The sequence below is a fragment of the Mobula hypostoma genome, chromosome 7 (assembly GCF_963921235.1).
Source record: "Mobula hypostoma chromosome 7, sMobHyp1.1, whole genome shotgun sequence".
Taxonomy (NCBI): Eukaryota; Metazoa; Chordata; class Chondrichthyes; order Myliobatiformes; family Myliobatidae; genus Mobula; species Mobula hypostoma.
In genome coordinates, this window is record NC_086103.1 from 86,150,278 (window position 1) to 86,294,456 (window position 144,179).

Below are 144,179 nucleotides of genomic sequence, written 5' to 3' on the forward strand. Positions count from 1 at the left end.
ACATTTGGAACTGTACCTATGAAATGGTCATTTTAGTCTAAAGCACTGATATTCAATTGAACATTCAATTAATCAAATATCGTTAAAGCCCTTTTAAGATGAGAGAGGAGAGATTTATTAGGAATTTATGAGGCAACCTTTTTCCCCAGACCGTTGTCTGTATATGGACTGAACTGCCTGAGGAAGAGGCTGATCAGATACATTCACAAGACTTAAAAGATATTTGGACTGGTTGATAGATAGGAAAAGTTTAGGCATATGGGGCAAACACAGGCAAAAGGGATGAGCTTATGTGTCATCTTGGTTGGCATAATATGGATGGGCTGAAGGGCCTGCTTCTGTACTATATGACCCTGTGACTCTATGACCAATGGCTCCGATATGATGTGGAAAGATTACAACTTCTGACTTTGCCCAGGGGGTGGGGGGGGGGGGGGAAGAGAGAGAATGATTCCCAGCCTGCACTGAACCCAGCATCTTCAGTTAGTCAGACACTGCCCTCAGATGTCAAGAGTAGGAAAAGGAAATCAATCCATTTTCTATCACAGCTGTTACATGAGTGATGACAGCTACCCCTTCCCCAGTCAGATAGCCTACTGATCATCTCTACCTGGAGCTTGATCAGTGGTTCCCAATATGGGTGATATTACTGCCCTCCCCCACCCCGCAGCAGTGGTGGGTGTCTCTAAGGGTCGATAAAGATAAGGGGGCAGTGGAGGGGGTGCTCAGCAGCAAATGGGCCATCCAAGGGATTATAGGCTTAACTTAAGAAATGAATTACTTATTATAAGCATTTGATCCTCAGTGCCTCGTAATGGATTACAATGATTATATAATCACCTCAGCTCTTGCTAATTCACCGTCCTCTTCGCCTTTGCTTGGAGCATGTTAGTTATAGTTGTTGACAAGCAATGTGACACTCCTGTATTTGCATATTATAAGAAATCTGGACCGAATAAGTTATTATTTCTGGGCCCAGCCTGTACATTGCCATTCACTACTGTAATACAGTGTTTGCTATTATGATTCCCATACTCTAATCATGCAGTGATGCAATTCCTTTGAATTAGGCTATGATGTTCAATGGGTGAAGTTCAGAATATTCCGTTTTGAATGGACTTGACCACATTTCTCTGGTCCACAGCTCAGCCAAGATATTGCTGCCTCATTCTATCTACCATCAGATAATTTTACCTGAGCCATGATGACTTCATAACTCTCCCCTTTATTGATTGCAGCACTTGAGATTGGACTAACTGAGGTGTTAATCCACAAGGGAAATGGCAGAAGTAGACCAAATGAGAAAGTGTAGACAGTATAGTGTGGAGTATCTGCAATATGAATTTATATCGGTACCAAGCAACCAACAGCAGCCAATGTGTCTATTGTGTGAAAAAGAATTTACAAATAAGGCAATGAAACCATCCAGGCTATTTGAACATTTGAAGAGAATATATTCTGATAACGTAAACAAGAACTTGGCTTACTTTCAGTTACTTTGTGAAAACTTTCAGAAATGGAAAACATTTCAAAACACGTTTGCCAGCAATTCACAACAAAAGTGATGATTTATGTACTTCACATAACATTTCATTATTCACTGCTGTGTCTGCTAAGCCCATACAATTGAAGAACTGATCCTGCAAGCAGTAAGGGAGGTTCTATATAGTTTTACATAAGTCACTAGAAAATAATTAAAGCTAATCCACTCAGTGACATCTCTGTTCGGACAAATAGATGAAATATCTGAGAATATGAGAAGGCACAATGTGCAACATGCTTAAGGTAAAACAATTTGCTTTACAGTTGGAAGAGTCAACCTTTTCCAGGCAATGAATCTTTGTTTCTTGGTCACATTCGTTGCTTAAAAGATTCTTGCATAGTCAAAGAATTGTTACTTGCATGGACACTAGAGACAAATACAAAGGCGGAGTCAATCTTTCAGGTTGTCAAGCAATTTTTCAAAGAGAAGGACATTCTGCTCACCAACATTCTTGCTTGTACAACAGATGGGGCACCATCAATATCAGGACACCACCATGAGGTTATTATTTTCTTGAATAAATCTGTACCTAGCAGATTTACCATTCACTGTGTAAGTTCAAGACATCTTGTTACAAAAAGAGTGATTGGCTGCACAATCATTAAATACTGCTATCACGGTGGTCAATAAATTCATCCCATGCTCAAAATTCTTGATGATTTCAGGACCTTTGTATTGTGAATAAGGTCAGATGGCTCTCAAAATTAAACTGCCTGAGACACATTCAGTAAACAACTCAAGGAATATTAGGCATGACATTGCTTATTTGCAGAATTATGCACAAAGTTTAATGAAACTGATCTTTAGCTGCAAAGGAAATGATACGAATCTTATCAAAGTCGAAACAGTTATCTCCACATTTCTGTCCAAGTTAACACTGCTTAAAGACAACATTGGCCATCATGACCATTCCTAATTTCCAGGCCTCTCTGAGTTGGAAGAGAAAGGAAGAATACCAGATGATAGCCAAGTATACTGTGCCCACCTGGGTGTGCTGCATTAAGACGTCAGAGATTTCAGGATCTCAGATTCCAGATGAAGTGGTAAATGCGGGCGCACTTTTAACATTTAAGAAAAACTTGGACAGGTACATGGATGAGAGGTGTATGGAGGGATATGGTCCAGGTGTATGTCAGTGGGACTAGGTAGAAAAATGGTTTGGCACAGCCAAGGGCCAAAAGGCCTGTTCCTGTGCTGTAAGGTTATATAGTTCTATGGTCTTCACTTGATCCGAATTCCAAATTGGGGAGTAAATCTATCTCTGAACAGGAAGGATGGAGGAGAAACAGATCTTGCTACAAGTTACTTTGAGGTGAAGCTGAGGTTCAAAAAAAAATCATATAAAGACATTTGATTGCAGAAAGAAATCTCTAAACGCTTTCCTGCACTGTGGAAAAAGGTCAAGATATTGTTTATTGCCTTTCCAACATCCTATTTACTGGAGTGCAATTTCGGTGCAGTTGCCCAACTTTGTTCAAAGCAAGGAAACGGACTGCAAATTACTGAACGTGGGGACCTGAACTCCTTCAGAGTGACATTCAACCTGATGTTGAGAAGCTGATACTACTTCATCAAGCCCATTCATCTCATTGACAGGTGAAAAACCAATGAAGTAGTGAATAGCTGGACTACTAATGTACGCCCTAACTTTATTTTTACTGTAAGTAAAATAATTTTATTTGCAACCTTAAATAGATTTGAATAGTTTTTATAATTATTTGCAGTTCCTATTGTCTTTCACTGTGCATCGTAAATCAAAATCCTTAAGAGTTTTTATGTAACGCCAGAAAGGGAAAAGGGGGCACTGGGAATGTAGTCTGCAAGCCAAGAGGGGAGTAACCTAAAAAAGTTTGGGAACCACTATACTAGATAAAGCAACTACTTCTGAACTAATGTACAAAGAATTAGACAATGCAGAAAACCAAATTTCACTAATCCAAATACAACCCCAGCCACCGAAAGGCTTTCCTTTTGTCACTCAGACAGTCTGCTTTGCTTAGAACATGTGTTGGCATGGTTAGTCAAACAATCTCTTATGCCAGGACAAAAAAATCTTACACCTCTCTTACAAACAAGAGAGAATCTGCAGATGCTGGAAATCCAAGCAACACACACAAAAAATGCTGGAGGAACTCTGGCCTGCTGAGTTCCTCCAGCATTTTGTGTGTGACACTTCTCTTACAGCCTGGATTGTGTCTTTTCAAGCAACATGCCAAAAAAGTTCTTAAAACCTATTAATCACCAATAATGCAAGATCCACAGTTTCCTCATTGTTCACTATAAACCACAGCACATAGCTAATTACAGAGACTAATTTGTTTTGACTTGCTGAATAGATAAAATTTTAATAGTGTCCAATATAGGAAAGTACATTTAATGTTACAATTTTAGTTTAATTTAGATGGAACCTGTACACCACTTTGTGCTACTAATATGCACATCCAGTGGCAGTAGGGATGGATACCATAACCTCTAGATTACAGAACATTTTCATTATTTGAAACAAAATGTAAAGAAAATTACTACAGTTACTTCCTCCCCTCTTACCCTCCAGACCATTTATTTCCAGAGAGGAAGGAGGCTACAAGAATGCAGTCTAAAAGTTTACTGATGGGTTCAAAACAGGAGATTTAGCATAGATTAATCATTGTGTGAGATTGCATCAACACTCAAGGAGCTCTGCACTACAATGCATTACTTTCATCCTAATTGTTCTCTTCTTTGTACAATTTATGTACAATTCATTTTAATTTGTTTTTTAACTTTTCAAAGCTGTCTCTTGTGTTGTGCCTGTGATGCTGCTATAAGTAGATTTTCCATTGCACCTGTGCATACATGTGCTTCCGCAAGTGAAAATGAACTCGATTTGAACTCAATACTTCCCCAAACTAAGCAATTTCAGTGATCATTCCACTTACTCGTTATGTGCAATACTACAGGGTCATAGAATGTGAAATCACTCAAACCGGTCCCTCAGTCTACTAAATCAGCACAGATGTGGCTGTAGTGTGGCTCACCCAAACAATGTACAGTTCACTAGGTTATTTCAGCTTTTTCTGTCACCACTGGTGCTAGAAGAAATAGACACTTGGAACCATACAGGGCCCTCAGTCTGCACTAATCACCCACTTACACCAGTCCTTCACTAATCCTATGTTATTCTCTACACATTTCCAACAATTCCTCCTAAGAGAGGAGGATCTGCTTCTGGTCAAGACTTGCCTGCGTACAAAGCTCACATGGTCAACATCTTCTGGAAAGACCATGAAATCATATATTTCACCTCTTTTATGTCTTTTAAGTTTGTTTTTCGCATTGAAAGTCATTCTGGAAGTGTTGGATTCTGTGATCTGCAGTTCGGGTGATCCAGTGCTCTGCAATCTCCGAGAGGATTCCGGGTGGCAGACACAGCGTGCGCAATCCTTGTGGCGAGAAGGCTGCGGGGCAGGGTGCAAGCCTCTGTTTGACTCCATTTTCCTAATTAAAGTTTCCATTGTTTGCCGATTATAGCAACCAGAGAGATTGAAACATTGAGGCGAAAAGGGAAGATGAGTGCCAGCTGACAGCCTTTTGATCACTGTTAGGATTACTCTGCTGCCAGAGATGGGAGACTGCCTTTTGATCACTGGTGGGATCACTCTATTGCTGGAGAGAGGAGACTGTCTTTTGATCACTGGTGGGATCACTCTATTGCTGGAGAGGGGAGACTGCCTTTTGATCATTGGTGGGATCACTCTGCTATGGAGAGGGAAGACTGCCTTTTGATCACTGTTAGGATCACGCTGCTACGGAGAGGGGAGACTGTCTTTTGATCACTGTTGGGATCACTCTGTTGCCGGAGAGGGGAGACTGTCTTTTGATCACTGGTGGGATCACTCTGTTGCCGGAGAGGGGAGACTGCCTTTTGATCACTGTTAGGATCACTCTGCTGCCAGAGAGGGGAGACTGCCTTTTGATCACTGTTGGGATCACTCTGCTATGGAGAGGGGAGACTGCCTTTTGATCACTGGTGGGATCGCTCTGCTACGGAGAGGGGAGACTGTCTTTTGATCACTGTTGGGATCACTTTGTTGCCAGAGAGGGGAGACTGTCTTTTGATCACTGTTGGGATCACTCTGTTGCCAGAGAGGGGAGACTGTCTTTTGATCACTGTTGGGATCACTCTGTTGCCGGAGAGGGGAGACTGTCTTTTGATCACTGGTGGAATCACTCTGCTACGGAGAGGGGAGACTGCCTTTTGATCACTGGTGGGATCGCTCTGCTACGGAGAGGGGAGACTGTCTTTTGATCACTGTTGGGATCACTCTGTTGCCGGAGAGGGGAGACTGCCTTTCGATCACTGTTGGGATCACTCTGTTGCCAGAGAGGGGAGACTGTCTTTTGATCACTGTTGGGATCACTCTGTTGCCAGAGAGGGGAGACTGTCTTTTGATCACTGTTGGGATCACTCTGTTGCCAGAGAGGGGAGACTGTCTTTTGATCACTGTTGGGATCACTCTGTTGCCGGAGAGGGGAGACTGTCTTTTGATCACTGGTGGAATCACTCTGCTACGGAGAGGGGAGACTGCCTTTTGATCACTGGTGGGATCGCTCTGCTACGGAGAGGGGAGACTGTCTTTTGATCACTGTTGGGATCACTCTGTTGCCGGAGAGGGGAGACTGCCTTTTGATCACTGTTGGGATCACTCTGTTGCCAGAGAGGGGAGACTGTCTTTTGATCACTGTTGGGATCACTCTGTTGCCAGAGAGGGGAGACTGCCTTTTGATCACTGTTGGGATCACTCTGTTGCCGGAGAGGGGAGACTGTCTTTTGATCACTGGTGGGATCACTCTGTTGCCGGAGAGGGGAGACTGCCTTTTGATCACTGGTGGGATCGCTCTGCTACGGAGAGGGGAGACTGTCTTTTGATCACTGTTGGGATCACTCTGTTGCCGGAGAGGGGAGACTGCCTTTTGATCACTGGTAGGATCACTCTGCTACGGAGAGGGGAGACTGTCTTTTGATCACTGTTGAGATCACTCTGTTGCCGGAGAGGGGAGACTGCCTTTTGATCACTGGTGGGATCACTCTGTTGTCAGAGAGGGGAAAGCCTACCACCGTGCCCAGAGAATGTTACCCAGGTTTTCTACATTTTGGATATGAACTTGGAGTATGGGACTTTTTTTTAATATTCCGTGTTTTTAGCCCTATCTTTCTTATTTTCTTTGTGTGCGGAGGAGGGAGTTTGAGGGTCAATGTGCCTGTTCCATTTCTGTTTGTTGTTTTTTGTGTGGGAAGGGAGGATTTGGGGTTTGATGATCCAGCACTGTTCTTTTCTTTCTTGGTTTTGTGGCTATCTGAAGAAGTACTTCAGAGTTGTATATTTGAATAATGAATCTTTGATCCTACTCTTCACATACACACCATTAACAATTTACAATGACCAATTAACCTATCAACTCGCAAGTCTTTGGGATCTGGGAGAAAACCAGAGCAGGTGGAGGAAACCACGGGTTCCGAGCTCCACTTGTTGTGCTGCTGTTCCAGCCAAGTGACTTCTTCCTTAAGATTCTCCTGCAAGTCTCAAACCATCCTGACTGACAAACAGTTATTCCATTGCAGTTGGGTCCATATACTGGAATTTTCTTTCTAGCATTACGAGAGCACCGCTACAACAAGGAACGAAGCAGCTGAAGGGGAAAATTTTTGCTGCTACCTTCTCTGAGCCCACAGATAGCAATGCCAGTATCGTCCACATCCCACAAGGCATCTCCAATGCAGAGACTACCTGAGCATCTCCTGGAACAAACCCATGCCATGCGTTATCAGTAACTCATGGGAAAGGAGGCTTTGAGAAATGTTGTTGTTTATCAATACCTTTGCTGCCTCTGCTTTGTAAATCCCTCGTCACCAAACAATATGAAACTTGGTGTAAGCCACAGTAGCCGACAGTCGTCTGTTAGCACAATAATGAAGACATGAATGGGCTATCTAGTTCTCTTTTTAGTTGCCAATTTTCTCTTTGAAAACAAGAAATCAGAGACTCTGTTAGGGTTAAACATGAGCCTTGGCTCAAAGGAATGTTCCATTTCAGGTTAAAATTGAGAAGGCCAATGCAGTTTTAAAGGTCTTGTCATTATTTTAAATGGAAAACTTGGCATATGTGCTGCAGAAGTGTTATTAGTTTCATATATAAAAATTCTTTGGCACTGTGAAATGAAATTCTCTGGTACTTCCTGTGAATTCTAGAATATATTTAAGCTCACTTATGTAGGCCTTAGTTTATACAGTCTAAAAGACATTCTTTGTGAAGCTGACAGAAGCAGATATCAGCACTTCTTGTGCCTCAAAATATTTTTGCGTACTTTTGAATGTTTTCTATTTAGTTTGTGATAGCTGGTTAAGCCTTTTTCATTTCTCCCTTACAGCATCAAAAGAAGCAACACTGCCCTTCAAGTAGATGCCAGGTCAAAGAATAATCCCATCCTCCCACCAGTTTTCCTTGTACCCCAATCATCAGTATTTTGAGAGGTTTGTTCATGAGTCTTACAACAGGGGGACAGAAGCTGTCCTTGAGTTTTGTAGCATGTGTTCTCCAGCTTTTGTATCTTCCATGTCATGAGGGGTGGGGCGGTTTGGAGTGGGGGGGGTATGGGAACGGAGAACGGTCATGGTGAAAGCTGTCCTTGGTTATGCTGACTGCTTTCCCGAGGAAGTACAAGTGTCAGCCGAGTCCCCCGTGCGGAAGCTATTTTGCGTGAGTGACGGGGTTGCGTTCACAACTCTGTAATTTCTCGTGGTCTTGGCCATACCAAGATGCAATGCTACTGGATAGGGGTACTTTCTCTGACACATTTTTTGTAGCCTGAGGAAAAATACTCAGGACAACAAATACTTTTTCGGGTCTTAAATTCCTTTATCTACTTTAGATGTTTTATTGCAGGAAGAGGGTATCAAAATAAAAACGACAGAATAAATTTTAAACACAGTTCCCGCTATTACAATCTCAGTTTCACTTCAGAGCACACCCTTGTTACGTATGCAGAATGAAAATAGCCAAAATATACAAAACCAATATGGTAATGACAAATCTTAAAAAAAAATACAAATAACGTTAGAAACCCACCAACCCCGTACCTTATACACAACACCGAAAATATGAATAAATACATCTCAGTTTTACCAAGAGAGACACTCACTTTGGCACACACGTGCTAACTTCCAAACACAGAGAGGCTAGACCTTGAAATGAGTTTTCCTCGTTCACGCTACGTGAACAGAGATCAACGCATTAACATTATTCTGTTACATTCATATTCGGTCATGAAACAATAAAGACAGACAAATAAACTTTTACAATAGATTGCCTTGTAGTTGAATTACCAAAAAAACCCTAGCAGGCTGATTAAGGAACTTTGCAATCATGCTATCCAGCGGTGATCAATTTATGGGCGAAAATCTAAAACATCCACATGTAAAACACGTCAAATTACTGATACTGTATTCTAGATTTACAAACAAGTATAAACGAATTTACATGGATATTATTAAATATTATTCACCTTTCCTCACCAAACCTGGGAAAAGCATTCGAACGTCGTCCTTTCTACAACATGGTAACTCTTCTACTCCACCCGTGGAAAAATGACATCACCATTTTCTCTTAAAGGCACAAGCAGCTCTTTCAGCATTACCATGGTGAACACATAAGTGCACTCTAACAATAAAAAATGGCATTCAGCTGTCGTCTGTTTACACATTAATTGGTGAGTGTCATTGTGGACGCGCCTATCCAGTGCGGAGTGGTGATAGGCAGAGGGAAGAATAGAAATAACAACAGATACTGCAAAGTGGAGGAAACAAAGGACTGCAGATGATGGAATCCGACAAGAAAGAAAGTTGAAGCATGATGAATCTGAGTGAGTATATGGTTGAAGAGCAGAATTGCAATCGGAATCACAAATGGGGGCAGTGGGAAAGGATCTCACAAAACACCCTCACGGAGAGGAGGAATATGTGGGCATACCTTGAAGAAACTTTGCAGTGGAGACCCAAAAGATTGAAGATGCTGGAATCTGGACCAAAAAAAAAACAGACTGGTGGAGGAATTCAGCAGGCTAATGAGCATTATGAAAGCTGAGCACGATGAGTTTGCATGAGAATATAGCTATGTTATAGCTCCAGATTCTAGTATCTGCAATTAGTTCAGAGGGGTTTGTTTTTCAATCTCAATAGAGAATGGTTAACATCTGACCTTTCCTTTTCCATTGGTTCAACTTATTAGCCCTCAGTAACAGCTGTGGCAAATGCCACTTCCCCATCTTCTTCAGCATGGAAACACCCCTGTAAATTTCTTGTGCACATATTAATCCAACAGTGGAAATATCTGAGTTTTTAAGCCCAATGACGTTTAGATACCTGAAGTCTTTTTAAGTGTTCAAAGTTCTTACCATTTGTATTCTGTAGAAATGCTTCTTTAAATTTGCTAGGACATTGTCATTCTCATAAATGAGACACATTTAAAAAGTCACAGTTTTGAAAGGCAATTCCAAACTGATTTGGTGGAGGAGAAGGGTCAGAGAAAGAAAAATTAAATTAAGAACATATGTGGATATCAAACACAACATTGCCGCAGTCAGAATCCCATCTTCAGCAAACAAATTTTCATCAAACACAGTGGAACAATGAAGGAATGAACAATATTCTAGAAACATTTTGTTTTTTAATGATCACTCCTGCAAAACTGGGACTGCCTTGTATTCATGCTCAAATTAAAGATTCACTGACAACCCTTGTGTGTTGTTTGTGTAACTGAGGAAGATACAGGCTTTCAGGCAGGCCAACTGGGTCGGTGAACAATCCCATCGCTTTTGAATATTTTTATAAGATTTGATTAGGTCACTGGGGACAGCTTGTTCCTGTCAGAAAGAGGCGTTTCACTGGAAGTGGCAAAACATTTGGGTGATCTTTCATGTGTACCAAGTGACAAGGTTGCAACAGGAAGAAACTGCACAGGGACTTGGTGTTCTCAATAATGTCATCAGTGGGCAACAGGCCAGGCTCTGATCCATTCACACAGCCACATGTGGTCTTGGCTAATGAAAATGGTCAAGCAAATAGCACAGTCTGTGCCAAGTCAGATAGACCATAATATTCCAAGGGCTTAGTTCCTGTCCTCCGCTAGGTCCTAGTAGTTTGTTGTCCTCAAATGGGAAAAGGGAGAGCCAGATTTCTTGTCCCTAACCACTGCAGTAAGGTCTTACTTTGAGGAAGAGTGTGTGGTGGTGAAATTGGTAAATTGATTTATATTGTCACATGAACTGATGTACAGTGAAAAACATACACATGCTTTGGATACTGTCCACATGGTTCATTTTCTTACAACAGTCCATTGAACCCATTCCTTCCTTCCTTGTGCCCTTAACTCCTGGTGGAGTCGTTGGGGCGCCGTCATGACAAGCTTTGCATCAGTCTGCTCCATCTGTCGCGGTTGTGTGCCAGAGCCTGGGTCACTGCAAATGTTCTCCCTGTCCAGTCTTTAATGTTGTCCATCCATCTTTTCCTCTGTTTACCTCTCCTTCTTTTCCCCTCCACAGTTCCTTGTAGAACGGTCTTTGCAAGGCCACTGGATCTTGTTACGTGGCCGTATCATCTCAGCTTCTTTTCTTCACAGTTGTGAAAAGGTCTTCATGGGGGCCAATGTGGTGTTGGATGGTTTTGTGGACCTGCTCGTTTGTGATGTGGTCCAAGTATGAGATGCCCAAGATGTTGCGATAGCATCTCATTTCCAATGCCTGTATCTTCCTCTGTAGCTCTGCTGTGAGGGTCCATGTCTCACAGGTGTACAGGAAGATGGGGAATACCAAGGCACACAGGAGTCTGATCTTGTACTTCATGGTGATGTTGCTGTCCCTCCATATTGTCTTGATAATGCAGTCATTGTCTGTGCGGTTCTTGCCAGGACTTCTGGTCTTAGACCATAAGACCATAAGACAAAGGAGCAGAAGTCGGTCATTCGGCCCATCGAGTCTGCTCCACCATTTTATCATGAGCAGATCCATTCTCCCATTTAGTCCCACTCCCCTGCCTTCTCACCATAACCTTTGATGCCCTGGCTACTCAGATACCTATCAATCTCTGCCTTAAATACACACAATGACTTGACCTCCACTGCCACCCGTGACAACAAATTCCACAGATTCACCTCCCTCTGGCTAAAATTATTTCCTCGCATCTCTGTTCTGAATGAGCGCCCTTCAATCCTTAAGTCATGCCTTCTCATACTAGACTCCCCCACCACGGGAAATAACTTTGCCACATCCACTCTGTCCATGCCTTTCAACATTCGAAATGTTTCTATGAGGTCCCCCCTCATTCTTCTAAACTCCAAGGAATACAGTCCAAGAGCGGACAAACGTTCCTCATATGCTAACCCTTTCATTCCCAGATTGATCCTTCATCACTGATGATTGCCCCCAGGTATTTGAACTGCTGCACTGTCTCAAGTTTCTGACCATGGACTGAGATGTCTGTTGTGATGGTACCATTGGCATTTGCCATGAGCATGGTTTTCTCTGCACTTATTTCCATTCCAAACTTTGCGGAGGCTCTGTCAAGATGGCTGACCAGGTTGGCCAGTTCATCCTCTTTTCCTGCAAGTCCATCAATGTTGTCAGCAAATCTTAGGTTTGTGATGTTCCTCCCTCTGATGCTGACTGTGCCCACGTGATCTTCAAGGGCACAACTCATGATTCGTTCCAGGAAGACGTTGAAGAGAGTGGGGGAGAGGAGGCAGTCCTGATGGACTCCTACAGAGGTATGGAAACACTCCCCCATGGTGCCCTGAGCAAGCACTGCACTGGTTGCCTTGGCGTAAAGCTGATGGATTGTATGAATCAGCTTCTGCACCATGTAGAATTTCTTCATGGTGGCCCATAAGGCATTATGCCAGACTCTGTCAAATACCTTCTTGGAGTCTATGAAGACATGGTAGACCTCTCTCTGGTGCTGAAGGTGTTTCTAACAAAGGGTGCGGAGGTTGAAAATCTGCTCAGTGGTGCTTCTGCCCTCATGGAAGCCTGCTTGTTCCTCGGCAATGATGTCTTCTGCCTGAGATCTCAGTCTGTCCAAGACTGTTCTGAGCATTACCTTGCTTACATGGCTGATCAAACTGATGGTACGGTAATTCTGGCAAAGTTGGAGATTGCCTTTCTTGGGAAGCACAGGGATCAACGACTGAGTCCAAGGTGTCGGACATTCGCCTGTCTGCCAGATCTTATTTCAGATGGTGGTAAGCATGTCTAACGTGGCCTCTCCTCCATGCTTCAGCAGTTCAGCAGGGATGTTGTCAACTCCTGCTGACTTCCCGCACTTCAGTGACTGTATTGCAGCTTCAACTTCCTCACACATGATTGGATAGTTATCCTCATTGGAAGATTCCTGCACGTTCAGCACGCTTGGATCCCCTTTACTCTGGTAGTTGTACAGTTCTGAACAGTACTCAGTCCACCTTACCATTATTTCCTTTCCTTCTGTGAGACTTTTGCCATTTTTGATTTGGATGGTGTTCACTTTGGCTTGTTTTTCCTTGGTAAGATCTTTCACCAGTTGGAATGCCTTCTTTGTGTTGTTGTTGGGGAGGCTGTCTTCAGTGTCTGCACATTGATCGGCTATCCATCTTTGCTTTGCTTCCTTCATTTCTCTCCTGATTTCCTTGTTGATCGTCCTGTATTCTGTTCTTCCCTCTGCTGTGTTTTTATCTTTCTTTAATTTCCTTCTTGTGTCACACATATCCAGTATCTTGTTAGTGAGCCATGTTTTAGACACGTGGTGGCTTTTCCTTAGAATCTTGCTTGCTGTTTCCGTCATCACTGTGTTAAAGTTATTTGTGGTGGTCTCCAGGTCTTCATCAAAGAGGAGTATTGGTGCAAACTTCCCCCCAATTACTGCCTGAAATTCTTCAAAGATAGCAGGGTCCTTCACTTTTTCAAGGTCGAATCTCAGCCGGTTGTTTCTTGGCTTGTTGATTCTCCTGAAGCGCACTCTGATGTTCATCATGACAAGGTCATGGTCACTGCCCACGTCTGCTCCTGGCAATGTTCTGGTCTTCGGTCTGTTCACACTAGAGTTGTGCCGTCTTTGCACCAGGATGTAGTCAATCTGGTGATGCCGACCATTGGGAACATGCCAGGTCCATCTTCGGGATGCTTTGTGCTCTCCAAGTGTGTTGACAGCACCAAGTTGTTATCACTGGCAAATTCCAGCAGACATAGTCCCCTCTCATTGGAGGTGTCATTGCAGGAGGGGCCGATGAGATTCCCCCAATCATCTTGTGCAGCTCTGCCCACCTTGGCATTCCAATTATCCTGAATGATCAAAATATCTTTTTTGTCCACCTTGTTGATGACATCTTGTAGTTTCTTATATTGATCTAGTACAAAGTAAACAACAACAGAATAAAATGTTACAAGACAGTTACAGTTTGTTCTCTCTCTCTGTCTCTTCTTCCCCCCATATTCAGATGTTCTCCGTGTGGAGTTGGCACACTACACTCTCTCTGTGATGGTGTGGGTTTCTCCCAGTTATTCCAGCTCCTCCTTCCCCCACCCCCCACACGCATCTCAAAGACTTGGCAGTTGGCAAGTTAATTGGCCATTGTAAATTACTTTTAGTGTATAAGTGGGGAGAGCTGATGGGATGTGCAATTGATATGGGATTAGTATAAATGAATGGTTGATAATCAGAATGACCTTTGCTGGCTAACGTACCTGTTTCTGTACTGTATTTTTTTGTGTATCAGTCATTCTATTTCTGATGTGGCATCCCAGAGACACAAACAAGCTGTCTGGACCCTCCCCACCCCACGTCTGCCTTGACTATCGAACACCTGCTGCTCTTCTGAGTTGACTTTAAGGTAAGAGCTTTCTGATGTGTCGCCTAGATGATTAGGAAAACGTTGGTATCTTTGTTCTCCAAACACTTAATCTTCATCCTTGAGGAACCTCACAAAAACCCCCATTTTAAAAATGCAAATTGCTCACGATCTACTAATATTTGCCAGTCAACAGAGTTGTTTTTACCATTGTGGTTAGGAAGTGGCAGGGTGAAGTATTTAACTGATGATTAAAATAGTCTTAAATTAATGTTATGTCTGTGGTCAGGATATCAACTGATTGCAGCAGATTCTCAACTGAAAATCACTCCAACTTTCTTTCTATGTGTGTGGGTAAGAATAAGATTGCGACTATTACAAAGTTCAAAGTTCAAAGCACATTTATTATCAAGGTATCTATACATTATACAGCCTTGAGATTTGTCTTCTTACAGACAGCCACAAGACAGAGAAACCCAAAAGAACCCACAAATAAAGACCAAGAAACACCCAATGTGCAGAGACAGAAAAAAACAAATCATGCAAACAATAAAAGTAAACAAATAGCATTTAGAACGATAGTGAATCCTCAGACATGAAGCCCAGAGCAGGCTGCAGGCTCAGCCTCGGTTCAGGACATCATAGGGCCCACAGACCGGTACCGGGGTGCAGTGCTGCTGCAGCTCACCCGAGCACCGCTGTTAAAAAAGTCAGAATAAACAAGCGGGGAATTTAACAGTGGCCGCATATTAAATAGAGGGAATTTTATGGAAGCAGGTGTTGGAAAGAGGGGGTGGTGGCTGGTGGAGAAAATACTACAAATAATATTAGGATATTTGATCGTCTTTGGTGAAATCCTGGAGCTGTGACTGTTTAGTGAAATTCTGCCTCGCTCGACCCGTTGTCCCAGCATACTCTGCTGTAGCCTCCTGCCATTTCACAGATCCTCAGTCTCTCTCCAGCACTCGTTGTTTGAGCACTGCTCACTGAAAAAATAAAAATCTTAGATCTTTTGAAAAGCGGCATGTCGCTTGCCGATGTGGGCCGTAAGGTCAGTAAGAACGAATCGAGCATTTGCATAATAAAGCAGAAAGAAGCTGAAATTCGTGGCAGTGTTAGTGCTACCCCTACGTCGGCAAAAATGGTCTCTCTGGTTTGTGATAAGTTCCTTGCAGAGACTGTGAAAACATTAAGTGTGTGGCTAGAGGGCATGTCACAGAAGTATATCCCTGTTGATGGCAAAATTACGGAAGTGAAAAAGCACTTAGCCTCTATGAGCACTATCGTGAGGGGGTTGAGGAGAGCGAGAGGAAGGAGTTTAAGGCCAGTAAGGGATGGCTAGTTAGCTATGTAAAACGCTACAGCCTCAAGAACTTAGAGATCAGGGGAGAATCGGCACGGCAGATGTACCAAGAATCCTGTTATGGAGCCGATCGAAGTACACGCTTGAAGTCTCTCAGAAGAAAAATTGTCGATCACAAACTATCAAAAGCTCACACTGCTGGTCTAACTGTTGAAAATATAGCTAGTGAAGATGCTATTGGAAAATTATGTGACGCCATGAATGCTTCACATCTAAGGCAACTTGTTCAATTTTTCGTTCTGCATATTATTTAGCTCAGAATGACAGACCATACTCTGATCACTTTGGCTTATTGGAACTTCAAAAAAAAGTGGTATTGACTTTGGAATTGGACTGCATTCCCACACTAGTGCTACAGAGATAATTAATCACATAGCCACTAATATGAAAAAGAAAATTTGCTGGCATATCAAATGGCAAATTTTCTGTTCTCATTGATGAATCAACAAGCCTGAGCATTAAGACCACCCTAGTAGTTTATTTGAAATGTGAAAGTGATGAGGAAGATGATCCCCATTTTATGTTTTTAGGTCTAATTGAACTGCCTGATCAAAAAGCTGCAAATATTGTTAAGCATCTGTTGAACTGTCTCAATAACCATGGGTTTGATGACTCTTACTTGAAACAGAACCTTGTGGTATTTGCTAATGATAGGGCGAACGTAATGCTTGGTGTCAAATCTGGTGTTGCTACAATTCTCAAGGAACATTACCATGATGTGATAATTTGGCACTGTCTTAATCACAGATTAGAACTTGCAGTAGGTGATTCAGTGAGAGAAGTTCATGGAATAAGTCATTTTCAATCATTTATGGACAAATGTACTCTGTTTACAGTAGATCACCTCCAAATCAAAAGGAACTATCTGAATGTGCCTCTCAACTGGAACAACAAATTGGGTGTTCTGGGCACAGGTGGGTAGCTAGCTCATTTCGAACAGTTTCACCAGTGTGGCAAAATTATGAAGCACTGTGTTTTCATTTTGAAAAAGCAATGTAGGATGAAACAAGATCTGGGAGTGACAGAAAAACCTATGAAGGTCTGTTGAAAAGACTCTCTTCAGAGCAGTTTCTATTGGACTTAGCTCTAATGTATGACACGTTGCATGAACTTGGTTTACCGTCAGAGTGTTTACAGAAATGCACTACTACAATTGTTTACGCAGACAAACTGATCCAATAGAGCATAAGATCACTGCATGGACTGAAGGAGCAACCTGGTACAAAAACTCTAGAAGCTCAAGAGGCATTTGAAAAGGGGAAGTTTGGAGAAATTATGTTAACAAGCAACAAGAAAATTGTCTCCATTAATTACCTACAGTTTCTTACTAATCTTATAAACAATTTGCAGCACTGTATGTTCACGGCAACATCCTTGAAAGGTTCTCAAACTTCTAAACCTCAAAGTATGTATAAATCCCTGCTAAATGAAATGTGTGTCCTTGATAAAGATAACTGGCCTGCTGAAATAACGCCAAATTATGGAGAAGCTGCAATATCATCTCCCTGTAAGAGGTTTTTCTTCTTCCTCTGTAATAAATACCTTCAGAGACTATATGGAGGATCGTGGATGCCGCCTCCCCCAAGACTTACGCCCATTACTGAGCTGTTCACAAGTTATTCCTATTAGTACTACTGAGAGTGAGAGAGGATTCAGTCACATGAACTTGATAATAACAACAAAACACTCAAGAATTCTCATAAATCATGTATCATGACTTATGTTTGTTAAACTACATGGACCTCCTCTAGTTCAGTGGAATCCTGAGCCATATGTCACATCATGGCTGCGGTACCACAGATCAGCAGCTGACACCAGGACAAGAGCTGCTTCAGACCCCCAAACACATATTACGCCTGACCATTTGTGGAAATTATTGTGAAACTTCTCATTGGTGGCATTTAGTAAGTAGGTAATTACTTTTAAATTGGTAAAATACATGATTACAGTCTTTTTCTTTACTTGCTTGATAATTATATTTTATGATAATTAGTGTGTGCAACCATGCAATACTTTGTCATATTATTAAATTAAGTATTATATGTTTTATTGTACCAGTTATACACTGAAATGTAGTGATAGGCAGTAATCTTGTTAATGTCTTAACTATCACTATATTTCTGTGGTTCTCTGGAATTCATATATTTCTTTCATCTTGGTTTAGTGCTTGACATTATAAGAAGCCTTATTCATATATACATACATACATATATATATATATATATATATATATATCACACCCAATTTGTGTACCTGCTCATTACATGAATGGGGCAAGGACAGAGAGGATATAGGAAATGGCAAGCATTTTGTCAGCTCCGGCACCTAAAAAACTAGCACCCCTGACAGACACTGAGCCCAGAGCAGCAACAGGAGGCCCTTGGCTGAGCTTCAGTGCAGGTAAACATCACAGAGCAGTGAACAGAACTGGCCCGACCCTCGCCTCCGGTCCTGACACACTGCCCTTTCAATGCATCTGGCCCGGCATTTAAATCGTCCAAACCTCGCTCTCCATTCAGGTGGATGGGCCTCAAATATGCCCTCCTCCGCTCCACTCACCCTGACTATGTCTGAAAATGCTTCGACCTTGCCTCAGCTTCGCCTTGCACCCATACGCTTCAACCCTCGACTCAGCCTCATCTTTCCATGTCTCTCCTTTATTTCTGGTGATCATTCACAGTAGTTTATTTTAGGAAAAAGTGTTATTAATAAGATAACACACACAAAATGCTAGAGGAACTCAGCCAGCCATCCAGCATCCATGGCAAAGAGTACAGTTGGCATTTCAGGCCGAGCCACTTCAGCGGGACTGGAGTGGAAAAGATGAGCAGTCAGAATTAGAAGGTGGGGAGAGGGGAGCAAGAAACACGAAGAGAGAGGTGAAATTGGGAGGTGGGGAGGAGTGAAGTAAAGAGCTGGGAAGTTGATTGGTGAAGGAGATACTTGGCTGGAGAAGGGGGAATCTGATAGGAGGCCATGGAAGAAAGAAAAAGGAGAGGTGCACCAGAGAGAGGCAATGGGCAGGTAAGGAGATAAGATGAGAGGGGAAAGGGTGTCGTCCCATAATGTCAATTGTATTCTTTTCCATAGATGCTGCCTGGCCTGCTGAGTTCCTCCAACATATACTTCCAACATCTGCAGATTTTCTCTTGTTTGTTATTAATGAAGTATTTAGTTGTACTCCTTGTTTTGTTTACCGTCAGTAAGTATTTGCTTGTCTTCAGCAGCGCTATCTTAAACCAGAAGAATACATCAACAAGATTTGCATCTCTTTAACATGATAAAATGTCCTTCGGCTCATTGTAGCAATATCTGACCAGAAAGTGGAGCTCACCCATTTGTTGGATGACTTGCAGAGAATCAATGGGTAATAACCCAAACCAATAGTTCTCAAAGGTTGAAGATAAGCCTGACATCATGTACATCATGCAGCTGCCCGCAGTGACAATTCTGGAACTGGTGAATTCTGGATTGATGCATTTAGCAGAGAAAGAAAAATAAAACTTGTCACATAACATTAATATAACAACAGTAGTGCTCAGCTTTATTGAATAGAAATTCGATCACAAAGACCTTTTGTACTTAGTATGGTCATCATTTTCTCTTGGTGGTTTTTAGACCAGAATGAGGGAAATATATTCTCTACAGCTCACAGAGAATGCATTTTCCAACTATCATTTTAGATATCGCATTCAGACTTGGCACATTGACAACTATCTTGTCAGGGTTTCAATTTGTGGGATATTTCACAGTCACAGAATTCTGTGGGCAGGCAGAATTTAACATTGGATTAGTGATGTGGTTAACCAGAAGTTTGCTTTTCAAAACTTTATTGAAACATTACTACAGAAAAATGCAGTTGTTGTTTTTTAGATCTAATGACTGAATAACTTTGAAATTATTTTTAACAGTTTTCTCGTTGATTAACAGCAAGTTCAGAATCAAAAAACGTCAGTAATCTGAAGTTATTTATTTTCTATTACTGTCATTTATGCATGGATTAATTTTTGTGAAGAGAGTTAGAGGCATTATCTGATGGAAATAAAGAAAAAAGATTAAGTTTTTTTGTTTTGAACAAATAATAAATAATGGTCTTGAAAATACATGAGTTTATTCAAGGAATGTATCCTGCAGCATATTCATTGCACCCACGCATTCAGAGTCAAAAGTTCAAGAATTTAAGTCCTGGTGCATGGAATGGAATCTACTTTGCCTTGGCCATCACTACAACCCACTCACTGCTGCTCCTCGGGTTCCTGATGCCATGTGGATTTCACTTTCCACATCCCAAGGAAGTACTGGAAGCTTTATTGATCACTAGAAATTGCTCTCAATGTTTAGTTGAATGGCAAAATCTGACATACTGACCTCTACTTCGCTGAAGCCCAGCGTCAACTCCAACTCTCAGACACCTTCTCTTACTTACCCACTCAGGAACACCAGGCCATTGTCTCCCACACCATCACCAACCTTATTGACTTTGGGGATCTCCCAACAACTGCCACCAACCTCTTAGTTCCTGTGCCCCGCACCTCCTGTTTCTACCTCCTACCCAAGATCCATAAACCTGCCTGTCCAGGTAGACCCATTGTTTCTGCTTGTTCCTGCCCCACTGAACTCGTATCTGAGTACCTCGACTCTATTTTATCCCCCCTGGTTCAGTCCCTTCCTACCTACATCCGTGACACTTCATGCACTCTTGATCTTTTCAAAGATTTCAAGTTCCCTGGCCCCACCACCTTATTTTTACTGAGGATGTCCAGTCCCTATACACCTCCATGCCCCACCAGGAGGGCTTCAAAGCTCTCCATTTCTTTCTGGACACCAGACTCACCCAGTTCCCCTCCACCACCTCTCTCCCCCATCTAGCAGAACTTCTCCTCACTCTTAATAATTTCTCCTTTGGTTCCTCTCAGTTCCTTCAAACAAAAGGGGTAGCCATGGCACCGGCATGAGTCCCAGCTATGCCTGCCTGTTTGTCGGCTATGTGGAACAGTTTATGTTCCAAGTCTACACTAGTGACTGTCCTGTCCTGCACTTTTCCTACGCTACATTGACTACTGCATTGGTGCTTCTTCCTGCACCCGTGCTGAACTCATCGATTTCATTCACTTTGCCTCCAACTTCCACCTGGCCCTCAAATTCACCTAATCAATTTCCGACACTTCCTTTCCCCTTCTCGACCTCACTGTTTCTATCTCCGGAGACAGCATATCCACCGATGTCTGTTATAAACCCACAAACTCTCACAGCTACCTGGACTATACCTTGTCCCAACCTGCTACTTGTAAAAACACCATCCCCTTCTCTCAATTCCTTTGTCTCTGCCACTTCTGCTCTCAGAATGAGGCTTTTCATTCTAGAACAAAGGAAATGTCTTCCTTCTTCAAAGAAAGGGGCTTCCCTTCCTCCACCATCAACACTGCCCTCAACTGCATCTTCCATTTCATGCACATGTGCTCTTACCCCATCCTACCACCACCCTACCAGTGATAGGGTTCCTGTTGTCATCACCTACAACCCCACCACCCTTCATGTCCAGCACATAATTCTCCGAAACTTCTGCCACCTCCAACCGGATCCCACCACCAAACACATCTTTCCCTCCCCTCCACTTTCTGCTTTCCTCAGGAATCAATCCCCTTGGGAATCCCTTGTCCATTCGTCCCTCCCCACTGATCTCCCTCCTGGCACTTACCCTTGCAAGTGGAACAAGTGCTACACCTGTCCCTACGCCACCTCCCTCACTACCATCCAGGGCCCCAAACAGTCCTTCCATGTGAGGCAACACTTCACCTGTGCGTCTGTTGGGATCATATACCGTGTTCGGTGCTCCCGGTGTCGCCTCCGGTATCGGTGAGACCTGACGTAGATTGGGAAATCGCTTCGCCATGAATCTATGCTCCGTCCGCCAGAACAAGTGGGATATCCCAGTAACCACCCATATTAATTCCACTTCCCATTCCCATTCCGAGATGTCCATCCATCGCCTCCTCCTCTGTCGGAATAAGGCCACACACAGGCTGGAGGAGCAACACCTTATATTCCGTTTGGGTAGCCTCCAACCTGATGGCATGAACATCGATTTCTCCAACTTCCAAAAAGCCTCCCCCCTCGCTTCACCACTTTCCATCTCCTTGTCTCTCTCTCATGTTATCTCCTTGCCTGCCCATTGCCTCCCTCCAGTGCTCCCCCAACTTTTTTTCCTTCTTCTATGGCCTTCTGTCTCTCTCTCATGAACCAACTTCCCAGCTCTTTGCTTTATCCTTCCCCTTCCAAGTATTACCTATCGCCTGGCATTCCTCTCCCCTCCTCCCACCTTCTAATTCTGCTCCTCAGCTTTTTTCCTCCAGCCCTGCCAAAGGGTTTCGACCCAAAATGTCGACTGTACTTTTTTCCAGAAATGCTCCCTGTCCTGCTGAGTTCCTCCAGCACTTCGTGCGTGTTGGCAGAATCTGTGGTGGATTTGACAAGAATGCATGGAGAATTCAATAAAGGCAAGAAATTCCGCGGCCGTTGGAAATCCAAAACAAAACACACAAAATGCTGGAGGAACGCAACAGGTTAGGCGGCATCCGTGGAAATGAACGAGCAGTCGACTGGAGAGGAAGAGGGAAGACTGGGGAGAATAAGGTGATATTAGTATAAATAATGTGTGAAGATTAGCAGTGATGTGAAGGGCTGAAAGGCCTATTTCCTATCATAGTGTGACTCTATAGCTGAACACTGTCCCTTAAGCAGCATATCTGAAAGTGTTAGGTATGTTGAATCACATGAGAACAAAGAATAGCGCCGTTAAGTTACTGTGTCACATGTTTAGTACATACGTCATAGACAAGCAAGTTCCTTTCTGTTTGCTTGCCAAAGAATCTGCGCACCCCTCAAGTTTCTAAGGTGATAACTGAATGCAAGTTGCTCCATTCATTTCTTGTGTTCTCTGGTGTGAAGAGAGATCTGTAAAAATATCACTGCTCTGTTACTGCTCTACAGATATTGGTGCAGCTATTATCACTCCCTCTGGTTCCATAATTGGATTTTGCAGGAAGTAGAAGCTACTGTCAGCAATATCAAGAAAAGAAAAGCAGAGCTTTCTTCGTGACAAAGGAAAAAAATAAAGGCATGAGGTGAGCACAATATAATGCATACATCTTTTACCACTGATGGAGACTGGACTTCTCGTCCCTTCAAACACACTGTTTGGTATAAGAATTATTACAACTAAGTTGCTAATGTACTGTAATGCTATGTTCTTAAGTAGCCTATACCATGGTCTCCACACAACTCTGTTTCGTATACGTCATTTAAGCAGGTGTCACTTGTCAATCCCCCCAGATTGAAAAGTTAAATTTGAGTTTATTGTCACATGCACAAGTATGTGTGTATGCACAGGTGAATGAAAACTCACTTACAACAGGACCACAGGCACATAGAATCAATTAAGCATCATTCACGAGAAAAAATACATGAAGTAAACATAAGTTATACACAATTAGAACAAACAACACAAAGTCAAAGTGATCAAAAGTGGTCATGGTATTGCCAATTTGTAGTGTTACGTACCCCATAACTGGGTTGCCAAACCAGCAGAAATGGATCACTCAGTTGGAGTCTGGATTACTAGAACTAAGAAAGTTTTATTAAAGAAACAAGCAACACAGTAATCGAAAGGATAATAAATGCAACAGTTCAGCAATGATAAACACACATGTGCACAGAATTAAGATAACAGGATCAATCAAGCTCTATCGTTGTCTAGGGGTAAATGACCAATTTCAAAATGACGCAAAGTTCAGTCCAATTTAGTTCAGTTCGCAGTAATCGTTGCTGTGGCGATGGACAATGTGGGGGGGAAGGAGAGAGAGAACAAGAACGAATGATCATTCAAAACAGCTTCCACACACAGACCTGCGGTATTGCTCACAAGCAGCTTTCGGGCGAGTCCTTTGTGATGTCACCTGAGGTCACCGACTGTGACCCCTCCTCCAGATGCGGTCGATCCTCTGCAGTGAACCTGGCACCCAAGCAAGGGTGGACACACACCAGGTTCCCGCTGATCGTACCTTTCCACCCTGTGCGTCTATGGCTTGGTTCCGCAACCAGCCTTCCAAACGACTCCCGCCGACTTGCGGGGGGGCACGGCTTCCAGGGTCTCGTTACCTCGTGGTGTCGTGTGTGTCCTGCCTTAGCGAACCTGTCCCTTTTTATCCCCCTGCTGGGGTATCACCTGTCCATCACTTCAAACAGTTCAGGGTTCAAAGGGGGAGCCGCTCTAGACAGCTCTCTCCCCCGTCCCTTCATTACACATCTCCAAATGCTGCTCCATTGTCTTCCTTATCTCTCTCTCTCTCCCAAAGACAGGTGACAGACCAACTGCTGATCACACAGGACAGCTAACATCTATGTGTATTCTTGTCACAGTAGAGATTAAGATTATGCTGGTTGATTTTCAAGGGAAGTATCGGTCCTTGAATCTAGTGGTGTGTGACTTCAGGCTTCTTTATCTCCTGCCCAAAGGTAGCTGCGAGAAGATGCCATAGTCCAGAAGATGGAGACCTTTGATAATAGATGTCACCTTCTTGAGGTTCCCACTACCTATTAAATACTCCCAATTTCATGTGCCTCAAATAGCCTCTGACAACCAAGTCCATTTCCTGGCCTTCATATATGGCTTAGCTACTAAGCCCGGTGGATCCATTTCTACTGACAGGAGAAGGGGCAAAGGTGGGTCACTGGTGCCTTAAAACCAGTTGCTTTGGACAGATGGGGCTCATCAGTCGTGGTTGGCAGCTCATCTAGGAGAAGGATACTCTGATTTCAAGCCTCCACTGCCCTGCGGCTATACCTACTCATGGGGAAGGTTTCGGGAGTAAACCCTGAGTTAAAGATCTGGAGCTGGAGTCCCTAAGGCAGTCCTATGTTGAGTTCAATGCTGACTGGCAACTCCTGCGATGCTGCTGGTACCAAACTGCCATTCCTTTGGGTTCATCAGATGCATGGAGAGAGGGATCTTGCTACATGGGCAACAGCTTGCTCTTCATATCCAGCTGCCTAGGCTTGCGTATCTAGACAGCTAGGATACAATATTCATGGTCAGCTCTGACCGTCGGAGGCCTCGGACTCAAACTCAGATGATGTATTGGGCTGAATCCTGTACTTTTGGCAGCTTCTTGTGTTCCTGCACATTTGAATTGTCATACCATGCAATGTTGCAACCAGTAAAGAATCTTCAACAGAGCTTCTATGTAAGTTTATTAGAGTGCTCCAGTTACATTGTTTTACAACACGATCACCTTGCATTCAACTCTGCAGGTCCATGTCCATGTCTATTCTTCTCAATATACTCTTCATAGAATCAATGTGCTACAAGGCACAGATGTGCTGATCAGCTAAAACCCACTTAGAATAATCCAACATAATTTTCAGACTTTTCCCCACATTTCCTGAATGTGGGGAAATAACTGAATCCTGAACTGGGCACTGTGGAAAACATTTTGACATTCAAGGGAGTTGCTCTAGGTTGTAGGACATAGGGGGTAATATCAACTGAATATTCTCAATTAGGAATTTTGCACAATTTCCCTATAGAAAAGAGGAAGACACTGGCCAGCTTAAATGGATCAGGCTGGAGTAGCAAACACTGTTCTGTTTGCATGAACCCTAAGCCCTCACTCCTAGGATCTTACATTTCAGGTAACAATTGATTGGCTAAAGAGAAGAGAGTGTTCCTTCCCTTCAACAATGCAGCATGATACCAATGGTGTGTTTTCCTCAGCAAAACATATTGAGAGGGGATTTGATAGAGAAAGCAATAGGATTGTCCAGGAGTCAAATACATCATAACCTTCAATCTTGATTCAGGCTGTTCACAGCTCTAGCCTGAATGTTAAAAGATCACTTACTTGATGGACTGAACCTTCCTTCAAACCCAAATGCTGTTCACAGGTCAGACTGAAACAGTCCACCCACCTGGCTGTGAAGCAAAGCTGTTGGTTGGTAAAGTAACTCAAATTTGGGCAATTAACACATCCGTAGTTTATACAAGTGGCACAAAATGATTCAGTTTGTATGAAATAATGCCCATTCAGAAACTGTTCTGGGTACTTCTGTGTGAGTTTCACCATGGTGCCTCTGACGTGCTACTGCTGTCAATCACATACCTAATGAAATCACAATTTATGCTCTGTATATCTCCATCCGTACCAATATCTGCTCCAGATTAGGGGTGTAACAATGAACACTCAAGCAAACCTGGAGAATATAAAAAGTTCTCAATGAGATGACAATTAAAGATCTTCACACTGATATCAATGTTTTGTGCACAATTCTAATGGTCTCAGATTTCAAAGCACAGGGATACTTGATAGTTCCATCACGGATTGCTGCATTTTTTATGATGATTATCGAGGCTTCACACTGCAATCTCTGATCTTTGTAGATCACAGGCACAAAAAAGATTGAAGTGTGAACCCTTGATGTTTATAATACAAACATTACCCTTAATAGAAATATTACCCTTCCCCCTCACCCTTCCCTTCCCTCTCACCCTTAGCCTTCCCCCCACCCTTAACCTTCCCCCTCACCCTTACCCTTCCCCCTCAACCTTACCCTTACCCTACCCCCTTACCCTTCCCTCTCACCCTCACCCTTCCCCCTCACCCTCACCCTTACCCTTACCCTACCCCCTTACCCTTTCCGCTCACCCTTACCCTTCCCTCTCACCCTCACCCTTACCCTTACCCTTCCCTCTCACCCTTACCCTTCCCCCTCACTCTTACCCTTCCCCCTCACCCCTACCTTACCCTTCCCCCTTACCCTCACCCTTACCCTTCCACCTCAACGTTACCCTTCCCTCTCACCCTCACCCTTCCCCCTCACCCTTCCCCTTCCCTCTCACCCCACCCTTACCCTTCCCCCTCACCCTTACCCTTCCCTTCCCTCTCACCCTTACCCTTACCCTTCCCCTTCCCTCTCACCCTTATCTTTACCCTTCCCCCCATCCTTACCCTTCCCCCTCACCCTTACCCTTCCCTCTCACCTTTACCCTTACCCTTCCCCCTCACCCTTCCCTTCCCTCTCACCCTTACCCTTCCCCCTCACTCTTACCCTTCCCCCTTACCCCTACCCTTACCCTTCCTCCTCACCCTCATCCTTCCACCTTACTCTTACCCTTCCCTCTCACCCTCACCCTTCCCCCTCACCCTTACCCTTACCCTTCCCTCTCACCCTCACCCTTACCCTTCCACCTCACCCTTACCCTTCCCTCTCACCCTCACCCTTCCCCCTCACCCTTACCCTTACCCTTCCCTCTCACCTTTACCCTTACCCTTCGCTCTCACCCTTACCCTTCCCTCTCACCCTTACCCTTCCCCCTCACTCTTACCCTTCCCCCTTACCCCTACCCTTACCCTTCCCCCTCACCCTTCCACCTTACTCTTACCCTTCCCTCTCACCCTCACCCTTCCCCCTCACCCTTACCCTTACCCTTCCCTCTCACCTTTACCCTTACCCTTCCCTCTTACCCTCACCCTTACCCTTCCACCTCACCCTTACCCTTCCCTCTCACCCTCACCCTTCCCTCTCACCCTCACCCTCTCATTCTCCCCTACCTGCAAGGAAACTTTTTGTTCATATCATGGGGCTGGAGGGGTGGGAGGTAGAGCGTGATCTGGTAAGGTCTACCAGTGATCAGCATGGCAAAGCCTCAGCTGAGCTCAAACCAGGTCTAGATTGAGCATAAGTTTGAACAGACCATAATCTTCACAGAACTTCTGGGTCAGTTTCACCATTTTTGCAGGGATCCCATTGGGTGGTGGTGTGATGCCTACTGATATACAGCACACAAAGAGTGAAATCTGAAACCTGATGTCAATATCAACACCATGGAAAAACCTGAGTTCACCAGGTTGACAATTCAAGCCCTGCTTCTGAAATTCATCTTTTGAAAAGGCCTCTCATTTGGTGCATTGATGCAAATATTGGGTGAGGAGTAGCGTTACCAACCAGTCATGGCTTTTAAACCAATTGTAATACAGCCTCATGGTGCTTTAGAAAGTGGGAGATCTTTGACTCGTGAGACTCATGGAGCAGTTCAGTAGCAGAGCGCTATTACAGCTCGAGAATTCATTCCAATGTCATCTGTAAGGAGTCTGTACATCCTCCCAGTGGAACGCCTGAGCCTTCCCCAGGTGTGCCAGATTACTTCCATAGTCCAAAGATGTACCTGTTCGCCGGCTAATTGGTAATTGTAAATTGTTCATGATTGGCTGGGTTAAATCGGGGTTGCCAGTCAGTGCCATTTGCGGGACTGGAGGGGTCTATTCCCCAATGTATCTCTAAATAAAAGTATATATAAATAAAGCAAGTGGTAGTCAGAGGAAGCTGGTGAGAAGGTATGGAATAATATCCAGACAAAGTGCGGTCCTTGTGCATAGTCCTAAAGGGCTACAGCCAACATAATCAAAAACATTCTCTCCTTCCACCTCTCCTATCAGAAGAAGGTACAAAAGCCTGAAAGCACATAACACAAGACTTAGGGACAGTTTCAGTCCTGCTGTTGTCAACAACTGTATTGAACGGTCCCCTGGTATGATATGGTGGGTTCTTGACCTCACAATTTTACTCACTATGGCCTTTCACCTTATTGTCTGCCTGCCCGACATCTTCTCTGACTGTAACACTTTAATTTGCATGCTGTTCGTGTATCTCAGTGGACTAATGAGATGAAATGATTGGTATGGATGGCATGCAAAACAAAGATTTCATTGTAACTCGGTTCGTGCAGAGCAATTTATCAGCTTCAGGAGGAAGTTGCCAGGGATAACTCCGTGTGGACTTGAGTTGTCTACTTTGCCTGTAGGCACTTTGAAACGGTCTCTCCCATATCTCCTCCCATTTTACCTGCTCTTGCGGGGTAAAAGAAGACCAGACAAAGTATCCTCTCCCTAAATGACAATTAAAGAGGACTGAGTGTTCTCATATGGGATATGGGAAATGGGCAGCAGTAGTGGATAGCTGCATTACAGAGCAGGCACAATGGACTGAGTGGCCTCGGTTGGTGCTGTGGAATTCTACTCAGTAACCTACATTAAGCAAGAAGACCACAAAGATATTTATAATTCTTGTCTGACAACACTAAAAAATTGCAGAGACCCAGGGGAGCAAGGTTCGTGGCACACCCTGGTGATTTGAACTGAGAAAGCTACAGTTTCTTTCCCAGCCTATAAAATAACATGGGTTACTGGATAAGTGAGTCACTATGGAATACAACAAAATGTGTTCCAAATATTTCTCCCTCGAAAGGTCCATGAATGCCATCTCCCACTTCCGAAGTATCATATAATCTGGAAAGCTCTCGAGAATGAAAACACACATTCCAGTGAATCCAGTTCATGAGAATTTTACAAAGTTCTGCAGCCTGAAGCACTGGGATGGAGTATGGTAGTCCCTCGGAATAAGTCTGATGCCTCTGTTGCTGCAGGATTTGATGAAGGTGCTTGAGGCAAATGATCAGAAAACTGAAAGAAAATTCTCTTCAAGGTATCTGGCTTGGCCCCAGTTTGAGATCTTACAACACTAGAAAAGAGGAAGATCTTACAGTTTCAGGACAGAAGGTAATATCGATACATTTGCAGGATAGCTGTTTGATTTAGAAGGCTGCAGGTTTCACCCCAGGCCAATTGGTGCATCTTTGTGTAACAGTAAATAAAAATTGGTAAACCGGCTTATTGTCACACATACCGAAGTAAGTTGAAAACATTGTTTTGTAAGGCATCCATGTGGATGATTACATTACAACAGTGCTTTGAGGTAGTTGCAGGGAAAGCAATAACAGAGCGCAGAATAACAGGTTACAGTTACAGAGAAAGTGCACCGTAAGCAGACAATAGGGTGCAAAGCCATTACAAAGTAGATCATGAGGTCAAGAATCAGCAGGATAGAAAGCTGTCCTTGAGTCTGGTGGTACGTGCTCTCAGTATGTGAAGACAGACTCCGGCAGATTGCGTGAACGAGACCAATGGAAGGTCCAACGGTCAAGAAGGCGGTCTCTGCAAGCGTCGTGGAACGTGTAGAGTATTGTTAATTATAACATGTAGTTACAACAGTGCAACAATACCATAACTTGATGAAGAACAGGCCATGGCACAGTAAAAAAGTTCAAAAGCTCTCGAAAGTCCCACATCTCACGCAGATGGGAGAAGGAAGAAAACTCTCCCTGCCATGCCTGACCACAGACCGACTCTGAGTTGTCCGAAAACTTTGAGCTCCGATCAGCCCTCCAACACCGAGTACCGAGTGCCATCTCTGCCGAACAGTTCGACCTCAGCCTCGGTCGCCAGCAGCAGGCAAAGCTGGGGATTTTGGGGCCTTCCCTCCAGAGATCCTCGATCGCACAGTAGCAGCGGCAGCGAACCGGGGATTTCAGAAATTTCCAGATGTTCTTCTGTGCCTTCTCATGTCTGTCTCCATCAAATCAGAATTGTGCACAGTACCCCATTTAACAAATACGATATCATTTCATTGGAGAGCTGTGCGCGCTGCGTCGCACCGCTATCTTCTCCTCCCACTCTCGTCCTCTGTCGCTCCAAGGAGAAAAGGCCGAGTTCACTCAACCTATTCTCATAAGGCATGCTCCCCAATACAGGCAACATCCTTGTAAATCTCGTCTGCACCTTTTCATGTCCTTCCTATAGAGAGGCAACCAGAAGTGAGCACAATACTCCGAGTGGGGTCTGACCAGGGTCCTATATAGCTGCAACGTTACCTCTTGGCTCTTAAACTCAAAGGCCACTCGTTATGAAAGGAAGCTTCTCTTTTTCTGATAAATAACTTCAGCATCTTATGAACAGACAGCAAATGGGAAATGGCCTTTGACAAGGTGCCGCACATGAGGCTGCTTAACAAAATTAAGTGCCAATGATATTACAGGAAAGAAACTAGCATGGACTGATTGGCAGGAGGCAAAGAGTGGGAATAAAGGAAGCCTTTTCTTGTCGGCTGCCTGTGACTACTGGTGTTCCACAGGGGCCTAGTCCCATCTCCAGCCGTCTCGACTCTGCCTTGCCACTGGATCCAGATGGGAACTGGGAAGAGAGAGTGAGGCTGACGCTGCGCAACTCTCCCTCACTTAAATCCAAATCACACTCTAGTCTGGACACCATCATAATGGTGTTGAGGTCCTCATCGACGTTGATGATGGACAAACACATGTGCTCTCAGGTTTTAGTACCATCTACTCAATACTATGCTCCTGGACCTAGGCTCCAAGAGTCTACGTTTCAGAGCATTTTCCCTAGCCGAGACCTGGTGGCTGGAACCCTCAGGCTTAGCTGCTCGAGTTCCAGACTGCTTGAGCACTTCCTCGGCTTGCTCCTGAACTTGTGATGCTCTCTCTCTAGTCCCAGCGCACCTATGTCTCGACAGCGTTGGGACTTGCAGAGTCCTGTTGGCTGGAGCCAGCTTGTCTGCCCTTGAAGGAAGGACTGGGACTCCTGAAGGCTTTGGATTGCCTGCACAAATGTCCAGCCCCATGTCGGCCACTGGTCTTGGGAGAGCCTGGGGTCAGAACAGCAAGTGGAAAACGTGCCTTCTTGCAGCGGCTGGACCAAGAAATGATCCTCCCTTCCTTCCAGTTCACGGACGGGTTATGCTGGGATAGCCACGCATTCCCAAGGATCAGGGGTATGTGAGGAGACTCGATGATACCGAAACTGATGTCCTCCGCATGAAACTCTATCCTCAACCACAAAACAAATGTTTGCTGCCGAATCAGCCCCGAACCAAGTGGACAGCCTTCCAGGACAGTTGCAGGCATGGGCTGGCTCAACTCCTGCAGTGGTATGTTGAGCTGACAGCAGTTCATAAGTCCAGGAAATTACCAGCAGCCCCAAAACCATTCTCCTTTCGTTGGTTCTTACCCCAGGACGTCTCCACCTTTAGCTCCCCAGTCTGTGCTTCATCTCCAAGTACCACATTCTTCAATCGGGTTCAAGCCCAATGTTCTATTCCAGCTATTTCCAAACTGAAGCCCCTGTCTCTGAGGAATTGAGCCAAACTAAGGAATTTAATTCCACTACAGATGGTCCAAGGGAGGACCTTTCATCTGATAAACATAGAGCAAGATTATTGACAACATTTTCCTATTCCTTACAGACACAGAACAGATGCTCGATTGAATTAGACTTGCAGTTCTTTTTTCACTAAAAGAACTGAGAGGATGTGGAAGTGATTTTGGAGGATGAGAGGCTCACGCTGTGACTAATAGGCCTCACTTGGCTTTATGGTTCTATTTCAGATATTTGGATGGAACCCAGGGTGTCAGTAAAAGATTTAAAAGCAAATATGAGAAACTGAGAAAAGCATGTGATCAAAAGTGGAAGAAAATACGGAAAGGAATCAGAAAATCTGCAGATTGATTCAGTTTAATATTCTTCGTAATGTGCATTGGATTCCAGCCAAATTGTATTGCCTGGGCTCAGGGGAAAATGAATGCTAGGATAACATAAATCAGTGTGTCCATGTAATATGGATCTCATGGGACTGTCCTGATGCACTCCTTTATTTATGGAAGGAGGGTTCTGAAAGCAAAGAGCTGACAATTAAGGATCTGACTGCTGTTGGATATCGCCAATGCAAAATCACATAGGTTTAGTGGGAGAATGAAAACTCAATTGTATTGAGTTGAGACATTAGGGTTAAGACATTACTTTGCCTGGTATGAGCACTTGATACCCCCAGTATATTTTTGGTCACTGTTATAGGAAAACTGGTTAAAATGTAAAGACTGCAGAAGAGATTTATAAGGATGTTGCCAGAGCCCAAGGGTCTGCATTAAAAGGAGAGGCTAAGGGGGCAACCTCCTGGAAGTGTTTAATATCCTGAGTGGTAGGGATACGCTAGATGGTAACAGTCTTGTCCATAAGGTCCAAAGCCAGGAGGCATAGGTTTAGGGTGAGAGGAGGAAGATTGAAAAGAGGCCTGAGGCACAACTTCTTCATGCAGAACATGGTAGTTGTAAGAATGAGTTGCCAGAGGAAGTGGTTCAGGCAGGTAGAAAAATATAATTTAACAAGAACCCAGATAGGGGCACAGGGGCGGCAGCCTTAGAGGGATATGAGCCAAAAGCAGGAAATTAGGACTAGCTGGATGACCAACTAGTTGGCAAGGACTAGTTGGGTTCTCTGTATTCATACTCTATGCGTCTATGCGTCTAAGTACCTTCATTTAATTCATGCATATTCAATTGTTTTATAGGAAAATGCACGCAGCAAGCTCCTACATACAAGTGAAGAAAAAGCTGTACCCATAATGACGATATAAAAGTATCTGAATGGGCTGTGAGTTAAAGGCTCTTCTTTGAAACACAGGCACCTGATAAAGGGTTTTAAATTATCAGTGGAAAAACTGTTTCCACTTGCGTACAAGTCCAGAATCGCAAACAAGAGAAAATCTGCAGATGCTGGAAATCCAAGCAACACACACAAAATGCAGGAGGAACTTAGCAGGCCAGGCAGCATCTATGGAAAAGATTACGGTCTTCGTTTTGGGCCAAAACCCTTCAGCAGTTCAGAATCAGTGAGAAAACTAACAAATTGCTTTGTACAGACAGCAGTTCACTTCAGCATGGACTGGTTGGAACAGGTAACACTGGTGTGTGAGTGAGAGCGGAGGAGGAGTAGACTGAGAGTGAGATTGATTGTGAAATACTGGGTTCAATATATTGTTCCTCTGTTGTAAATTATCTGCAACTCTTTGGGTGATCAATTACTACATAGTCCAATGATATCTTAAAGTAAAGCAAATCTTCAGCCATGACACAAAAATTGGTGGAGTTGTGGATAGATGAAGGTTGTCAAAGGATATGACAGAATTCAGATCTGCTGAAAATTTGACTGGAGAAATATGAGATGGCAATCTGGACAGTGTGAGGTGATCATTTTGGGAGGCTAAGTGCAAGAGGTAAGGACAATGCAATTTGCAGGACCCTTAGGAGTGATGATATACAAATGGATTTTGGGTTACAAGTCCACGGCTCCATGAAAGTGGCAAATAAAAAAGATGGTGAAGACATATGACATACAGTGTTCCCCTAAAGTGTGCACTAGCACACAAAGGAATTTAAACCGCACACACAAACTTGTCTCTACCTCATTGGCATGTTAAGTGTATTTCATGATCGTGCACAGTCACATTTCCTTTTCCGGTTTCTGATGCAGACAGTGTTGACAATGTGGAGATGGTGATGATTTGTCTGCATATTTTACAACTGTTTATTTATACTGTTTTTATTGAAGAAGTTATTGATTCACTATGTTGAATTCCAAAGAAGCAAAGGGCGTGAAGCGCAAAAGAACTGCTACGTCATTTAAAGCTGAATGGTTTAATGAAACAGTAAAAACTGTTGCACCGAACTATTACCTGCATGTATTGTCGTGATGTCAAAGTTGCTGGAGAATTTGCAAGTGGGAAAAACTGGAGTGATATTTGGAAACTTGACTTTTTAAGCGTGACTTAGAAAGCAAATCACGTGCAAAAGCTCCAGTGAGGAAATCCTTCATTATCCGCTACAGGCCTGCTACGTATGTTTTGTGAGAGAACAGTAAAAACAATCAAATCCAGAAGAAATCAAAGTTCTTATTGACAGTGTTTTGCGAGCTGTTAAAATGAATATCTCTATATATAAAATTCAGTGCGCACGTTTTGTTGTCACTGGGCAAAAAATTGCACAGCTCAAGATATTTGTACACACTGGGCATTACAAATTAGAGGGAATATTGATAGCACACTTGCCTTTATCAGTGAGTCATTAACTATAAACGCTTGCAAGTCATGTTGCAGCAGCTTAAAGCTGGAGTGTTCTGTGCAGTCCTGGTTGCCACACTAAAGGCAGGGTGTAGAGGCTTTGGATAGCATGCAGAAGATGGTGCCTGAATTAGAGTGGATTAGCTACTGGGAGAAGTTGGACAAATTTGAATTGTTTCCCTGGAGTGTTGGACATTGAGGGGTGAATTGATGAAAGTATATACAATTATGGGAAACACAGGGAGAATAACTGTTCTTTTACCCAGGGTGGAAATGTCAAATATTGGAGGGCATAGGTTTACGGTGAAAGGGGATAAGTTTAAAGGAGATGTGCAAGGCAAGTTTTTTTACAGAAAGATTGGTAGGTGCTTGGAAGAAGATGCCAAGAAAAGTGGTAAAAGTAGATACAACAACAATGCTTCAGGGGCATTTAGACAGGCAGGTAATCAGGGAGGGAAGAGAGGGTTGCATTTCAAAGCTAAACAAAGATCAAAGTAAATTTTATTATCAAAGTACATATATGTGACCATATACAACCCTAAGATTCATTTTCTTGTGGGCATATTCAATAAATCTATAGAATAATAACAATCACAGAATCAAAGAAAGACCACCCAACCAGGGTGGTCAACTAGAGAAGACAACAAGCTGAGCAAATAGTAAATACAAAAATAAAAAAAGCAACAATTATCAAGAACATGAGATGAAGAGTCATTGAAAGTGAGCCCATTGGCTGAGGGAACATTTCAATGATAGGGCAAGTGATGTTGAGTGAAGTTATCCCCTTTGGTTCAAGAATCTGATGGTTGAGTGGTAATAACTATTTCTGAACCAGGTGGTGCATTGCAGGAAGATAGGATTAATTAGATTTATAGCATGTTCCTTACAGACATAGTAGGGTGATGGAGTTGTTCCAGTGTTGTACTGTTCTGTGTTCTTAAGCAGGAAATGCAGTTACAGTCAGTGGTGCCTAACTTACTCAAGATGCTTCAAGAAATGCTCATCTTATGGTTAATGCTGAAGTCAGAGGCAGGTCATAAATTTGAGAATTCCTCGGAAATTATGGTCTGGATTTTGCAGGCAGTACTGCAAGGAAATGTTATTAGCATCAGCAAGGTTAGGATTCCTGTGGAAGACCCCACCAAGATTTCCAGGTTGAAATTTGCTACTGAACTCTATATAGAGCCTAAGGATTGAACAGTAGCCTATTGGAATTCCCCAGTGTTTACAGTCAGAATCACAATCAAGTTCATTATCACCAATGCATATGATCGCAAACACGAGGACTTCTGCAGATGCTGGAAATTCAAGCAACACACATCAAAGTTGCTGGCGAATGCAGCAGGCCAGGCAGCATCTCTAGGAAGAGATACAGTCGACGTTTCAGGCCGAGACCCTTGGCCTGAAACGTCGACTGTACCTCTTCCTAGAGATGCTGCCTGGCCTGCTGCGTTCACCAGCAACTTTGATGTGTGTTGAATGCATATGACGTTGTTTTGTGGCAGCAGTACATTGCAATAATATAAAATTACTATAAATTACAAAATTAATGAATAGAGCAAACAGAAAGGAATAATAAAGGTGGTGATCATGATTTCATGGACAGTTCAGAAATCTGAAAACAGAGGAGAACAAGCTGTTCCTGAACAATAAGTCGGGAACAATAAGTCCTATTCCTTATGCTAACAATGAGAAGAGGGCATGCACCACCTCTGGAAGATGGGGGATGGTTGTGCCTATGAAGAAACGGGCTGAGTCTGCATGCTTTTTCAATCCTATGAACCTCCATACCAGGCAGTGATACAGCCAGGTAGAATGTTCTCCATCTACAGAAATTTATAAGAGTCTTTGAGACCTATCAGATCTCCTCAAATTCACAGCAAAGTAGAGCTGCTTATGTGCCTTCTTGTGATATGTTAGATTAGACTGAACACAGGACTGAACTGAATGCAGATATGCAACCCCATTCGTTTCAATTGAAGTTGTAGATCTCTGAGGAAGAAAGAGTGTAGAAAGATGCTTTATTTTAATTAGTTACACTTTCAGAGATATTTTAAATTATTTTAAAAGCTTTCAGGTAATTTTTAAAGCAATGTCTCATAATTTCCACAATTTTTACATTATTTATTTCATTTTAATAGCTTTTGCATATTTTAATATGCCAGGATTGTTCAGTATGTTAAACAATCCCAACGACTTTAACAGAAGTTAAAGCAGTGGATTTATCAGAGGGCTCCTCAGCAGTTTCAAGGACTGTAATGGCTGGGTTGTTCAGTCCCGAACCAATTTGGGTGTCCAGGAGATGGGGTAATAAATGTACAAGCACAATAAAGTAACTGAAACCTTATTTATTATCATAAAATAGAAACCATCAATAAACCACACAAGTTACTACGTAGCAAGTCAAAAACTTTCACAAAGATTTCATGATTCTTAGTCACTACATGATTGTTATTGTTGTCATGGGAACTCCAAATTCCAAATCACTCGTGAAACTCCCCCCAGGTCCTATTTCCGGCTCTTGGTTGAAGTCCAACAAAACTGGGAAAGACACCCCAACAAATACAAGTTTCACAAGCTCAGAGAGACCCAGAAACAGACAAACTCTTTTATCCATTGTCTCAACACAGCGGTCTTTTTCCAAACACATCCCATGTCCATTAACAAAGTATTCAGCATACCCCCATGACTCAATTAGACACCGTGACGTTGCACTCTTAATTAAAGATGGGATCAGGCTACAGTAAGAGACAGTATAAGATATAAGGAGAACAGTGAGTACATCTGGTAGATGAATAACAAAGGGGACAAAAATAAAATCATTGGTGAGAGTTGTCTATAGCCCATTAAATAATAACATTACATTGGCACAGGCAATAAAAAGGGAGACTTTAACTTGCACAAAACTGGATGAATCATGCTGTTTGAGGCACTGATGAGGAGGACATTGTGATAAATTTCTTGAACAGCATGTTAATGAACCTACAAAGGACAATGTATTATTCTTAGATCTAGTCCTGTACAATGAGACAGGTAACTTTAACAATTTGTGATTAGGAATCCTCTTGGAAATAATGATCACAGTATTACTGAACTTCTCATACAAATTTAGGGTGCAATAGTTCAATCTAAACACAATCTAAACAAATGAGGGAGGAGACTGGGAACACAGGCTGTACAATGGGAAGGGAGAGAGACAGTTGAAGAATAGTGGAAGGCTTTCAAGGAGATTTTTCATGGTGCTCAACAAAAGTACATTCCAGTTAAATACAAGGACAGTACAAATGGGAAGAGCCAGCCTTGGATAACTAAGAAAAAAAAAGTTATCAAACTAAAAGCTCATATATAAAAAGTTGCCACAGTAGTGAGCAACTGGAAGTTTGGTAAAACTTTAAAAACTTTTCAAAGCAAGAAATAAAGAAAGTGAAGATAGATTATGAAAGATTATGAAAATAAACTAGCATGAAATATAAAAACATTTTTATAATTATATGCAGTAAAGCAGAAAAGAGCGGCTTAAGTTTGAAAAGTTGGAAGATGAGAAAGGGGAATTAATATTGGGTAACCTGGAAATTGCTGAGTCCTTGAATGACAACTCTGTGTCTTCATGGTGAAGGACACATCTAGCATGCTGAAGACAGATGTTATGAATGTGATGGGAGATGAGCAGTGGTGCAGTGCTAGCCGGACACCGGAGCACGTCCAGCACATCTTTGAGAAAAAAGTCGAAATAAACAAGCTAATTAATTAGGTGCCGCCCAGGGTGATTTGAGTATCTCAGAAACTGCTGATCTCCTGGGATTTTTACGCACAACAGACTCTGGAGTTTACAAAGAATGGTGCCAAAAACAAAAGCCATCAGGTTGGAGGCTACCCAGACGGAATATAAGGTGTTGTTATGCCATCAGGTTGGAGGTTGGAGATGAAGCCACTCTCAGGTTGGAGGAACAACACCTTATATTCCATCTGGGTAGCCTCCAACCTGATGGCAAGAACATTGACTTCTCAAACTTCCGCTAATGCCCCACCTCCCCCTCGTACCCCATCCGTTATTTATTTATATACACACATTCTTTCTCTCTCTCTCCTTTTTCTCCCTCTGTCCCTCTCACTATACCCCTTGCCCATCCTCTGGGTTTCCCCCCCTCCCCCTTTTCTTTCTCCCTGGGCCTCCTGTCCCATGATCCTCTCATATCCCCTTTGCCAATCAACTGTCCAGCTCTTGGCTCTATCCCTCCCCCTCCTGTCTTCCCCAATCATTTTGGATCTCCCCCTCCCCCTCCCACTTTCAAATCCCTTACTCACTCTTCCTTCAGTTAGTCTTGACGAAGGGTCTCGCCCTGAAACGTCGACCGTACCTCTTCCTAGAGATGCTGCCTGGCCTGCTGCATTCACCAAGAACTGCACACATTTGTAATGAGCTCTTTGGGGCTGACAGCAATGGGCTCTAAGGGTTTTAGAGCACCTGAATTGGTTAATTGATATTTAACACGTTGTTAATGGTTCAGAGTTCCTTGTGTTTTTCTCAAGCGACCCGCTCTTTGTAATGCCGTCTCCTGGTGCCTTATGATGAAGCTTGTTACATTTATTTTGATAGGCTCAGTGATTCTGTGTTGCTTGCATTATTTAAGCAGATGTCCAATTAATGCTATTCACATGGTCCTAGTTTTGAGAATGTTACTTCTATTGGTGTCTCTCGACTAATCCAGCAATGTTCTTTTGGAATTATTGTGAATAAACTCTTGTCACTGTCTCTACATCAGAGTCTGTCCTTCCTCCTCACTTGGCTTCCAATATTGCCAGCGTTCCATGTTCCTCCAGTCCACTTTCCAAGCCTCACTAGTCTACATTCTGAGTTTCTCTGCTCTCCATATCGAGTTGTAAATACTCGGTATGGAGAGCTTCAGGGTCCCATGACTCAGGTCTGTATAACAATTGAACAGGTCAAGCAAGCTAATCGATAAAACTTGTTTGATTCAACAAATCGGAATTCAAGTCAATAGTGTAAATTTTGGAAGAAGTTGCCCTTTCCTGATTTTGCTAATGTCAAATAATGTCTTATACCCTATTCTTGGTTGGTGCAACTGTAACGAAGCCCAATTTCGCCTCGGGATCAATAAAGTATGACTATGACTATGAAAACAACAGGAATTCTGCAGATGCTGGAAATTCAAGCAACACACAATAAAGTTGCTGGTGAACGCAGCAGGCCAAGCAGCACCTGTAGGAAGAGGTGCAGTCGACGTTTCAGGCCGAGACCCTTCGTCAGGACTAACTGAAGGAAGAGTGAGCAAGGGATTTGAAAGTTGGAGGGGGAGGGGGAGATCCAAAATGATAGGAGAAGACAGGAGGGGGAGGGATAGAGCCAAGAGCTGGACAGGTGATAGGCAAAAGTGGATATGAGAGGATCATGGAACAGGAGGTCCGGGAAGAAAGACAAGGGGGGGGGGACCCAGAGGATGGGCAAGAGGTATATTCAGAGGGACAGAGGGAGAAAAAGGAGAGTGAGAGAAAGAATGTGTGCATAAAAATAAGTAACAGATGGGGTACGAGGGGGAGGTGGGGCCTAGCGGAAGTTAGAGAAGTCGATGTTCATGCCATCAGGTTGGAGGCTACCCAGACGGAATATAAGGTGTTGTTCCTCCAACCTGAGTGTGGCTTCATCTTTACAGTAGAGGAGGCCGTGGATAGACATGTCAGAATGGGAATGGGATGTGGAATTAAAATGTGTGGCCACTGGGAAATCGTGCTTTCTCTGGCGGACAGAGCGTAGATGTTCAGCAAAGCGGTCTCCCAGTCTGCGTCGGGTCTCGCCAATATATAAAAGGCCACATCGGGAGCATTGGACGCAGTATATCACCCCAGTCGACTCACAGGTGAAGTGTTGCCTCACCTGGAAGGACTGTTTGGGGCCCTGAATGGTGGTAAGGGAGGAAGTGTAAGGGCATGTGTAGCACTTGTTCCGGTTACAAGGATAAGTGCCAGGAGGGAGATCAGTGGGGAGAGATGGGGGGGACGAATGGACAAGGGAGTCGCGTAGGGAGCGATCCCTGAGGAATGCAGGGGGGGGGAGGGAAAGATGTGCTTAGTGGTGGGATCCCGTTGGAGGTGGCAGAAGTTACGGAGAATAATATGTTGGACCCGGAGGTTGGTGGGGTGGTAGGTGAGGACCAGGGGAACCATGTTCCTAGTGGGGTGGCGGGAGGATGGAGTGAGAGCAGATGTACGTGAAATGGGGGAGATGTGTTTAAGAGCAGAGTTGATAGTGGAGGAAGGGAAGCCCCTTTCTTTAAAAAGGGAGGACATCTCCCTCGTCCTAGAATGGAAAGCCTCATCCTGAGAGCAGATGCGGCGGAGACGGAGGAATTGCGAGAAGGGGATGGCATTTTTGCAAGAGACAGGGTGAGAAGAGGAATAGTCCAGATAGCTGTGAGAGTTAGTAGGCTTATAGTAGACATCAGTGGATAAGCTGTCTCCAGAGACAGAGACAGAAAGATCTAGAAAGGGGAGGGAGGTGTCGGAAATGGACCAGGTAAACTTGAGGGCAGGGTGAAAGTCTTTCTTCCCGGACCTCCTGTCCCATGATCCTCTCATATCCCTTTTGCCAATCACCTGTCCAGCTCTTGGCTCCATCCCTCCCCCTCCTGTCTTCTCCTATCATTTTGAATCTCCCCCTCCCCCTCCCACTTTCAAATCCCTTACTCACTCTTCCTTCAGTAAGTCCTGACGAAGGGTCTCAGCCTGAAACGTCGACTGTACCTCTTCCTATAGATGCTGCCTGGCCTGCTGTGTTCACCACCAACTTTTATGTGTGTTGCTGTGACTATGAAATCACTGGTCAGAAGGACACTATTGGGAATAATTGAAATAAGCTTCCATGCCAACTACTGCAGTGGGCTGGACTAATCTTTTACAATACGTAATTCCCATCCGTCTGTTCTGATGAGTGATGCGAATGGTAGCAAGTGCTCCAGTGTATGAGAGTCCCCGAAACAGTAATTTGAGTTTGCAACTGTGAAGATCTCGCCCCCAAAAGCTGATCCCTGGCTAGAGTGTGCAAGTACATGAGTAAAGTAACCCTATCAGGAGTAAACTGCCTTATATTTAACCTATTGATTGAAGTTGATAATGAGTACACTGGATTATGTACACTTGGATACTGTTGTGGGGGATGACCTCCCAGGGGAATGCCACGGAGACAAGGTTACTGGCACTGAGCATGGGTCCGTGGTGCACAGGGAAAGAGGGAAAAGAGGGGAGCGGCAGTGAGAGGGTACTCAATAGTGAGGGGAACAGGCCGGAGATTCTGTGGATGTGAATGGGACACCTGGGTGGGATGTTGCCTCCCAGATGCCAGGGTCAGGGATGTCTCAGATCATGTCCACAGCATTTTGGAGGGGAAGGGAGAGCAGCCAGATGTCTTGGTACATATTGGTACTAATGACATAGGAAGGAAAAGAGAGAATTTAGAGAGCTCGGGAGAAGGGTGAGAAGCAATTTGTGGATCACTGCTACCTGTGTCATGTGCCAGTGAGGATCGAAACAGGATGACTTGGCCAATAAATGTGTGACTGAGAACCTGGTTCAGGTTGCAGGGCTTCAAGTTCTTGGATCATTGGCATTTCGTCTGGGGGAGGTATGACCTGTTCAATAGTGATGGGTTGCACCTGAATCCAAGGGGGAATAATATTCTCGCGGGCAGGTTTGTTAGAACTGTTGCGGAAGGTTTAAACTAATTTGTCAGGAGATGAGAACTGAGTGAAGGGGCTCAGGGTAGGACAGATTGATAGCGTGCAGTCAGACTGTCAGGAAGGGCAGGCAGATGATAGGACAAAACTGCAGCCAGCAGGGTGAGTATCAATGCATTAGGGATGCAGAATCAAAAAGGCTAGCAAATACAGTACTCAACGTGTTATATCTCAATGCATGCAGTATAAGAAATAAGGTAGGTGATCTTATTGCTCTTTTACAGATTGCCAGGTATGATGTTGTGGTCATCGCTGAATCGGGGTTGAAGGATAGTTGTAGCTGGGAGCTGAATGTCTGAGGTTCCACGTTGTATCGTAGGGATAGAGAGGTAGGCAGAGGGGATGGTGAGGCTCTGTGAGTAAAGAATGGCACCAAACCAGTAGAACAATATGACATAGGATTGGATGATGTTGAAACCTTGTGGGTTGAGTTAAGAAACTGCAAGGATGAAAGAACCCTGATGGCAGTTATGTACAGGTCTTCCAACAGTAGTTGGGATGTGCACCACAGATTACAATGGGAAATAGAAGAGACGTGTCAAAAGGGCAATGTTATGATAGTCATGGAAGATGTGGGAAAACCAAGTTGAAAATGGATCTCAAGGGAGTGAGTTTGTTGAATGCCTACAAAATGGCTTTCAGAATAGTTTGTCATTTAGCCTACTAGGAGATTAGCTATACTCAACTGGGTGTTGTTAGAGTGAATTTCTTTTTGGGTAGATGATTTGTTAACACTTAAATGACTTTGGCCACCAGACTTCTATTTTAACTGTTTGACAAAGGACTGTGGATTGAGTCCACCACAATGGACTTCCTAAAAGGTGTGAATACCAGATATTTCTGGTAGATTGACCTGATACTGTAGTTTCGAAGGCAGTATCACCACATCTATACATTATAAATATTAATTGTATTAATTGTCTTCTATGTTAGCACAGGAAATGCCAAATAAATGTATCGTAGACTTAATTTACACTCCTAAAGGCAGTAGATACCAACCCAGACATGTTGGCGTCGGGAGGAAAGGATGGTGTGAGATTTTGTATGTAGCTTCAATAGGATGCATTGTCTAAGCATTGTCTGTAACTTAAGTAGCGATCGCCTTTGTGTTTAGCATATAAATACCGAGCCCACATAGAGATAGCAGACCTTTCTGCGGAAAGCGTCTCCGTCCGTAAGATGCCTACTATACCTTGTTGTGTCGAATAGAGAAGCTGCTTTGTATCTACCAGTGACTCTGTCTCTCCGTGATTTCATCCACGCTACAACATTTGGTGTCAAGAGTGGGATACCTTCGTGACCCGTCGTGTGGCCAGCGTTCCTAGCAGTCTAAGTTGGTGAGTATTTTTCTAAAATAACACTCACACTTGGATCTGTTCGGTCGGTGGACACACGGGAACACGAGGTATCACGAACGTGGAGAGCTGAACTGGTAGATATTAAAGTAGTGTGTGCGTGTGCATGTGTGTTTATGTAAGTGAGGAATCTTTCCATGTTGACATGGTTGACTTGGTTAACTTGGGTCCACCAGTTGCGAAAGGTGGTAACCAACGGTACGGTGCGAGACGCCAGCGTAGGGGCATGTATACTCGTTCGGGGAGCTGCATTTTAGTGTATGCGTGTGCAAGTGTGATGCAAAGGAATACAGCAGGCATCATGAGTTTGGGTACTCAAAAGTGGCAGATTGTGGAATACATGCTCTGCGGTTTTATATTTTGCGTAGTGTGGGAACTAGTGTGGGGATATCTCCGGGAGAGGTTTTACCCAGAGAGATCTACCAGAATGGCACATATTGAAGTCAGGCAACCTCAGGCTGAGAACCCTGATGATATGAGCCAGCCCTTGACCTTGATTACAACCATTCATAAGCCCTTAACCCCCGGGGAGAAACAGAGCATTTTGATCGAGTTGCCCTCACTTAAAGTCGCCTGTGGGAATTCAAAATTCCGGCACAAACTCGAAGATATGGTTGAAATTCACCAGATGCACCCTAAAGATATACAGGTGTTAGTGAAAGCCAAGTGCCCGAGGAATACGTGGGACAGGATGGCCCAGGGGGTGCGGGATGGTACATGGGCAACTACCGGGAGCGCCAGTAATGAAGAAAGATATCGCTCCTTTAAGGGGGAAGTGAGGCAGCGGCTGGGGGGAGGCCAGAGTAGCTGGGGAATGATAACGGCAGTGATTCAGAAAGCTGACGAGACAGCCATGGATTACGCAGAACGTAAATACCGAGTGTACGAAGAGTATTCCGGGTTGGATAACCCAAGGAGGGACGACCCAGTCTTCCTAAGGCCTGAGCTCCGCCCACCAAGACGTTTTAGATTTAGGCATAACGGTAGGGTCCAACTACTCTGAGATAGTTTCATGGGCCAGTGAGATAGACCAAAGAAAAGGCAAGAGAAATCGTAAAGTGGGTATAGTGTATGCAGCTGCTGTGATGTCCCGAAGAGTTAGTTTTGCTTGCCAACAGCCAGGGCACTTTGCTTTGGTCTGCCGGACCAGGTATAAGACAGTGAAGGAGTTCATATGCTACAGCTGTGGCCTATCGGGACACGGCTGGAGACAGTGTCCAAAAGGGAGGGGGAAAGCCCAGGTGAAGGCCACAGCAGACACCCAGTCACTCACCCCATCAGCAACCAGTCTGACTGTCGATCAGATCAAAGAGTTAGTAATGGCGCCTCTTAAGGCAGAAAAGGATGTGGCAGCCGGCTCCACGGCCAGCTCTGATGACTCACGGATGTGTATAACGGCATTGTTGGGGGGGGGGGGGCGGCAATGCAATATGTTAGTGGACACAGGGGCATCTGTATCGATAACAGACTTACCCTTACCAACAACCGGACAGGCCAGTTATATCAGGGGTGTAGGAGGGAAAACAGTAAAAGCAGAAAAGCGAGAAGCAGATACAAGAAATCAGGGGAGTGCAGCTTCCAGTGTATTTTTGGGTATGTCCAAATAATGAAGGCATGATCATTGGAATAGATATCCTAAGGGAAGCAGGAGCTGTTATAGATTCAGGAAAAGGAGAAATAATATGGACGAGTCAGGGGCAGCGAACACATATAACCAACAGAATACACGGCCTGGCTAGCACAGGCGCAGCTGCCCCGATCATTAGAGACTGGAGCCAGGATGGCGTCTATGGGTTACCTTGTCAGCAGTTTCCAGCTGTGTGGGCTAGAGACAAGCAAGATGGCGAGCAGGTAGAGATAGACCCAGTTAAAATAGAGGAGGGTCTGCATAAATCCCCTAAACAGGACCCTATACAAACTGACACACTGACTGCTGCTCAGGGTATTGCGAAGGAACAAAAACACCGGGGGATATTCAGAGAGACTGCGGCCATTCCATTTCCCGGTTCCTCCGAGGGCAGACATTGCTGCGAATAAGGCAGCAGGGGAACAAGAGGCAACTGAAATTGCAAGTGTGCAGGAGGAAATGAAGAGGTAGAGGCAGAAGAGAAGGAAAAAATGGAGGAGTAAAGGAGCAAAGAAGGGACCAGGTGGGTGCTGGACACATGGGGATGCTGAGAAATTCTGCTGCCGTTGTATCATTTGTGCCCAGCATAACCCTGGTAAGGGCAGAAAGCTACAGCTGGCAAATCAGCCTCGGCCGAGAGGACCCTGGGAAAACATCCAGATAGACTTCACAGGGCCCCTGCCAAAAAGCGGGGGAAAAGTTACTGTCAACTTAAAGTATTAAAGGACCGAGTGAAACAACAGCAGCGAATCGCTGATCAGAAAGAGCCAGAGGGAAAGGGGATAGTCCTTCCACAGCCCGGCGACCAAGTTATGGTGAGGGTGCTGCCGGAAAGGCCAGGGTTTGCCCCCAGGTGGATAGGACCACAGACGGTACTCTCAACGAATGATACGTGTGTCTGTGTACAGACTCGGCGAGGCAGCCAGTGGAAACACTGGACTCAGGTTAAAGCATACAACTCACCCTCTTGTTGCTCCCACAGACGGAGTGGGGAACCAAGGGTACCCAGTAACCATGTAATTACAGAGAACCTAAGAGAGGAACACCAGCCGGCCATGCCAGACCTGACCACAGCTGATGAAAACATACCCGGAGAAAACGCAAAGGCAGAAAACGCTGAGAGCGTGGCGGAAGACACCGAGAACGTGTTGGAAAACCACGAATAGACTGCTAAAGTGTGCTGACGATGGTGCTCTGTAAAGAAGGCTGGTTGCTGAAGGTAGATGATTAATTTTATAGCATAGTATAGAAAATTATTTGGGAAATAGATGGGGAGGTATTTTTGAGTTAAAGCAGAGAAAGCAAGTTCCACCACTTCGATGGCATTTCAGACTGCACACGGCATCTGGAAACAGTCACTGCAGGCTGAGGAGCTGAGCCCTTTTCAGCAGCTGGGCCAGTGATCGACCGGACAGTTCGGAAGGGGTTGCCACCGGGGAGAGGTCCTTGCAGACGTTTACGTAGAGGCCACCCCAACCCCTTCCTGTATATCGATGAGAGAGCCCGTGGGTGCTCCTGGAAGGAGAGTTTCAGCGACCAGAGGATAAAGGGCCGAAGACAAAGGAATGTGATTTAAGATGCAGTCAGCCTGCAGGCACATGAAAGGAGCTGCATTCCTAAAGACCTGGAACAGCCTCTCTGCTTAACATTTGGTAGGTAATGCTAGGATAGATGTCGAGGTACATAAAATTGGGGGGGGGGGATTTCGAGACAGGACATTTTTGCTGCCCTATTTGAGCAAATCCTCCTAGGTTGGCCTTTCCTGATACAAATTTAATTTGTCCAGGAGGGCCAAGAGGAGGGACTGTTAGAGTGGATTTCTTTTTGGGTAGATGATTTGTTAACATTTAAATGACTTTGGCCACCAGACTTCTATTTTAACTGTTTGACAAAGGACTGTGGATTGAGTCCACCACAATGGACTTCCTAAAAGGTGTGAATACCAGATATTTCTGGTAGATTGACCTGATACTGTAGTTTCGAAGGCAGTATCACCACACCTATACATTATAAATATTAATTGTATTAATTGTCTTCTATGTTAGCACAGGAAGTGCCAAATAAATGTATCGTAGACTTAATTTACACTCCAAAAGGCAGTAGATACCAACCCAGACATGTTGGCGTCGGAAGGAAAGGATGGTGTGAGATTTTGTATGTAGCTTCAATAGGATGCATTGTCCGTAACTTTTTAAGTAGCGATTGCCGTTGTGTTTAGCATAAATATCGAACCCACATTTAGCTAGCAGACCTTTCTGCGGAAAGCGTCTCCGTCGATAAGATGCCTGCTGTACCTTGTCGTGTCGAATAAAGAAGCTGCTTTGTATCTATCAGTGACTCTGTCTCTCCGTGATTTCATCCACGCTACGACAGGTGTTATGTAATGAATAGAAGGTGATTAGGGAGCTTAAGATAAAAGAACCCTTAGGAGACAGTGATCACAATATGATTGAGTTCAACTTGAAATTTGATAAGGAGAAAATAAAGGCTGATGTAGCGGTATTTCAGTGAGTAAAGGAAATTGCAGTGGTACGAGAGAGGAGTTGACCAAAGCAAATTGGAATGAGATGCTGGCAGGGATACAGCAGAGCAGCAATGGCATGCGTTTCTGGGAAAAAGAAGAAGGTGCAGGGTAGATATATTTCAAAAATGAAGCAATTCTGAAATGGCAAAACAGTACAACTGTAGCTGACAAGGGGAGTCAAAGCTCATGCAAAAGCAAAAGAGAGGACCCATACAGTAAAGCAAAAATTAGCAGGAAGATAGAGGATTAGGAAGCTTTGAAAACCTACAGAGAGCAATTAAAAGAATTATTAGGAGGGAAAAGATGAAATATGAAATCAAGCTTGCAAACAATGTAGAAATAAAAGAGAGATGAGAGTGGATAGAGGAGGGCTAGAAAATAAGACCAGAGAAATAATAACAGCGGACAAGGAGATGGTCGATGACCTAAATGAGTATTTTGCATCAGTCTTCACTCTGGAAGATACTAGCAGTATGCCTGATGTAGTGTGTGAAGGAACAGAAGTGGGTGCAGGGAGAAAGTGATCAAAAAGCTGAAAGATCTAAGAGCACATAAGTCACCTGGACAAGATAATATGCACCCCAAGGTTCTGAAGAGGTGACTGAAGAGATTGTAGAGGCATTAGAAATCATCATTTAAGAATCATTGGACTCTGGCATGGATGTTTCCCATGGTGGGGGAGTCGAGAACAAGAGGGCACAACCTCAGGATAGAGGGGCATCCATTTAAAACAGAGATGCAGAGAAATTTCTTTAGCCAAAGGGTGGTAAATGTGTGGAATTTGTTACCACAGGAGTTGTGGAGGCCAGATCATAGGGTGTATTTAAGGCAGAGTTTGATAGGTTCTTGATTGGACATGGCATCAAAGGTTATGGGGAAAAGGCTGGGGAGTGGGGCTGAGGAGGGGACAAAAGATTCAGCCATATTTGCATGGCGGAGCAGACTCGATGGGCCAAATGGCCTAATTTTGCTCCTATATCTAATGTTTTTATGGAAGGTCATGGTACAGATTGTACAGGTTTCCATGGTCCTCCTGGTTTCCCATTTGAACACCCCCCCCCCCTCTGCTCGTGGTGCTCCTGGTTTGCCATTGCCCTGCCGGTGTCACATGCCCCTCCAGATTTCCAGTGGCCCTCCAGGTTTGCCATAGACTTCCACATTACCTGTGGCACTCCAGGTTTCCCACAGCACTCCAGTTTTCCCATGGTCCTCCAGGTTACCCATTGTCCTCCAGGTTTTCTATAGTCCTCCAGGTTTCCCAAGGTCCTCTAGGTATCTTATGGGTCTCCAGGTTTCCCACGGTGCTCTAGGTTCCCCAAAGTCCTCCTGGTTTTCCATGGTCCTCCAGGTTTTCTATGGTCTTCTACATATCCAATGGCCCTCCAGGTTTTCCATAGACCTTCTGGAATCCCGTGGTTCTCCAGATTTCCGATGGCTATCCAAGGTTCCCATGGCTCCGCAGGATTCCCATGGCCCTCCAGATTTCCCATGGCCCTCCAGCTTTCCCATGGAACTCCAGGTTTTCCATGGTCCTCCAAGTTTCCTTTGGCCCACAAGGTTTCCCATGGACCTCTAGGTTTCCTGTGATCCTCGAGATTTCCCATGGCCCTCCAGGTTTCCCAAGGTCCTCCAGGTTTCTCTTGGCCCTGCAGCTTTCCCAATGTCCTCCTGGTTTTCAGTGGCCATCCCAGTTTTCATTCAGCCTCCAGGTCTCCAATGGCTCTTCGGGTTTCCCATGACACCCCGCCTCCCCTTTTCCTGTGGCACTCCTGGATTCCCAGGGCCCTGCAGCTTTCCCATGGTTCTACAGGTTTGCCATTGCCCTTCCGGTTTCCCATGCTCCTCCAGCTATACAATGGACCTCCAGATTTCCCATGGCCCTCCAGGTTTCGGTTGCCCTCTAGATTTCCTGTGGCCTTCCAGTTTTGCCATGGTCGTCCATATTTCCCAGAGTCCTCCCAGTTTCCTATTATCCTCCAGGATTCCCATGGTCCTCCAGGTTTCCCAATGTCTTCCCAGTTTTCCATGGCCTTCCCGGTTTCTAATGGCCCTCCCGGTTCCCCATGCCTGACCCCGGTTTGCCATAGACTTCCAGGTTTCCCATGGCCCTCCAGGTTTCACATGGTCCTCCAGGTTTCCCATGATCCTCCAGGTTTCCCATGGCCCTCTAGGTTTCCTGTGGCTCTCCAGGATTCCCATGGCCCTGCAGGATTCCCATGGTGCTCCAGGTTTCCCAATGTTCTCCTGGGTTTCCATGGCCGTCCTGGTTTCTAATGGCCGTCCCAGTTTCCCTTGCCTGACCCCGGTTTGCCATGGCCCTCCAGGTTTCCCATGATCCTCCAGGTATCCGAATGCCCTCCATGATTCCCATGGCCCTGTAGGATTCCAGTGGCCCTCCAGCTTTTCCATTGTACTCCAGGTTTCCCAATATCCTCCCGGTTTTCCAGGGCCTTCCCAGTTTCCAATAGCCCTCCCAGTTTCCCATGCCCGCCCCCTGGTTTCCCGTAGATTTCCAGGTTTTCCATGGCCCTCCAGGTTTCCGATGGTCCTTCAGATTTCCCATAAACCTGTAGGTTTCTGATGGTTCTCCAGGTTTCCCAATGTTCTCATGAATTTCCATGGCCCTCCCGTTTTTCCATGGCTTTTCCGTTTTCCAGTGGCCCTTCTATTTTCCTATGCCCCCCCCTCCCAGTTTCCCGTAGTGCTCCTGGTTTCCCTTGGCCCTGCAGATTTCCACTGGCCCTCCAGGTTTCCCATAGACCTCCAGGATTCCCATAACCCTGCAGGATTCCCGTGGCCTTCCAGCTTTCCCATAGCCCTCCTGGTTTCCCTTGGCCCTCCAGGTTTCCCAAATGTCCTCCAGTTTCCCCTGGTCCTCCAGGATTCCCATAGACCTGCAGGTTTCCCGTGGTGCTCCAGGTTTCCCATGACCCTACAGGTTGCCCGTGGCCCTTCAGGTTTCCTGTGGCCCTCCAACTTCCACATGGTCCTCCAGGTTTTCCGTGCCCCTCCAGGTTTCCCAATATCCTCTTGGTTTTCCGTGGGTCTCCCGGTTTTCCATGGCCCTCATGCATTTACAATGGCCTTCCCAGTTTCCCATGCCCCTCTGATGGGGTCCTGAATTACCCCTATGAACTGTGCTTTTAAAAGAGAGAGAGGGAGTTGTGGAACACAGACACATTGTTGAAAAGAGAGAGAGAGAGAGAGAGAGGTGAAGACTGCTCACAGTTTGTTTATACTTTCTACAAGGGGACACGGGCAGCTTCTGCGTTCTTACAGAGAGAGAGGGAAGGAGCTGCTTGATGGACACCTAGTATTCAACACGGTGAGATAAATAGAAGGTTGAAACGTATAAAATTATGAAAAAGATAGGTAAGAGAGAGGGAGTAAAGTTGATTCCACTGGTGAGTGAGACTGGAACTGGGGACAAAGCCTCAGGACTTGGGGGAATAGATTTAGGATGGAGATGAGGAGGGACAGCTTTACCCAGAGTAGTAAATCTGTGGAATTCTTTGCCCAGGGAAGCAGTTGAGGTTACATCATTAAATGTATTTAAGATACAGTTAAATAGATTTTTACATAGCAGGGGAATTAAGGGTTATGGGGAAAAGACAGGTAGGTGAAGCCAGATCAGTCGTGGTGAAGGGTCTCGGCCGAAACATTGACTGGTTACTCTTTTCCATAGATGCTGCCTGATCTGCTGAGTTCCTGCAACTGTGTTGCTTTGATTTTCAGTATCTGCAGATTTTCTCTTATTTGTCAGTTGTGATCTTATTGAATGGAGGAGTGGGGTCAACGGGCCAGATGGCCTACATCTGCTCCTTTTTCCTATGTTCAGATGTTGTTATGTAGGGCTCCTGAAGTCAACAGATTCTGCTTAAGGGGTATGCATGGAAAATTAATTGGGGACAACATACGTCAGCAGTGCAGGCAGTGTGTCCTACTCAATAAAATCCAAGAAAAGGAAAAGGAATCATTGGCATAAGGAAGCAGGTAGTTTGTCAGTTCAGTGTCTCAGTCAAAACTACAAATTTCAGCCAGTTGTTGAAATCAAGCAGCTTCAAAAACCAGCAGCCAGTCCACACCTATAAGATGAAGACTTGAGTTCTATTCTGCTTCATAAAAGCAGCAATATTACTGGTGCCCAAGCAGATAAGGGTGAACTTCCTCAACAATTATTGCCCCGTAGCACTCACGTATACTGTGATGAAGTTCCTCAAGAAATTGGGTTATGGCTGGAAATAACTCTTGCGTGAGCAAAGACCTGGACCCAAAGAAATTTGTCTACTATCGCAACATGTTTACAATGGATACAATCTCACCTGCTCTCCACTCTGCTTTGGAACACCTAGAAACAGCGGAGCATGCATCAGTCTACCTGTTTATCGATTACAGCTGGATGTTAAACACCATCATCCACAGTATTAATAAGCAAGCTTCAAACGTGGGTCTCTGTACCTCCTTCGGGAACTGGATCCTCAGTTTCCTTATCAGGAGATCACAGTCATTACAGTTGGTGATAGCATCCCCTCCTTGCTGATACTCAGAGTAGACACAACTCAAGGGTGTGTGCTTAGCCTACTGCCCTACTCTCTCTATCCCCATAACTGTGCAGCTAGGTGCAGCTAAAATGGCATCTGTAAATTCAGTGATGACACCACTTTTGTTGGTAAAACAAGTGGTGATGAGGAGGCATACAGAGGTGAGATATGTTTGGCAGAGCTTTGTGGGCCAAAGGACCTGTATTGTGCTGCAGGTTTTCTATGTTTCTGTGTTTCTAGATAGATTGGCTGGTTGAGTGATGTGGAACAACGTCAGCAAGACCAAGGAAATAATCGTGGGCTTCAGGGAGAGGAGGTCAGGTGAGTACACACCAGACCACATGGAAGATCAGTGGCAGAAAGGATGAGCAGTTTCAAAATTATGAGGGTCAACATCTCAGAGGATCTATCCTGGGCCAACATATGGACACAATCATGAAGAAGACACACTGGAGGCTGTGCCTCATTAAGAATTTTGAGGAGATTTGGTATGTCACCAAAGACTTACAAGTTTCAGTAGATGTACAGTGGAGGGCAATCTAAATGATTGCATCACAGCCTGGTATGAGGACTTCATTGTGTAGGATCACAAGAGGCTGCAGAGGACTGTAGACTTTGCCAGGTCCATCACACCATCGAGGATTTCTTCAAGAGGTGGTGCCTTGAGAAGGCAGTCTCCATCATTAAATACCCTCACCATCCAGAACATGCCCTCTTCTCCTTTCTACCATCAGAGATGAGGTGCAGGAGACTGAAGACCTACACTCAGTGGTAGGAACAGCTTCTTCCTCTTTGCCATCAATTTTTGAATGGTGTATGAACCCATGAACTGTGCCTCGTTATTCATTTTATTTGCATTATTTATGTATTTTGTAATTTGTGACTTTGCTCTGTACTGCTGCTGCAAAATATTTTTACATCATACGAGTTAGTGATAATAATCCTGATTCTGGTTCAGTTGTGACAACATTGTCATAATTTCTTCTATTCAAACATCTATTAATATTAAGTCCCAGGGAGCTGTAAGAGCAGATGTGGGATGTGCACATTGGTAAAAAATCTAGCAGAGTTCTTGGAGAAACTTTACGGAAAGATGGTGGGATGAAGTAACCAGGAGGATAGATTTGGTGAGAAAGTTTGAAAGATGAGGAACAAGGAATGTATAAAGAGCAGAAAAGTAAACATGCAAACACGAGGAAATCCGCAGATGCTGAAGTTTCAAGCAACACACATAAAAGTTGCTGGTGAAACTTCCTATATCTGCTCTTACAACTCCTCGTGCAACAACTCTCAATCCAGACAAAGGCAACCACTGCCAAGGGCAAGGTCGTCCTGAAACTGGTAAAACTGGGGGAACTGGAGTTTCTGCTGCACATTCCAGCCACTTTAGGTGGCCATGCAGACCTGAGACAGTGTGGGGTCTCTTTTTGATGCCTTTGGATGATTTCTGCCATAATAGGGAGACTTTCAATTTGCATTGGGGAGAATATGTCAAGAGGAGCATCCTTTTTTAGTGAATTTTTCAGGTATTTCCACTTCCAAGGGTAATGGGACAATCCATCGCCATTAACATGATTAGTCATCCTCTTGAATTCGATCTTGTAATTGTGTCCTCCAAGAAACAGAGCCCATCTCTGCATTCATGCTGCTGCTGTCAGTGGATGGAACATGGACACTAGTATCTGATTATCAATAATGAGGGTAAACTCTCTCCAATCGAAGCTCTGGTTGAAGCATTTTACACCCCAAACTAGACTCAAGGCCTCACTGTTAATCTGTGTGTCATTTTTTTCTCTACAGTGGTATGGGAACGTGCTGGAAAGGCTTTGGGGTGTTCACTTCCATTCCTCATAACATGTTATATGCCTGCACCTACACCATAAGGCAAGGCATCACAGGCAAGCATCACTAGACGATGTGGATCATAATGTGCGAGTACAATGTCTGATGTCACCATCGCCAAGTTCACCCAACCTATTCTCATAGGTGTGCTCTCCAAACCAGGCAACATCCTTGTAAATCTCCTCTACACTCTCTCTTATGTATCCATATCCTTCCTGTAGTGAGGTGACCAGAAGTGAACACAGTATTCCAAATGGGGTCTGACCAAGGTCTTATATAGCTGTAACATTACCTCACGGCTCTTGAACACAAACCCATGGTTGATGAATGCCAACTTCGTGAATATCCCTTCTTAACAACACTGTCAACCTGTGCAGTATTTTGATTATCCTGTCGACATGGACCCTAAGATCTCTCAGATCCTCACACAACCAAGAGTCTTACCATTTATATGATATTCTGTCTTCAAATTTGACCTACCAAAATGAACCGCTTCACACTTATCTGGGTTGAACTCCATCTGCTACTTCTCAGCCCAGTTCTGCCTCCTATTGATGTCCTGCTCTAACCTCTGACAACCCTCCAGACTATCCACAACACCCCCAACCTTTGTGTCATCATCAAACTTACTAACCCACCCTTCTACTTCTTCATCCAGAAGATACACACTTGTTGTGTCTTGCTCTGAGCCCACAATCTTTTTATCTTTTTAAGGCTATCTTGAGATTTTGGAGACTTTCCTTGTCATCTTCACTGGTAACAATGATGTCATCCAGGCTGGGGCAGCCTTGCAGCATCTGCCAGAGTGCAGGTGCAGATGCTACTCCATAAATAAGCCTATTATAGTGATAAGGCCATTTGTGAATGTTTATGGTGAGAAGCACTTTAGAATTGTCTTCCATCTCCACCTCCAGGTGAGCATCAGTTAAATCCACTTTGCTGAAGTCTTTCACTCTAGCAAGGTTTGCAAAGATATCCTCTATCCTGGACAGTGGTTATTGATCTACTTTCAATACTGGGTTGATAATGACCTTAAAATAACCACAGATCCTGACAAGTCGGCAACTCGGAAAACTGGTATTGCCCATGGGCTCTACTCAGTCTTGAAAAGAATTCCCTCAGCTATCATGTGATCTAGCTCATCGTGGATGGTATTAGAAACCAGACAGGCTTTGTAAAACTTGGGTGCGGCATTTTCATTTAACAACTTTTACTCCTGATATGTTTGAGTTTTCCAATGTCATCTTTGAACACTACTGTGGCATTGTCCAGTACTTTTTCTAATTCACTTTCAGTTGATTCTATTGCAGGGGATGTGGCATGCAAATGGTGGATGGATCCCCAATCAAGTTGTAGTTGTCTCAGCTAATCATGGTCCCACAATGCTGATCCTTCTGTTTTTGCCACATACAAGCCCAATGTGGCTTGTTTGTTGTTACGTTCTACTGCTATGAATATCACTCCCACAGGAGTTATCTTTTCTTTAGTATAAGTTCTTAGTGGGATATCTGCATGTTTCAATTCAGTACCTTTGAAATGTCATTCCAACTCATTTTGTTGAATGACTGAAACAGCCGAGCCATTTTAATTAATTTGCCATTCACTACTGGTGTAAGTAATACTACTTTTTTATTGTTAGTTTTCACATTGTAAGTCTACTCAGTCCTGTGCCACTCTCACTTTATTAGATTTTTCATGCATATTGGTGCTCTTTTTGAAACTGCGAGTAGACTTTTTATCTTCTTCTCTTCCCTGGTAGTCCAAAATGCTTTTCATATGCATTCTACTTTGTTATATTTTCTGAAAGTTTTGCCTTTAAACCTGCACCTGTCAGGTGTCTATAAACCCCTGCCACAATGCTAATGCATTTTGTTTGGCCAGGCAGGTTTCTGGTTCATACATTGCAATTTTGTTACACTCACTTTCCTTATTGACTGCAACTCACTGTGTTTATGACTGTCATTTCCATTGATACAGCTATTTCAACTGCTCTTTTAAATGTCAGTTGCAATTCAGTTAGGAGCTGCTTTTGAACAGTTCCCTGTAAGATTCTACAAACTAAATGATCTTCATTACGCCCATCACTGAACTGACAATGCACGGTCCAATTTAGCCACATATGCTGAAATGGACTCCCTGTCCTTTTGATTTCACTGATGAAACCTAAAGAATTCTGCAATCAACAATGGTTTTAGTTCTAAATGTTCCTGCATTATTTTCACAACCTCAGCAAAGCTGGAGCAGTTAAACTTCTAGAGAAACTGTATGCTTCTTCACCCACTACATTCAGGAAAACTGGCACTCATGTTTCATTGGCTATTTAATTTGCTTCAAGATACTGTTCAATTCATCCAGTATACATCATCCAGTTATATGCTGTGCAATTGAATGCATCTATCTTTTCATTGTTGCAAGCTTTTCCTGCTCTTTTTAAAATTTATTTGTAATTATTATCACCAGGTACTCATTGTTCATGAATGCATGATTTTGTCCATTTTTTGCCTTTTTTTAAACTTGGACATCTCTCTCCTCTTCTGAAGAAACACATGCTGTGCTTCAACAGGTAGGTAGTTATCTCAGGTTTGTTTTAAAACTTCCTTGTCACCACTGTTATGCTTTGTTACTCTATAAACTAATTGAAAGGAAAGCTCACAAGCCAGGACATGTCTTATCTACTTAGATTTTCTTTGGAGGGACACTGACATACCACATGGTGGTGTAATGACATATGCCTTCCATGTACTTCATACATAAAACCATAATGAATTATGTAAACAAACAAATAAAGCTTCATCAAAGTACAATATTACATAAATATTACTGAATTATTTATACACTAGAGTTTTTCTTGGAGGAAATGAGGTTGAGGTATGAACTTATAGGAGTTTATAAATTTTTAAGAGGCAGAGGTACAGTAAAGTATATAGCCACAGTCCTTTACCTCGGGTAAGGATGTCTAAAATTAGAGGACAAAAGTTTAAGGAGAAAGCAAAAAGGTTTAAATGGAATTGATGGGGAAACTTTCCATACAGGAGTTAGAGGATATATGGAAGAACAGGAGGTAGAAACACCAACGAATAGAATGCTTAAAAGACAGTTGAACAAGTGTATGAACAGGGAAGGTATGGAAGAATGTGGACCAAATGCAGACACGTGTGTTTAGAGTAAATGAGCATCTTTGTCAGATTGGACAGGGGTCTGTATACTATCCTATGTATCTTTATGAATTTCTTTCACTCACCTTTGACTCCAACAGAGTAAAGACTGTCCAGGATGGGCACCCCAGCCACACTAAAAGCCCCTCTGAATGCAATTAATGCTCTGCTGTCAATGTTAAGCAAGGGTAAGTAATGCAGTGTAGAAATTACAATCAATGATGCTCAAAAGGATGAGTTAAGGAATGCATTACAATACTGCAGGAGGAATTTGCCACAGGCAGCTCAGAAGGAGTAATGGCTTCACCCTCATTACTGTATCGAGCTACTTGCATTTGCTGTCAACAGTAATTGAATTGGTACCATTTTGCCTCTGAGGAAAGAGCTTATGTATTTTCAGCCTTTTCTTCTTAACATGGAGACATCAGCAAAGATGGTTCTCCAGTGCATTACTGAGGGAGATGGGGGAGAGGGAGGGGAGAAGAGGGAGAGGAGGGAGAGGTGGGGAGAGGGGGAGAAGGAGAGGGGGAGAGGGAGAGAGAGAGAGAGAAGAACCAAGCTCTTCATCTCAACAAGCTACACTGACCATCAAGCTGTTTAGACTAATCCTACTCTACCCCACTTAGCTCTCTTCACTTTCCCTCAGCCCAGAATGTGCAGTCACTGTGACAACAGTGGCTTGTTTGAAAACAAGTATATTTTTGTTAAAGAAAAGGTGTATCGAACTTTAGCCATAAAGTGTCAGAGTCATGGAGACATCTAGCACAGAAGAGGCCCTTCTACCCATCTTGTCTGTAAATCTCCTTTAAACGTTTCCCCTAATATAAAGCTACACTCTATACTATTTGAGATTTCAACCCTAGGAGAAAGGACTCCAACTTTCAATACTGTCTATGCTACTCATAATTGTACAAACATCTCTCAATTTTCCCCTCAGTTCTGATGTTCCAGAGAATGGTTGAATAGTTTACAGGAGAAATTTAATGCTGAGGAAAGTCAAGTGTTATACTTACCTCTCCCCATTATTCCCACCTAAACAGTCAGGTGCAAAAGTCCAAAAGGGAAACCTGGACAGAGGATATATGTGACTAGTTCATTGGAAGTGGCAGGGTAGGTTTAGAATGTGGTTAAAAAAGCACATAGGGTCCTGGCTTTATAAACAGAGGCATAGAGTACTATAGCAAAGGAGTTGCAACCAACTTTTATAAAAGAAAGAGATGCAAGAATCTGGAGCAAAAGCTCATGCTGGAAAAACACAGCAGGTCAAGCAGCATCTGTGGACGCAGAGGGATAGTCAATATTTCAGGTCAAGACCCTGAATAAGGACCATTGTAGAACTCTGAATGGATCACATTTGGAATTCTGTGTCCAGTTTTGTGAGCACACTTTAGAAAATATGTAGATATCACTGCTGAGCATGAAAGAGTAATTTCCCAAAATGATTCCATAGAAGAGGCACTTCACATACGCATATAAGTGCGGAGCTGGATGTAGTTGGACCTCATACACAGAGAGGCATTTTGTAAAAATGAGTATTGCGGACTTTTAGCTCTACATATAGTTTCATTGTCATTGAGGCATAGACTCATATAGCTTGGAAACAGGCTGCTCCTCTCTTACACTGGAAAAGCAGCAACAATTTCACTTCACTCTGACCTATAACTGGCCCTTGAAGCTTAAAACTGTGGGCACCCTGGTGAGAAGATGGTTAACAGTTACAGATGTAAACATTTGTAAATGCATTTTCATTCATGAGACTGATGTATTAAATGGATTTTAAGCAAAATCTATCCACATACTTTCATAGGTTTAAGAAGTTTTTACTAGGTTTGTGTCACTCTAATGTTGTTACCTGGAAAAACAGTGAAAGAAATTAAACGATATGATCACTCATGCTTTTTAATTTCCTCAAATTGAAAACAGAATTTAAATGTAATGCAGGCTCTATTACGAGATTGTAAGTAATCATTTCCAGATGTGTTGAACTGTGAGTTACTAATCTTTTTGTGTGTAGCGATTTCCTGTGAACTTTTTTTCTCCACAGCTTGGGTTTCATTCAGCTGGAGAAATTTTAAAAAAAGATCTCAATCAAGGAGGGAAAAATGTGCACTGTTTGGTAGTGGAAGATAATATGACACATCTATAGTTCCCTTGCTGAGACAAGTTTAGCAGTAACTTGTCATTCAAGGGTCAAACTCTTGCCTCTGGCTTTAAACAAAAAACAGGGGCTTGAATTGTACTGCAAATGGATGAAATTCTGATTTATGTATTTTGTGAAAATGGACATCAGCCAAGTGGACGCCAATGAGAAAAGTAAAAATGAGTGGAGTGCAGAGTGGGTCTCCAAACCACCTTTATCCAACATTCTTTGCCAGCCAGGTCAGGTCACTCTGGAAGTCTGTAATCTTCCCAGATACTTGTGCTTCACTTTCTGTAGGCAGTGCATGATACCATCTTGTAGACTAACAACTTGACCAGGAATCTAATGAGGTCAGTGAGAACTAAACATATGCAATACTGGCATTTACAAGTCGTGCTCACAGCCACATATACATATTCTCACTGAAGTTAGCAGAGTTTCCTTAGTGTTCTGGAGGGCCTCATACATAGCACAATAAATCAGTGCTAGCAAGGGTTAATATAGCCCTTGCCCCAAAATGCTTTCATGTCTCCCTCTGCTCAGCTTTCTCATAATTACATTAAGGCAGTGATTTAGAGTAAGAAAATAAGCAAGAATGAGGATACCAGTGAGTTAATGGCAGCGTGTTCACATCATTTATTTATTTTTATTTACACATACAGTGCAGAAAAAGGCCCTTCTGCCCCAGCAAGCTGCCCAGCAACCCAGCTACTTAACCCCAGCCTAATCATAGGACCACTTAGAAAAACCAATTCACCTACCAGCTGGTACATCTTCGGACTGTGAGAAGAAAGCAGAGCGGCCAGCCAATATCCATGCAATCATGGGGAGAACATGCAAACTCCTTACAGACAGCTCCAGAATAGAACTCTGAACTCCAGAACAACCCGAGATCTTAACAGTATCACACTAACATATTGCCATTGCCAGCAATTAAACGTGTTTGTGAAGATTAAACTTACGGTTCTGTCCCAGTCAATTTTGATCTATCAGTCAAGATCAACAAAATAACTCATGCTGTTTATGGGATCTTCCTGTGCACTTTCTTCACTACAATATTGATTACACTTCAGCCTGCCTCATTGACATAGGGATGGATAAGGTGGTACAAAATGCAAACAATTACATTGTGGTCATATTACATAAAATCAGAAGATGCTGGAAGCATCCAGAAGGCGAAGCAGCCTCTGTGGAAAGAGAAACACACAAAAGGTGGTGCATAAGTTAGACGAGCTGCAGAAGAAGTGGTTGAAGCAGGTAAAATGCAACATTTAAAAGATACTTGGACATGAATATGAGGGGTACAGGTCAAACAATGGCAAATGGGAATGGCTTGGATGAGCATCTTGGTCAGTACGGCTGAGTTGGACCGAAGGGCTTGTTTCCGTGCCGTATGAAAATGTGACTCTAATGTTTCAGGTCTTCAACCCCCTGTCATATTACAGTTGGTGTAAACCCCGAAAGGCCGGTTACTAATTCCGTGTCATCTACCATATGAACTTGTGCCAACTATTTTACTAAACCTGAATTATCCTACATCCAACATATAATAATGAAAAATCTGGAGGAACTCTCCAGGTCAGGGTCAGGCGATCTGTGGAGGAAGGTGGACAGCAGACTTTTCCAGTCAGGACCTTTCACGTTAACTGTGCATTGCCCTACAAAGATGCTGCGTGACTTACTGAGTTCCTCCAGCTTTTGATATCTGGCTCCAGATTTCAAGCATCTGCAGTCTCATGTGTCTCCATGTCATACTGAAAAACTGTTTTTACTCATGCTGCTGAGGTTTGGTGTCAGGCCAAGCTCATGAGCTAGAGAGGGTGCAGTTGAGTAGCTGCCATGTTGCTCTATGTTCACTTTGGAGAACATAACATATAACAATTACAGCATGGAAACAGGCCATCTCGGCCCTTCTAGTCCGTGCTGAACTCTTACTCTCTCCTAGTCCCTCGGTTAAGAAGTTCTATAACTATATAAAAAGAGTAGCTTATAAGATCATAATCACCGAGTTATGCCAAAACATAGAACTAGAAAACTGGTAACATCAAACATTGTGCTTGGATTATTGATAAAACTCACCTTGTTCATTAGAGGGAAGCAACCTTGCAATCTTTCCTGGAACTGCTTGTCTGTGACTTCAATCCTACACTGGCATCATTGATGCTTACCCATCCCCAGAAATGGCCACGGCAAGTCAGCTACCTATGCTCTGAGTGAATAAGGTGAGCAATAGGTATCAGCCTGTGGATGAGTACCAAGTCCCACTGTGGTCAGAGATGAAACTGAACTTGAAAAATCTGACCATCTGAAGGCTGCACCTAGAAAAATGGCACCAATTGTAAACACTTAATCGGATTCCCAGTATCTTTCTCCTACCTCACTTACCCAGTTAAGGGACTACTACTACTACATCGACTCAGGCCTAAGGGGGCTGGCGTCAGGCACGATGACGGACTCTCCACTTCTCCCTCTCCCTCATCAGTGTGTTCAGTTCATCTACATTAGCCGCGCCGCTGTCTTCTAGGAGCGTGTTGACCATAGTCTTGGGTTCATCCTCCCGTGCTTGGGCTCCCATATGATGACTAGGCTGGCAGGTAGCTTGGGGTGGCATAGACAGTGCCCTGCTAGTTGCAGTCTTTTCGCCTTGGTTTTAGTGGTGAGCATCGGTAGGTGGTTATAGAGCTCGAGGTTCGTCATGTGCTGTTGCCAACTCACGTCAAGAGCCATCTGGAGCATTCGTGTATAGCAAACATCTAAAGACTTTCGCATATCTTGGTGAGTGTCCATGTTTTGCATCCGTACATGAGAATGGACCCTATGAGGGACACTTGTAGCCTATTCTAGAATTCAAGGCTCAATCCAATTGTTTTCTGATGCATTCCACCCACAGTCACTGCGACAAAGCCCATTATACCAGAAAGGATGAGTTAAAAATATAAAGCTGCCCATACCCCAGAGATGTAATTTAATAAGTTACTGCAAACCTTTTCACTCTCTTTTTCCTTATTTGTTTAGCTTTGTACACTCTCCTCTGTTCTGATTCAAACCAATGTCCAACTGGTATTTCCATTCTGAAATCTTTTTTTCTTCCCTTACGATTTGCAGCACAGTTCCTTACCATTTATCGATTAAGTTATGTTTACTAAATACATTGAGGAAGGTTGAAGAGGGGCAGTAATCTGCTATACAGGGTGCAGACTAAAGAAACAGCCAATGAATATGATTAAGGTAAAATTGGAATCTGTGAAAATAAAAGAACTGCCTAGTTTGATTCAACAAGACACCACAATTAATTCTGCTTAAGTCAAGGAAGGTTTAGTAAATTCATTATTACAATTTCCTGTCACATTCCTCACAGCTTTGTAAATTGCATGTATCAAACACAAAGAGACTCACAGGCAGAGTGTAGAAAGCCCTTCCATCTTTCATGCAACAGTAATAATTGTCAATCCATGTGGTCAAATGATTTGGCCTAAGGATCAATAAATTAATTCAAGGCCAGTAATTTATCAAACTGTGGCTATTCATCCAATTAAATGTTTGTTGACACAGTGGGGAGATGAGGTTTCAAACTGAAACTACACCTGCAGCAGATATTTAGAAATGTAGCACTTGGAACATTTTTGAAAATGTATCACCATTCTGAAAGCAGTATGTCATAGAAATTGTACCCCTTTACCCACCACCTTACTGCCAGACCATCTGCTATCATGAAGGCTAAACCTAGAGGGCACGATGATGGAGCATTCACAGTGAGTGTGGTACTGGTCCACACAGACTTTAAGATTTGAACTTTAAAAAATCATGGCTGCTACTGATAACCTCAGTACTGCTGATCTGAGGAAAATCAGCCAGCATTGCTGATTCTGATCCCAGTGATTCTTCACGAAAGGGAGAAAGTTGGAAGAAATCATGAGTAAGCTTTCCTTGGTGTCAGCACTCTCAAATAGCTTTACAACAATGATGAGAATAACCGTGTTGTGAGACATTGGTCAACATAGACATAGAACATAGAATAGTACAGCACAGTACAGGCCCTTCGGCCCACATTGTTGTGCCGACCCTTAAACCCTGCCTCCCATATAACCCCCACCTTAAATTCCTCCGTATACTTGTCGAGTAGTCTCTTAAATTTCACTAGTGTATCTGCCTCCACCACTGACTCAGGCAGTGCATTCCACGCACCAACCACTCTCTGAGTAAAAAACCTTCCTCTAATATCCCCCTTGAACTTCACAACCCTTACCTTAAAGCCATGTCCCCTTGTATTGAGCAGTGGTGCCCTGGGGAAGAGGCGCTGGCTATCCACTCTATCTATTCCTCTTAATATCTTGTATACCTCTATTATGTCTCCTCTCATCCTCCTTCTCTCCAAAGAGTAAAGCCCTAGCTCCCTTAATCTCCTTTTCCTTGATTTATGAAAGCTAACACCCCAAAAGCTTTCTTAACCACCCTATCTACATGATGGGCCAAAGAGCCTGTTCCTGTCTGAACTCTTCTATATTCTGTATTTAGTTACATGTACCTGCTAAAGGAGTTAGCATGTGTGAAACAATTCCCCCAAATGAATTGATTACTTTATATTTGAGTAACACATTTAGACAGCCACAACTTGCATTAATCAGATAGCTGTAACTTGATCTGTATTCTTTACTTGTGCTTTTGCATTGATTCACTGTTTTTAATTTAAGGAACTAGCTTAAATTACTTGGACAACGAGGATAAGCTGGGCTTTAGAGAGGGGTGGAAGAGGGGACCTCAAAGTGCAGCTGAATGGATGAATTTTGAAAAGTTGTAGTTAAAAGGGTGGGTGTGGAGATGGGTTAAGTTTACTGAGGGAATTACAGAAGTCCAAGGCTGAAAGTGGAGTAATCAACCCATAGTTCAAGGTTCAAAGTAACTTAATTATGAACATCCATATATGTCACCATATAAAACCATGAGATTAATAATCTTGTGGACAGACTCAATAAATCCAATAACCATAATAGAATCAATAAAAGTCCACATCAACAGTGTGCTAAAGACAACGTACTGTGCAAATACAAAAAGAAAGAATAATTAATAAATCAATAGATAGATAGATGGATAGATAGATGAGCAATAAATATTGAGAACTTCAGATGAAGGGTCCTTGAAAGTGAGTCCACTGGAGTGGGAACAGTTCACTGAGGGGGCGAGTGAAGTTGTGTGAAGTTATCCCTCTGGTTGAAGGGACTGATGGTTGAGGAACCTGTTCCTGAACCTGGCGGTGTGAGTCTTTTGGGTCCTGTACCTTCTTCCTGATGGCAGCAGGGATAAGAGAGCGTGGCCTGGGTGGTGGGGGTCCCTGATGATGGATGCTGCTCTCCCGGAACAATGCTCCATGTAGATGTGCTCAGTGCTGGAGAAGGCTTTACAGGAGATGGACTGGGCCACGTCCCCTACATTTTGTAGGATTTTCCATTCAAGGGCTTTGGTGTTTCCATTACCAGGCTGTGATGCAGCCAGTCAATATTCTCTCCACCACACATCTATAGAAGTTTGTCAATGTTTTAGATGTCATGCCCAACTGTTGCAAATTTCTAAGGGAGTAGAGACGATGCTGTGCTTTCTCATAATAGCACTCACGTGCTGGGCCCGGGACAGGTCCTCTGAAATGATAACATTGAGGAATTTCAAGATGCTGATCCTCTCCATCCCTGATCGCCCGATGAGGACTGGCTCATGGGCCTCCAGTTTCCTCCTCCTGAACTCAATAACCAGCTCCTTGGTCTTGCAGACATTCAGTAAGAGGCTGTTGTTGTGGCATCACTCTGCCAAATTTTCAATCTCTCTCCTATATGCTGATTTGTCATCACCTTTGATCTGACCTATGACAGCAGTGTTGAGAGAAAACTTAAATATGGCATTGAAGCTGTGCTTTGCAAGACAGTCATAAGTGTAAAGCAAGTAGAGCAGGGGCTACTTGCATAGCCTTGTGGTGTACTTGTACTGATGGAGATTGTGGAGAAGATGTTGCTGACAAAGGGCTGGATCTGAGTAGCAAAAGGAAGTGGGAAGAGCAGAAGGTGGAGAAGAACGCAGAATGAAGGAAGCTGAGAACTCAGAGAACAGGTTAGGGAATCAAAATGTATCATCATCCCTTCCTTTTCCTCTTTGTCTTTCCAACTGGATCCACTCCTTTCTCCCAAACCTCCATTCCATTCACTCTCACTCATATCTCTCCCCACTGCTCCCAACTTTCATATCCCCACTATTCTCCACTTACTTTCCCTTATGTTCCTTCTCCCCCTCAACTCCATCCCTTTGCTCTCCCCGTACCTATGCACCAACCCTTGTCCATCTTCATCATTCTCCCCATACTCACACTCCTTTACTCCAACCCACCCCTGCCCGAACACCTCCATCCCAGTCAGTCTACGCCCTCCTGAACTAACTGAAGCAGACTCACCATTGGATGATGCCTGACTTCAATCAATACTATTTACACCCGGTGCCTGATACATTGATAGCTCATCACTAACAGTCTTCAAAGAAAAGAAACAACAGGCACCTCTGCTGCTAATTTTTCAATGGAGATGGCCACATTAAAAACTTGGAAGATACGTCAAAAATATTTCTGAAGAAGCAAGATTCCCAAATCAAAATTTGTACTTAAACTGAAGCACATGTTGCTGTTCAGATCCTAATTTGCTTAATCAGGTAGTTGGATTCCTATCTCTGAACCAGCAGCTAATTCAAACACTATTGCAAGAACCCAAACTCACCTACACCTGAACTGAGCAGGTGCACCTTGTTGGGGATGTGTGGCAGTAAAGGGCAAGGGGTTGTTAAATGCCAGAGTGTTGCTATCCGGCTGATCTTTGCAGAAGTGCTATCTGAGTGTACATTACATACTATTAGATGCTGCAGTCTGTGTCCAGGCAGTTCCCTGCTTGTTCGAGTATGTGACTACTTTTCTGACAAAACTCTACAGGGTAATGCACATGACACTACGCAACTGAATTCCCAGCCCCAGCCTTTGACCCATCTTTTCTTTCAAAAGGGTGTAAAATACTACCATAGTTTTATTTCAGGAAAGGGCAGTCAAGTCCACCCCAATATCCCAATTAATATTTATTCAAGTTGCGGATTTCCTGAAACTATCTCCCCAGGTTGTCTTCAAGTAAGTCAAATTTTCAATGGCTCATCTGCACTAGATCTGCTCCTTACCAAGCAAGAAATCTTTCAACAGAAATATGATCACTTTGTGTGGGACAATGAGGCAGACATATTGGATAAGGAGAAAACCTTTGGCAGAATATCACACCCTCACATAATGGACATGCTACTGAAAGTGGTTCCTGGAGTGGATACCTATAACAGGACATAACTGCATGCAACTGTTCTGCACAAACATTAGCATAGTCAAAATCAACAGATGAGAATAGCTCCACAATCAAATCCAGAGTCAGGCAGGACTGCTATCTCTCCCCTTCCTTGCTTGTGAGCTGTATTGAGCCTTTTGCCAAATCCATCAGGGAAGTACAGGCAGTTGGGGCACTCAGGTCAAAGCTTCCCTGTATTCTTCATCAACAAGGCCATCACCCTCTTGAACTCAGTGAAAGATTCACTTTGATCCATCCAAAATCTCAGAGGTCTGTCAGAGCAAGGAGGTGTCTACAGGTGAATCTCCTGTCAGCCACATTCAATGGTGAAGGGGCACTTGCTCAGGAATGCACTGTAGCTTGCAACAGAGGCCTTGTGGAGAAGAACTGCAAGGATAACTTTCAATCTAATGGGAGTGGAATAAGTCATGTGAGTACAGATGAGTTGCATGAATTTTATTAATAAGCCATTTTTGGGTAAGAAAATCACTGAAATTGATTATCCAATCTTTGATATTTTGGGAGGTTGTTGAGCAATTCCCCCCTGACATAATTTCAGAGATGCCTAATGAACTATGAACCTCAGAGATGAGAATTGCTCTCTTAAAGGAACTGTTCTTCTACCTTGCCTGTATTATTACGACAGATGAAATGAAAAGGCCTTAGATGCTTGGGACTATTGCCTGGTCTTACATTTTGTTTTAATAGTGATGCTCACTTTAACTGAACAGTTCAGAGAAGTGATTGACACCTCAGGCTTCTGTACACAGTTATATACACAAGTCTTCGTTACCATTGTTGCAATAACTTCCTTCCTATCTCAAATGATAGCATGTGATGGAAACTCCTTTATTAAAAAATCAACAACAATATTATTCTGATAAAATCATGAAACCTTTGGATTGTAATGGCCTTGCAACTTGGTTTTTGAAATTCCCTATGACTGGGACCTTGTTGACCGCTTAAAGAGTGAGAACAACAAGTAATCAGGTTGATTGTTTGGAGAAAGTATGTGAGGTCTCAACATATTGAAGTGTACAGAAGCGCAGATGATCTAGAGCATTCGTATCACTCTGCAAGCATTTGGTGAATTATTAGCATATGTTCTTTAGTGCTGTCAGCTCTCAGTAGACTTTTTCCTTCTATGATTGGCTAGTTGACATGCCCAATGTTGTCAGCCAATCTGAAAACAAGCAAATGAAAGTTTATATGCGTGGACACTTGGAGTCAGTGAATGGTTACAGCACAAGAGGAGGCAATTTGGTACATCCTATCCATGCCGGCTCGCCGTTCTTGTTCCAGTCCCCAGCCTTTCTCCCTAGCCTAGCAAATGTGACTCCAACAGGAATGATGCTGGGTGTGCATAGAGTGGACAGTAGGATGTTATCCCATTAATGGACGGGTCTTGGATCTCAGATTATGGTAGGGTTCAGTCCCAGTGAAATGTTTGCAACCCAAACACTTTGCAAGATGGAAATGTGACCATGAACTGAGTTCCCTCACGGCAGAAGATGCCTGCAGCCCAGCAGCCCCTTATACGGTCTCCCAATCTCCCATTTGGAAGAAGAGGCTGTATGTAAGCTGAGTGTTCATTAGCTTGAAGACCACAATGGGATCTACCCTCACCACATTTGCGAGGCCATCCTTCAACATAAGGCAATGTTTTCAGAACAGTAAAGGAGAAACAGTTCAGTTAATTCATTGCTTTGAAGTTTCTTCGCTTCTGTTTCATTAGTTCTGTGCCAGTTGGTAACCTCTGGCTGTTCCTGTGGTTGAATATGTATCTGGGTCAGTTCCTTTACATTGGATCTAAAAAAATCAAAATATTAATGTTTTATTCCTGTGTCAGCAGAGTTTTGACGTAAGTGCAGAATAGTGCATATGATTCTGCTCTTACCCATCTCCTACGCAATCCATCACATGGCCAGTGCATGATTGTAAAATATACTAAATCCATTTAGAGTGAACTGGGATAGTTTTTATTTCTCACAGAAACATTTAAAAACAGTTACTTTTTCCCCTCTACATGGGACCAAGCTGAATCAGTCTATATAATATGTCGCATTTGATTTGAAACCTTTCAGATTAAAATGGAGTTTATGTCATGTCACGTGGCAATTAACAGTCTAAATGCAACCCAATATTCTCTGCATAAATATCATAAGAAGTTTGAGCTGGACCCTTTGTTTTAAATAGTTTCCTCAATGCTATGAGATCTCAAATTTCTTTGCTCCAGCTATAATTAACTGAGGTATAAGTAAATAGTGCAGAATTTCTGTCTTCTCCTCATTAAAACAAGAGATCTCCTGAACTGAGTGTGCATTCTGTGCTCTGTGCCAGATTGGGTCAGGCCTTGGAGCAGGAAACCTCAGGGAGATGGTCATTGCTCTCCCCACACAGCTAACTTTATGTTTCATTCAGGGGATCTCAGCACTTTATAAGTATATTATAAAGAACTGAGATTTGTGTTAACCATTTCTTACATCTAAGTTCTTATTCTAAATCTGTCTGGCTCCATGTTAACATCTTTCTTTGAGCAATTGCATCATATTTTTAAAATATTTATTTCAATATTAATGAGTTTCAACAGCAAAAGAAATAGCAGCAATAACTAAACAGAGAAAGGCTGTTTGGTGTTAACTGAATGAGCAGAAACTTGCTCTGGAAACATTTAGAGGTTTCAAATATAAACAAAATGACTGCAGTGCCAGCAAATGGTAATGTTGCAGAAATAAGTCAGGTAAAAATCTGCCTAAGTGTGAAATTTGAATCTTCATTCTGCAGGTGTTGGTGAAGTTCTCCACACATCTCAGATTCAGACTTCATTACAGATGCTGCTCGACCCTGACTTCATCCAGCAGCTTGTTTATTTTCACTCCAGATTTCAGCACGTGCAGTCTCTTGAGTTTCAAATTCAACCTTCCCCTAGATTCCCTTTCCCACCCTTCTGTCATACTGGGCCAAAACATAGGAATTTTCTCCTAAATCCTCAGCAACCAAATACGATAAAGACATTTTAGAATAAATAGAGTTGTTTCAGAGATTCTTACATAGGCAGGGAGATGGAGGGATATAGACAGTTCGCAAACAGATGGGTTTAGTTTAATTAGGCATCATTAGCTTAATTGTTTTGGTATATTGCATGGGTCAAAGGGCATGTTCCTGTGCTGTACTTGTCCAGGTTCTGTGTTCAATGTTCTGTGTGATCCTCCCTCATCTAGGAAGTTAGTAATCTAACTGTCTGATCAAGCTTTGGTAGGCTGTCCAATTATCCTTGTAATACTTGCTGTGCTGTGTTTAAAAACACTACTGTGAAAGGTCTTACAACATTCACCAGCTTAAGGCTGTCATGTAAATGTAGTTTTCTCACTGCTGTTCATTGGAACCTAATACTCAAAAGAAGAAGGCCACTCAGCCCCTCAGCTCAACTATTTAATTAGATCTTCACTCCAGATAACCTTCCACCACCTCCCCTTCCTCTCTCACCCACCTTATTAAAAATCTACTCACATCTGCTTTTAAAATCTCCAAACGCTGATTTCCCCATCCTTTGAGAGAAAATAAAAAATCAGCTCACCACTGTCTTAAATAGGCGCTATTTAAGCAAAGACTCCTGGTTGTAGATTTCCTCACAGAGTAAGGATCCTCTCCATATTCACCCTGGTCAGACCTCTCAGGATATGACAGGTTTCAATCGATTCAAATCTCACTTTTCTAAACTCCAGCAGATACAAGTCGAACCTGCAAACTTTCCTCCACAAGATGATCTGCCAGTTCCAGGTATTACTGGCTTCTTGCACTGCCTTTGTCCACATATCTCACACTTAAGAATAGCACTTCAGGACTGTCTTGCAAGAGAGTTTGAGTTACAATTTACCGAGACATTCATCTTAATTGATAGTGCTGCTTACAACGGGACTTTATATTCTACCTCCAAAATACAGAGCAAAGTCAAACCCAAAGTTATTGTCATCCGCAGCCATGGAATGAAAAACTTACTTGCAGTGGCACTATTGGCACATAAAATTAGAGACACATTTACAAAAAAATCGTAAACTAGATTCTACAAAAATTATACAAGAAAGAGCACAATTTTGATTGTCTCACTCCCATCAGGGATAGACTATGTGACTTCCACACCAGGACCACCAGACTCAAAAACAGTTACTTTCTGCAAGCAGTAAGGCTGATCAACACCTCCACCCACTAACCCACCCCTGCAATACCACTACTTTTTCATCTCCTGTCAGTCCCCTTATGTACAGACTCTCCTGTGCCTATTGTCACTTCCATACAATCAATCTATCTTATACATAAGCTATCTTATGTAATTTATTGTGTTTTTTTTATTGTGACCTTTACATTTTTTGGTGCTGCATCAATAAATTTGTTGTCCTTTATGCTTGTGTGCTGGAAATGTTGTTAAACAATTGTGTATTATGAATTATATTTTTTAAAAAAAAACAATGTCTGTTAAAGAGTAAAGTGACCAAAATGTTCATAGAGTTGCCAATCTGAGGTACAGTTAAAGTCAGAGAAACACACTCGAAACACTGGATGAACTGGATGGTCAGGCTGCAAATGTGAAAATAGTAAACAGCTGACGTTTCAGGCTGAGACTCTTCTTCAGAACGGTAAAAGAAGAGTGAAGATGCTACAATAAAAAAGTGGATGGTTGGGAAAGAAGGTGATAGATGAAAGTAGGTGAGTGGGAAAGGGTGGGAATAAAGAATCTGATAGGGGAGGAGAGTGGACAAGGGGAGAGGAGAGTGGACAAGGGGGGAGGAGAGTGGACAAGGGGAGAGGAGGGTGGACAAGGGGAGAGGAGAGTGGACAAGGGGGGAAGAGAGTGGACAAGAGGAGGGGAGAGTGGACAAGGGGAGAGGAGAGTAGACAAGGGGAGACGAGGGTGGACAAGGGGAGAGGAGAGTGGACAAGGGGAGAGGAGAGTGAGCAAGGGGAGAGGAGAGTGGACAAGAGGAGAGGAGAGTGAACAAGAGGAGAGGAGAGTGGACAAGGGGAGAGGAGAGTGAACAAGGGGTGAGGAGAGTGAACAATGGGAGAGTGGACAAAGAGAGAGGAGAGTGAACGAGAGGAGAATGGGTGGGGGAGGGGACCTGGGGGGGGAGTTAATGGCAGGTGAGAAGAAGTGAAAGGTCAGAGTGCGGAATAGAGGAAATTTAGGGAAATTTGTTCACCGGAAGGAGAAATTGATATTCATACCATCAGTTTAGACAGAATATAAGATGTTGCTCCTCCACCCTGATGGATCAACACATTGGAATGGGAATTGCAATGGAAATTAAAATCTTTGGCCATGCTTGTGGCAGATGGTGCAGAAGTGCTTGATGAAGTGGTCCTCAAGTTTACAAAAGGTCTGACAATTGCAGAGGAGGCCATATTGGGAGCACCGGGAGATGGGTGGGACCGCTTTATTGAGCACATCCATTCTATCCACCACAAGTGGGACTCCCCTGTGGCCAAACAGTTCCCATTCTAGTTCCAAATGTCTGTATGTGAGAAAAAACTGGACCAACTGAGGGGCACACATCATTCACAGGGAGAATGTGTGAACTAGACAGGACAGAAATGAACTTGCATCTTTGGGACAGTGAGGTAGCATCATGTCACCCTGAGGGGTGTTCAGAGTTCACCCAAAGGGGTGATAATTCCAGGGATGGTGGTTTGTTCTGTTGGGAGAGATTGAGCGGAATGAGATCAATATTCTCTTTAAAGGAATGAGAGGTTTCATCAAAACGTGTTTAAGGATTATTAAGCTAAATGCAGGGAGAAAGTCTAAGACCCAAGGAAACAGCTTAAAAATATTTTGGTAAATCATTGAAATCTGAGAGAGCTGTAAATCTCTGCAAATAAGTTTGTCATTGCACTTTTGCACACATATACTTCGACATATGCGATAAACTTTGACTTATTCTAACATCACTGTTTTTAGCAATATCACAAGACTCAAGGCATGAATTTAAATACTACCTGTGTGAGATGAACTATCTGTGTTGGGCACAATCTCATGGGTAGAGCGCATTAGACTCAGCCCAATACATCACTGGCCCATCTCTTCTCATCATCCACAGTATCTATATCAAATGGCAGCATCTATCATCAAAGTTCTCCATCAGGTCCATGCCCTCTTCTCAAGGCTACCAAGGGGCAGGAAGTACAGAAGTTGGGAATCCTACACCACCAGGTTCAAAAGCAGTGACTTACCTCACCATTCAGATCTTGAACCAACCTGCACAATCCTGATTACTATCTCATCACACTACAATGGAATTGTTTTAGTTGAATTCTTTCCTGTAAAGGTGTGCATACTCTGTTATTTTTATTTTTCTTGTAAATGCTGTTTGAATGAAGCTACAGGTACTGCAATTCTGTTGCAAGTATGTTTTTCTATGTACCTTTGCATACGTATACTTGTGACAATAAACTTGACTTTGACATTAGTAGAGATTGCTTCATATAGAGTGTGGAAAATCTTTGGAATTCTGGAGGCTTTAGTGGCTCAGTCATTATGTTAATTCAAAACATTGATGGATACACTTCTAACATTAAAGGAATCATGAGATCTGGGGATAACACTGGACAATGGTACTGAAGAAGCTCAATCATGACCTCGGTGAAGGACTGGATGCATGCTCTTGCTCCTAATTTTGCTCCTATGTTAGTCACCTCTTTGAAATATTGCTCTGTAAATTTCCCATGATAAGAAATTTGGAATATTGTGTTCAGTTTTGCTCATCATGCTGTAGGAAAGATGCTACTAAAATGGAAAGTGTGTAGGTTCCAGGGATTGTGCTATTGGGAGAGGTTGAACAGCTGGGGACTTTTTCCTTAGATGGTGGGAGAGTGGGGAGTGATCCTTATATGGCCATAGTTGGGGTTAATATGTGCAGTCTTTTCCCCTGTTTGGAATCAAAATCTAGAAGGCATAAGTTTAATGTAAGGGGAGAGATTTTTATAGGGATCTTTTTCACAAAGAGGGTGGTCAGTCTATGGAATGAGCTGCCAGAAGTGGTTGAAGCAGTACATTAACAATATTTAAAAGTGCTTGAATGGATAGATAGATACTATAAAAAGTATTATACCCCCCCTCCCGACTTGGAAGTTTTATCATTTTACAACATTTAATCACAGTGGATTTAATTTGGCTTTTTTGACACTGATCATCAGAAAAAGACTTTCTTTTGTCAAAGTGAATTCAGATCTCTACAAAGTGATCAAAATTAATTACAAATATAAAATTGATTGTAGTAAAAATGCACCCCTATCTGGACGGTCCAACTGCTGGTGAGTCAGTATTCTGGCAAAAACTACACCATGAAGACAAAGGAACATTCTATGAAACTCCATGAAAAGATTATTGAAAAACACAAGTCAGGAGATGGATACAAGAAAATTTCCAAGGCACTGAATATCCATTAGATTGCAGTTAAGTCAATCATCAAATGGAAAGAATATGACACAATTGTAAATCTGCCTAGAGCAGGCTGTCCTCAAAAACTGAGTGATCATGCAAGAAGGGGATTAGTGGAGTTACAAGCTTCAATGGCTGAGATGGGAGAGACTGCGCATACAAATGATGCCTGGGTGCTTCACCAATCGCAACTTTATAGCAGAGTAGCAAAGAGAATGCCATTGTTGAATAGAAAAGCTCACATGAAATCTCAGCTGGAGCTTGCCAGAAGGCATGTAGGAGACTTTGAGGTGAGTTGGGAGAAGGTTCCATGGTCTGATGGTCCATGGACAAAACTGAGCTGTTTGGCAATCAGACTGAACGTGATGTTTGGCATAAGCCAAACACTGCACATCATAAAAAAAACACATCATCCTTTCCATGAAGCATGGTGGTGGTGGCATCATGCTGTGGGGATGCTTCACTGCAGCAGGCCCTGGAAGGCTTATGAAGGTAGAGGGTAAAATGAATGCAGCAAAATACAGGGAAATCCTGGAGGAAAACTTGATGCAGTCTGCAAGAGAACTTGCGAGAAGATGTGTTTTCAAGCAAGACAATGATCCCAAGCATAAAGCCAAAGCTACACAGGAATAGCGTAAAAACAACAAAGTTAATAACACCATAAGACCATAAGATATAGGAGCAAAAGTAGGCCATTCAGCCCATCGAGTTTGCTCCACCATTCAATCATGGGCTGATCCAATTCTTTCAATCACCTCCACTCCCCCGCTTTCACCCCATACCCTTTGATGCCCTGGCTAATCAATATCCTATCTATCTCTGCCTTAAATGCACCCAATGACTTGGCCTCCACAGCCACTCATAGCAACAACTTCCACAGATTTACCACCCTCTAATTTCTCCGTATCTCAGTTCTAAATGGATGTTCTTCAATCCTGAAGTCATGCCCTCTTGTCCTAGAATCCCCTACCATGGGAAATAACTTTGCCATATCTAATCTGTTCAGGCCTTTTAACATTTGGAATGTTTCTATGAGATCCCCCTCATTCTCCTGAACTCCAGGGAATACAGCCCTAGAGCTACCAGATGTTCCTCATAGGGTAACCCTTTTATTCCTGGAATCATTCTGGTGAATCTTTTCTGAACCCTCTCCAATGTCAATATATCCTTTCCAAAATAGGGAGCCCAAAACTGCGCACAGTACTCCAAGTGTGGTCTCACAAGTGCCTTATAGAGCCTCAACATCACATCCCTGCTCTTATATTCTATACCTCTAGAAATGAATGCCAACATTGCATTGGCCTTCTTCACCACCTACTCAACCTGGAGGTTAATCTTTAGGTTATCCTGAACAAGGACTCCCAAGTCGCTTTGCATCACTTCATTTTGAATTCCCTCCCCATCTATATAATAGTCTGCCCGTTTATTTCTTCCACCAAAATGCATGACCATATCATTTCAAACATTGTATTTCATTTGCCACTTCTTTGCCCATTCCCCTAAACTATCTAAGTCTTTCTGCAGGCTCTCTGTTTCCTCAACATTACCCGCTCCTCCACCTATCTTTGTATCATCGGCAAATTTAGCCACAAGTCCATTAATCCCATAGTCCAAATCATTGACATACATCATAAAATGTAACGGTCCCAACACCGACCCCTGTGGAACTTCAGTGGTAACTGGCAGTCTGGAGTGGCTAAGTCAGAGTCCAGACTGCATTCCAGTTGAGAATTTATGGCTGGACTTAAAAATGGCTGTTCACTCACAATCCCTGTGCAATCTGACAGAGCTCGAGCAATTTTTGAAAGAAGAGTGGGGAAAAATTGCAGTGTCCAGATATGCAAAGCGGATAGGTATCTATCAACACAGACTCAAAGCTGTAATTGCTGCCAAAGGTGCATCTACTAAATACTGACTTGTGAGAAATTGCAGTGTCCAGTTATGCAAAGTTGATAGAGACCTATCCACACAGACTCAAGGCTGTAATTGCTGCCAAAGGTGCATCTACTAAATACTGACTTGAAGGGGGTGAATAATTATGCAATCAATTATTTTGTGTTTAATAACTGTAATAAATTTAGACTCATTTGTAAACATTTGTTTTCACTTTGACATGAAAGTGTCTTTTCTGTTGATCAGCATCAAAAAAGCCAAATTAAATCCACTGTGATTCAATATTGTAAAACAATAAAACATGAAAACATCCAAGGTGGGGGCAAATACTCTTTATAGGCACTATAGTTTGAAAGAAAAGGTTTAGAGAGATATTAATGAAATGCAGGCAAATGGAATTATCTTAAAAGGCAATCTTGGTCGGCATAAAGCATTTGGGTCAAAGAACTTGTTTCCATACTGTATGACTCTAAAGTAGAAAAGGTCATTCGGAAAGTAATGAAGTCCACAGATCTCAGGGTCAACTCACCCCAAAGCTGACCTCAAGTACTTTCACACTGACCTCAATTCTAAACTATTGAAATTATTGAGCTAAATCTTACAGTGAAGGAAATGTTTTTTAAAAAACTGCAGATACTGGAATAAAACGATGCTAGAAACACTTAGCAGGTTAGGCAGCATATGTAGAGAGAGAAACAGTGTTAACATTATAAGTCTGGACATTTTGTTTGAATTCTTTCCCAGTTCTGGAAGACTGTCTCCAACCTTCAACATCAGCTCTGTTTCTTTTTCTACAGATGCTACCTGATACAATGAGTGTTTCCAACATTTTGTTTTTATTATTCAGAGTAGGGGAAAGTGTTGTCTTTTGTTAACATTCAGAGTTCTGAAGTATCTTGAAAATTCTACCTGAGCAATGTTGAGGCTCAGAGTGATGGAAAATTAAAGGCAGCTTCTAAAGCATAACGGCTGAAAAGCCTTGAAGAAATCGTGTTGTGGAAATGTGTAGATTGATTTTTCCAAATATATTTCTTTACACATCTTCTAGTGATATTTACCAGTAATATTCTTCGAGCTGTTCCCTCTTTTCCATCATTATCCAAAGTCTCTTGTAATTATGGGTTCTTCACTGACATTCCTAGGAAGTTACTGTTGTGGAACAAGGAAAGCCTTTGGGAAAATTCTGAGTTGGACTTAAGAGCACTGCATAGAAATACACCAGAATAAGAAATTATAATGAAGACACAAGAGACTGCGGATGCTGGATTCTGGATAAGGAAGGGAATGAGGCCCTACATGGGGATTGAACCCTTAACAATGCCTGATGCAAAGTTTCAAGTTAAGCCCTCGAAGTTCCTCTCCCCCCACAGATGATGCCTGACCCACTGAGTTCCTCCAGCAAAATGATAGTTACTTACAAAATTATGGTTTTTGGGACTGCCCATCTCTTGAGCAGAGGAAAGTAAGAAGTTTTGATAAAGCAGTTAAAGCTGAAGAATTTTGACAAGATGAATTGAGACAAGATTGTTTTTTCTGAATGAAATGTAGGAAAGAAAGTTAAATTAGTTTAAGCTGGTATAAGAGGAAGGAATTGGGAAAATTAGAGAAGGTTCACCTCCTCCTTGTCCTTTCTCCAATTACCTTCAATCACCTTCCTTGGTTACGTTACAGACCCTTTTTTATTTATTGTGCATCAGTCCCTTGCTCTCTGTAATCAGATAGCTCTTTACATATTCACATTTATGTAGCTATTACCCCATTTTAAAATAAAGGAATTAAAACATACACTGGATTTACTGTTCACTGTGGTGATAAGAATTGTTTTAATGTGTGGATTGCCAATTCATGACATACATATTGTACTAATTAAAGCAAATGTTGTATTCCTTAGCTACATGTAGAATATTATACACTTGAGAAGATGTGAGTACAAGAGTGAAGATATGCCTACAATTGAATAAGCTACTTGTGAGACCACAGCTAGAGGAGGGTGCTCAGGTCTGGCCCACTAGCCTCATAATGGAGACAATTGGAAAGGAGGGATTGAAGAATGGGTTCACCAGACTGGTTCCTGGGGTAGTGGGATGGTTTGAGCAGAAGTTGAGTAGGTAGAAGATTGAGATTGACTGAAATGTTAAAATGCTATGAGTCTTCTATAGCATGAATGCAGGAAAGATGTTTCTATCGCTGAAGAGTCCAGAATTAAGGTTCACCATCTCAAAGTAAGCGATAAGTTGTTTAGAACAGAAATGAGGATTCCTTTTTTCCAGTCAAATTGGTAAAGTTTTGGAATACTGTAATCCAATGCAGTGATCTACTCTTGTTCTGAAGCACAATCTTGCTAGGTTCCATAATAATTCCTGCCAGTCTCCTAGAAGGTTACATTTCACTTCAAACATCGAAATAAATTACTTTGAAATGGATCCTCCCAAAGATTCCCACTGAAATATTGTTCCACCGCTTAGTCACCATCCAATCCCTCATCCCAGACCAAAATCCACATGTCAAACTGGATGAATACAGTCTCTGAGGATTTCGCCTACTGTCTCCTGCCTCTGACCTCTCCACCTCAACATGGTCACCACTGGTCACCTCACGCGGAGTCCTTAAAATGCAGCATTTTCTCACACCAGTAGGAAACCAAATACCCGTGAGTGGCTCACCAATCAATTCTTAACTCCCAGACACATGGCCCTTTACTACATTACCATTATTTTTAGAGCTAATGAGTAGAAGGTCTCAAAGGAAAGAGAAACAAAAGCATTTTATTTTATTTCCAATATGGGTTTTCTCTCTAGTGACCCAGTAATTAATCTCCAACTCCTGGTTGTTCTCCGGGGATTGGTGATCTTTTTCCTATCCTTTGGAAACTTGCTGAGTGATTAGCCTATCTGAGTCAGGGATTTGATACCTTACTCGTTTCATAGTGCTGGAAATGGCCCAACATCCTTAACGCAAACGTAATGGCTGCTTGACAATTCTCCCATAGAGAAACGGCCAAAATCAGGAGCTGCAGAAATCTACAGGTACACTGCAACCTCTATCACTCCATCTACCAGCATGTTGGGTTTATTCCTCCCCAGAGACTACCCCAACATGCAGCCCTGTGGAATAGAGGCCCGAGGCTAGGAAGTCAGTTATTCTCACTGGCTCAGAATGTTGGCCCTCTGCATAGTTGCCAAGATATCTTTCAAATCTCACTGTCAAGTATTTTAGTTGTTATGTTTTTGAAACATGCTTTAGCAATTAAAACAGAACAAAAATAGTCGAACAATGCACAGAACTAATGGTTCTAATTGCAAGAAATATGCTCAGTCAAAGATATGTGTCTTACAGTCCTTTTGCCAAAACAAATACGTCAAATTGGAGCAGTGGCAACTCATGATGGCCCTTGCAATGAGAATCAATGTGTGTTTTGTTTCAGGAGCGTGCAAGAAAGGTGGAATGGAAGTTCCTGAGAGGTATAAATTACCTTCAACGTGCACAAACATAAAGCAGTACAGCGCAGGAACAAGACTTTCAGCTCATGCTGTTGTCATAGAGTCATCGAATGTTACAGCACAGAAACAGGCCCTTCATCCCTTCTAACCTGTGCTGATCTGCCTAGTCACATCGACCTGCATCTGGACCATAGGCCTCCATACCCCTCTCATCCATGTACCTATCCTAATTTCTCTTGGACGTTGAATTTGAATCTGCATCCAACACTTGCATTGGTAGCTTGTTCCACGCTCTGCTGGAGCTCCTGCAGTTTCAGCACTAGCCCCTCACAAGGTCCGAGGGAATACCTTGTCAGACCCTGGGGATTTATCCATGCTAATTTGCCTTGACGACAAACTCCCCCCTCCCTTTATTGTGCTGAATTATTCAATAGTTGTGCTGAACTATTTAAGCTAATGATATCTGATTAAAGTAATCTGATCGTAAGTGATGCATTTTGGAAAGGCAAACCAGAGAAGGATTTATACTATGAATGGCAGGGCACTAGGAACTATAATGGAAGAGATAGATTTAGGAGAACAAGTACATAGTACATTGAAAGTGGCATCATAGGTAGACATGTTGGTAAAAATAAGGCTTCTATCATGCTGGCCTTCATCAATCAGGGCATTAAGTACAGCAGTTGAGCCGTTATGTCGCGGTTGTGTAAGCCGTTGGTGAGGCCACACTTGGAGTATTGTGTATAGTTTTGGTCACACTATTTAAGGAAAGATGTGGCACAGAAAAGATTGACAAGGATGTTACCAGCACGGAGGGCCTGACTTCTAGAGAAAGGGCTGGCCAGAACAGGTATTTATTCCCTGGAATGTAGGAGAATGAGGGTCAACCTTACAGAAATATGTAAAATTATAAAAGGAAAAGATAAGGTGCTTTCCCAGTGTAGGAAGTACCAAAGCTAAGGGGCATAGATTTAGAGTGGGTGGGGAAAGAGTTAGAAGAGACCTGAGGGGCAACGATTCATGCTGAGGGTGGTGAGTATATGGAGAGAGGTGGCTGAGGCAGCTATCACTTCAGTGCACTTGGGTGGGTAAATAGAAGGGTACTGATGTAATTGACCACACAATGTGCCAGTGTTCTAATAACTTCACTAAATCAGAGATTGGAGTAAAGAGGGTGCAGAGAAATATATATGCATGGTACCAAAACTGAAGAGTAATTGCATTCAAATAAAATGCCATTTACAGAAACTGGAGGTCTTCATTAAAAACAGAAACTGCTGGGGATACTCAGCAGGTCAGGCAGCATCTGTGAAATTAAATCCCATTCGTGGAAGGATGAGAGCTGGGAATCTCCTGGACCCATTACATTTTTTGGTTCTTTTTTATGAAATGCAAGAAAAGAAATGTTTTTTTTGTTGAATTTCCAAAAACATAACAGAGCGCTTTTTTATTATCTGTTGTAAGGGACACTAGCTATGTTCTGAATTCCAAATGCAGGATCAAAATGTAAAACTGGCCAAGAAGCTCAGTGCAACTGGAAAATAAGTGAGTTACAAGTGATAATCACAACAAATTCTGCCTCCTTTCCAAATGATTTTTTTTCCTTTTCTCTGTGCTCCCGTTTAAGAGATTAACTCATCTACTGAAGCATCCCAAATTAACTCCGACTTTACTATATTGTGCAGTATTTCTAATGGCCTCCACTCTCAGTTGAGTCTTCTCCAAGCCCCACAGGGAGTCAGGTTGCCTCAACTGTTCAGTGATGAGCAGATTAGGTCACTGATTTTACATTCTTTGAAATCTTACACACCAGTTGCTTTTTTTGTTACAGAGCATGTTTTCAGTCTGCTCAATTCTGTATTTCTATCTCACTCTCTCAGGCAGTCCCTTGGAGCTGAGCCCTTGAGGGTAATTTAGCTCCTCTCCAGTTCTGAGGAGCAGTAAGATGCCTGTCTCAGATACCATTGGTACACCAGGTCCCACACAGGCTGGATGCAGTGAAGTTTCAGTTAAGAGGCAAAAAGCTCCAAGGCAACTGACAACCAAGCTTTCCTGCACAGATCCCTTGCCCCTTATTTTTATACACTGCCAGTAGGCTCCCATTAGTTTTACAGGCTGCCCAATAAACACACATAATGCATGAAAATTGAAGCTGACACCAAGTATTACCTGTGGCCTGGAATTGCTACCATTCTTTAGTGCAGTACCTTCATCAATGCAACACGGCTCTTTCAGTTGCCATTAACATTTTTGTTTGGAATATTGCTCAAGAATATTGGACAAGTCCTCTCAGTAACTGAGAGCTCTGTTCAAGTGTTTAGGGAGATGGAAGGCAATAGCTAAATCCCCCATGTTTTGCCATCTACTTACTAAGCATGATTTGTGCTGAGATAAACATTAGGGCATTCTAAGCTTCCTCACCAGTGGGGATGGAGAATATGAAGATGAGCAGCTACTGCTATTAACCTGAGAAGATATCCTAATGTTCTCAGGTTCCATTACTAGTTGTGTCAGGCAAGGCTGTTATTTTATGGTGGGAGATAAATCTCAGCTGCGGCCAGTTTTATTCACTGGTTCATTGTTTTTCCCATTCTGCGCCCCTGGTATTTTCAGGCAAGTGATTGATTACAGATACAGTGCATTTATGACCAAATTGTGAGCCAAACTTTTGCACAGTTGTTTATGAACACACGACAAAATAGCATAAATCAAACAGCAGCGTTGCAACATTTTTCTTCCTTTTTGACCAAGTAAAAATTGTTTTTGGCTAAACATTTGTTTACAAAGCCAATGGTCCTTTAATCTAAGGCTATGTTCTTTTGAGAGTACCAATATTTTTAGCAGCAATTCAGATTCAAGAACTAAGAAACTGCCCTTGACAGTTTGCCAAAGGAGCAAAATTGGAAATGTGCTACTTGCCAGCAAGCTACAGTTGAGTTCCTTCTAGGCTTTGGCAGGCAAAGAGAATTAGCAGATTGGGAACTCTATCCTCCAACTTCGATTTATCTCTATTGCATCAGATCCTTTTATCAGCCACAAGTGGCAGATGCTGATTGATGAAAACAAGGCCTGAAGCTTCTATCATTGCTATTCCTACCACATCAGCATTGGACTTCTACCACCAGAGACGACGGCTGATGTGATGCAGTGAGGGGAGCATCTGTTAAACTCCAGTTATGGGAGGCATTAGATTAGGAGAGCAGACCCCAGCTTAGAATAGATATCTTTACTGGATTGCATGGTCTTTCAACTGCAACACATTGGTTGCTGTGGTGTTATTATGTAGTAACAATTTTTACATTGCTTCCACTTTAACAACACCATGTGCATTTCCTTTTTAAGAGCACAGCGCAAATGTGCAAAGCTTTAAAGAAGCAGTTTGGTGGACTCTCTTTTGCAGTGCAGTTAAGTACGTGCTCAATTATTGTTGTAGGGCTGCAGTTTTTGGATTTATAGTTGCTATCCAGTCTAGTCTTCTGGGATGAAGTTTGGTGTCTACATTGCAGAGGATACAAAAGAGACAGGCAGTTGGGCAAAGGGGATGAGATGGCTTGACTGGTTTAAAAAATGAAATAAGATCTTTAACAAGAAGTGAAGTAGGAACAGAGGTTCAGATCCAGTCTTGAAGAAGTGTCTTGGCCTGAGACATTAAGTGTTTATTCATTTCCAAAGGTGCTGCCTGACCTGATGAGTTTCTTCAGCACTCTATGTGTGTTGCTCAGAGATTTAGAATCCTTGTGGGAAGAGTTAAGTGTAGCCCCCCTGGCCAGCCTCAGGGTCGCTCGGCTCGTTGTCGTCTAGGGAAACAGCCTCGGCCCCGCCAAACTGGGTAATTAGTTTGTGTGGATGCTGTGTGATGTACCCGACCCTGCCCAAATAACAGACAATACACCAGATGCAATTAAATGAGATACAGTTTATAGATATTACTGGAACTATATAATTAAAAGAGAATAAAATATAAAAGGAAAATAAAAGGCGCCACACTTATCAAAGTTCAATCTCTTCGTGCACAAAAACCGTTGGAGCTCAAGGACCTTCTTCTTCACCCTGCAACCCCCTCGGACCACCTCGACCGGCCGCCTGGGACCAACAACGGTGGTCGACCAGATGCTCCACACGAGTCCGTCTCCGTCTCCTCGCCGAACGTCCCGCTCGGGGTCCGACCCCGTTAGTGGACTCACAGCACCTGGTCCATCCTCTGTCTCGCTCTCCCGCCTTCTGCCCCAAAACCCTCTCGCAAACAGTATCTTCAAATACCCCAAAATCATAACAATTATCCCAATTGGTTAATAACGTATTTCTTATCACCCTCTAAACCACAACAAGCTGCTAGCACAAACTTTCTCAGCGTTTAAGACAACAAAGCCGCATTCCCCAGATTAACATAACAAAGACGCCATTTTAATTAGCCTCCGCAGTAACATAAAAATTGAAACCCCCTTACATAAGAAACTGCAAGGATAACAAGACCCTGATGGGACTTTTATATAGGCATCTGAACAGCAGCCAGGATGAGGGGTACAAATTACACCAGAGGACAGAAAAAGAGCATGTAGGAAGGTCAAGCAGAATTTAAATATGCAAGTAAATTAGGACAATCAATTTGGCACTGAGAGGGAATTCATGGGATGCCTACAAGATGACCTTTTAGAGAAGCTTGTGGTCAGGAAAATGGCAATTTTGGATTTGGTACTTTACTGGCTAGTATTGGTATTGATTTATAGAGGATATCAAAAGTTATCTCAAATACTGGATATAAAGAGTAAAAGGAAAGCAAAAGTGGACATCAAACTCTTTGAAAATGATGCTCGAGAACTAATAATGGGGAACTGAAATGTCTGGATGAACTGAAAAAGAACAGTCTTCAGAAATTTGAGAGTTAGGAGTCACAGGTGAGGGTCATTACTGATACTACAAAGAAAGTGCTTGGGAAATTGAAAGGCCTGAAGGTGGATAGCTCACCTCGACCAGATGAACTACATCCTAGGATCCTGAAAGAGGTATCTGAAGAGATTGTGGAAGCATTAGTAATCATCTTTCAAGAATAGTAGTCATAGTCATAGTCATAACCATACTTTATTGATCCCGGGGGAAATTGGTTTTCATTACAGTTGCACCATAAATAATAAATAGTAATGGAAGCATAAATAGTTAAATCGTAATATGTAAATTATGCCAGGATATAAGTCCAGGACCAGCCTATTGGCTCAGGGTGTCTGACCCTCCAAGAGAGGAGTTGTAAAGTTTGATGGCCACAGGCAGGAATGACTTCCTGTGACGCTCTGTGCTGCATCTCAGTGGAATGAGTCTCTGGCTGAATGTACTCCTGTGCCCACCCAGTACATTATGTAGTGGATAGGAAACATTGTCCAAGATGGCCTGCAACTTGGACAGCATCCTCTTTTCAGACACCACCGTGAGAGAGTCCAGTTCCATCCCCACAACATCACTGGCCTTACGAATGAGTTTGTTGATGCTGTTGGTGTCTGCTACCCTCTGCCTGCTGCCCCAGCACACAACAGCAAACATGATAGCACTGGCCGCCACAGACTCATAGAACATCCTCAGCATCGTCCGGCAGATGTTAAAGGACCTCAGTCTCCTCAGGAAATAGAGACAGCTCCTACCCTTCTTGTAGACAGCCTCAGTGTTCCTTGACCAGTCCAGTTTATTGTCAATTCATATTCCCAGGTATTATTAATCCTCCACCATGTCCACACTGACCCCTTGGATGAAAACAGGGGTCACCGGTACCTTAGCTCTCCTCAGGTCCACCACCAGCTCCTTAGTCTTTTTCACATTAAGCTGCAGATAATTCTACTCACACCATGTGACAAAGTTTCCTACCGTAGCCCTGTACTCAGCCTCATCTCCCCTGCTGATGTATCCAACTATGGCAGAGTCATCAGAAAACTTCTGAAGATGACAAGACTCTGTGCAGTAGTTGAAGTCCGAGGTGTAAATGGTGAAGGGAAAGGGAGACAAGACAGTCCCCTGTGGAGCCCCAGTGCTGCTGGTCACACTGTCGGACACACTGAATCATTGAGAGTCAAGAATGTTTCTAGATGCCTGGAAAATTGTAAATGTTACTTTATTCTTTGAGAAGTGAGGGGAGGGAGGCAAAAGACAGGAAATTATATGTCGGTTAGTATGACATCAGCAGTTGGTAAGATTTTTGAGTCCTTTATAAAGAATGAGGTTTAGAGTAGTTGGTTACTTTATCAGTTAATTTTTTTTTTCTCCGAGAAGTTTTAGATTTGACCAGAAGGATTTTTCCTTTTTTTTTAACTGTATCCTCAAATTGGACTGCCCAGTCTTTTTTTTTGTTCTAGGTTAGTGTAGTGGATTTTTTTTCCTCTCAATAACAGAAATTTTGAGTCTTTTTTCCTATGAACTGTTAAGAGGAGAAGTGCTTCTTTTTTTTCTTTATAAAACTTTAATACTATATATGATTTTAACCGTGTATATTCCTTTCTTTGTTTGTACTATTATTGAAATATGTATTTGAGATAACCTCTCCTCTGGTTTGTATTTATAGTTATTCTTTTAAATCAATAAAAAAGATTGAAAGAGAAAGTGGAGTAGTTGGAAGCACATGATGAAATGAGCTTAAGTCAGCATGCTCTCCTTCAGAGTAAATTTTGCCTGACAAATCTGTTGGAATTCTCTGAGAAAGTAACAAGCAAGATAGACAAAGGAAAATCAGTGATTAGTGTTTGCTTGGATTTTCAGAAACCCTCGAACAAGGTGCTGTACTTGAGGCTGCTAAATATGGTGCTATCGTGGATAGAAGATTGGCTAACTGACAAAAGCCAAGGGTAGGAATAAAGGGGGCCTTTTCTGGTTGGCTGCCAGGGGCCAGTAGTTTTCCACAGAGGCCAATGTTGGGTCCTTAACTTTTTACATTATATGCTAATGAACTGGATGATAGGATTGATGGCTTTGTGGCCAAGTTTGTTAGTGATACAAAGATAAGTTGAGGAACTGGTAATCTGCAGAACTTGGACAAGTTGGGAGAATGGGCAAAGAAGTGGCAGATGTACTATAGTGTGGGAAGTGTATGATCGTGCACTTTGGGAGAAAGAATAAAGGTATATAATATTTTCAAAATAGGAGAGAATTCAGAAATCAGAGGAGCAAAGGGACTTGGAGGTCCTAGCACAAGATTCCCTCAAGGTTATCTTGCAGGTAGGGAAGACAAATGCAACGTTAGCATTCATTTTGAGAGGACTAGAATATAAAAGCAATGATATAATGCTGAGACTTTATTAGGTGTTAGTCAGACCACATTTGGAGTGTTGTAAGCAGTTTTGGGCTCCACATCTAAGGAAGGTTGTGCTGGTGTTGGAGAGGGTCCAGAGGAGGTTTATGAGAATTATTCCAGGGATGAACATATTGAGGAGTAAATGATACCTTCAGCTTGTACTCACTTGGAGCTTAGGAGGATGAAGATCTCATTGAAACCTACTAAATATTGAAAGGTTTGAACGGGATGGATGTGGATAGGAGACTTCCAGAATCTGGGACTATAAGGCACAATCTCGGAATGAAAGGATGTATAAGTAGAACAGGAGTGAGGAGGATTTTCTTTAGCTAGAGGCTGATGAATCTGTGGAATTCAATGCCAGAGACAACTATGATGGCTGAATAACTGGGTATATGTAAAGCTGGGGTAGACAGGTTCTTGATTAGTAAGGGTATCAACAGTTATGGAGAGATCTCAGGGGAAGAGGGTGGAGAGGGAAAATAAATCAGCTGTGGTTGAATGCTGAAGCACACTCAATGGACTGAATAGCTAAATTCTGTATTTATTACTTCTGGTGTTATGCTCTTATTCTCCAGAGAGTTTGCAAGCCTTTCATCCTGTGAGCCTCTACTGTCAAACCTAACCTGACACCACCATTGAGTACCTACTCAATATTTCCTTCATCGGGCCACAGGAGTAAGGAGCTGTCACAGTGTGATCACACAGAAGAGGCTGGATTAGCTTAGTGGGGTTTGCCGTGATGTAGATGGCAAATGGGTGCTGGAGGAATGAGTAACACATATATATCCTAATTTTTAATTTAAGAAACAAGATATAATGAAGCAGTCTTACAGTTTCACAGGATACAAGTGGAGGTTATAGGTTTAGAGGGGCAGGGGGAGTGTGGGGAAAGAGTCAATGGGATCTGAAAAAGAATCTTTCACCAGAAGGTGGTGGAATCTGGAACGCACTGCTTGGGTGGATGGTGGACACAGGGGTTCTTGCAACATGTAAGAAACTTTTACATGATCACCTGATCTGCCAAAGCATAGATGTCAAACCAAAATTTTGGAGTAGAGTGTGCAGCTCTGCTCACCCGTCACAGGAAGGTTGTAAAGGCTTTGGAAAAATTACAGAAGAGATTTACCAGGATGCTGCCTGGATGAGAGGCATTAGAACTAAAAGGAGGGTTTTGGGCAAAGTTGGGTTGTTTTCTCTGGAGCTACAGAGATTGAGGAGGGACCTGATAGAAATTTATAAGATAATGAGAGGCAGACAGTGAGAACATTTTCCGAGTGTAGAAATGTCAAGTGTGAGAGGGCAGGCATTAAGAGGGGTAAAGTATAAAGAAATGTGTGAGGCCTGTTGTTTTACAGACAGACTGCTAGGAATGGGCTGCTGCTGGTGGAAGCAGATACAGTGGTGGTGTTTAAGAAGTAGTTATGTAGAGGTAATGAAGAGATATGGGTCATGTACAGGCAGAAGAAAATTAGTTTAATTTGACATAGTGTTTGGTGTAGACATTGTGGGTCAAATGGCCAGTATCTATGCTGTGCTGTTGTAAATGGGATTCACGTGGCTGGCTATTGTGGCTGAAGGGTCTGTGATTCCATAATCATAGTAAATAAACTGCAACAATCATCGTCAAAATGGTGAACATGGGCTGAAAAGAAAAATTGTGATAACAGGTGTGCTGTGAATAAGAAAGCACCACAAAGGACTGACTTTCTTCACGGGGAACATCTTCTACTAAGCAGGATGCTGTCTGCAACGTACGACATGATTGTACAGTAATGGGATGCAAGCAACACATATCAAAGTTGCTGGTGAACGCAGCAGGCCAGGCAGCATCTCTAGGAAGAGCTACAGTCGATGTTTTGGGCCGAGACCCTTCGTCAGGGCTAACTGAAGGAAGAGCTAATAAGAGATTTGAAAGTGGGAGAGGGAGGGGGAGATCCAAAATGATAGGAGAAGACAGGAGGGGGAGGGATGGAGCCAAGAGCTGGACAGGTGATTGGCAAAGGGGATATGAGAGGATCATGGGACAGGAGGCCCAGAGAGAAAGAAAAGGGGGAAGATAGGGTGTCTACGATAAGCCTACTGACTCTTACAGCTATTTGGACTATTCCTCTTCTCACCCTGTCTCTTGCAAAAATGCCATCCCCTTCTCGCAATTCCTCCGTCTCCGCTGCATCTGCTCTCAGGATGAGGTTTTTCATTCCAGGACAAAGGAGATGTCCTCCTTTTTCAAAGAAAGGGGCTTCCCTTCCTCCACCATCAACTCTGCTCTCAAACGCATCTCGCCCATTTAACGCACATCTGCTCTCACTCCATCCTCCCACCACCCCACTAGGAATAGGGTTCCCCTTATCCTCACCTACCACCTCACCAGCCTCCGGGTCCAACATATTATTCTCCGTAACTTCCGCCACCTCCAACGGGATCCCACCACTATGCACATCTTTCCCTCCCCCCTCTCTCTGCTTTCCGCAGGGATCGCTCCCTACGTGACTCCCTTGTCCATTCGTTCCCCCCATCCCTCCCCACTGATCTCCCTCCTGGCACTTATCCTTGTAAGCGGAACAAGTGCTACACATGCTCTTAAACTTCCTGCCTTACCACCATTCAAGGCCCCAGACAGTCCTTCCAGGTGAGGCGACACTTCACCTGTGAGTCGGCTGGGGTGATATACTGCGTCCGGTGCTCCCGATGTGGCCTTCTATATATTGGCGAGACCCGACGCAGACTGGGAGACTGCTTTGCTGAACACCTATGCTCTGTCTGCCAGAGAAAGCAGGATCTCCCAGTGGCCATCCATTTTAATTCCACATCCCATTCCCATTCTGACATGTCTATCCACGGCCTCCTCTACTATAAAGATGAAGCCACACTCAGGTTGGAGGGACAACACCTTATATTCCGTCTGGGTAGCCTCCAACCTGATGGCATGAACATTAACTTCTCTAACTCCCGCTAATGCCCCACCTCCCCTCCGTACCCCATCCGTTATTTATATACACACATTCTTTCTCTCACTCTCCTTTTTCTCCCTCTGTCCCTCTGACTATACCCCTTGCCCATCCTCTGGGTTTCCGCCCCCTCCCCCTTTTCCTTCTCCCTGAGCCTCTTGTCCCATGATCCTCTCATATCCCTTTTGCCAATCACCTGTCCAGCTCTTGGCTCCATCCCTCCCCCTCTTGTCTCCTCCTATCATTTTGGTTCTCCCTCTCCCCTTCTCATTTTCAAATCTCTTACTAGCTCTTCTTTCAGTTAGTCCTGACAAAGGGTCTCAGCCCGAAATGTCGACTGTACCTCTTCCTAGACATGCTGCCTGGCCTGCTGTGTTCACCAGCAACTTTGATGTGTGGTGCTTGAAATTCCAGCATCTGAGGAATTCCTCGTGTAATTGGATGCAGAAGGGAGCCATGTTTGACTTCCTGTGTCACTATTGATTCAAGTGGGATAAAACATCAATGATGATAGTGATAAATCCCCAGGGCCAGATGGTCTGCATCCCAGAGTGCTTAAGAAAGTAGCGCAAGAACTGCTGCTTGGCCTGCTGCATTCACCAGAAACTTTGATGTGTGTTGCTTGAATTTCCAGCATCTGCAGAATTCCTGTTGTTTGCAAGAAATAATGAATGCATTAGTGATAATTTTTCAAAACTCGTTAGATTCTGGATTAGTACCTGAGGATTGGAGGGTGGCTAATGTAACCCCGCTTTTTGAAAAAGGAGGGAGAGAGAAACTGGGGAATTATAGACCGGTTAGCCTAACGTCGGTGGTGGGGAAACTGCTGGAGTCAGTTATCAAAGATGTGATAACAGCACATTTGGAAAGCGGTGAAATCATCAGACAAAGTCAGCGTGGATTTGTTAAAGGAAAATCATGTCTGACGAAGCTCACAGAATTTTTCGAAGATGTAACTAGTAGAGTGGCTAGGGGAGAACCAGTGGATGTGGTATATTTGGATTTTCAAAAGGCTTTTGACAGGGTCCCGCACGGGAGATTAGTGTGCAAACTTAAAGCACACGGTATTGGGAATAAGGTATTGATGTGGATAGAGAATTGGTTGGCAGACAGGAAGCAAAGAGTGGGAATAAACAGGACCTTTTCAGAATGGCAGGCAGTGACTAGTGGGGTACCACAAGGCTCCGTGCTGGGACCCCAGTAGTTTACAATATATATTAATGACGTAGACAAGGGAATTAAATGCAGCATCTCCAAGTTTGCGGATGACACGAAGCTGTGAGGAGGATGCTAAGAGGATGCAGGATGACTTGGATAGGTTAGGTGAGTGGGCAAATTCATGGCAGATGCAATTTAATGTGGATAAATGTGAGGTTATCCACTTTGGTGACAAGAACAGGAAAACAGATTATTATCTGAATGGTGGCCGATTAGGAAAAGGGGAGGTGCAACGAGACCTGGGTGTCATTATACACCAGTCATTGAAAGTGGGCATGCAGGTACAGCAGGCGGTGAAAAAGGCGAATGGTATGTTGGCATTCAAAGCAAGAGGATTCGAGTACAGGAGCAGGGAGGTACTACTACAGTTGTACAAGGCCTTGGTGAGACCACACCTGGAGTATTGTGTGCAGTTTTGGTCCCCTAATCTAAGGAAAGACATTCTTGCCATAGAGGGAGTACAAAGAAGGTTCACCAGATTGATTCCTGGGATGGCAGGACTTTCATATGATGAAAGACTGGATCGACTAGGCTTATACTCTCTGGAATTTAGAAGATTGAGGGGGGATCTTATTGAATTCTAAACGGATTGGACAGGCTAGATACAGGGAGATTGTTCCCGATGTTGGGGATGTCCAGAACGAGGGGTCACAGTTTAAGGATAAAGGGGAAGCCTTTTAGGACCGAGATGAGGAAAAACTTCTTCACACACAGAGTGGTGAACTGTAGAATTGTCTGCCACAGGAAACAGTTGAGGCCAGTTCATTGGCTATATTTAAGAGGGAGTTAGATATGGCCCTTGTGGCTAAAGGGATCAGCGGGTATGGAGAGAAGGCAGGTACAGGGTTCTGAGTTGGATGATCAGCCATGATCATACTGAATGGCGGTGCAGGCTCGAGGGGCCGAATGGCCTACTCCTGCACCTATTTTCTATGTTTCTATAATGGGTGCTTGGCATTATTTAAGCACAGAGAGAATGACGTTGAAATTACCTAGTTCAGGAACAACAGCAAATCTACAGAAACACAGTAAAACTGATATTCCTACATTGGCAGCTTTGCAATCTTTGACCCCAGTTCCAACTGACAGCTACAGAGATCCAGAACTTGGAGTACTTGTGGGAATTGACATTGTACTCTTTTTGTGACATAGAGTATTTGTCATGGAGCTGCATAGCACAGAAACATACCCATTGGCCCAACATGCCTGTGTTGACCAAGTTGCCAAAACGAGCTTAGTCCCATGTGCCTGCATTGGGTCTTTATTCTTTTAAACTTTCCAAACGCCTTTTAAATATCAAATTTGAATCCAGCTCTAGCACTTTTTCTGGCAACTTGTACCATGTACTCACAACCATTTGGTGTGAAAAGTTGCCCTTAGTTTTCTTAACAACTTTGCTCTCTCACTTTAAACCTCTGTAGTTTTGGACTCCCCTGCTCAGGAAAAGATTTTGGCCTTATCTCCATCCTCTGTCTTATCTGTCCCATTGTCCAATCACTTTAGTTAAACCCCCTCATGATCTTATAAACATCCATTCAGTCACTATTCATCACACAACACTGCAGTGAAAGGATCCCTAACCTGTACAGACTGTCCTTGTAATGCAAGCCCTCCCAGTAACATCCTTTTTTCTGAACCTTCCCTTCAGCAGAATTCTCAGAATTGTACACAGTACATCAAGTTTGACATTCCCGATGTCTTGTAAAGCTGCCAAGTGTTTGTTCTAATCAGATCGCAGCAGTTTCTGTATGAATGGCTTACTTGATTATGAAATATTCAAAGAGCAACTAGGCTGATATACTGCCAGGGACTGACTGTACAGGAAGGAGAGGCTAATATATGCTTAAGCCCCAATATTACCAACTGCAGCCTGCCAATGGAATAGAAGAAATGGAAGCCAGAGTCCTTTGCAGTAACCTCTTGACCCTGCTCTACCTTTCAACGAGCCTCCACATCCTCAGAAGGCTAAAAAAATTTGGCATGTCCCCGTTGAGCCTCACCAGTTTTTATTGTTGCACCATAGAAAGTGTCCCATCTGGATACATCACAGCCTGGAATGTCAACGGCTCTGCCCAAGACCACAAGACACTGTGGAGAGGTACGCATATCCCTCAGCAAATCACAAAGAGTGCCCTCCCTTCCATCGACTCTGTCTACACCTCACTGCCTCATTAAATCAGCTAGGGTAATCATAGATTTTCCCAGTCCAGACGTATTTTCTTCTGCCTCCCTCCCCCCATATTGACCCATTGGGAAGAAGATACAAAAGCTTGACCCATCTGGGTCAAGGACAGCTTCAATTCCATTGTTATAAGACTACTGAACCGTCCCCTTATATGATAAGATGGACACTTGACTTCATAATCTACCTAGTCATGCCCTTGCACTTTATTGTCTGCATGCATGTAACGTTTTCTATAATTGGATCACTTTATTCTGAATTCTGCTATTGCTTTCTCTTGTACCACCCCAATGCAGTTTTGTTATGAAAGGATCTGCAAAACATTTTTACTGTACCTTGGTACATGTGACAATAATAAACTAATTCTAATTTTAATTCTTAAAAATTAAGTTTTAATGTAATCGTTAACTTCACTACTTTGTTCCTCATTAATTCCCCAACACTTGATTCTGCTGTAGTCAAAAGTCCATCAAACTCAGTCATAAATATCTCTTAAGTACTAAGTGGATGCAGTAACTAGCTCGCTGGCTCTCTATTCTGGATTGGAGCACCTAGATAATCGTAGAACATATGTCAGGCTACTGATTTATACCAGTTTTTCTCTTAAATACACTACTTTCGCTGCAATCTGAAGCATGCAAATTTCCTCTGAATAACGGACTATGATATTGCACTGATGGTCTTCAGATCTCACAGTTAAATGCAGAGCGGTTAAACATGGCACTTTTGAGGGTCAGCACCAAAGCCAAAAACCCGGCAGGAGAGGCAGGATCCAAACCAGGCTGAAGTGTAGAGGAATGAGGCCTCCTCTGCCTTCCACCTTGTTGGCGAATGTACAGTCGCTGGAAAATAAGATTGACGATCTCAGGACAAGGCTGCTGTATCAAAAGCAGATGAGGAAGGTCTCAATTGTTTGTTCCATTGAGACTTGGTTAACAGGGAACATGCTGGGTGCACATATTTGACCAGAAGATGTAACAACCTTCAGAATGGATCAAACCTCAAATTGTAGTAAGTAAAGGGGTGGCAGCATATGCTTTTCAGTCAATTCTCGTTGGTGCACGGATGTGGGGTTGTGTCAATCTTTTGTTCCCTTGACTTGAAGCAACTAACAATTAAATGCAGACCATTCTATTTGCCTTGAGACTTCACATCTTGCATCTGATTGAAGAAAACCCTGTCCAATCTTTACTAGCATGTAACCTGTTGCACCAGAGGTCCCGACACATGAGACCGCTGCTACACTATGATAAGGAACACCTTTTGTTCCTTCCCAAGACTGCATTCTGGCAAGTTAGGTCGTTTGGCTGTACTCCTACTACTTGCATACAGACAGAGCCCAAAGAGCAAAGCTCCAGAGATCAAGGCATCTAAGAAGTGGTCACAGGAGGCTGAGGAATGGTTACAGGATTGTCTTGAGTCAGTGAATTGGGTTGTGTTCAAGAACTCATCTCAGGACCTGAATGACTACATCAGGGTCATTGCAGACTCTATTAAAACAGCTGTGGATGAGTGTGTCCCCATGAAATCATTCAGGGTTTTCCCCAGTCAGAGGCCCTGGAATCTGGAAATGAAATCTGGAAACTGCTGAGAGCCAGATCAGAGGCATTCAAGTCTGGAGAGCACGAATGCTACAAGAGGTGCGGGTATGATCTTCAGAAAGCCATCTCTCGGGTGAAGAGGTGATTCCGGACTAGACTGGAATCAACGAAGGATGCTCGACAGCTGTGGCAGGGTTTGAATGCCATAACCTCTGACAAAGCTAAGTCTTGCAACATAGGGGACAGAAGAACTTCACTTCCAGATGAGCTCAATGCCTTCCATACTCGCTTTGATTACCAGAACAGGGAGGAACCTTCACACACCCCCATGTCTCCCGATGATCCTTTGGTCTCAGTATCTGAAGATGACATGCGGTCTGCCTTCAAGAGAGTGAATCCAAGGAAAGCATCCAGTCCAGATGGAGTACCAGGCCGAGTACTGAAGATCTGTGCTGACCACTGGTTGGTGCATTTACGGATATCTTCAACCTCTCACTCCGGCAGTGTGTGGTAGCTGCCTGATTCAAGCAGACTTCAATCATACAGGTGCCCAAGAAGAGCGTAGTAACCTGTCTAAATGATTATCGTCCAGTGGCACGTACAGTACATCCAGTGATGAGGTATTTTGAGAGGCTGGTGCTGAAGCACACCAGCTCCTGTCTGAATGATGACTTCAATCTGCTCCTATTCACTTACCAAGGCAACAGTTTTACTCGTTGGCTCTTCACACAACCCTGAAACATCTAGACAGCAAAGATGCATACATCAGGATGCTCTTTATTGATTACAGCCCTGCATTTAATACCATGATCTCCTCAAAACTAATCAGTAAACTCAAAGACATGGACTGCAATTGGATCTTGGATTTCCTCATTTGTTTAGATTGGCAAAAACATTTTCTCCACAATCTCCATCAGCACAAGATGTGTACTTAGCCCCCAGCTTTACTCGTTCTACACCCATGACTGTGTGGCTAAGTACAGCTCCAACACCATATACAAGTTTGCTGATGACACCATTGTTGTGGGTGGTGATGAATCAGCATCATTGAAGATTTGGCTGAGTGGTGTAATAACAACAACCTCTCATTCACTCTCAATAAGACCAAGAAGCTGATAGTAGACTTCAGGAGACAGAAACCAGAGGTCCATGAGCCAGTAATCATCAGAATGTCAGTAACATTAAATTCCTAGGTATTACTATCTCAGAGGACCTGTCCTGGACCCATCATATAAATTTAATTATAAAGAAAGCACAAGTCTACCTCAGAAGTCTACGGAGGTTCAGCATGTCATCAAAAATGTTGGCAAACTCCTATAGATGTGTGGTGGAAAGTGTGCTGACTGGCTGCATTATGGCCTGGTATGGGAACACCAATGCCTTTCAGTGGAAAATCCTTCTAGAGGTAGTGGATTCAGCCCAGTCCGTCATGGGTAAAACCCTTCCAACCATTGAGCACATCTACATGAAATGTTGCCCTAGAAAAGCAGCAATAGTCATCAAAGATCCTCACCACCCAGGACAGGCTCTTTTCTCACTGCTACCATCAGGTAGAAGGTACGGGTGCCTTAGGACTCACACCACCAGGTTCCAGAACAGAGACTACCCCTCAACCATCAGGCCCTTGAACAGAAGGGGATAACTACACACATTTAAGAATTCTGCTACATCATTATTTCATGCTTCTCATTTATTGCTATTTATTTATATCTGCATTTGCACAGTTTGTTTACAGTTAAGTTCCTGATGTTTACCGTTTACAGTTACTGCCCTATAGATTTGCTAAATATACTCACAGAAAAAGAATCTCAGAGTTGTATGTGGGGACATGTAGGTACTCTGATAATAAGTTTTACTTTGAACTTTGAACTTTGTTTATTGATTACAGTTTGGTGTTTAACAACACCATTCCTTCAATACTAATAACCGAGCTTCAAACCCTGGATCTCTGTACCTCCCTCTGGAAATCAATCCTCCACTTCCGTATTAAGTTCAAAGTTCCAAGTACATTTATTATCAAAGTATGTATACATTATACAACCCTGAGATTTGTCTCCTCTAAGGCAGCCACATAACAATAAAACCTAAAAGAACCCATTTTTTTAAAAATCAAATAACCAATGTGCAGAAAGGGAAAAGAAGACAAATTGTGCAAGCAATAAAAGTAAGCAAATAGCATTCAGAGTGAAAGTGAGTCCATAGACATAAAAGTAAGCAAGTAGCATTCAGAATGAAAGTGAGTCTGTAGACATAAAGGTAAGCAAATAACATTCAGAGTGAAAGTAAGTCCATACACATGAAGGCCGGAGCAGGCCACAGCCTGAGACTCAGCTCAGTGCAGAGCCGAGTAAATGTCATGGTGCAGAGAGCAGAGCCCAACCCTCACCTCTGGTCCCAACACCCTGCCTTTTCAATCCATCTGGCCTGGCATTTAAATCATTCAAACATCAGGTCATTCCTCGCTCCAGGACTATGGCCCTTTTGCTTCAATATGCTCTATGCCTGGGTCCTGCCACCATTTTTCAGCCCCTACCCAACCTTTCCAAATCAATCAAACCTTGGTTTAGATGGATAGGTGGCTATTCTGCTCACCCTAGCTTTGCCTTGCCTCCGCTCACCTTGAATCTGCCTCGACCACGCCTTGCACCTTACTCTTGCTTCGACCCTCAACTTGGCCTCATCTTCATTGACCTCTCCATTGTTTGCAGGGATCAGTTGCCATAAATTTTACCAGAGAATGTGCTATTAATTACTTAGTTGTAATTTTTGCTTTGTTGGCCACTGATAAGTAGTTGCTGGGTTTCACCAATGCCATCTTAAACCAGACTATTAGGAGCCCACAGTCTTCTGACATCTTCTCCTTGCTGACAATCAACACAAATGCACCTCATGTATAGGTACTAAGTTCATTGCTCTAATCTCTCTACACTCATAACTGTGGCTGAGTAAGCACCATCTATAAAATTTCAAATGACGCCACTCTAATTGGTAGAATCTCAGATGGCAGTGAGGAGGTGTACAGGAGTGAGGTAGATCAGCTGGTTGAGTAGTTTTGCAACAAAAACCTTGCACTCAGTGCCTGCATGACCGAGAAACTGATTGAGGACTTCATGTGGGGGAAATCAGTAGAGCATACACCAGTCATCCTTGAGGGCTAAGTGATGGAACAGGTGAGCAATTTCAAGTTCCTCGATGTCAAGGTCTCAGAATATCTGCCCCGTGTCCAACACATTGATGCAATCATGAAGAAGGTGCACCAATGGCTCTTCTTCATTAGGAGCTTGAGGAGATTTGGTATGTCAGCAAAAATTTTTGCATGTTTCTCTAGATGTACAATGGAGAGCATTCTAACCAGTTGCATCACAGTCTGGTATGGAGCCTGCACTGCACAGGATCACGGAATGCTGCAAAGGGTTACAACCTCATTACAGGCACAACCCACCCCACCATCAAGGACAGATTCAAGAGACAGTGCCTCAAGAAAGCACTATTCATCATTCAAGGACCTGAACATCCAGATATGCTCTCTTCTCTTGATTACCATGGGAGGAGGCACAAGAGCTTGAATTTAGGAGCAGCTCTTCTCATCTGTCATCAGATTTCTGAACAGTCCATGAACCCAGAACCAGCTTGTTATTCCTTGTTTACATTTTTTTTGTAATTTATGGATTTTTATGTCTTTGCACTGTGCTTCCGCCACAAAACAACAAACTTCATGCCATTTATCAGTGATAATAAATCTGACTCTCATTTTGGTTCAATAGGGGCTTGGACACAATGAAAAGAGTCTGTAAAAAGGCACAGGGCATATGGAGAGGAGAACAGAAAAATGACACTTGCCACTATTGATGAGGCGAGAGATTTGCTTCTCCCTCTTGTTCCCTTCTAAACCTTTTCTTCCCCTCTAAACCATCTGACTCCAGTGCTGTGGTATTTTTGTTAATCTTTCTATCACATGTGGATTAGTCCCTCGAGATTTTAGGCAAGGTACATTTCATGAATCCTTCAATAAATAAGCATCAGACATTTGAAGATGTTTCAATAGCTGGGGGTGGTGTGTTTGGCATCCAGAGCTGATGCTAACACTGAAATTTAACATATTAAAGGATCAGTTGTCAGGGCAATAAACAGAGAAGAGAAGTTATATTTCAGGAACAGTGTTTAATATTTACCAGATGAGATTTATGTGTAATGTTACAGGAATGTGAGACACAGTTTCCAGCTCCATAAATCTCCAGGAATTCGTATCCCTTATTTTCACTTCCTCTTAATCAGTCCTAGGGGAATCAATATGGGCATGTTGACAGAAGGTGCCAGTGAGGTCAAAGGTTAACGGAGAAAGAAAGGGACTTGCATAATTAGGAGAGTGAAAAACAATCATACCAGCAATAAGATTTTTTTACTTCAGAATTCTTAGTGCTTTTTGGTATTATGAGTTTCCTTCAAAATAATTCCACAGAAAGCTGACCAAAAGGAAATATTTGGTCATATTTAATGTAAAATCTGAAAGTTAATTTGTCCAATCTGTTGATATAATTTTGATTCTAATCTTTGTGATCTTTTCAGAATAGCCTCATTGATCACTGAGTGTGCATTCAATGAAAACAAAAGAAACAAAGCTAAAAATTTTGAAGGAACTTGTTTTAAAAGTGTATATTCTGCAGGAGGGCAGTGCAATGGTACAGCGCTTAATGCCTCACAGGTCCAGTGAAGTGGGTTTGATCCTGAACTCGGGTACTGTATGTATGAACATGAAGAGGGTCTGAACCATGTGGGCTTCCTATCACAGACCAGAGAAGTGCCCATGGATAAATTGACAGCTGTAAGTTACCCTGGGTTTAGTTAACGGTAAAAATACTGAATCAGGAGCTGTTGGTCAATCATGAAAGAGACTAAGTTATAGGGGTGCAGGGAAATAGGAAGAGGAGGGATGGTTCTGATAGAATTGCTGCCTTGTGAATTAGCATGAATCTGAATGGTCATTGTATACAGTTATGGTAAAGTCAGGTGTCGAAAGAGTCCTGAGTTTGATCAAGGTCAGCAGTGACCTAGCAAATACCATTCAAATCTTTCACACAAGCTTACAGATTCAACACTCCTGAGTTAGGCTGAAACAGGCTCCACAACCCTGGGTTAAGTTGAAACAGGCTCCATGCTCCAGGGTTAAGTTGAAACGGGATCCACATTCCTGGGTTAGCTCTGTCTACTTGCAGAAGCCACTCTGTCCTACTTAGTTGGAACAGGCCTGACATCAAAATAGAATCCTCCTCATTTTTGGCCCAGTACCACAGCAGTCTTCACCATCACAAAACAGGAATTGACAACTCAACGTAGTGCCCACGTCAGTATTTTATGCCGTCAACCAAGGTGCCGTCAAAGACCTGACAGATAGACGTAGAATGAACACACACACACACACACACACACACACACACACTTTTGGTAATGGATTTGCTCCTTTCACTCTCAGGACCACTAACTCCTGTCCCAATACCCCTACCCTATTGATTCAAACATTAGTAACTTGGTGCCACGTAGAGTGAAATACATCTCTATAAGTGTTACCTAGACAGATCACTCCATACATAATTACATTGAGGTAGTTGAAGGAAAACAATGCAGATTATAGAGAAGCCACTGCAGGAAAAGTGCAGTGCAGTTAGGGCCATGACAAGGTATAAAAATTGCCCTTGAGCCTGCTACCATGAGCTTTCAAACTTTTGTATCTTCTGCCTGACAGGAGCAACAAGAAGAGGGAGTGGTTCCTCATTTTAATGACTTCTTTCCCAGGACAGCATGAAGCATGGACAGTCAAAAGAGGGGAGACTGGTTTGTGTGATGGACTGGGCTGCGCTCACAATTTTCTACAATTTCTTGTCATCTTGGGAACAGCAATTGCTGTACCAAACTCTAATGCATCTGGACAGGAAGCTTTCAGTAATTCATCTGTAAAACTCGGTGAGGATCATCAGAGAAAGGCCTAATTTCCTTTGTGCTCTGAGGAACTAGAGACATCAGTGCACTTTCTTGGTCATAGCATCAATATGACTGGAGCAGGAGCAAGGAACTTGATGCTCTCAGCCATCTCCACCTCAGTGTCTCTTGACTTCTGAGTCCTCCCTTCTTAGTTATTGACTTCCGGATCATCCGTCTCACTACCTTTGGACTACCAATTTCTCACATAATGCCAGGCTACCAAATCTCATCACTTCAAACAAGGTACCAGTCCACCTCCTTTAACAAATGCACCCATGCAATGGATACCACCCCGGACCTGTCCAATCGCCTTTGTGCAATCCATTGTGGAAATAGTAGCTCAACAGTAAGTGTTACTGCCTCCCCACTTCAGGGACAAGTTCAAACCCAACCGTGTGTGTGTATGTGTGTGTGTGTGTCTGTGTGTGTGTGTGTGTGTGTGTGTGTGTGTGTGTGTGCCTGTGTGTGTGTGTCTGTGTGTGTGTCTGTGTGTGCGTGTGTGTGTGTGTGTCTGTGTGTGTGTGTGTGTGCCTGTGTGTGTGTGTCTGTGTGTGTGTCTGTGTGTGTGTGTGTCTGTGTGTGTGTGTGTGTGTGTGTCTGTGTGTGTCTGTGTGTGTGTCTGTGTGTGTGTGTGTCTGTGTGTGTGTGTGCCTGTGTGTGTGTGTCTGTGTGTGTGTCTGTGTGTGCGTGTGTGTGTGTGTCTGTCTGTGTGTGTGTGTGTGTGTGCACGTGTGTGTGTGTGTGTCTGTGTGTGCGTGTGTCTGTGTGTGTGTGCGCGTGTGTGTGTGTGTGTCTGTGTGTCTGTGTGTGTGTCTGTGTGTGTGTATGTATACAGTATATTGGTTTATTATTGTCACCTGTACTGAAATATAGTGAAAAGCTGTTGTTTGCAAGCAATCCCGCCCAATCATGTCATATGTACGTATATTAAGATAGTAAAAAGAAAACAGAACGCAGAATATAATGTTCTAATTGCAGAGAAAGAGCAGTGTAAATAAACAAATAAAGTGAAAGGACCATGAAAAAGTAGAGTGGTCAGAAGTTCAAAAGTTTATCTTTCAACATATAAGAGCTCCATTCAAGACTCTTACTGTCTGAAAACAGTGGAGTAGAGTGGATTATCGAGACTGGTGGTACATGTTCTCGAGCTTTTGTATCTTCTTCCAGATGGGAAAGAGGAGAAGAGAGAAGGCCCAGAATGAGAGGGATCTTTGATTACACTGGCTGCTCCTCCGAAGCGGTGGGAAGTTGCAGGGAGCATTGGTTTGTGTATGTGTGTATAGAGTTCTTATCTTCTTCCTGTGACTATGTAAGCTTCCCTTGGGTGCCCTGGTTTTCTCCCACATCTCAAGCATTTCCAGTAGATTAACTGGCCAATGTAAATTGCTCCAAGGTGTACTGAAGTGTCCAAAGACCAAAAGAGAGTTGAATGGCATGTGAAAGAGAGAATAAGATGGTAGGCTACTTGTGATCGAATTAGATTGATATGATCACCCTACTGGAAGTTGGCATAGATTTAAAGTTGAATCATCATCTTTCCTGCATGGCACCATAATAAGCAAGTCATACACATCTACGAAAAGCCTTTGATTGTGGATAGCTTGCTCAAAACTGTGAGTGCCACTGAAACTCCCAGCAATAAACCTTTAACAAAACAGTTATTGGCTCATTGTGACTCAGAGAGCAACTTGATCGAAAATGGTGATTCAATTTCTAGGCATGGAGAGCAGCACAGAGTATGCCACATGATATCTGAGACCAGTCGTTTCAGGAAGCTGCTGGATGGAGGGAATGAAGCACAGTGTGAGGAGAACTGCAGGAATCTGAAAGAGCTGAAAGCAAAAAGGGTTGGGTGATTGAGATGGAATGAATGACTACCCTATCAACAAATCTGCTTACCGACTAGCAATTGAACTTCATTTTATATTTAAACCAACATGACGTTCAGAGTTTAACAAAGTAAGTTATTTATGCTGGCTGCACTTTTAATGATAGCTAATGATTAGCAAATTAATACAAGGAATGAGAAGGATGAGTGTGATTAATTTCAAATCTAATGCAGAAATTAATCTTGGGTAATCTGTGCATCAGAATCAGAAGTTTTAATAGAAATAGGTAACCAATGTTTTTGTCACTATTTACACTGAGGCTATCTGTGTTAGCAGTGATGAGAGTGGTAGACGGTGCAGTGAACTCCTTGATTATTGTGATGGGACGGGACACTACTTTCCAGTTCATGCACTCACATAGGCTGTCAAAGCTCCTGGATCATCCATTTTAACCTTGACCCCTTGGTTTTATTCCATAATTTTCCATCTTTTGGCCATGTATAAAATTTTCATCCTGGATATGCCCTCTTTTCATTGCTACTATCAAGGGGGTGGTACAGGAGTCTGAGGCCACTCAAACATCTGATCTATCTCATTCCTGTATGCCTCCTCATCAACATCTGAGATTCTGCCTTATTGACCAGAAACACTGACCGTTTCTCTCCTCACACATGCTGCCTGATCTGTTGAGCATTTCCACCATTTCCTATTTTCACAAATTAAACTTTTGTCTAATGGCTGAAATTAACCAGTATTTAACCCAAAAAAATTAAACTGAAATAAAAACTGAAAAATACAGGCTCTGCAAACTGCTGCATTAAATTAATTATTTTAAAATAAGACTAGATAACTAAATAAGGGAGAAATGAATTGCAGGATCGATGAGTTTGGCTAATGGAGCATAAAGCCTGGCATACATTGTTTGCCCAATTGTTCCTATTCTGCACTGTAGATTTTACATAATTCACCAGAAGCTATGAAATTTTGCTGCCCAGGTGGCAAACGAAAAGGCTTCTGTGAATCATTTCCTGTTGTTACTGGAGTATAAATAATTTACTGTACATCATTTCCTTCTATTTCTTTTGAATTCACCATATCAAAATCAAGATTTCTTGTGCAGACTGTGAACCCATCTCTATCGACCTACCTCTGCCCTTACTTTCTCTAATAGCCTGTAAAGTACTAATATCCATGTCTAATTTCACAAAACCAGTCTGTATGTCTTTTCAGAAGACAAAGGCAGAATGCCATGTATCATTTGCCCTCTACCACCAGTGGCGAAATCTTGCCATCAAAGGTAAAATCCTGTCAACATTTCATGGAATATCTTGTGACAAGTGAAATCGAAAAGAAGGAGAATATGCAATACAAATCAGAAATCGCTCTCTATTTCCCTAAAGCCCTTAAATTTTACTCTCCTCTGCTGACAAATCTGAAGCATGAGTGAATGCACTGTCTTCCTGAGGTGGTTTGTTCTGAAACCCATTTCTGCAGGACTACACTGACCAGTTTGTTGTTTTTTTGATTAGTGGCATTTTCTTTCTTATTCTTCATCATGTCTTCTAGACACAGGGGTTCCCAACCTTTTTCATGTCATAGATCAGTATCATTAAGCAAAGGTTCCGTGGACCCCAGGTTAGGAACCCCTGCCAGCTGGGTCCTGTTTCCTCAACAACAGGAAACATTTGAATATTGAATTTGAGTTGCACTGTAGTCTGACCTATTGCCAGTGCTGTAAGAAGACTTTTTATAGCACTTTCCCCTCCAGTCACTATGGTCTTTTCTTTAATACCTGGGTAAGTTTTACTAACCATGTAGGAAAGAAGAGTTTACTCAATGATTTGCTAGATCTGTGTGCTAAGTAAAACACAAGGAGTGGGGGCATGGTATTGGACACTTGTTCTCTTGTGCTTCTTCTGGTTGTCCTATCAAACAAACTTATGCATGGGTTGTGTTGCTACCACACAATTCCAGTGATCCAGATTTAATCCTGAACTCAGGTGCTACTAATGTGGGAATTCCATATTCTCCTTATGACTCCATGGTTGCTCTGTGTCCCTCCAACATCCCAAACAATTGTTAGTTTGTTTGGCAGTTGGCCATTGAGTGGTAAAAAATGGTGGAGTGTTGGAGCTGATGGACATGTGAGAGAGAAGGGCTGCAGGGGGGAAGTGGAGGAAGGGGATTGATTGAACATCTAGGTTCGATGGGCCAAATAGTCTCAGTCTAAGATAAGAACATGTGAGAATATGACGAGGACAACATCTGAAAAGCTTTGGGCCAATTGGCTTGTAATATTCAACCACTCAACAACTGAGAGGGATTATAAACTAAAAATGCTGGAGATACCCATGGGTCAAGGTAGCATGTGTGGAGGGAGATAGAGTTAATTGTTTACAGTGATGAGCTTCATCTCTACTGATGAAACACCACCAACCTAAATAGTTAAATTTCTCTTGACAGACACTGGAATATCTCCATCATTTTCTGCTTTGTTTCAGATTTCCAACATCTACTGTTCTTTTCTTACTTTTCAATAGAAGTTGTCAGGGCCTGCTCAACTGAACACCAAATAGCCTTCAAGTCCTATTCTACAGAGCACAAGGAAAATCACTGGCCAGGATTTTTACAGCTGACTAGGTACTAATGAAAGACACACAGGTGTGAGTGTCTGAACATTCGGTAATTAGCAAGCCTGTTATGAAATGAAGACAATCCATTGGTTTTCTTTGCCCAGCAGTACAGCAGTAGAATAATGTACTAATGGGCAGGATTATAAAACACAAAGGCAAGTCACAGGCCACGAGAGGATGTTCAAAAGCTTTGTCCTCGGGATGGCTGGATTCCTGCAAACCGCATACTTGTACACAGTTGAAGTCTGTAAATGGAAGTTCTGAAGTCGGGCAGGCTGCTCTCTAAGCCTGTCAGCATGCTATTTCAGTAGTGGTGTTTTCTCTGGCTTCATGCAGCTTTTGGCATATCAACAAAACTGGATGTATCCTTGTAAGTTCCTAACACACAGTAGTTCCACTGTCCTTCCCGGGATAACTCTGCCTGGTACTTGGAAGCAGTTCAAACGTGGCCATTAAATCTCAGGCATAAATAAGCAGGATGACAATTTAATTTATGAGAGAAAGTAAGAGAGAAACTTGCTCTCTGTTGTCTCATCTTCAGCCCTCCCCAGCTGGAAGACTGAACATAACTGTTTTCTTCAGCCAAATTCTTCTTCCTAATCTATAGACATCCATTAAACATTCTAATTTAAGATTAAAACATTTATGTCAGGGAGTTCAAGAGAGAGATTTAAAAAGATCTAAAGGACAGGGTAGATGTAGAGATGATGGTTACTGTGTGGGAGAATCTAGAAACAAGAACTTTTTAAAAATAAGAGGATACTCATTTAATTCAGAGGTCAAAATCAGAAGCAGAATCAGAATCTGCTTTAGGAACAACAAAACATAGAAAATATACAGCACAATACAGGCCCTTTGGCCCACAAAGCTGTGCCGAACATATCCCTACCTTAGAACTACCTGGGCTTTACCCATAGCCCTCTATTTTACTAAGCTCGGTGTACCCATCCAGGAGTCTCTTAAAAGACCCTATTGTTTCTGCCTCCACCGCTGCTGCCGCCGGCAGCCCATTCCATGCTCTCTGTGTAAAAAACTTACCCCTGACATCTCCTCTGTACCTGCTTCCAAGCACCTTAAAACTATGCCCTCTCGTGCTAGCCATTTCAGCCCTGGGGAAAAGCCTCTGATTATCCACACGATCAATGCCTCTCATTATCTTATACACCTCTATCAGGTCACCTCTCATCCTCCGTCACCCGAAGGAGAGAAGGTCAAGTTCACTCAACCTATTCTCATAAGGCATGTTCTCCAATCCAGGCAACTTCCTTGTAAATCTCTGCACCCTTTCTATGGTTTCCACATCCTTCCTGTAGTGAGGCGACCAGAACTGAGCATAGTACTCGAAGTGGGGTCTGACCAGGGCCCTATATTGCTGCAACATTACCTCTTGGCTCTTAAACTCAATCCCACGATTGATGAAGGCCAATACACCGTATGCCTTCTTAACCATAGAATCGTATTTGCTATCGTATGTTATGAAATTTGTTGTCTTTGCGGCAGCAGTGCATTGCAATACATAATAATAGAAATAAAGTGTGTGTATGTATGTACGTATGTGTGTGTGTATATGTGTATATATATATATAATAGTTAAATAAGCAGTACAAAAATGGAAATTAAAAGGTAGTGAGGTTGTGTTCATGGGTTCAATGCCCTGTCAAGAATTGGATGGCATGGCAGAGAGGAAGAAGCTGTTCTTGAATCACTAAGTGTGTGCCTTCAGGCTTCTGTACCTCCTATCTGATGGTAACAACAGGTACAAGGCATGACCTGGGTGATGGAGGTTCTTAATGATGGATGTCACCTTCTTGAGACATTGCTCCTAGAAGATGTCCTAGATATTACAGTGGCTGGTAATTACGGTGGAGCTGTCTAAGTTGACAACTCTCCTCAGTTTGCATCAGCCTTGTGCGGTAGCCCCCATACCAGACGGTGATGCAGCCAGCAAGGATTCTCTCCATGGTACATCTGTAGAAATTTGCAGGTGTTTTTGGTGACAGACCAAATCTCCTCAAACTCCTAATGAAGAAAAACTGCTCTTGCGCCTTTTTCATGGATGCATTGATATGTTGGGCCCAGGATTGATCCTCAAACATATTGACAACCAGAAATTTGAAGTTGCTTACTCTTTCCACCTCTGATCCCTCTATGAGGACTGGTGTGTTCCCACGTCTTACCCTTTCTGAAGTCTACAATCAGTTCTTTAGTCTTACTGATGTTGAGTTCAAGGTTGTTGCTGCGACACCACTCAACTAGCTGATATATTACGCCCATGTTATCAACTGAAATTCTCCCAATTGTCAACAAATTTATAGATGGCATTTGAGCTGTTCCCTAGCCATTCAGTCATGGATGGAGAGAGAGTAGGGCAGTGGGCTAAGCACACAAGCATGAGGTGCACCAATGTTGATTGTCAGCAAGGAGGAGATGTTATTCCGATCTGTGTAGATTATGGTCTTCCAGTGAGGTAAGGTGATATTTTATTTGCTTTCAGAGGGCTATGATTCTTTGGAACTCTCTTTATCAAAGGGTGGGGGAAGCAGAGTTCCTGAATATTTTTTAGATAGGTACTTGATAAGCAAGAGAGTGAATGGAAGTTTTTCAGGGTATAATCCTCTGCTAGAACAGAGCTGAGAAAGCATGGTCCTATCAGCAGTGTAGTCTCCCTGATGAGATATTAAAGTAAAGTTCCCTCTGCTATCTCAGGATGATGTAGAAAACCAGTGGATTTATTCAAAGTCCAACAAGGGAGTTTCCCTAGTGTTGTTATCACTATTAATCCCTTTGGTTTTGGTGGCAACTTGCTGAAAACCGTTTGTTGTTTTTGCAGGCAGTACAACGATGACTAGATTTCAAACATAGCTCCATGTCCCTAATGCACTGAAAACTCTCAGAATTGGAGAGCGATCCAGCACAGATAGAGGCCCTACGGTACAACAAATCCATATCAACCATGATGCCCACCCGACTAGTGACAATTTCTTGCATACAGTCTGTTTCCTTTGTTTGGTGGTGCAACAGACGGCGGGGGAGCTGTGTGACCACAGTTGTAGTGAGGACAAGGCCTTAAAATGCGGGCTTGCCTGCTGCCTCAGTTCAGGAGAGGAGACGCCAGAGGCAGTGTAGAGTGGCATCCATGCTTGGTTGAGGTCTGGCCTCTCCTGTCAGTACTGCCCTCCAGTGTTCAATCAGTGGAATGACAAGCTGGTTTGCATGCATGTTTTTGTGTGCGGACTGCTGTAAACTGCACCATCAATTTGTGGGACATGCCACTCAGAGACTTGGGCTACATGTATGTTTTTTTGTGTGACTGTGTGTGTGCTCTCAATCTTGAATGTGCTGTGTATGCTTTGCACATTGTTCCTAGAAGAATGCTGTTTCGTTCAGCTGTATTTATGCATGGTTGAATTATCATTAAACTTGAACTTGATTGTATTTGATATTCCACCAAGGCCTACCACTCTAGGTACCTATATGAAAGCTCCTTAAATGATACTTTTGTACCTGCCTCAACCACTTCCTCTGGCAGCTTGTTCCAAACATTCACCATCGTCTAGGTGAATTAACCATATAACCATATAACAATTACAGTACGGAAACAGGCCATCTCGGCCCTTCTAGTCCATGCTGAACTCTTACTCTCATCTAGTCCCACCAACCTGCACTCAGCCCATAACCCTCCATTCCTTTCCTGTCCATATATCTATCCAATTTAACTTTAAATGACAACATTGAACCTGCCTCAACCACTTCTGCTGGAAGCTCATTTCACACAGCTACCACTCTCTGAGTAAAGAAGTTCCCCCTCATGTTACCCCTAAACTTTTGCCCTTTAACTCTCAACTCATGTCCTCTTGTTTGAATCTCCCCTACTCTCAATGGAAAAAGCCTATCCATGTCAGCTCTATCAATCCCCCTCATAATTTTAAACACCTCTATCAAGTCTCCCCTCAACCTTCTATGCTCCAAAGAATAAAGACCTAACTTGTTCAACCTTTCTCTGTAACTTAGGAGATGAAACCCAGGCAACATTTTAGTAAACCTCCTCTGTACTCTCTCTATGTTGACATCTTTCCTATAATTCGGTGACCAAAACTGTACACAATACTCCAAATTTGGCCTCACCAATGCCTTGTACAATTGCAACATTACAACCTAACTCCTATACCCAATGCTCTGATTTATAAAGGCCAGCATACCAAAAGCTTTCTTCACCACCCTATCAACGTGAGCTTCCACCTTCAGGGAACTATGCACCATTATTCCTAGATCCCGCTGTTCTACTGCATTCTTCAATGCCCTACCATTTACTATGTATGTCCTATTTTGATTAGTCTGACCAAAATGTAGCACCTCATATTTTTCAGCATTAAACTCCATCTGCCATCTTTCAGCCCACTCTTCTAACTGGCCTAAATCTCTCTGCAAGCTTTGAAAACCTACTTCATTATCCACAACTCCACCCATCTTAGAATGATCTGCATACTTACTAATCTAATTTACCACCCCATCATCCAGATCATTAATATATATGACAAACAACATTGGACCCAGTACAGGTCACTGAGGCACACCGCTACACACCGTCCTCCAATCTGACACACAGTTATCCACCATTACTCTCTGGCGTCTCCCATCTAGCCACTGCTGAATCCATTTTACTACTTCGATATTAATGTATATTAATATTCAATTCGATATTAATAGTCACTTAGGCCAATTTTAAATCTTCCCACTCACACATTAAATCTGTACCCATCAAAGTTGCTGGTGAACGCAGCAGGCCAGGCAGCATCTGTAGGAAGAGGTGCAGTCGACGTTTCAGGCCGAGACCCTTCATCAGGACTAACTGAAGGAAGAGTGAGTAAGGGATTTGAAAGTTGGAGGGGGAGGGGGAGATCCAAAATGATAGGAGAAGACAGGAGGGGGAGGGATAGAGCCAAGAGCTGGACAGGTGATAGGCAAAAGGGGATACGAGAGGATCATGGGACAGGAGGTCCGGGAAGAAAGACCGGGGGGGGGACCCAGAGGATGGGCAAGAGGTATATTCAGAGGGACAGAGGGAGAAAAAGGAGAGTGAGAGAAAGAATGTGTGCATAAAAATAACAGATGGGGTACGAGGGGGAGGTGGGGCCTAGCAGAAGTTAGAGAAGTCGATGTTCATGCCATCAGGTTGGAGGCTACCCAGACGGAATATAAGGTGTTGTTCCTCCAACCTGAGTGTGGCTTCATCTTTACAGTAGAGGAGGCCGTGGATTCACCCCTTACTTTTGAACTCCCCTGCCCTAGGGAAAAGACTGTTGCCATCCACCTTAATAGAAACAGATGACAATATGAGTTGGACATTTTGATCCACTCAGTCTTGTGTCAAATCCACTCCAGACAGATTGGGGTAACAGCCATCGCTGTCAGGCAGCTGAAAGAATCCAAAAGGAGTTGAATTATTGTATAAACGTAAACTTTGTGTTTATCAAATGTAGCACCAAGTTGCAGAACATCCCCAAACACATCATAGACTTGGAGATATATGAAATTGCAGGTGCTGGAATCTGCAGCAACACATTAAAATCCTGGAGAGACTCAACATGTCAGGCAGCATCTATGGAGAGAAATGGACAGTTGATTTTTCAGGACAAGAGCTTCATTAAGGATCTTGACCAAAGTCATGTCCACAGGCTTACCTCAGTTTGACAAACTACAAACACAAACTACAAATTCATACTTTATACGTTATTGTCACCAAACAATTGATACTAGAGAGTACAATCATCACAGCGATATTTGACTCTGCACTTTGTGCTCCCTGAAGTACAAATCGATACTAAATATTAAAAATTTAAATTACAACTCATAAATAGAAAATAGAAAAGGGAAAGCAAAGTAGTGCAAAAAAAACCGAGAGGCAGGTCCGGATATTTGACGAGTACGGCCCAGATCCAGGTCAGGATCCGTTCAGCAGTCTTATCACAGTTGGAAAGAAACTGTTCCCAAATCTGGCTGTATGAGTCTTAGAGCTCCTGAGCCTTCTCCCGGAGGGAAGAGGGACGAAACATGTGTTGGCTGGGTGGGCCGTGTCCTCGATTATCCTGGCAGCACTGCTCCGACAGTGTGCGGTGTAAAGTGAGTCAATTTGTTGTAAAAAGATCAGAATTGAGTACCCACTGTGAAAATATAAAAGCGATGTCGAATCTCTCACTTTGGATTATAGAGAAAGTGCAAGACGAAGGGACCAGAAGCCCTTTCAGAGAGCAGTGTAGGCTTAATGGGCCAAGTGACACCCAGGTGGTTAGATGAATCTACAATGAATTTATTTTACATTCAGACAGGTATGTGGCTCCCTATCTTTGCTACACATTAATACATTTCGTGCCAAGAGATAGTAAAATTACTTGATATTATGCAGAAGAAAAGAGATAATGCTGGCATTTAATATTCAAATTCAAGAGGGATTCAGAATTAAAAATTCAGAGCATAACCTTCCTGTACATATTTTGTGTTAAGGTCTCTATGTAACTACTTTCCTGTGTGTAATGACCGCTACATACAAAATGGCCTCACGGATTCCAAACCTGAGCACTTCATTGCCCCACATTGGACTGGCAATGACATGGTCACAACAGATCCTGATGTATGGTCCATCAAAGAAGTTGGGACTCCACGAACTCTGTTTACGATATCTACTACTGGATGTCTTACAGCAGCAACAAGTTGAAAGGGCTGGACTGCTGCTGATTCTTTAGACTACTCAAAGCAGACAACAAATCTTGTGCGATGCAATCTGACAAATGAAAATGCAAGCCCTTTTTAGGACTCCATTTCAGTACCAAGAAATAAAAACTTGCTATATAATCCCTCCCCACCATCAAAAGTGTTATGTCAGTGCGCAACTACATATTAATTGAATAAAAGCACGTACGTGGGAGATGGCTTTAACTGGCATGTGTGTGTGTGTGTATGAACACGATGCACATGCATAGATGGGAGCACATGTGCAGACAACAGATCAATACATAGTGATAAGGGGACGGGGTTATTGCTCTAAAAGAAATAGACCTATACATTACATTCCCTCCCCCTTTAGATTAATGCAATATAAAACTGTATATGTATGAAACATTTAACTTCTCTCTCATAAACCCATATTCCAAACAAACATGCTTTCACAGTAACAGTCCATAACTAACTTCACAGTTCTAAAGAATCAGTCTTTTGGCTAGTGCTCTGTTTCTTTCAGGATAGCACCCCTGAACCTGTGGAATGGCATCATGTTTAGTAGGTATCTTGTCAGTTACATCATCACTGAGAGGTAAGTCTGGTGTTTGTAATGTGTCCTTCTTTTTGGATGTAGTTAACACAGGTGTGTTCTTCAGTTGAGCATCCAATATCTGGTCCACATGATGTCCCCATGTCTGATCTCCAACATCCACTGTATACATCAGTGGTCTAGATCTTGTAGCTGTCCTACCGGGTGTTCATCTTTCTGCTTTGTAATCATGAGCTCGGACTTCCTGTCCAACCTCTAAACTCCTTGCTGATTCACTTGGCCACTGGCTGAACTGTTTATTCTGCACTTCCCTCTGTAGATCTGGCTTCAGGAGATCTATGCCAGATCTCAGATTCCTGCTCATGAACAGCATTGCAGGTTTTTGATTTGTCATTACATGAACAGAGTTCTGATACACAAAAAGGAAGTTGTCTACCTTGTGCTGTAGAGAAATGTCAATCTTGTCCATCGCTTCAATGGACTTTTGATGGTTTGGATAAACATTTCAGCTAACCCATTTGTTACTGTTTGATGAGGAGCTGACTTGAAATGTCTGATGCTATTTTTCTTCATGAGCGGTTGGAATTCTTCTGACATGTACTGTGGTCCATTGCACCTCACAATTTATTCTGCTAAGCCATTTCTGGCTAAGATAGTCCTCAAAGCAGAGACAGTCTTTGCTGAGGTGGTTGACTTCATTGGTATAACCTCTGGCTACTTCAAATGAGCATTCACAGCAATCAGAAACATAGAGTTCGTGAATAGCTTAGTAAAGTCAATGTGTACTCTTTGCCATGGTGAAGACAGCCACTCCCACAGGTGTAAGAGTGCCTGTGGGGGTGCATTCTGAACTTCTTGGCATTCCAAACAGCTTTTGGTCAAGTCTTCAATCTGTTTATCTACTCTTTTCTCAAACATAATCAGATACACAACTACGTATCAATTAAATAAAACCAAGCAAGCAGGAGATGGCTTTAACATTACGGCATGAGAGAGAGAGAGAACAATGTGCATGCGTAGACAACAACACATGCGCAGACAACAGATCAATACGTAGCACTGAGGGAGGCGGTCATTGCTCTAAAGAAAATAGATGCATACATGACAAAAAGTATCTCCAATGAGATGTTGTCTGAAGAAGGCCTCATCTATATCAACGCTCTGGGCCATGCCATGTCCTCACAGCTGTCATCAGATAGGAGCTACAGAAGCCTGAAATCCCACACCACTGGATTCAACAACAGTTACTTCTCTCAAACATTCAGTTCTTGAACCAACTGGCACAGCTTAATTGCTACTGTTTAGCAACACCATGACCATTTTGATCATTTCCCACTAAAATTAATTTTTTTGTTTCAATTGTGTTCTTTCTTGTAAAATTGTGCATCATTTATGTTTAATATTTGCTATGAATGGTGCTTATTGCCATTGCTGCAAGTACATTTTTCATTGCACCTGTGCACATGACAATAAACTCAAAGTTTATTTTGACATTCTCTCTCTGACTCTACACCCCGGCAGAATCTAGGACAGCTGGATATCATTCAGCCCATCGTGCTTTGGATTGCTTATTAACTGGAGACCTCCAATTCACTTTGTTCTTTGAGATCATTCATATTTGTATGTTGCTTCTAACATACATAATAAACATAACATAATAAATCTATTCATCTTGAAGAAGGAAATCTGACATTATCCTTAACTGTCCTTGAAGTGACTTGCTTCCATTTCGTAGTCAGTCGCATTTGTGGATCCAGATTTGCAGACTGAGAGATCGTCTTCCTGCAGGATTTCAGTGAACCAGTTATAGTCCAGTTTAGCAGCCAAATTTAAACTCTGCACTTTCCTCTGGTGGAATTGGAGCTCACATTACTGATTGTCAGCCTAGCCACTGGCTACTAGCCCAGTGACTTATCAGCTACAACATCACTGTAACCTTGTAGTCTTGTCACTTCCTGAGCCAAAGAAAATGTCGGAGGAGATAACAAAAAGCTTGTTCAAATAGACTCTCTGGAAAGAGAGGCTGAGTAGAACAAATTGGATCATGCTTTGAAACAGCCGGTACAATAGTGATAGATTCAATTGGCTCTTTCACTGATGAATGATTAAGTGAGCAACCCTAATCACAAATTGGCTGCAAATCCTTTTTAATTACAAGGAATCATACAATGAAGTTTGTCATATTCACATTTAAAGAGTTTTCTTCACAAAATTGTCAGCTGAATCAAAAATGCCCGTGACTTGAAGTAAACACAATGTGTAAGAAAATGAGTTCACTTTATTAATAACAGTCAGAAAGTGAATGCATCCAAATGTTGACATTTTGAAGCCATGTTTGCTCCTGTGTTTATTTAAACTGTAGGACTGGAGTATCAGTGTGATCATCTAATTATCCTGTATCTGCATTTACACTTCACATGATGCTCGCTGAAATACCAGTTTGGGAAGAATATTCCTCAGTGACATCATAATTTAGTTTTGAGGTTCCATTCAACCTTGGGAAGGCTTGCATTTAGCATTCCTTTCAGTATTTTGGTAAGTTAATACCTCAAATAAGGAAAGGCAGTTGGAGAATTGCAGTCTCCACTGAGTCAGCAAATAGTCATGGTGTACAATGTCTGGTATACCTGTCAGGAACACAGACAGCAGTGTCCGTCTTGGGGTGCCTGGTGCTTCCTGCTTCAGATGAGGTGTCGGCTTAGTGGGTGGGTCAGGGAGGATTTCTGACACCATGGAAATTAAACTCCAGTAAGAATTGGCCTGAGCAAAGGAAATAATGGGAAAGAGGGCAAAGGCAAGCACACACCTAAAGAAACTAAACACTGTGTACCTATATGACATGGATATTAAACGTTTTTGTTGTATAACTCACATTTCTAATGTAATATATAGCCATTGGATCCTTTATATCCATCTATTTTTGTCCTCATTGTCTGAAGTGTTTCATATGATTTTTTTTAAACCCTACATAGTTCCATTTATTTGTAAATCTTCTGTTTATAATTTTGGATACAGAACATTACATTACCAATTAGCTTTTGGTGTGAATTGAAATGTCTTTCATTAAATTTCAATGATATTTAATGGTGCATTGTAAATTTAATTAATAGAAATAAATATATGATTGATTCTACAGACAAGAGCATCAATCAGTTTGTCCAAGTAATGAATAAATAAATTAGAAACTGCTGCTATCGAACAAAGGAGCAGCGGCTCTCTGTCCTTATCTACTGTAACTGTTTGAGTGCTGGCTCAGCTTGTAATCATTGGGATCATAGTCACATATATTCTGGTAGTTGGGTGTTACAATTAGAACAAACTTCAACTGAATAGGGAAAACAAACCTGGCCGAGTGTTTACATTCTCCACCTGTGAAATTCTCAACTGGAGCCATTCTTCAGATAGTTTTGCCCAAGTACAAAAGCAGGAACCAACCACTCAGCCACTCATATCTGCCTCACTATTCAATAATACCATAATTTTTAAAATTTCAGTGACAATTACCTACAGTAATATCCCTCACTTATCTTAATATCTAAAATCTGTTGTCCTCTCATTGGACATAAAAAAGATGTCTTCACAGCCCTCTTGGGTAGAGAATTCCCAAGAATCATGACCCTCTGGAGATGAAACTTTTTCTCACCGCAGTTGTGAGTTACAAACCTTGTTCAAGATTGAAACACCCTGGTTCTAAATATTCCAGCCAGGGAAATGGTCATTCCTGTACCTGCACTATCCATTTTTAAGCAAATTATTTTAAACTCTAAACGGTATAACATAACAGTCTCCATATTTTTTTCAAACTTTCCTTCCCATCTACCACTCTAAGTCATATGTCATCCAATAAGGCCCTTCTGATCAGCTCATCCATGCTGTTCAGCATGTCCACCTGAGAAAGTTCTATTTGCCTGTGCATGGCAAATATATAGTCATAGTCATACTTTATTGATCCCGGGGGAAATTGGTTTTCATTACATTTGCACCACAAATAATAAATAGTTAAATAGTAATATGTAAATTATGCCAGTAAATTATGAAATAAGTCCAGGACCAGCCTATTGGCTCAGGGTGTCTGACCCTCCAAGGGAGGAGTTGTAAAGTTTGATGGCCACAGGCAGGAATGACTTCCTATGACACTCTGTGCTGCATCTCTGTGGAATGAGTCTCTGGCTGAATGTACTCCTGTGCCCACCCAGTACATTATGTAGTGGATGGGAGACATTGACCAAGATGGCATGCAACTTAGACAGCATCCTCTTTTCAGACACCACCGTGAGAGAGTCCAGTTCCATCCCCACAACATCACTGGCCTTATGAATGAGTTTGTTGATTCTGTTGGTGTCTGCTACCCTCAGCCTGCTGCCCCAGCACACAACAGCAAACATGATAGCACTGGCCACCACAGACTCGTAGAACATCCTCAGCATCGTCCGGCAGATGTTAAAGGATCTCAGTCTCCTCAGGAAATAGAGATGGCTCTGACCCTTCTTGTAGACAGCCTCAGTGTTCTTTGACCAGTCCAGTTTATTGTCAATTCGTATCCCCAGGTATTTGTAATCCTCCACCATGTCCACACTGACCCCCTGGATGGAAACAGGGGTCACCGGTACCTTAGCTCTCCTCAGGTCTACCACCAGCTCCTTAGTCCTTTTCACATTAAGCTGCAGATAATTCTGCTCACACCATGTGACAAAGTTTCCTACCGTAGCCCTGTACTCAGCCTCATCTCCCTTGCTGATGCATCCAAGTATGGCAGAGTCATCCGAAAACTTCTGAAGATGACAAGACTCTGTGCAGTAGTTGAAGTCCGAGGTGTAAATGGTGAAGAGAAAGGGAGACAAGACAGTCCCCTGTGGAGCCCCAGTGCTGCTGATCACTCTGTCGGACACACAGTGTTGCAAGCACAACATTGTATCTCTAACCATTTCCTTTCTATCCTATACATGAACCAGTCTGAAAGTATTTTAGACATTATAATGGTACCTGCCTTAAACGGCTCATTCTACGTACCCACCACACTGTCAACAAGTTATTCCTAAAGTCCATTTCAAATTTCTCATCTCTCACCTTACAATTATGTTTTATTCTCTCCTCTAGGAAGAGTTTGTGACCATCAACCTTAATTCTGTCTCCCATGATTTTACATACTTGTTTAAGGTCACCCTTCAGCCTACTCCACATCAAAGAAACAAGTCTCAGCCTATCCAGGTTCCCCTTTTAACTCCTGCACTTCAGTTATCACAACGTCCTTGTGAACCTTTTCTGCAGCCTTTTCAGTTCAGTGTTATCATTCTTACCAATGGTCAACCAGAACCGAGCACTGGCAGCTTGTACAGTTCAACCCCTGTACTCAATGGTCTAACCAATGGAGGCAAGCCTGTCAAATGCCATCTTCACCACCTCATTGACCTGTGTTTTCACTTCCAGACATCTTCGTACCTGTATCTCTAGGTATCCTGTTCTACATCACCCTCAAGGACTGTGCAAGTCCTGTTCTGCTTTAACTTAGCAATATGCAACACCTCACACTTGACTAAGTTCCATCTGCCATTCCTTGGTTCAGAAAATGGTTGTTTATAGAAAAAGAAAAAGGAATAATTTCCACAGAAGAAAGGACCTTCTAAAAAGATACCTGATCTTTCCTGGATAAGTCCTGGATAAACTATCTGAAGAGAAATTGTTTTCCTTAGTAGGGCTTGGAATCTAAGAGATAAGAAAATGAAAGTAAGGAGCATGATTATAAAATAGTAATGGACAAACAACACAGGGAGTTTAGAAAATGGAACTTGCCACCCTTTCAAATTATGAAAATTGGATTAGTCTCTCTCTGGCTATCCATCTGATAGGATGATGATGGTTCCTTTCAGTCAGTTAGTGGGGTTTGATATGTGCGTCCTGGAGTGGCTGTACAGGCCGATCCTTGACAGGCACTGCTTGCCACATAGTTGGCAGGTGAGGCCTGGAGGGGCAGCAGGGGCAGAAGCTCTGTTGTGGCACTTCCTGTGTCTTTCCTCTGATGCCTCGTTGAGCTTGTTCTCAGCAGCCTCCACACCTTTTCTGATGGCGTCCCTCCATTGTGAGCAATCTTGAGCCAGATCCTCCCATGTTGATGGGGCAATGTCAGCTTTCTTGAGGCTCCTGTGCAGAACATCCTTGTACCGTAGTCGCTGGCCTCCTCGTTTCGGGTACCACTGGACAGTTGGCCGTACTAGATGTCCTTGGGCAGTCTTCCGTTAGGCATTCTGAGAACAAGTCCTGCCCAGCGCAGTTGGGCTGACATCAACAAGGTTGAAACTGCTGGCATTCCGGCTCGAGAGAGGTCCTCAGTATTGAAGACCTTGTCTCGCCAGGTGATCTACATCAGAAAAATTAGATGACACTGCTGCAGTTGGTCAAGCTGGTGTAAGTGTCTCTGATATGAGCACCATGTCTCACATCCGTATAACAAGGCTGTTCTTCAGGATGCCACATCAGACCTGAAGTCAGGGGTCTTCCTACAAACGAGGGCTGATGGCGGGCTCCTCAATCTCGCAAGATTGAGAGCAAAAATGAAAGTCAGGGACATTGTGGCGCATGAGCTGCAGTTTGCTGATGACTGTGCACTGGTTGCCCACTCTCTCGAAGACTTACAAGAGATCACCATTTGTTTTGCCAGTGCAGCCAAAAGCTTCAGACTGACAATCAGCCTGAAAAAGACAGAGGTTTTGTACCAACCGGCTCCTAGCTCAAGCTACGAAGAACCAACTGTCCGCATTGATTACACTCGTCTCAATGCTGTCAACAAACTTTGCTACCTGGGCAGCATAATAACATCCTCAGCTTCTCTGGAGGTAGAGATTGAGTCAAGGACCAGAAAAGCCTGCTTTGCCTTTGATTAGCTGAAATTTGGTTAGTACACGAGAGAGAAAAGAATAAAAAGACATACCAATAAGATTGGAGAGAGGCGGAGGCCTATGTGGACCATGAAATTTGGGGTAGACTCCTTTAACTATGATACGATGCAAACAAACATCAACCAAAGTGGCAAGGAAGAAAGAGTTAACATTTCAGGTCAAGGTCTTTCCTCAGAATTGGAAATACTGACAAGCAAGTTTTAACTTGTGAAGAAAGGCAGTGGAGCAGGGGCATTGAAAGTGGTTGTGTGGTGAGGCGAAGGGGAGAAAGAGAATAAAAGGGTATAGCCCTTGATAGATAGGAAGCAGCAGGAGATTAAATGATTGGGAAAGGTGAAAGAGGATGATGACAGTATAAGTTATGAAGAAGAGGAGATGTGAATGGAGGCAAGCTGAATAATTCCCTGAAGCAGAAGGAAGCTTTACTCTGAAGTCACACTGCCTGAAATTCTAGTTAAACTCAGTATTGTTCCATAATATTGCAGTGTTTCTGGTCGGAGATGCGTTATTGTTCTTCCAGTTTACACTGATCTTCACTGGCATTAGTGCGGGAGAGAAGTCGACCTAATTAAACTAACCGGACTTGAACAACAGAGCAGAGAACAGTATAACACAGTACAAGCCGTTCAGCTCGCAACGTTGTGCCAACCTTTTAATGTACTCTAAGATCAAACTAAACCTCCCCCCCCCATCATATCCCTCCATTTTCCTTTCATCCATGTGCCTCTCTATTATCTATATAATCCCTGGCCACATGTTACAAAACACTTACCACTCTCTGTGTAAAATTTCTGTCTCTGACATCCCCCCCGCCACTATACTTTCCTACAATCACCTTCAAATTATGCTCCCCTCATATTAGCTATCTCTGCTCTGGGAACAATTCTCTGGCTATCCACTTAGCCTCTTATCATCTTGTGCACCTCTATCAAGTCACTTCTCATCCTTCTTCACTCACTCAACTTTCCCACATAAGAAATGCTCTCCTTTCCAAGCAGCAACCCGGTAAATCTCCTCTGCACCCTCTCTAAAGCTTTCACATCCTTCCTACAATGAGTCAACTAGAACTAAACACAAAACTCAAATGAACACAAAAAATGCAATCTAACTAGAGTTTTATCGAGGTGCGACACAGCTTCAAGGTTCTTGAACTCAATCCCCTGACTAATGATTGTCAATATACTATCTATATACTCTATAAACACCTCTCATAATTTTATTAATCTCTATCAGATCTCTCCTCAGCTTCCACTGCTCAAGAGAAAACAAGCCAGGCTTGTCCGTCCTCTTATTATGACAGAAGCCCTCTAATCCAAGCAGCACCCTGGTGGTAAGTCTCTTCTGTACCTCTCCAAAGCCTCACCATCCTTCCTATAATGGGGCAGCCAGAACTGGATGAAATACTCCAGATGCAGCCTGACTAGAGTTTTATAAAGCAGCAACATTACTTCCTGACTTCTGAACTCAGTGCCTCAACTAATAACGGCAAGCATGCCCGATGCCTTCTGAAGCACCCTATCAGCTTGTGTAGTCACTTCACGGGAGCTATGAATTTGGATCCCAAAATCTCTCTGCTCAGCAAAATTGTTAAGAATCTTGCTCTGAAAAGTGTACTGCCTCTTTGTATTTGATGCAACTCTTCACATTTGGGTGGGTTAAACTCCATCTGCTATTTCTCTGCCCACATCTGCAATTTGTCTATATCCTGCTGTACTCTTTGCAAGTCTCCTACGCCATCCTCAACACCATCAATTTTCATTTCATCTGAAAGCATACTAACTCACCCCTTTACATTTCCATCCAGGTCATTTATATACAATGGACTCTGGTTCATTAGGCCATCGGTTAACCAGGATGGCCACTTAATTGGTACAACTCTCAAAGAACAAGAACTAATCAAGAAAATAGCAGGTATTCACTTTGTTTATTTGGTGCACTATGCTGCTTAATTGGGGTAGGAGACAGTTACCGAACAGTTTCTGACTAAGGTCAATCGTGTGCACTTATGTATAAGTTGGGCACAATGTCATGCTTAGAGCAAACAGTTTTTAAATAGTGTCAGCTGCTTGTGTTTGCGTTCAAAAAGCAGTGATTTTTGTCACTAATAGCTGAGGAGAAATAAGCAGTAAGACAATTCAGAACTATTATGCTCACTGTGGTTTCAAGTATTAAGGTCTGGAGATGCCATAAACAGCCACGAATAAAACTGAAACAATTTCACTATTTCATCAAGTTAGGAACTATGAAAAACTTGAAGGTATCAAAAGTCATCTTGAATGTTACAATGAAAATAAAGACTTGGAGCCTGCAGTCATCCAAAGCATTGTATAGAGACAGTCCATTATCACTAGCTGTCTGCACTGATTTTGTTCATTTATAATCAATCAAAAAAGCTGAATGAACTCCTCTGTCTATAACTTTAGGAACTAATACACAGTTTTATAGTACTGTAATAGTATTGGTAGTGTTCTAATCTGTTAAACAGTAGTTTCTCTTTTTTATACCTTTTTAGCTAATTCCATAAAACAGCTAATTGGGGCAGCTGTTAGATTGGGGCAAAACGTCCTAGCCCCAATGTGTCCCATTAACCTGAATCCACTGTACACGACAAACAGCAGGGGTCTAATGCAGATCCCTGCAGAACACCACTAATCACAGTCTTCAATTAAGTCTATTAAGAATTAAGAATAAGTCCCTCTGATCATTACCCCCTGTCTTCTATGGAGAAGCCAGTTGTGAATCCAAACAGAAAAATTCACCATGGATCCCATGCATCTTAATCTTCTGGATGAGCCTCCCATGAGGGAGCTTGTCAAATGCCTTACTAAAATCTATATAAACAACATCCACAGTTCTACCTTCATCAATCACGCTCATCAGCTTGTCAAAAAAAACTCAGTCAAGTTAGTAAGACTCCAGTTGCCCCACACAAAGCATGTTGGCTCTCCCTGATTAGACCATGGTTTTCCAAATGCTCATAAATCCTATCCCTAAGAAGTCGCTTCTGTAACTTCCCCACCACTGACGCGAGACTCACCGGTCTCTTCCAAGATTACACCTGGCTCCCTTCTTGCATAATGGAACAACCTCTAGCTACTCACCGGTCCTCTGGGACCTAGCTGTGGCTAGAGAGGACAAGAAGATAGTGGCCAAGGCCCTAGCAATCTCTACTCAATATCCCATCTGGTCCCAGGGACCCATATGCTCAGCACTGATATTCCTATCTTCCATGTCTTTCTCCTTGGTAAGTACTGATGTAAAGTGCTCATAAAGGACCTCACCCACATCCTCCGCCTTCCCCTTTATCTTTCAGTGGTCCTACTCTCGCCCTAGTTATCCTCTTGTTCTTGTTTTTGATGTATGTATAGAATGCCTTGAATCTTTAATCTCTTTAATCCTACATGCCGAGGACTTTCATGGCCCCTCCTGGCTTTCCTAATCCCCTCCTTGAGTTCTTTTCTGGCTTCGTTATAATCCTCAAAGGCTCTTTATGATTCTAGCTTTCTAAGCTTTACATCCATTTCTCTTTTCTTCTTAACTAAAAACAACCTCTGCATTTCCAATTTATATTTCCATGAATGCATTTGTTCCCAATTTATGCTCCGAAGTTCCTACCTAATGGCATCATAATTTGCCCTCCAAATGTTAAATACTATTCCATACTCTCCACTCCTATCCTCGTCCAACAGTATGGTAAAGGTCTGGGAGCTGTAGTCACTGTCTCTGAAATGCTCACCCACAAGAGTTCTGTCACCTGACTATGTTTATACATAACACATTCATATACTACTATTCCCATTAAGAGCCATCCATCACATAATATCAGAATGGTAATGTTTTCTCTCACATACATTCAATGAGTAATATATCCAAAGGGTTTCTAGATGGGTTTGGTGATCATAATTCCAAGGTAAACACTGATCTCTAAATTGGAGAAAGGCCAGTGCTAATGGATCAGAAAGGATTTGACAAGTGAAGACTGCAATAAGTTCTTTACCGGCAAAAGGATGTTAGGTAAGTGGGGCAGGAGGTGTCTTCAAAAGTGGATTATTGGGAGTACAAAGTATGTTCCTGTTAGAATAAAAGGCAAGGCTAACACGTTGAAGAAACCTTGGCTCTTTAGGGATATTGAGGTCTTGCTTAAGAAGAAGGCGGTGCATAGCATTAATAGGCAGCAAGGAAGAAGAAATGCAAGAGAACACTTGAAAGGGAAATCAAGAGGACCAAAAGAATGCATTAAGTTGTTCTGGCTGACAAGGTGAAGATGAATGACAAGGGCTTGCACAGATTAATTAAGAACAAAAGGATAGCAAGAGAGAAATTTTCCTTGTTGGTGGCACTGTAGCATAGCAGTTAGCATGACGCTGTTAGAGCCTGGGACTTCAGTTCTGATATCATCTGAAAGGAGTTTGTATGTTTTCCCCGTGAACACGTGCGATTGTTCCAGGTGCTCTGGTTTCCCCCCACAGTCCAATGTTAGTTGGTTAATTTGTCATTGTAAATTGTCCTGTGTTAAACTAGTGGATTGCTGGCAGTATGGCTTGAAGGGCCAGAAGGGCCTATTTCACACTGTACTGTATCTGTCAATACAGTAGGTTCTAAACTGGGAAAAAAATGGTCCACTTGAAGGTCAGCGTAGCCATCAATGCAAGGTGCCAAAACAAATGGGTGATATTTTATATGGATTTTTTGCACCTATTCAGGAAATGAGCACAGCATCTATAGAACAAGAGCAAACAGTAGTGAGGTTACACACTGTGCCCAAATTGCAGAGAGGAAGGTGCTTGCTATCGAGCCAAATTAGAGAAGGTAACCCCCCAAGGGCCAGACAATGTGTCCCCTCGCACCACGGGAGGCTACTGCAGAATTTATAGGTGCTCTGGTGGATGTGTTTAAAATGTTCTCAGCCACCGGTGAGGTGCCAGAGGAATGGAAAATAGCTAATGTTCTTCTGTTGTTGAAGAAAGGCTTTAAGAATAAAGGAGGAAGTTATAGGCCAGTGAACCTGATATCAGTATTGGATAAATTACTGGATTATTAGAAATTATTCTAAGGAACAGGATATATAAGTCTTTAGATAGATAGGACCTGATTGGGAATAGTCAACTTGGCTTTGTGTGTATTAGGTCATGTCTGGTCAAAGTCCTGCATGGGAGGCTGGTTTAGAAGGTTCAGTTACCTGGCATTTAGGATGAAGTAGTAAATTGGATTCAACATTGACTTAATGAAAGAAGCCACAGAGTAGTAGTAGAGGATCACCTCTCTGACTGGAGGCCTGTGACTAGTAGTGCGCTACAAGGATCGGTGCTGGGACTATTGTTGTTGGTCATCTATATTAATAATGTGGTAAATGGGATCAGCAAATTTGATGATGACACTAAGATTAGGGGCGTAGTGGATAGTAAGGAAAGCTGGCAAAGCTTGCAGCAGGAAGTGGACTAGCTAGAAAACATGGGCTGAGTAAAGGCAGGTGGAATTTAATACTAACAACTGTGAGATGTTGTACTTTGGGAAGTCAAACCAGGGTAGAACACTGGTGAGTAGTAGGTCACTGAGGACTGTGGTGCAACAAACGATTACAGATCCATATTCACTTGAAAGTAGCATCTCAGGTAGACAGGACTGTAAAGAGAGGCTTTGGCATATTTGCCTGCAAAAATCAGAGTGCTGAGTGCTAGCAATGGGATGTTATCTTGAAGTCATATAAGACATTGGTAAGGAAAAATTTGGAGTAGTTGTGTGTAGTTCTGGTCACCTACTTACAGGAAAGATATCAATAAGATTGAAAGAGTACAAAGGAAGTTTATAAGGATGTAGGATCGGAGTTATGGGGAAAGGTTGAATAGGTTAGGATTTTATTCCTTGGAGCATAGGAGAACGATGGGGCATTTGACAGAAGTATACAAAGATATGAGGGGTGTAGATAGAGTAAATCCAAACAGGCTTTTTCCACTGAGGTTGAATAAGAGTTGAACTAGAGGTCATAGGTGAAAGATAAAAGGTGAAACATTTAAGGGAAACCTGAAGGGGAACTTCTTAACTCAGAGAATGTTACAATTGTGGAACAAATTGCCAACGGAAGTGGTGTATGCGGGTTTGATTGCTACATTTAAGAGAAGTTTGGATAAGTACATGGATGGAGGGCAATGGTTCGGGTGTGGGTCGATGGGACTAAGCAGAATAACAGTTTTGGATGGACTAAAAGGGCCTGTTTCTCTGCTGTAATGCTCTATGACTCTCTGACTGTAGTCTGGAAAACATTTTGTCCCTTTCACTGTCAGACTCTGAGAATGACCTGAAAAGGTAGTACAGAGAAACAAGCACATGCCACAAGTACTAGTACAGTACATAGCCAAGGAAAAGCAGAAAGTAGGAATGTGGAAGCAGTGATTCATCTCAGAAGATGCCCTTGGATGTCTCTAAAGCAAAGGGGGAAGGCTTGCTGGCTTTTTTTTAATCTCCTGGAACTCCCCATTGGCATTAGTCCCAACCACTGCAGCAGGAACAGAACCAAAATGCATCCCTGGAATTGAAGCATTGAATCTCTCTTGCTTTCTGGACACCTTTGAGGTTGAAGATCTTTGGGATGTTCACCTTAATTGTTTCAAAGATCCAAAGACTCAAAGTACATTTATTATACTGGACAAAAATGATTTTGTTTCCTGAATACTTTTGGGTGTATCTTATGGATTTTGGTCTGCTGATCTTGAAAATCACCATGAAATCTCCTATAATTGTCATTTCATTCAGAAGAACTGATGCTAAGATTAAAGAAGGCATTTTTGTTGGTCCACAAGTCAAACAAGTCATCAATGATAGACAATCCAAAGAACTTCGAGTGAGACCGGAATAAATCGCATGAAAGGCATTCAAGGATGTTGTTGAAAATTCTCTTGGCAACTACAAAACACCAAATTACAAGCAATTGATTGACAACATGCTTTAAACATACAAAAGCATGAAATGCAACATGTCAGTAAAAATTCACTTTCTGCATTCCCATTTGGACTTTCTCCTTGCAAATCTTGGAACTGTCAGTGATGAGCATGGTGAAAGGTTTCACCAGGATATTATGGTCATGGAGAAACAGTATCAAGGCAACTGAAATCCATCAATGCTGGCTGATTATTGTTGGACACTTAAGCAAGTCTGAGGCTCTGAGTACAAATGAAAATCGTCAACAAAAACATTTTTAGCTTAGAACTATTGCAATGTGTCAGCACTATTATGCAATGAACTGCATTATATTCAATAAAAGTTAATTTCTTGATTCTCCAAATTCCTATGTGATACAAGTAGTCTGAAATTATATTTGAATTCAGCTTCAAGTGGTCTGTCATATACATAGAAACATAGAAAACCTACAGCACAATACAGGCCCTTCGGCCCACAATGCTCTGTAGAGCATGTCCTTACCTTAGAACTAGCTAGGCTTACCCATAGCTCTCTATTTTTCAGAGCTCCATGTATCCATCCAGGAGTCTCATAAAAGACCCAATTGTTTCCGCCGCCAGCAGCTCATTCCACGCACGTACCACTCTCTGCATAAAAAAATCTACCCTGACACCTCTTCTGTTCCTACTTCGAAGCACCTTAAAACTATGCCCTCTCATTCTAGCCATTTCATCTCTGGGAAAAAGCCTCTGACTATCCACACGATCAATGCCTCTCATTATCCTGTACACCTCTATCAGGTTATCTCTCATCCTCCGTCGCTCCAAGGAGTAAAGACCGAGTTCACTCAACCTATTCTCATAAGCTATGCTCCCCAATCAAGGCAACATCCTTGTAAATCTCCTCTGCACCCTTTCTGTGGTTTCCACGTCCTTCCTGTAGTGAGGCGACCAGAATTGAGCACAGTACTCCAAGTGGGGTCTGACCAGGGTCCTGTATAGCTGCAACATTACCTCTTAGCTCTTAAACTCAATCCCATGATTGATGAAGGCCAATTCACCGTATGCCTTCTTAACCACAGAGTCAATCTGCGTGGCAGCCTTGAGCGTCCTATGGACTCAGACCCCAAGATCCCTCTGATTCTCCACACTGTCAAGAGTATTATCATTAATACTATATTCTGCCATCATATTTGACTTACCAAAATGAACCACCTCACACTTATCTGGGTTGAATTTTATCTGCCACTTCTCAGCCCAGTTTTGCATCCTATCAATGTCCCATTGTAACCTTTGACAGTCCTCCACACTATCCACAACACCCCCAACCTTTGTGTCATCAGCAAATTTACTGGGGCTCCACAGGGGACTGTCTTGTCTCCCTTTCTCTTCACCATTTACACCTCGGACTTCAACTACTGCACAGAGTCTTGTCATCTTCAGAAGTTTTCGGATGACTCTGCCATACTTGGATGCATCAGCAAGGGAGATGAGGCTGAGTACAGGGCTATGGTAGGAAACTTTGTCACATGGTGTGAGCAGAATTATCTGCAGCTTAATGTGAAAAGGACTAAGGAGCTGGTGGTAGACCTGAGGAGAGCTAAGGTACCGGTGACCCCTGTTTCCATCCAGGGGGTCAGTGTGGACATGGTGGAGGATTACAAATACCTGGGGAAACAAATTGACAATAAACTGGACTGGTCAAAGAACACTGAGGCTGTCTACAAGAAGGGTCAGAGCCGTCTCTATTTCCTGAGGAGACTGAGATCCTTTAACATCTGCCGGACGGTGCTGAAGATGTTCTACGAGTCTGTGGTGGCCAGTGCTATCATGTTTGCTGTTGTGTGCTGGGGCAGCAGGCTAAGGGTAGCAGACACCAACAGAATCAACAAACTCATCCGTAATGCCAGTGATGTTGTGGGGATGGAACTGGACTCTCTCACGGTGGTGTCTGAAAAGAGGATGCTGTCTAAGTTGCATGCCATCTTGGTCAATGTCTCCCATCCACTACATAATGTACTGGGTGGGCACAGGAGTACATTCAGCCAGAGACTCATTCCACAGAGATGCAGCACAGAGCGTCATAGGAAGTCATTCCTGCCTGTGGCCATCAAACCCTACAACTCCTCCCTTGGAGGGTCAGACACCCTGAGCCAATCGGCTGATCCTGGACTTATTTCATAATTTACTGGCATAATTTACGTACTACTATTTAACTATTTATGGTTCTATTACTATTTGTTATTTATGGTGCAACTGTAACGAAAACCAATTTCCCCCGAGATCAATAAAGTATGACTATGACTATGACTAAGACTATGACACTTCCTCATCCAGGTCTTTTTAAAAAATCACAAAGAGTACAGGTCCCAGAACAGATCCCTGGAGCACACCACTGGTCACCAACCTCCATGCAGAATATGACCCATCTACAACACTCTTTTCCTTCTGTTGGCAAGCCAATTCTGGATCAACAAAGCAAGGGTCCCTTGGATCCCATGCCTCCTTACTTTCTCAATAAGCCTTGCACGGGATATCTTATCAAATGCCTTGCTTAAATCCATATACACTACATCTACTGCTCTACCATCATCAATGTGTTTAGTCACATCTTCAAAAAATTCAATCAGGTTCGTAAGGCACGACCTGCCTTTCACAAAGCAATGCTGACTATTCCTAATCATATGCCTCTCCAAATGTTCATAAATCCTGCCTCTCAGGATCTTCTCCATCAACTTGCTGACCGCTGAGTAAGACTCACTGGTCTATAATTTCCTGGGCTATCTCTACTCCCTTTCTTGAATAAGGGAACAACATCTGCAACTCTCCAATCCTCTGGAACCTCTCCCATCCCCATTCATGATGCAAAGGTCATTGCCAGAGGCTCAGCAATCTCCTCCTTCACTTCCCACAGAAGCCTGGGTACAACCCGTCCAGCCCCAGTGACTTAACCAACTTGATGCTTTCCAAAAGCTCCAGCACATCCTCTTTCTTAATATCTACATGCTCAAACTTTTCAGTCTTCTGCAAGTCATCCCTATAACCGCCAAGATCCTTTTCTGTGTACAGAAAAAAAATTCTGAGAAAGCAACATTTTCGAAAAAATTTGTTGTCCACTGTTTTCAAAGTATGTATGGAATATACAACCCTGAGATTCACATTCCTGCAGGTAGTCTCAAAACAAAGAAACACTGTGGAACCCTTTCAAAGAAAACATCAAACACCCAACACGCAAAAAAAGAACAAATCGTGCAAATGGCAAAATACGAGCGAATAACACACTGAATATTAAACATCAAAACCGCAGAGTGCTTGAAATAGTCTCAGAAAATTCAGTTTAGTTCAGTTCAGTTCAACTTAGCATTGTTGCTCATTGATTGCAGGGCACAGAGCCAGTCCGTTTCGAAATGCCCCAATCAGCAATAAAAAGAGACATCACCAGAAACCAGAAACACATATAACATGAACTGCAGAGTCCTCTAATGAGTCCAATCTACAAACCATGGCAATCAAAGTTTGCCCAGGACCCAGACACTTGCATCTTCCTGTGGCAGCAGCTAGCGAGAGTGAGACTGGACAAACGCAGACAGACAGCACTGAATACTCACTTGCCTTCTGTGAGTGGCGAGTTGCCACCAGCAACCAGTCCATTGTAAACTTACTAAGAAAATTTGTGGTTCTCAGACCTGCGTAATCCTTTTTAATATCCACCTTGTTTTCTGAGACATATGCTGCTTCCGTATTCCTCCGCCAGTCTTCTATTCTCCATAAGATGATGGTCAGCTAGCAAGAGGCAGAAACGAATGGGATATGAACAGAAGGTCTATCCAGGACCCAAATAATCATTCTTGTCTTTTCCAGCTGCTTTGTCATGGTGTTCCATCTATAGGGCTGCTGAAGGTGTCACATAACTTGGTATCTTTTAATTTTTCATTTACAAGTGTGGTCATTATGTGCAGATTACTGGAATCTCTGCTGACTGTTCAGTACCAAGTAACTGGAAGTTGAGCATCACACTCATGAACTGATAATGGTGTTCCAAAAGCAATCGGCTAGCCTGTTTTCAGTTTATCCAAAGACTATCATATAAAGCAGCCCTCCCACCATTGACAAATCTACACTTCCCACTGCCTCAGGAAAGCAGCCAACAGTATCAAGGACTCTCCCACCCACACATTCTCTCTTCTCCAGTCAACCAGGAGATACAGAAGCCTGAGATCGTGTATCCAGGTCTATCCCACTGTCATCAGACTCTTGAGAACATGAATCCAGGTCTAGCCCACTATTATCAGACTCTTGAATGGATATCTCAAATGTTAATAGATGAATTCTTAATCTCCCTATTTACCTACTGTGGGCCTTGCACATTATTTGTCCACCTGCACTATGCTTTATCTGTAACAGCAACGCTACGTTCTGCATAAACACGAGGGATTCTGCAGATGCCAGAAATCCAAAACAACACACACAAATGCTGGAGGAACTCAGTAGGTCAGGCAGCATTGATGGAAATGAATAAACAGTTGACATTTCGGTTCGAGAGCCTGTACTGGAAAGGAAGAGGGAAGATTCCAGAATAAAAAAAGTGTGTGTGGTGGGGGTGGGGGAAGAGGCTAGCTAGAATATGTTAGGTGAAGCCAGGAGGGTGGGAAAGCTCAAGTGCTGGAGGGGAAAGAACCTGGCAGGAAAGGAGATTGGACCATAGGAGGAGGGGAACCAGCGGGCAGTGTTAGGCAGGTAAGAAGAGGCAAAAGGCCAGAGTGAGGAATAGGGGTGGGGGGGGGAGGAGCGATTTTTTATTACCAGAAAGTGAAATTGATATTCTTGCCATCAAGTTGGAGACTACACAGCCAGAAAATAAGATATTGTTCCTCCAACCTGAAGGTGGCCTCATCTTGGACTGACATGTCAGAATGGGAATGGGAATCAGAATTAAAATGTTTGGCTGGCTACTGGGAGGTTCCACTTTTGGATATACTGTATTCTGTTTTTTTCATGACCTCAATGTAATTATGCCTGCATGGAGTAATCTGACTAGATGACACACAAATGAAAACTTTATGTAACAATAGTCAATTAATACCAATGGAGACACAAGACTGCAGATGTTAATTACTTTTGTTTATTTTATTTAGAGATACAGCACAGTGACAGGCCCTCCTAGCCAAAGAGTCTGAGCCACCCGTGTGCACCCTTGTGACCAATTAACCGACTAACTTCATAATCAGAACCTAAATCGGGTTTAATATTACCAGCATGTATCGCAAAATTTGTTTTTTTAATTGGGTTCCTCAGGTTTCTTGCTCTGCGGCTGCTTGTAAGCAAACAAATCTCAAAGTGTATAATTTATGCATTCTTTGATAGTAAATGTACTTTGATCAATTGACTGATTGCTTGATTGATATAATTGAATTAAATAAGTAGTGCAGAAAGACAACAAGTAAAGAATAATAGTGAGGTAGTGGTACATGGCTCTTTGTCCATCCAGAAATCTGACAGTGGAAGGGAAGGAGCTGCTCATGAAATGTTGACTGTGTGTCTTCAGGCTCCCCCCTCATCCTTGATGGTGCATGTCCTGGGTGGTGGGGGCCCTTAATGATGTTTGCACTTTAGAGGCAATGCCTTTTTGGAGATGTCCTGGATGCTGGGGAGGCGACTGCATATGATGGAGCTGGCTGAGTTTGCAACTTTCTGCAGCTTTTTTCGATCCTGTGCAGTGGCCCTTCCACAGTAAGCAGTGATGCAACCCGTTAGAATTCTCTCCACGGTAGATCAGCAGAAATTTGCATGAGTCCTTGGTGACATACCAATCTCTTCAAATTCCTAATGAAATATAGATGCTGTTATGACTTCTCTGTAATTGCATCAATATGTTAGAAACATAGAAACATAGAAAACACAATACAGGTCCTTAAGAACATATCCTTACCTTAGAACTAGCTAGGCTAACCCATGGTCCTCTATTTTTCTAAGCTCCATGTACCTATCCAGGAGTCTCTTAAAAGACCCTGACATTTCCGCCTCCACCACCGCCACCGGCAGCCCATTCCATGCATTCACCACTCTCTGCATAAAACACTTAACCCTGACATCTCCTCTGTGCCTCCTTCCAAGCACTTTAAAACTATGCCCTCTTGTGCTAGCCATTTCAGTCCTGGGAAAAAGCCTTTGACTATCCACACAATCAATGCCTCTCAGTATCTTGTCAACCTCTATCAGGTCACCTCTCATCCTCTGTCGCTCCAAGGAGCAAAGGCTGAGTTCACTCAGCCTATTCTCATAAGGCATACTCCCCAATCCAGGCAACATTCCTGTATACATCTCTGCAACCTTTCTATGATTTTCATGTCTTTCCTGTAGTGAGGCGACCAGAATTGAGCACAGTACTCCAAGTAGGGTCTGACCTGGGTCCTATACAGCTACAACATTACCTCTTGGCTCTTAAACTCAATCCAACGATTGATGAAGGCCAATGCACCGTATGCCTTCTCAACCACAGAGTCAACCTGCGTAGCAGCTTTGAGTGCCCTATGGACTCAGACCCCAAGATCCCTCTGATCCTCCACACTGCCAAGAGACTTGCCATTAATACTATATTCTACCATCATATTTGACCTACCAAGTGAACCACCTCACACTCACCTGGGTTGAAATCCATCTGCCACTTCTCAGCCCAGTTTTGCATCCTATCAATGTCCTGCTGTAACCTCTGACAGCCCTCCACACTATCCACAATATCCGAACTTTTGTGTCATCAGCAAATTTACTAATCCATCCCTCCACTTCCTCATCCAGGTCATTTATAAAAATCACAAAGAGTACAGGTCCCAGAACAGATCCCTGAGGCACACCACTGGTCACCAACCTCCATGCAGAATATGACCCATCTACAACCACTCTTTGCCTTCTGTGGGCAAGCCAATTCTGGACCCACAAAGCAATGTCCCCTGAGATCCCATGCCTCCTTACTTTCTGAATAAGCCTTGCATGGGGTCCTTATCAAATGCCTTGCTGAAATCCATATACACTACATCTACAGCTCTACCTTCATCAATGTGTTTACACACATCCTCAAAAAATTCAGTCAGGTTCGTAAGACATGACCTGCCTTTGACAAAGCCATGCTGACTATTCCTAATCATATTATGTCTCTCCAGATGTTCATAAATCCTGTCTCTCGGGATCTTCTCCATCAACTTACTAACCACTGAAGACTCACTGGTCTATAATTTCCTGGGCTATCTCTACTCCCTTTCTTGAATAAGGGAACACATCCGCAACCCTCCAATCCTCCAGAACCTCTCCCGTCCTCATTGATGATGCAAAGATCATCGCCAGAGGCTCAGCAATCTCCTCCCTCTCTTCCCCCAGTAGCCTGGGGTACATCTTGTCTGGTCCCGGTGACTTATCCAAATGGACGCTTTCCAAAAGCTCCAGCACATCCTCTTCATTAATATCTACATGCTCAAGCTTTTCAGTCCGCTGCAAGTCATCCCTACAATTGCCAAGGTCCTTTTCAGAAGTGAATACTAATGTAAAGTATTCATTAAGTAGCTCTGCTATCTCCTCCGGTTCCACATACATTTTTCCACTGTCACACTTGATTGGTCCTATTCTCTCATGTCTTATTCTCTTGATCTTCACATACTGGTAAAATGCCTTGGGGTTTTCCTTAATCCTGTCCACCAAGGACTTCTCATTGCCCCTTCTGGCTCTCCTAATTTCATTCTTAACCTCCTTCCTGCTAGCCTTATAATCTTCTAGATTGCTATCATTACCAAGTTTTTTGAACCTTTTATAAGCTCTTCTTTTCTTCTTGAATAGATTTACAACAGCATTTGTACGCCACTGTTCCTGTACCCTACCATCCTTTCCCTGTCTCATTGGAACGTATCTGTGCAGTACCCCGCACAAATATCCCCTAAACATTTGCCACATTTCTTCCGTATATTTCTCTGAGAACATTGGTTTCCAATTTATGCTTCCAAGTTCCTGCCTGTTAGCCTCATATTTCCCCTTACTCCAATTAAACATTTCCCTAAATTGTCTGTTCCAATCCCTCTCCAATGCTGTGGTAAAGGAGATAGAATTGTGATCACTATCTCCAAAATGCTCTCCCACTGAGAGACCTGACACCTGACCATGTTCATTTCCCAATACCAGATCAAGTACAGCCTCTTATCTTATAGGCTCATCTACACATTGTGTCAGGAAACCTTCCTGAACACACCTAACAAACTTCACCCCAGCTATCCCCTCACGCTAGGCAGATGCCAGTCGATATTTGGGAAATTAAAATCTCCCACCACAACAACCGTGCTATTATCACACCTTTGCAGAATCTGTCTCCCTATCTGTTCCTCAATGGTCCTGTTACTATTGGGTGGTCTATAAAAAACACCCAGTAGTGTTATTGACCCTTTCCTATTCCTAACTTCCACCCACAGAAACTCCGTAGACAACACCTCCATGACTTCCTCCTTTTCTGCAGCCGTGACACTATCCCTGATCAACAATGCCACACCCCCACCTCTTTTGCCTCCCTCCCTGTCCTTTCTGAAACATCTAAAGCCTGGCACTTGAAGTAGCCATTCCTGCTCCTGCACCATCCAAGTCTCTGTAATGGCCACAACATCATAGCTCCAGGTACTGATCCACGCACTAAGCTCATCCATTTTGCTCATAATACTCCTCACATTAAAATAGGCACATCTCAAACCATCAGTCTGAGCATGTCCCTTCTCTATCACCTGCCTATCTTCCCTTTCACACTGTCTCCAAGCTTTCTCTATTTGTGAGCCAACCTCCCTTTCTCCTGTCACTTCAGTTCGGTTCCCTTCCCCCAGAAATTCTAATTGAAACTCTCCCCAATAGCCTTAACAAACCTCCCCACCAGGGTATCGGTCCCCCTGGGATTCAAGTGCAACCCGTCCTTTTTGTACAGGATACTGCTGCCCCAAAAGAGGTCACAATGATCCAGAAATCTGAATCCCTGCCCTCTGCTCCAATCTGTCAGCCACACATTTATCCTCCACCTCATTCTATTCCTATACTTACTGTCACGTGGCACAGGCAGTAATCCCGAGATAACTACCTTTGAGGTCCTGTTTCTCTACTTGTTGGGCCTAAGATAGATCATCAGAGGTGCTGACAGCCAGGAAATTGAAACTGTTCACCCTTTCCATGGCTCAGTTGTTCACCCTTTCCTCAATGAGAGGCTGGTGTGTCTTTCCCTTCCTAAATACTATAATCAATTCCTTGGTCTTACTGCAACACGATCAACTAACTGATTTATCTCACTCCTGTATGCCTTCTCATCACCGTCTGAAATTCTCCCAACAATAGATGTGTCTTCGACAAACTTATAGATGCCATTTGAGCTGCGCTTAGCTACACAGTCATTGGTGTGGAGACAGTAGATCAGTGGGCTAAGCAGACATCCTTGAGGTGCACCAGTCCTTGATTGTCAGTGAGGAGGAGATGTTAGTTCCAATCTGCACTGACTGTGGTCTCCTGATGAAGAAGTCAAAGATCATGTTGTAGAAGGAGGTACAATAGCCCTGGTTTTGGAACTTAACAGAAGGATCAAATTTCATTAAGTGCATTTTTTAAAAAGTAAAAGTGATGTTTAAGCAAAATGAAAATGTCATCTGAAGTCAGGATTACAACCAGTATGTCTTTAGATTGTGAGAGGAAACCAGAAGCCCGTGCTAAGAATGTACAAACACCTTCCAGACAGTGTCGGGAAAGCTGGAAACTGCTGGAAGAACGCACCATCTGTTGCCCCATAACATCAATATCATATTGTTAGTAGTAAATAAAGAGTGGCTTTGCAGAGAGAAAGTAATCTTGAGCTCCGTAGGCATAGGAATTCAAATGGAACATAGAAAACTGAGGCTCTGAGGGAAGCAGCAGGTGAGATAAACACTGCGAAATGGCGAGCTTCCTTTCTCTATTTGCACACCAGTTGTGAATTCTGTGGTGTTTTCACAAGGTATAATGTTTGACTCGATGTTTCAAATGTGCTTCACATGGAGAGATGGTGACAGAATAACAGATATGAGGCAGTGATTTAAGGTTTTATAATCTAATCTTAACTTCAGATGACATTTTCTTACTGCTTAAACTTCACTTTTACTTTAAAAACACACTATGAAATTTGATCCTTCTGTTAAATTGCACACCTGCAACGCACCTTTAGATATCCATTCTTCAGTATAAATAACATTGAAATTTGACATTTCAGATACCTGTGTTTTTATACCTGGTAATACTTTAATATGCCTGCAAGTCACACCATAAATTCCCTGCATTAGGTCAATATGCTGTGCAATATAGGGATCTTTTTCATTATTATTATTTCATTAAGCTCTCACTTCTGGCAGATGCCATCTCTAAATATAATCCTACACGTTTTAACTCTGGGTAAATAGTACTTGAGCATTGCTGCTGCTGATGTTATTGTACAGAATTAAACTGGATATGAAACAGAGATATTATTCCACCTAAAATAAATGACTATCTCTAAATTGCAGTGCATGAAATTGGATATACTTGTACTTAACTTTGGAGAGGTAATATTGTTTACTCCACAATAAAAAGATTATGTCTTGAGAAAGTACAGGTTGAGTACCCCTTATCTCAAATTCCAAAATCTGAAAAACTCTAAAATCCAACATGTTTTTGAGTGCTGACATGATGTCACAAATGAAAAATTCCACAAGGTGCTGGGAAGGTTCCCAGGCGATGCACAGGTCTCTGTACACCACAGTCAGTTCTGAGAAGTGACCTCACATATGTAATGAGCAGAAGTTAATGAAAAACAGAAAAACAGTGTAGAATGTGAAAAATAAAGATCATGAATGTGTACTGAAAGAGTGGATTCATCAGCTTGGCATTGAACGTATGCCACTTACCAGTGTGCTGATCATGAAACAAGCAAAGATCTGTCATGACCAATTGAAAAGTGAAGGTAATTGTGAATATTCAGCGGGCTAGTTGTAGAAAGAGAAATGGCATGGCATTAAATTTTCAATGACTTGCGGTGATAACGTTTCTCTATATCACAAAGCAGCAGAGAAATTCAAAGATGATTTTGCAAAGTTTGGATAAGAGGTATTCAACCTGCATTACTTTTCAGGCACAAATATGATCACATCATTTATCTTTAAAAATTCCATTGGTTGCAATAATCTTCAATTGCTGGAAATTCAGTGAATTGTTTCATTTCCTATGAAGTGGAGTTTCTTTCCTGCTATTCAGAATTCCAGTTAATGATCTTGTTCCCCATTTTAAGGGTTTCCAATAGATGGAACTATTTTCCAATTATGTAAAGTATGTTCCATGGTATAGAATGCTAACTGATAATGATTTGTAATCAATAAATATTTTTGTGTCCTTTTTCAACTCCATGGTGGTATAATGGCTTAAAACAATTCTCATTTTACGGAAGTCTATCTCTGGAGTGCTTCCCATTGTGAGGAATTTTATTTTCTCTCATGCCCATGTTGTTACTTTTAATCAATTACATTTTAATCGATACCATTACATTAGATTTTAGCTTTTCTCCCACGTGTACTTCTCTCAAATGGCATGGTAAATTTTGTCATATTATGGTCACTACCTCCATCAGTTTCCTTGATCAAGTCTGCTTCAGGGAACTTAAGGTGAAGGGACCTTTAGGAGACAATGACCATAATATGATTAAATTCATACCTGGTGTGTCTGCATTGAGCAGATTGCCTTCAATACACTTAACAGTTTAGCAAGATTGAAACCATGTACTAGAAACAACAGAAAAATCTACAAAACAAAATAGGAAAAACATGAAAGCAGTAGAGAGGCTGCAATGGTGGTTCACCCAGCCTGTTGTCTGAGATGGAGCCATTGTGAGGAATTTTAATAAATAAACTCATTTTCCAATAAATAGAACCTTATCTCCTTGCCTGCCTATCGCTTCCCTCTTGTGCTTCTCCCCCTTTTGCTTCTTCTGCCCTCCCCTATCAGGCTCCTCCTTCTCCAGCCCTGTATCTCTTTCACCAATCAACCTCCCAGGTCTTCACTTCATCACTCCCACTTCCAGTTTCAACTGTCACCTTGTGTTTCTTTCTCCCCTCCCCCCACCTTTTAAATCTTCTCCTCATCTTCTTTTCTCAAGTCCTACTGAAGGATCTTGGCCCGAAACGTCAACTGTACTTTTTCCATTAATGCTGCCTGGCCTGCTGAGTTACTCCAGCATTTTGTGTGTGTTGCTTGGATTTCCAGCATCTGCAGATTTTCTCTTATTTGTGATTGGGAGACCCTTATGATCCTCTCAGCTGTTCTCACAGTCCTCTGTAGGGACTTCTGGTCCAATGCTCAACTGCTCCCATACCAGATGGTGATGCAACTTGTCAGAAATTGTACAAGTAATTGAAGAGAGCTGTGGACACAGCTCAGCATATCATAGAAACCACACTCTCTTCCACGGACTCTCTACATTTCTTGCTGCATCAGTAAAGCGGCCAGCATAATCAAAGATCTAATCCAGCTCAGTCATCCTTTTTCTACTCCATCCCATGATACAAAAACCTGAAAGCACATTCCTCTACATTCTTGACAGAGGGAACATAGTTCCAAGATAAGAAGCGCTTCATTTAAAATGGAGGGGTATTAGTGTTTTTTTTCCACACAGAATTCTCTGGAAATTCCCTCACCGAGTGATTGTGGAGGCTGAGTCATTGGATGCTCTCCAGGTGAGCGTAGATAAATTTTTGAATAGAATGCTATGGGAATCGGCAAGAATGTGATTGAGACCAGCATTGAACAGTTGCAGTCTGAGTGGCAGAAACTACTGAGGGGCCTGGTGGTCTACCCTTACTCCTATTTTCTTGTGTTCTTACGTAAGGCCAGCAACTCTATAATGGTCCTCTGGAGCAAAGGGTGTGGGGAAGGGAGCCATGCAGAGAAGGGTGCAGGAGGTTCAAACCAAAAAATCCACCCATGACACCAGTACCACTTAGTAATCACCCTGCAATCCACAAAGAACTATCAAAACATAACCTTCATGTTCATTGAAGTTTGGCATCTCCCCATCGTCTTTATTATAGCACATCAGTAATAGTATATACAACATCATATAGTCTTTGAATTGGCAGAATCACATGGTCCCGCTGTGCTATCAAGTAGGTACCACTCCAAATAAAATATGCATGGGATTTTATGGATTTGCAAACTGCAGAAGGCAGTCTTCTTAATTCAGTTTTCAAGAGCCAGACAGAAGATGTTCATGTAGCCACCTGGTAAGCCTCAGGCTCACTCAGCTCGCTGTCGTCTAGGGGGAGCAGCCTTCGGCCCCTCCAAACTGGGTAATCAAGATTGTGTGGATGCTGTGTGATGTTCCCCACCCCTCCAAATAACAGACAATACACCATATGCAATTAAATGTTTACACTTTATAGATCTTACTACAACTATGTAATTAATATTGATAAAATATAAAAGGAAAGTAAAAGGCGCCAAGCTTACCAAAGTTCAACCACTTCATGCACAGCAATTGGAGCTCAATTAACGAGTCTTCTTTTCACCGTTCAATCCCCTCCGACCTCCTCGACCCGCTGCCTGGGACGAACGACGGTGGTCGACCAGACGCTCCAAACGAGCCTGTCTTCGTCTCCTCTCCTCGCCGAAGACCCTGGGCCACGGACTCCCACTCGGGATCCATTCTGTCGGCCAGCTTACAGCATCGCATCTCCTCTCTCTGTCTGCATCGCGCCTTCTGCCCCAAAGCCCACAAAAACAATAGCTTACAAACACACAAGAAAGAATAACATCTATCCCAATATATAACTATATAACCATATAACAATTACAGCACGGAAACAGGCCACCTCGGCCCTTCTAGTCCGTGCCGAACTCTTATTCTCACCTAGTCCCACGGACCTGCACTTGGCCCATAAGCCTCCATTCCTTTCCTGTCCATATAGCTATCCAATTTAACTTTAAATGACAACACCGAACCTGCCTCAACCACTTTCTGCTGGAAGCTCATTTCACACAGCGATCACTCTCTGAGTAAAGAAGTTCCCCCTCATGTTACCCCTAAACTTTTGCCCTTTAACTCTCAACTTATGTCCTCCTGTTTGAATCTCCCCCACTCTCAATGGAAAAAGCCTATCCACGTCAACTCTATCGATCCCCCTCATAATTTTAAATACCTCTATCAAGTCCCCCCTCAACCTTCTACGTTCCAAAGAATAAAGACCCAACTTGTTCAACCTTCCTCTGTAACTTAGGTGATGAAACCCAGGTAACATTCTAATAATTCTTCTCTGTACTCTCTCTATGTTGTTGACATCTTTCCTATAATTCGGTGACCAAAACTGTACACAATACTCCAAATTTGGCCTCACCAATGCCTTGTACAATTTCAGCATTACATCCCAGCTCCTATACCCAATGCTTTGATTTATAAAGGCCAACATACCAAAAGCTTTCTTCATCACCCTATCCACATGAGATTCCACCTTCAGGGAACTATGCACCATTATTCCTAGATCTCTCTGTTCTACTGCATTGTTCAATGCCCTACCATTTACCAGGTATGTCCTATTTTGATTAATCCTACCAAAGTGTAGCACCTCACATTTATCAGCATTAAACTCCATCTGACATCTTTCAGCCCACTCTTCTAACTGACCTAAATCTCTCTGCAAGCTTTGAAAACCTACTTCATTATCCACAACGCCACCTATCTTAGTATCACCTGCATACTTACTCATCCAATTTACCTCCCCATCATCCAGATCATTAATGCATATGACAAATAATATTGGACCCAGTACAGATCCCTGAGGCACACCAATTGGTTAGCAAATGAATACAATTCTCTTGCCAGTAATTAGAACCCAAACAATCTACGAGAGAGAAGCACTTTCTCAGCAGTTAACATAAAAAAGAAACCATTTTTATTTTTAACATAACAAAGAAGCCATTTTATTAACCTTAGCAGTAACCTCTTAGCAGTAAAAGAAGAAACCTCTTACACTCTCCCCCCACCAAATTTAGGCATGTCCTCATGACTTCTAAGTACCTCACCAACACTTCCTGCAGACACAAAAACCCAATCCAGGTACAAACAGTGACATTGCTCCCCAAACAGTAGACCTTACGCTTTGTTCCTCAGGCACTACATAGGCCAACCTACCTGGGAGTTTCCTAATCCTCCGAGACTTCCGTATCCCCTTTCCTCCAGGTCCTGGTTGGTTCTCTCTGTCTGCCCATTGGACTGGGGTGAAATCCTGATGAGAGGCAGACCAATGGGCCAACAAAAGGCCTTCCAGAACTGAGAGGTAAGCAGAAAGCCTCGATCAGAAACAACATCCCGAGAAATAACGTGCTCTCTAAGCACGTTGCAGTATAAAGTTGGCCATTTCCCGAGGTGAGGCAAGCTTGAGTAGGGGCACAAAGTGGCAGGCCTTGGAGAACTGGTCCACCACCACTGTAATCAAGATGTTACATTGTGAGGATGGCAGATAAGGTCAATGGGCATGTGAGGCCAGGGTTGTGAAGGAATGGGCAGTGAGTGTAGTACAAAATCTGGGTTCCTCATTCCAGATGCAGATGTGACAGGCTGCCACGTATGATTTAACATCCTCATCTATGCTCGGTGATCTGAACTGCCTCTTGATAAACTCCACCATTAGACCAGTCCCAAAATGTCCTGTAATACATGATGCATGCCCCCACTGCAACTCATCTGTACAGACAGGGTTAGGGACAAAAAGGCAATCCGAAGGTCAATTCCCTGGGTCTGCCCCTATGCTCTCCTGACAATGGTCTCAACCTTCCGTCAGACTGGTGCCACCAGCCTGGACCTCAGCAGGAAGAGTTTTCAGATCACGACTAGGTCTGGTTGGACAAAACTGACTGATTTTTCAAACTTGGACGATAGGTGACAATAAAATCAAAATGATTAAGAAAGAGAGATCGCTGAGCCGGGCTTGAACTTAATCACTTCCTGTGGTCGGTCCAGACCACAAATGGATGTTTAGCTTCCTCGAGCCAATGACTCTGCTCCTCCAGGGCTAATTTGACTGCTAACAGCACTCTATAATTCCTTTGTGGAGGAGAGAGTCGCCAAAAGAAGAAAGCCCAGGGATGGAGTTCCTGGTCAGACAGAGGTCCCAGCACCAACATCTGAGGTGTCTACTTCAACGATGAATGGTACCTCAGGGTCAGGGAGAACAAGGATGGGAGCCATTGTGAAGCAACGCTTCTATTCCTGGAAAGCTACCTCAGCTTCTGCGTTCTAGCAAAATGGGCCATATGTTCCCTTACTCAGAGCAGTAAGGGGTGCTGCAATGTAGCTGAAGTTGTGGATGAATTTCTGCTAATAGCTAGCGAATCCCAGAAACCGCTGGAGCTGCTTGATCATGGTCGGTCGCGGCCAATCCCTGTCAGCCTAGGTCTTGCTAGGGTCTATCTGCAGATTTCCCTCAGAGACAATAAAATTGAGGAAGGAGACTGTGGCGACGTGAAACTCACTCTCTCCAGTCCAATGAAAGACCTGTCGAACATGTTGGATATGTTTGTGGTAGGTCTTGGAGAAGATGACTATATCATCCAGGTACGGTACATAAAGACAAAATGATTTAGCATCTCTCGGAGAAGGTCATTGATAAGGGCCTGGAAGTCCACCAGGGCATTGACTAAAACAAACAGCATCACAGCTTATTAATACTGGCCTGTGGGCATGTTAAAAGCTGTCTTCCATTCATCACTCTCCTAAATACGGACCAGGTTGTATTTGTTTCAGAGGTCCAGTTTAGTACAGATGGTTGCCCTTTGCAACAACTCAAAAACCATTGTCATCAGTGGCAATGGGGTTTCAGTTCTTCACTGTGATCTCATTGTAGCTTCGATAGTCTATACATCATCAAAGCCGCCTTCTTTTTTTTGCCACTGTTCCCTCAACATCCAGCCTTAAATTTTTAACAACTTCTGTTAGGTCTGTTAGAGAAAAGAGACTCATTTGGATTTGAGGCAGCTCATTTCTCAGATGCATACTGACTGCACTCTCTATTATTGTGAATATTGTTGGGAAAGTAGTTATGTCCCTTCGAAGAACGCAAGTCAAATCCTTACAAAGGTATATCTGAAGCCAGAAAGCAGAACAGTTGTGCTTTGTGTGAGGACCAGCCTGTTTCAATGTATACTCATTTAACTACTGAACACAGATTGTTTTTCGGAGACACATGATAATGCAGACACTGGAATCTGAAACAACAAACAAGAAGTTCGAGGAACTCATCTGGTCAAGTGGCCTTGCTGGTGAGAAATGGACTGCTGATGTGTCGAGTCAAGACTTTTCAACTGAACATAATTAAGGACACCCACCGTCCAGGCCATGCTCTCTCCTTGCTGTTGCTATCAGGAAGGAGGTACAGGAGATTCGAGTTCCACACCACCAGGTTCAGGAACAGTTATTACTCTTCAGCCATCAGGCTCCTGAACCAAGGGGACAACTTCACTCATCTCAACGCTGAACTATTCCCACAACCTATGGTAAACACGAGGAATTCTGCAGATGGTGGAAATTGAAGCAACACACATCAAAGTTGCTGGTGAACGCAGCAGGCCAGGCAGCATCCCTAGGAAGAGGTACAGTCGACGTTTCGGGCCGAGATGTCGGTCCGAAGGGTCTCGGCCCAAAACGTCGACTGTACCTCTTCCTAGGGATGCTGCCTGGCCTGCTGCATTCACCAGCAACTTTGGTGTGTGTTGCCACAACCTATGGGCTCACTTTCAAGTACTCTTCTTCCCATATCTCAATATTTATTGCTTATTTATTATTTTGTTTTCTTTTTTTCTATTTGCACAGTTGGTTGTCTTGTGTACACTGGTTGTTTGCCTGTCTTGTTGTGTGCAGTCTTTCATTGATTCTATTGTGCT